The 121,565-nt window shown below is 37.8% G+C and overlaps 1 protein-coding gene across 1 annotated transcript; it reads left to right on the forward strand.

The window, feature by feature from the left end:
* The first annotated feature begins 3,042 nt into the window (after window positions 1-3,042).
* ATAD2B (ATPase family AAA domain containing 2B) lies at window positions 3,043-121,097 on the forward strand. The gene is made up of 28 exons (XM_081101490.1): window positions 3,043-3,622; window positions 21,639-21,790; window positions 28,398-28,447; window positions 28,803-28,956; window positions 30,353-30,455; window positions 31,289-31,397; window positions 34,398-34,514; window positions 36,894-36,969; window positions 44,147-44,245; window positions 46,587-46,698; window positions 48,883-48,998; window positions 50,669-50,843; window positions 52,602-52,690; window positions 56,487-56,646; window positions 59,467-59,557; window positions 65,253-65,564; window positions 68,059-68,194; window positions 73,428-73,614; window positions 83,330-83,515; window positions 86,961-87,096; window positions 91,242-91,438; window positions 94,983-95,142; window positions 106,089-106,211; window positions 109,383-109,514; window positions 112,341-113,024; window positions 115,955-116,082; window positions 116,751-116,879; window positions 120,275-121,097. The coding sequence occupies exons 1-28, from the start codon at window positions 3,416-3,418 to the stop codon at window positions 120,314-120,316; spliced, it is 4,362 nt and encodes a 1,453-aa protein (XP_080957616.1). The 5' UTR covers window positions 3,043-3,415; the 3' UTR covers window positions 120,317-121,097.
* Window positions 121,098-121,565: the final 468 nt, after the last annotated feature.

A 121,565-nucleotide genomic window follows, 5' to 3' on the forward strand; every position in this document is an offset into this window, starting at 1 on the left:
CCCTGTTTGAGGCATGCAGGAGGCAGCAGATCAATGTTCCACTCTGACATCAATGTTTCTCCTTCTTTGTCCCTCTTCCTTCCTCTCTCTCTCTAAAAATCAATTAAAATATAAAAAAATAGTTTCTGTGGTATTTTGTACATATAAGACCATGCTGTCAATATAAAAAAATGTCCAAACCTGTAGAGAATTTTTATGAGTTTATTTGAGCTTAACTGACAATTTCTGGGAAGTCAGATCTCAAAAGCTCTGCAGAATGGCAGGTTGCAGCTTCTTTTCTGCATGTAGAATTAAGGAGGGAATTTAAGGAAGATTATAAAACGGTGTAAGAAAGCAAGGCAGATCATCTTGTGAATAAAACAAGCAAGGCTTCCATATCTTTTTCAAGTCTTCCTTTCTTTTGTCCATAACGTTTTCTTTCTCCATTTTGTGGTGCAAGATACATCTCAGGAGTCATTACCTCTCAGAGGCTTCCCATAACATCCCTGCTTGAATGAGAAGTCTCCACCCCATTCTTCCTTAAAACATCATGTTGCAGCTTACTGACCACTTGCCTGTCTCCTTTGTTCCCTTCTTGTCTGTGAGTTCTTTGAGGGCCAGAGCTATGCTGTTGTTGTTTTTAAAAAACTCCCTATTCCTGAGCTGGCATCGTACTTAACACCAGTTGGGCTTAGAGTAAATATTTGTTGTTAACAGATGGAATAGGTTATGCCCAGCTGGCATGACTCGGTGGCTGAGCGTCGACCTATGGACCAGGGGGTAACAGTTTGATTCCTAGTCAGTGCACATGCCTGGGTTGCGGGCTTGATCCCCAATGTGGGGAGTGCAGGAGGCAGCTGATTAATGATTCTCTCTCATCATTGATGTTTCTATCTCTCTCTCCCTCTCCCTTCCTCTCTGAAATCAATAATAAAATATATATTTTAAAAAATGGTATAGGTTATAGTAACTCAACTCCGAACCTGGCTTTCCCCAGCTAGGACTACAAAAACAAACACAGAAACAAAATAAAGAGGAGAGCCCCCAAAGCCTCTGTATGCTAATTTGCAAACCACACACTTCTTCAGGGTGCTTTTCATTATTTAAAATCATTTATAGAAATAAAGTCAGAGAACATATTTCTCAAAGAGTAACTTCAGAATGAGCTCTCTTTCTTGGTGACTGCAGAAGATGGGCACCTGAACTCTTCCAAATACCAAAATTGCTTTCACAAAAATAAAGAATTAAAAAATAGCCCTGGCCAGTGTGGTTCAACTGGTAGGAGGGTTATCCTATACACCAAAAGGTTGTAGGTTCTATTCCTGGTCAGGGCACATACCCAGGTTGGGGATTCCATCCCTGGTTGGGGTGCATATGGGAGGCAACTGATCAATGTTGCTCTCTCACATCAATGTCTCTCTTTTTCTCCCTCTCCCTTGCTTTCTCTCTGAAATCAATAAAAACATATTCTAGGGCGAGGAATACAAAAACAAAACAAAAAGAATTAAAAAATAGGGAGACGACAATAGTGCAGTCAGAGAAAAACCTGCTTCAGCGAGCGCTGGCAGAGAAAGTTGTTGGCTAAGGAGTTTTGAGAGAGGGCAAGGAAGAAGCTCATCATAGCCGATTATGAAGAACTCAGGGCCAGGAAAAGGCAGCCATGACCCCTTCACCCTCATGCTCACAAGCACAAGTAGGAATACTGGCTGATCTTGGTAGGACTCAGTGGGTATCCAGGGTAAAGTGTTGAGTCTTGCGAAGACCCAGTGTAAGGCTGGGTGGCAAATTGGTGTTGTGACTGAGCAGGGGCCACACTGACAGAAGCGAGGAGACTGGACCCATCACTGACAGGGACCTGGTGCCCTGGTGCTAGGGTGGGTGGTACCGGCTGCAGCATGCCTTGAGGAGCCTTCGGGACACTTCTATAATACCTAAAGCCAGCCTCTTTTACAGGAAATGATACTGTTGTTTTTTTTTTTCTTCTGCTCAATGATCATAGCGAATTGATACAGAAAAGCCCAGGTCCGGTGCCATTACAAGATCTCCACACCCAGGAGATTTTAAATTCTGGGTCGAGTCTAGAGGAGGGTGTGGTATGCAAATCAGTGTAAGAGAGAGGTGTCTGCTTTCCTGGAACCCACACTGCTCCCCAAATAGAAAAAACTGTCCATTCCCAGGGTCACTGGGAGGTTGGATGGCTAGAATGCGCCCGTGTTGAAGCAGCTTGGCGATCTTCACAGGACTTTTCATGAGTCTCCAATTTTTCTTAGTGTAGCAAACAGTATTCCCAACAAATAGTAGACTCTATCGCTCATGTGCTGAGAATTTTTGAAATTAACATAACCGCTACTTTACAGCAGAGCTTTCTTTTTCATAGTAATCGCGTGCTTTAATCTTTTCCTTTGAAAGTTAAATCACAACTTAAAAAAAAATTTTGTGTTCAGCTTTGTGTCTTCTTCATTCTTGCGCGGGCGGGGGCGGCAGCGATGAAGGAGGCGCTCAGTGGGCCGAGTTGGTTCTTTGTGGCTCCGCCTTCCCGCTGGCCAGGGATTTAGAAAAAGACCCTGCCTTGCTTTGTGTAAAGAGCAGGGTTCTCGTGTTTGCTCTTTTTAAAGCCCAACTGTGTGCCGGATACCGAGCAGATCTATTTGATCACACCTGTCACTCATTTTTACAGCCATGAAAAGTGCTACCCAAGTTCGGTGTCTCGCCTTCGGTATCTCTGAGATTCCAACTCAGGTCACCGCGACCTCGTCACCGGGCACCCGCTCCATCCCCCGCCCTGGCTCCGAGCTCAGACCAAGTCACCTTGGGGTGATGGCGGGGTCGCTGGGGTACCCGGGCCTGGCAGGGAGGAAGGGCTCCCACCGCGCGCCTTCGGGGGTTTCCCATCCCCCTTCTCAGAGGGCTGGCCAGACCCGCGAACCATAGAGTCGACGCAGCCCAGAGCGCCCCTCCCCTGGCCGCCGAGTGACGTCACACCGCCGGGCGGGGCCTGCCGGAGGGGCGGGGCCACCGGAGAGCAGCCGGCGAGGGAAGGGCTGCCCGACCCTGCAGCGCCCCGCAGCGGTCGCGGCCGGAAGCGGTCTCGTCGGCCCTGCGGCGCCGGAGCCCTGACGCACGGAGCTCAAGAGCGAGAACGGGAGAGAAAGGGGCAGACATGGCGGCTCCGCTCGGCTCCTGCTGAGGAGGGCGAAGCCGGTGGAGGGCTGAGCCGACTGCTTGGATCGCTGCTCCCGCCGCTCGCCACTTGCCTTCTCACGTCGACTTCGCGTCCCGCGCCCTCCTGTCGCCTGTCCTCGCCTGCGCTCCGCTGCGTCCGGGCGGGCTCGTCTCCCGGCCCGGCTCCCCGGGCCCTGACGCCCGGCCGGCGGGCCGCCTTCCACGGCTCCCCGGGCGCGGCGGGCGCGCTTGGACCCGTCCTGCTGGCCGGACCATGGTGAACACCCGGAAGAGCTCTCTGCGCCTTCTCGGGTCCAAGTCGCCTGGGCCCGGGCCTGGAGCCGGAGCCGAGCCTGGGGCGACCGGAGGCAGCAGCCATTTCATCTCCTCTCGGACCCGCTCCTCCAAGACCCGCGCTGCCAGCTGCCCCGCCGCCAAGGCCGGGGGAAGCGGCGGCGGCGTCGCTGCGGACGAGGCCCGGGTAAGCGATCGGCCCGCGTCCCGAGGCTGCGGGGCGGCCCGGCGCCCGGGCTTTGTCTGCCGGGCTGGGCAGGAAGCCTCCGGCGGAGCCCTCCCGGCGGCCGGAGCCCGGGCGTCGCGGGCACGGGGCGGATGGCACCGGCTGGGCAGGGCCGCGACAGCGCTGCCGGCCCGTGTCTTTTGTGTCGAGAACCGCCCTGGAGCCCGCGGGGAGGCTTCGGGGGGCCTGCGGGGGGCTGGCGGGCGGTCTGCTTTCCGTGCCCTTGTCCCGCCTTAGAGGAGAACCAACTCGCGGGGAGCGGGAGCGGGAGCCGGGCCGGCGTCCCGGGTGGCGGGGCCGGAGGAGAAGTGAAAGTTTGCGGCGGTGGCCAAGCTCGCGGGGTGTCAGCTCCTGCCGGTTCCGGCCCCCGCTCCCGCTCCCGCTCCGGCCGTTTGCGGGCTGGCGAGCGAGCGCCCGGAGAGCTCCCGGTGCCGCCGGGCGGGCGGGGATGCTGAGAAAAGTTTGCGGCGGCTCCGACACCAACTTCCAAAACAAAACCCACGCCGCCGCCCCTCCCGGCGGGAGAGGTCGGACGGGGTCCCGGAGCTGGAGGGTCCGCCAGCCGCGGACCCAGGTTGGAGTTAGGGACCCGGGGGGGCTTTGGGGTTCGACAGGGGGCCCGCCCGCCCCGAGTTGCCCGGCGGGCGTCCCCGGAGCGGGCGGCCCCGTGGAGGTCTGCGTGTTTTTGTTCCCGGGATAGTTACCACCAAAGGCGAGTGAACGCCGTCAGGGTCACTGTTGCAAGAGCGATCATTCGAAGAAGGCCGTTGATGTAGCCTTTTTTTTTTTTAAGTGATTGACATTTTAATACAGTGTAAAAACTCGAAGTCAGCGGTGTGTTTGGTCGCTTTAGGGCAATCGGTAAGTTTGTATCTTGAGCCTGGTTGAAGTCAGGAGAGAGTATTGTTTTCGTCCAGAAAGAGGTTCATTTACCCAGGGTAATTGGGCTGGAAATTGCTGTTCGTTTGAAATGTGCCTTTAAATCCGCCCCATTTTGTTACTGTTACGGGAGGAAAGCAATATTTTATTTTTTTCCTGCAGGACTCTACAAGATTATGGCTTATGTGTGCTTTCTCTCTGTATCTCCGTGACTTTTTCTCTGTATCTCACTCTACCTCTCTGGCACTAATCAGAAATAAGCTGAGGTAAATACAACACATCTTACTGTGTAATTTTGAAGTATATTTACTATATCTTTGAAAATACATTTGGCTTTTATTTTGCAAAAACCTGGAAAACATTTTCAAAATTGTCTTAAGTAGACTATTCGGGAGCTGACGGATCTCTTAGGTTGAAATAAAGCCAAATCTGAAAGTTGTGCAAACTATTCAGAGTAATTATTCTGGAAAACTAGGCTTTCTGTAGAAAGTACTCCAAACATGTACCAGCTTACTGACTTACTGAAGCTAACATATTTTAAAAGGAAAATAAATTAAAGAAAGGTCTGCCTTCTACACTTCAGGGCAAATAAAATACTTAAAGTATGAGCATTTAATTGTATAATGCTATATGAGTGCCCAGTCTGTTAGAACTGTGTCTAAGTTCATCTGATGCAATTAGCTCGTCTGTCGCTGTTCAGTTTGTGGTCCCATTTTTGAATTCATGGATATCATGCTGTCCTTACCCCCTGAGGAATGAGGTGAGGTAATTTGTCAAGCAGCTGTTATGGAGATGTTAAAAGGCAAGCAATCAATAATCTAATGTAGAAATGAATATTGGGTAGCTTTTAAATTGCTAGAATGAAACATATTGAAGCTCTTTCTAGAAGGATGCTAATGCAACTTTGTTTCAAGGATCCTTTTAAAATGTTTTAAAGACCATAAATAACAGGCTACTGAAGATTTACTTGGAAACTTTGTTTTTCAGTTTTAAGAAGATTTGTATTCTGGCCAGTGGTAGATGATGGAATGATCTAATTACTTTCTCTGAGAAATTTTTAATAATTCTCTATCTTGATTAGTCCTTCAGAAGACGATAAGTTGTAATTCTAATTGTCCAAGTTTATGGGTTATATTTTAGGGGAGCAGGCTGTATACCTTTTGTATATTTCTGAAGTGGATTGATTTGGGTCTGGGAAGCTCTTCCTCTCAAATTGGTTTTATGTTACAAGAGTTTAGCATTCCCGGTTCACCCTTCTGGTGGTACTTAAAGCACCCTCTATGTGTGTGGGGGCTAAAGCCTTGCTGGTGCCTGCAAAGACTTACTAGTATTTGATGGGAAATGGAGTTGCTCGCACTGTATTTATTCTTCTTTAGGAGATTTATAATTGAGGAGGTTCCCCTTTCTCTACTTTTGTGTTATTTCTTCACTTTACACTTGATGCTGATTTCCCCCCCTCTTCCTTTTCTTCTCTTTAGATTGTTTTATCCACTCTGTCTAGAGACATTTCATTTGATTTAAAAAGGCATTGGACCATGAGCTATGCCTATAGTTTTGCTTTAACCCCAAGTATGTGTAGGATGGGGAAATAAACATGATACGTTCCATAGGTTATTGGAAGGATTTTCTTGTGCCCACACTTCTTAAATGTCAGATTGATTTGTGTTTTGCAGTTACCTGTAATTACTTCTATGTACTTGGCTTTTTTTGGTTTGTTCATTTAACGTGTATTAAGTTTGACCTCTTTTAGGTCAGTTAATCTGACCATCAGTAATTAGCATTTATTTGCTCCACCTCAGAGTCACTCTCGGCAAACAAACTGCGACTGTATTCGCAGAGTTGGAAAGCAGTCTTTGAAAAATATTTCATCTCTTTCATCGTTCTGTCAGGTTTGTTTGCAGGTGCTTTTGGCTTTGTCACTAGTTTTTTGTACTTTTTGAGATGGTCATTGACTCTGAGTCCACATGTTAGCTGAGAGGATGAAAATATTTTGAGTAATTTTATAAGTAAGCTTGCTTCATTTTACTTTTATTTAAAAAACTCTGTGGGTCCTTCTTTATTATCACTCTACAATTATTCTTTACCACCTGTACTTATTCTTTTCCAGCACTCATACATTTGCCAACATAACACAAGCAGAGTGGTTGAAGTTGGGGATTAACATGGAAAGGAAGCCTGAGAGGGACATGTAATGTTTACTTTTCCTTATGTCAGATTCACGTGGAGCACCGTATAGGTGCTATTAATATGTTAAGCAGTGTCCTCTGTCACCATTTTGAACCATAGTAGCACTGGAGTTCATAGGAGTTTGAATACTATATACACTCACAGTTTTTTTAGGTCATGGGTGAAACAACACCTGTAGAAGTGAATGCCTATTAATTCCTAAATTATTTTTCCTGGCAGTCTTTTAACCATCCTTTGATATGTCCTTGATTGTATGTCTCTCAAACACATAATCATAGATAAACCAGTAACCTCTGGAAACCAGCTAGACAGGTGGTGGGATTACAGCTTGTTATGAGAACTCATGAGCCCAACCACTGTCAGCACCTGAGTAGAGTGATCTTGTCTCTTCAAGGAGTCCCTTCAGAGAAGTGCTGCATGACTTTGAATTGTATACTTAGCATTTCTTTTTGGATATACACAATGAAGTTTCATTACTCAGTGTGTTACTGAATTGATTTCTTGATATTTGGGTTTTTAGTTTTGTACTAGGAATGTTTTATATTTCTTTTTTTTTTTAAATATATTTTATTGATTTTTTACAGAGAGGAAGGGAGAGAGATAGAGAGTTAGAAACATCGATGAGAGAGAAACATCGATCAGCTGCCTCCTGCACATCTCCCACTGGGGATATGCCCGCAACCCAGGTACATGCCCTTGACCGGAATCGAACCTGGGACCTTTCAGTCCCCAGGCCGACGCTCTATCCACTGAGCCAAACCGGTTTCGGCTATATTTCTGTTAATGTCCCTTCACTGGGGGAGGATTTTTGTAAAAAATTGAGTCACTGAGGCTTTTTGGATAAAAAGTTCTATGGAAGCGCAAAGTTAGGGAGAAAACCATACATAAAATGTGTTAACTTTATTTAAATATAAGCTAGAGATTTTTAGAGAGTTAAATATTTTATGTGGCTTATATCAAACAATAGAAAAGACATCACATTAAAGTTAATAGGCTGTAATTTGTGTTATCTTTTATTTTATTTTATTTTATTTTTTGGTGCCCTTGACTGGAATCGAACCTGGGACTCTTCAGTCTGAAGGCCGACGCTCTATCCACTGAGCCAAACCAGTCAGGGCTGTGTTATCTTTTAAATATTTTGAGTATATGTTATAAGATTATAAACTTCAAGTTCTTTTGAACTCTATTTGGTATTTTTTTTTCATTTTTAGATTGTTATTGTAATTTTATCTGCAGGTGGGAAATATATACCTTTGGTTAAACTCCCCCCCCCCCCCCCAGGTTCTTTTATTACAGTAGGCTGTAAGATCCATGAGAGCAGTCTCTGTCTTATTTTCACCCGATTGTTGTATCCCCAGGCTTGGTGCAGCATCTGACACATAGAAGATGCTTAGTAAATATCTGTTAAAAGAATGAATAGCATAGTAAGGAGCGTCTCTTTTGTGAAAATCATGATGATCGAACTTTGAGAATAGAGGATAAATAAAACACAGTTCCTATCTTCAGGACTCTATGCACAGTGAGATATATATATATATATATATATATATATATATATATATATAATGAGAAATTATTATTTTATGTTTTTTGTTGTTTTTTGTTCATCCTCATCTGAGGATATATTTTTAAAAATAATGTTTTTATTGAGTTTAGAGAGAGGAAGGGAGAGGAAGAGAGACACACATCAATGAGAAACATCAATCAGCTGCCTCCTGCACGCCCCCTACTGGGGATCTAGCCCACAACCCGAATGTGCTCTCTGATACTCTTTAAGGACAGGTAGTCTTCCTGGCTGTCCTGGCTCAGCTGGTTGGGTTTGCCCGTTGGATTCCTGGTCTGGGCACAAGTGGGGGTTTTATGGGGGAGGTGTCGTGCAGGAGGCAGCTGATTGATGTTTCACTCTCACATCAGAGTTTCTCTCTCCCTCTCCCTTCCTCTCTCTATAAAAAAAATCAATTAAATAAACGGAGATCGTCATGATCACAGCTGTATCCTGAGTGCCTACAACAGTGCCTGCTAGATATTGTTCAATAGTTTTTGATCGAATGAATGAAAAGTGTGCCTCATTTTAAATTATTTTTATATGAACAATTTTCATTTTACTTATTGCATTTTGCCTGTCTGATCATTTGGTGGTAACCTAATAAGGAGAGGAGAAAATCATGCCAGGGTTTAATGCTGTTTCATTTAATCCATGCAACAACCCTGTAAGACAGGTGAATAGGTACTCCTATTTTACAGCTAAGGAAGTTGAGTTGCTGAAGAGATTAAATGGCCAGTAGAAGGCCAAATAGGTAATATCTAAATCTAGTTCTGGTTCAATGGCCAGTGGAAGCCAAGTAGTAGGGTTAATACCTAAATCTAGTTCTGTCTTCTCCACTTGTATATCACAGTCTCATGTGTATTTGTCACTACTCTGATGCTGTTCAATCAGTGATTTCTACAAATATCTGAAAAAGTGAAGAAGGCAGCTGTTGTATAGTCAGGAAGTACTGTGCATGCTGTGCATAGACAGATTTTTACTAGACTATCTGGAGTTGTGTCTAGGATTGCATTGGGACTGAAAGTGGGAACAGTAGCCTGTAGGGAGATGAAATATAGAACAGCGATTTTCAGTAATTGCTCACTGCTTGATTTCAGGGGGTGGGTGTAGGGAGAAGAGCAGGCATATTGTGAGATCATTTAGCAATATCCTTGCTTCCCAATATTTTAAAAATGGCTTGGGAAAAAAATCCCTATAAAGAGACTTAGTTTGGGGCTTGTGGTCTCCAACAGAGGTGTACTTGTGTTACCATCTTTCCCTCTGCTTGGTGATACTGATTTATTAGTGTGTACATTTTCTTTTATGCTCTGGGAATTATTTATCTCTGGGGTATGCACATGTTTTCCATTTGAGAAAAATGTTCATATTTGAAACATCTTGAAAAGACATTATATAGCATATTTGTGTATGAAGATAGATATTAGTGAATTAAACATCTTTAGCATTATTAGTTTGTGTCTGTATTCTAGGACCCAAATCAGGATCTCTGAAGTGGTGGGGCTTCAGATACTCATAAAATATGTTCTCTAAACTTGCCAGGCAGGTACTTGTGAGGTAATAAAGCCTAACTTTTGGTGGTGGGTCTTGCTTTTTTCCTTTGTTCTTGTATTCAATCAACAAATGTTTATCAGGCAGCTACAATATTAAAATGTAAGTGCCTTGTGGACAAACATTTTAGTCTCTTTGGTTCACTGTTTTAGGGCTGCCATGTTGCACCAGTCAGAGAGGCACCATTCATACTCTAGTCTATGCAAATAACTAGTTGTGCAGTGCATTCCTTGTGTGTTAAATGCTGCAAATAATATCCTCATACAGTGTCCTTTGGGGACTTGGTTTGGGAATTTCTTTGAGATACCCAGGAATGAAGTAGAGTATTCATGTACTTAAAATAAATAAAGCCTTGCCCTTGCCAGTATGACTTAGCGGATGGAGCATTGGCCTGTGGACCAAAGGGTCCCTGGTTCCATTCTGGTCAAGGGCACGGTCAAGGGCACGTACCTTGGTTGCAGGCTCCTCCCGGCCCTGGCCCTGGTCAGGGCTCGTGCAGGAGGCAACCAATCGATGTGTTTCTCTCACACTGATATTTCTCTCTGTCTTTCCCTCTCTTTTCTACTCTCTCTAAAAATCAATGGAGAAATATCCTTGGTGAGGATTAAAAAAAAAAATTGCTCTAGTTTCAACTTCTAGGAGTAGTATATACAGGTCCCTGTATCTTCACACCCTGCCAATATTAGGAATTTTGTATATTTTTAATTGCTCTTCTTTGATTACTAATGAGTATGAACAACTCTTAATGTCCTTAGTATTTTTAAATTTCCTCATTTCTGAAATGCTTATTGATATTTTTTGCCCATTTTTCTATTTTCTGCTGGTTTTGCTATATTTTCTTATTTTCCAAGAGTATTATTTATCAGTGACTTAAAAAAATTTTTTTTAAATTGATTTCAGAGAGGAAGGGAGAAGGAGAGGTAGAGATAGAAACATCAATGATGAGAGAGAATCGTTGATTGGCTGCCTCCTGCACCCGTACACTGGGAATGTACACTGGGGATCCAGTCTGCAACCCGGGCTTGTGCCCTGACCAGGAATGGAACTGTGACCTCCTGGTTCCTAGGTCGAAACTCAACTACTGAGCCACGCCGGCTGGGCAAGATCAGTGACTTTTAACCTTTCTTGTTTCATATTAAGGAATACTGTTTACATTGTGACCTGTACACACATGTAGTTTTCCCTTTTTTATTTAGGTCTTTGATTTATCTTATTGATTCTACTAGACAACCTATCCCTTTGAAGAGTCATTTTATAATGCAATAAATTTCGATATATGTTCTTTTCTGATCTCTTTATTCTTTTGTGTTGGTTATTTTTGTGGCAGTGCCATATTATTTCTATGACTGTGGTTTGATATATGTCTTAATATTCTAAAAGGCAAGTTCCTCCTCTTTCCTTTTTTTTTTTTTATAGCAAAGATGGAGATTATTGAAGAACAAGTACAGACTCCCACGTGGGGAGAGGGAAAGAGTCCCATAGAATGGACTCCCACGTGGGCAGGGGGAAAGGGTCCCCCCTCCTCTTTATTTTCAAAATTGACCTAGATATTCAAGGATCTTTATTTTTTTTTCATGTACATTTCCAATTAAGATCAGAGTTCCTCAAAAGATCCAACTAGAATTTTGATTGAGAATATATTTGAATTCCTAGATTAATTTGCAGAGAATTGCCACCTTTGTAGTAAATTGTCAAAGCAAGGCATATCTCTCATATAACAAACACAGTTTGTGTATTTCTTGTGGAATTTGATGCTTTCTTTGTGACCTAATATAGTATCACAGAAAATGTGTATTTCTGTTAAATGTAGAAAAATATAAATATACTAGAGGCTTGGTGCACAAAATTTGTGCACAGGTAGGGTTCTGAGGTCTGGCCGGTGATCAGGGCCGATTGGGGCCTTTCAGCTGCCAGCCTGGGCCTTCCTTCGTTCCTCGTTGCCCCCTGGTGGTCAACGCACGTCATAGTGAGCGATCGAACTCCTGGTCTCCTGGTTGAACTCCTGAGGGGATAATTTGCATATTAGGCTTTTATATGTAGAGATGATAGGAAACGTTAAGAGATGGAGTATTTAGTATGAGTTTATTGATTATTCAGATAAACTCCTATTTTGTTCCATATTAAGATTCTACTTAACTTTTTTATTGTTCAAATTCTCCTAACATATGTATAAATTAACTTAATTTTAAAATAGTTTCTGATTGTTTTCTTGCTTTATTCTTTGACAAATAGGTTATTGAAGTATATTGCTTACTTTTCTAAACAGTTGGACATTTATTTTCTAATTATCTTTTTGTTATTTACTTATAGTTTAATACCAGTATGTTCAGAGAATTTACTCTATATAATTTGTTGTGATTTATATTTGCTACCCTATTTATGCTTAGTTTTGGTAACTGTTCCATGTATGCTTTATTGTTGTTATTTATTGCTCTTAAGACCTAAACTTCTAGGTTTTTTAAATTCATGTATTTTTAAAATTATATTTCCTCTAACCACATACTTTTTAACATGCTCTTGTAATGTTCCACCTCCCTTTCTGCCCTATATTATCTAAAATTTTCTTTTTTTAAAATTTTCACCAGAGGAGTGAGGATATTTTTTCTATTGATTTTTAGAGAGAGTAGAATGGAAGGGGGAGGGAGGAGAGAGAGAGAGAGAGAGAGAGAGAGAGAGAGAGAGAGAGAGAGAGACACTGATGTGAGAGAGAGACATTGATTGGTTGCCTTCCATATGAGCCCCAACTGGGGGCAGATTATCAATTCTGCAACCCAGGTACGTGCCCTTGACTGAAAATTGAATCCACGACCTTCTGGTTTGTAGGCCGACACTCTAACCACCTAACAACTCTGGTCAGAACTAATATTTTCTGATTAAAAACAATATGTATATTTTTATTGATTTCAGAGAGGAAGAGAGAGGGAGATAGAAACACTGCCTCCTGCACGCCCCACACTGGGGATCCAGCCCGCAACCCAGGCATGTGCCCTGACTGGGAATTGAACCATGACCTCCTGGTTCATAGGTCAGTGCTCAACCATTGAGCCACACTGGCCAGGCTTCTGATTTTTTTAAAAAAATGGTTATAAGTACTTTGCCTTTTCTTTGGAATTTTTTTCAGTAACAATACATTTTACTAAAATACCAATTTGATTATCTATTTTACTGTGTAGCAAAATATTTTACTTTTATTTAAAAATTAAGAAATAAATATTTCAAACAATATGGACGTTCATTAAAAAAAATAAAAAAGGGACGTTCCCCTGCTCCCTTAATTCCTCCAGTTTGTTCTTCCTAGGAATAAACACTGTTAAAACTGGTGTACATCTTTCCAGACTATTGTATTTATATGTGTATATTTTTGACAGAAATGGAATCATACCCTATATACTACTTATGTTAACTAATTTTTTTAAGTTAACTTTGTGTCATGTACATTCTTAAGTATCCATTTTTCTTAATGGCTTTCTAATATTTTGTTGTATCATTGTGTGATCCAGTCATTTGGCTGTTCCCTGTTTGTTACACGGTTAGGTTGCCTCCATACTCTTTTTTTATTTTTTATCCTCACCCAAGGATATGTTTATTGATTTTAGAGCCAGAGAGAAACATTGATCGGTTGCCTCCTGTACCCGCAACCTAGGTATGTGCCCTGACTGGGAATCAAGCCTGCAACCTTTTGGTGTATAGAACCACCTGACCGGGGCGCCTCTGTATTTTTTTTTTTTTAATATATTTTATTGATTTTTCACAGAGAGGAAGGGAGAGAGATAGAGAGCCAGAAACATCGATGAGAGAGAAACACCGATCAGCTGCCTCCTGCACATCTCCCACTAGGGATGTGCCCGCAACCAAGGCACATGCCCTTGACCTGAATTGAACCCGGGACCCTTCAGTCCGCAGGCCGACGCTCCATCCACTGAGCCAAACCGGTTTCGGCAACCTCTGTATTTTTAATATTATAAGTAATGTAGCAGGAAATGACCTTTCTCTTTTAGGTGAAGTGGAATTATTGGATTAAAGATACATGTATTTTAAATTTTTACAGGTTTTACTAAATTGTACTATTAAACAGGCTAAAGCAGCCGGAACCGGTTTGGCTCAGTGGATAGAGCGTCGGCCTGCGGACTGGGGGGTCCCGGGGTCGATTCTGGTCAAGGGCATGTGCCTTGGTTGCGGGCACATCCCCAGTGGGAGATGTGCAGGAGGCGGCTGGTCGATGTTTCTCTCTCATCGATGTTTCTAGCTCTCCGTCTCTCTCCCTTCTTCTCTGTAAGAAATCAATAAAATATATAAAAAAAAAATAAACAAAAAAAAAAATAAACAGGCTAAAGCAGTATGTACCCTACTCCCCAATACTCAAAGCACCTTAAATTTTTATCTTTTGCTGGTTGGTTTAAGGAGTTAGGCTTTAACTTCCTTGAAGGACAGAGACTATCTTATCAAGTATCTTTAGTATCTGACACAATAGGTGCTTAATACATTTTCTTTGTGGAAAGAATGAATCACTGAAGATAATTAATAAACTTATGAAGTTCTATTAATCCTACAAAGCCTTGAAACAAGTATCCTTATTTGAGACTGTATCTATTTATAACTTACACTACCTCACCTGGTTCTTCTAACAATTTTATGAGGTAAATAGTTGAATTACAATGGTATGCTGTAGTATAAGACTGGTGCTGTCAAACTTTTAAGCTTGGCATTTTTCACTGCCCACATTGTGTCTGTCTGTCTGTCTGTCTGTCTGTCTCTCTCACACTCATTTTAACTATGTGATATTTTCAGATTAAAAAAATTACCAGGAAGAAAAATGCATTTTAAATTATAATGGTCTATTTTTATCTTTTTACAATGCCTAAGCTTATTTCTGTGTATTTTTCCCCTTTCCATATTCTTTCATGATGATTGTTTAGAAATATTAAACTAGTAAGCTAGCACTCTTGTGATATTTGAGGAAAATTTAGGACATTGTGTGTCCTTGAGTTTTAGGACTTTGTAGAATAGTATTAGCCCTGAGTAAATAAGTAGCAGTGAGAGTTTTGTTTTCTGCAGTCATGGTAACTGCTGCCTCTGTGCATTCGTTTTACAAATGAAAGCAAAAGAAATTGACTCTACTTGCTAAGCTTTCAACAGGAATACTTATTTTTTTTTTTAAAGGCAGAAAAAAGGCTGTTCTATAAAGGAAATTGGAAAACATTGATTGCACCCATATACTTTCTGATCTAGCCTGGGGGATAGTGTTCCTCATTCTTTTTTCCTGTCTCTCCTAGGATCTTTTTTGCATCAGTTAGCTTTCTCTTTAAAATTTAATTTTATTTTAATCTCTTCTGTGATTCCTTTTCTTCTGTTTACAAGAAACCAGGTCATCTTATCTTTTCCAAAAAGGAAATTCTTCCCTGACTTCTTTGACTTTGTGACCTCCTTAGACTATTTTTTATTGTCTTTCTTAATTCTGAGACTTCCTATAAAACTAACTCTGTAGTCATCATCTATACTTTCTCACCACCCAGTTCTTCATCTAGTGATTTCCAGTCAGCATTTTGCAGAAATTGTCCTATCAGAAGGTACAGTGACTAATTTACTTAGTAGATTACCAATGCACAGGCTTATCAGTTTTCCTCCTGTTTGGTCTTTTTGGAGCAAACTTCCATTCTCCCTGTTTTAATGAGACACTATTTTTCTTTAGTTTATGTGAGATCCTTTCTGCTCATCCCTTTAATGCAGCCATTTTTAAAGATTTTGCTGTTTGCCTTTTTGTTTTTTCATTCTTATATTACCTATGATTCTTCTATTACCATTTCATATCTCTAGTTCTCACTTATTCTTACTCAGAGCTGCATTTCCTACAACCTGATAGACATCTCCCTAGATTTCTGGCTTGAATTCTAAACCTAACTTTCAAAATCAGAATTCAGCATTACACTTCTTCATTAAACATCTGTCCCCTGGCCTCCCCCTACACCCACTAAAAATCAACAACCACTTTTTATAGTTGCCATATGTCTTAATTTGAATAGAGGTTTCACTAATATCTTAGTTATTTTGCTTTCTGGAATCAATTTCTTATTTTCTACTTTTACAATTCTAGATGAGGCCACCATCAAGTCTTGAATTAATTTAGTGGCCTGCTAATTTATTTGTTTCCTTAAGTTTCTCATTTTTTAATGGTATGTTTGGAAATATTCTTTTAGTCTTTACATTAAAGTCCAGGTTCTGGATTTCTGACAAATTCTGATCTGGGCATGAAGCCTTCCCTGAAAACCTATGTAGCATAAAAATCTCCACTGTTTCATTATTCTCAAGGTCTTTTGTCTAATTGTGTGTGATTTGTGGTATAATAGTGGTCAGTATTTGTGGTAGCTGATGAGACTTGAGGATAAAATGATTTTTTCAAATTGGAAAAATTATCTTTTTTAGAAGATTAGAGTTTAGAGAATAAAGTCACTTAGGTTGGATGACTATCTTTTCATTGTACTTTTACTTTCATAGCATTTGACACTGTTACTATAGTACTATCTATTGTTCCTTTGACCATTTACTCCATTACGATGTTCTTATGAAATAAAGTCCACATCATTTATGATGTTTTCCTTCATCTCTACTAGCAGTTCTTATTTTTAGTTTTTGCTTTCAGAGAATTGTATACTTATAGTACTTAATATAATATGTTATCTGTCATCACTATGACTGTTTGTGAACCCAATAAATTGTATATTGACTTCAAATAGGTCTTATTCCATTTTACCACTGCTCCCATGTCTTATATACACAGTAGGTTCTCAATAAACGTTTGTTAAGTGAAATTCTTCCCTTAGTCTGAGATGCCTTTCTTATTCATGGATTGAAATGACTCCGACATAAATTGCTAAATGACTGTGGTTAGATTGCAAAACCTCTCTTAAACTTTTTGGCCTGAAACTAGTAACGCCTTTCCTCAAAGGATTAGGTTATAATTAACTAGCAAAATGCTTTGAAGATGAAAAAGTTAAAGTTGAACCTGTGATTATCCTATTAAAGGTAAGCTGTTAGTATCAGTTTTGTAGGTAAAAGCTTTCCCAAAGCTTGAAGTTACTAAAATGGTGCTGAAGTAATCACTTTGCACATATGTACATCTTGTTCACTTGCTTTACTTAATCTCTAGATTTCTTTAGAGGGAGGGATCTTTTTGTAATGCTATTTATTCTGAGGTTTCTGTCACAGAGCCAAGTAAAGATTGAAACCCTTCCATAAGAGAAGTACTGTAGTTCAGTGCAGCGGTTAGGATGATGTGCCTCATATTATACTTAAAACTGTATTATGTACCAGAGGTCCTCAAACTTTTCTGTACTAAGAATCATTTGGAGGCCCTCGTTAAAAATATCTCACCTCAAGAAATTCTAGTTTAACAGGTTATGTTTCTTCAGTGAGCAATTCAGGTGACTTCTGGTTCAGGTAGTGTGTGGACAGCACTATGAGAGGTGCTTTGAATGGAACTGAAAAAAGCCAGTAGAATATGAGAGACTGACCAGTAAACATTTAAACTCATTTAAACAGATAATCAGAGTTATATAATAACTCAAATTATTTCAAGTTATTATATAATTAAAATATTTTATTAATTTTTCTTTATTTCAATAAGTACTTAAGTACATAGTACTTATTCCCAGGGTATGTTTGTGAAACTTTATTACCTATATATGCTTCATGAAAAAAGAGACTTGATCAAGTAAATTTGTGAAATGTCCTATACTATCTTTCATACTTGGAGATTTACACTGCATATTAACATATTAAAAACTTTTAGAAGCCTTGCAGCCGAAAACCTTTTACCTCATTGATTCTGAAATTTATCATCATTAGCCTTCCTTTGTTTCCCCTAATAATTTCCCTTTCCCCCTCCATAATAATTCCTATTAATAATTTATTGAACAAATTTGGGGAAATCTTGCTTTTTATTTTTTTTTTGCTTGCTGTTGTGTGGAATTAAAAAGAAATAGGATGCTTACCTGGCAGGGCAGATACCATGATCACGAAGGTGGTTTTCCCAGGGTGAGGCTTATTCACTGCACTCCGGATGTGCTGACCCCTGCGATTTCCCCAAATGTGGGAAACTCGATTGCATAATTTGTGCTAGTGGGGGACTGTGTTCGAGCTCTCCCCTGAAAAAATAAAAATAAAAAAAGAGGGTCATTTTTTTAAAAAAGTTAAAGAACTTAAAATCTTGCTGTTAGTATCAGTTTAAAAATATTTTTAAAAATATTATATTTTTATTGGTTTCAGAGAGGAAGGGAGAGAGAGAGATAGAAACATCTATGATGAGAATCATTGATCGGCTGCCTCCTGCACGCCCCCTATTGGGGATCAAGCCCGCAACCTGGGCATGTGCCCTTGGGACCCTTCAGTCTGATGCTCTATCCACTGAGCCAAACCAGCCAGGGCTGTTAGAATCAGTTTTGAATACATATTGCTAATTGAATATAATTAATTGCCAAAATGTATTGTAAAGTTGCAGCTAGTAGAGGGGAAATGTCAATTAGGTTAGATTCTTCAGATAAGATTCAGGGTAGAGATGGGTCTTAAAGAGTGAGTGGTGGGATTTGATTAGAAGGAGTAATGCTGGCTTGGATATCTAAATTGTTAAAGTAGTTTTATAGGTATCAGTTTTTGTGTTCATAAATATGCCTTAACTTAGAGCAGATGACATTGCTTCCTTACCCAGTGCTTGTTGAACATGTTATAGCATTGCTTTTCAAATCCTAATGTGCATAAGAATCATCTGGGGATCTTGCCAAAATTGGTTTCTGATTGGAGTGAAGCACATTTGGAGTGACAGAGGTAGTCTATTGAGGATAGTTTGGAAGTAGCTAACCAGTTTTTCTTGGGAACTTAAACTGATAAGTTGTGATGCATGTTACACAACTAACATGTTTATTATTCTTAAATAGTCACTCTGATGTTTGAATTTTTAATTGTTTTTCTCTTTGTGCCTTTTAATATGTGTGTGGTCTTGTGGCTTTAAAACTGTCTCATTGTAAATGTATTAAATCACAAAATTAGAAATTGTTTTTTCTGTGAAAAAATTTTTAGTAAGTGAATTCATTCTATTGGCTGTAGTTGGGTACCTTTAAATAAACATTGTATTCCTTATGTTTGTTTGCTAGTGGCTGTATTTTTACTAATTATTTGAGTAATATAGTTGTCTTGCTTTGGGATAATATGATACAAAAGCCTGCATTTATGAAATGGATAGTTTATATATATATTTTAAAGAGAAACTTTTAGCATAAAAGGAGACCAAACTCAAATATCTTTAATGGTACCATATTGAAAATGATCATATGTTCCTTTGAAATACTGATCTAAAATGTCAGGTGATAAAGTATATGATCTAAATTTCTCCAAAGGAAAGATCCATCCCTCCACTCTCTTTTCCGTCCGCCTAGTATCCAAGGAATTGCATGGTGATGAGGAGAGCTGCTGTGCAGGTAGTGACTTTCCTGTAGTTTGAAGATATGCAGCTGGGGAGGCAGTAATGGAAATATGGTAGATGGAGCTTTCAAATTAATTGAAAGGGAACATAAAAAATAAATACATTGCCCGGCCCAGTTTTTGCACATCACCCCATTCACCAGGAAGTTGTTGGTTAGATTCCTGGTCAGGGCACGAGCCTGGGTTTTGGACTTGATCCCCAGTAGGGGCATGCAGGAGGCAGCTGATCGATCTTTCTTTCTCATCCATGTTTCTCTCTCTCTCTCCCTCTCCCTCCTCTCTTTGAAATCAATAAAAACATATTAAAAATAAATGAATAAGTAAATAAATGTGTTCAAGATGTTGGAAATGAGGTTTCTCTCTGAGAAGGGCTTAGAAACAGAAAAGGGAAAGTCTAGAAACTTAAGGTGTGGAATTAGAATTAGAAGCATTAGTGTACACACATTTGTTATTTATGCACAGATAAAGAAATAGGTATAGATGAGTGTGTGTGTGTGTGTGTGTGTGTGTGTGTACATTTTTTTCGTATATTTTTTAGCGCTCTCTGCTAAGAGGACTCAATAGCATTGAAACCCCCAGTAACAGTGAGTGCACCTATTGCCCAGATGTTGGTTTCTAGGTACCATCCTGATTGAAAGGAACCAGGGCTCCTTGCAGAAATAGCTAATTCTGGGGTCAGGGAGGGAAAGTACAAGATTAGAGATTTCTTTTGTGCCAGAAATAAGGAAATATTCAAAATGATGGGGACATGTCAAAAGGATACAGGAATCACTTTTAAAGGGGTCCAAATGGCCAAAACTTTTATAAATTGAGTAACAAAATAAATAGAATAATGGGTTATAACTCCTAGAACAATATAGAATCCATAGTGCCTATTGATATAAATACATGAGTAAATGAATTGGGCGAAGTGGGGTTGGGAAAACTCTTTTTTTTTATATATATACTTTATTGATTTTTTACAGAGAGGAAGGGAGAAGGATAGAGAGTTAGAAACATTGACGAGAGAGAAACATTGATCAGCTGCCTCCTGCACACCCCCCACTGGGGATGTGCCCGCAACCATGGTACATGCCCTTGACTGGAACCGAACCTGGGACCCCTCAGCCCACAGGCCGACGCTCTATCCACTAAGCCAAACTGGCCAGGGCTGGGGAAAGCTCTTTAAAGTAGAATGCCAACTAAAAAATTGTAGAAGGAATGATGGGATTAGATAATCATTGTCATACTGGTATTGAAGAAAGGCAAAAATAGTCAATGAATGCTGAGGCTGGTGGGTGGTGGTTTGATGAAAAACAGGATATTGCTGAATTATCAGAATAATTCCACATAATTTAATGAAATACAAAGGGAAAAATAAGACTTTTCGGTGGAAAAACCTGGTGGACAACAACTTGACCAAATAATCAAGGTGATAATGATGGGTAGATTAGTATACACAATATAATTTCTGTATATTCTTTCCAAGAATATATGGCCTGAATCTGGTTATGAGGAACATCAAATAGACCCAGAATGAAATTCATCCTTGGGAATGAAAGGCTTTGTACTCTTTACACTCAAGGTCATAAAAGATGGGGAAAGACTAAAGAACTGTTTTATATTGAAGGAAACAGAGATCTGATAACTAAATACAATATGTGTTCCTGGATAGGATCCTGAACCAGAAGGGAAAGAGAGACATGTTGGGACATTTGATAAAATTTCATGTGTCTGGATTCGCTCTGTGTTATGTCATTGTTAATTTCCTGATTAGGTAGATTGTATGATGCTAATGTAACAATGTGTCCTTGTTTTGGGGAGTACATGATGGAGTACTTAGGAGAAGAATGAGGAATCCTATATAATAAAGATGTAATATGCAAATGATCGTTACGCCGACTGACTGTATAACGACTGGATCACGGATCATCAGGAGGGTGGGGCAGTGAGCTACAAGCGGGCAGGCGGTGGAGAGCTACAGGAGGGGGCAGGGCAGCAAACTATGAGGAGGAGGTGGGGGGAGGAGGGCGAGGGAGCTACAGGAGGGCGGAGAGCTACTGGAAGGTGGCAGCGAGCACTGGTGAGCTACTGGCGCATGGATTTGTGCGCAGGGCTACTAGTCATATCATAAAATGATGATATACACACATCTTTTCTGTAGGCTTCAAACTGCTTTCAAATATAAACAACACTGAACTTATTCTTCTAATTTTTGTTTCTGTAGTTACAGATTATTACATTATGTTACACTTGTAGAGTGATTCATTCAGTAAATATTTATTGGTTGAATACTGTACTTTATGCAATTTAACAATTCTGTGTGTTTTAATAGGAATAATAAATGCATTTTTCACTGTCTTTCAGAAATCTGAGGTTGATGGTAGTTTAAGTGATAGCCACGTGTCTCCTCCAGCCAAACGCACTTTGAAACAACCTGATTCTGTTTGCAAAGACAAATCAAAATCACGAAGTACTAGTCAACGAGAGGAATGGAATATATCAACTGGACAGTCCAGGTGAGAAGTGAGAACTCATCGATTATTTTTTCATGAATGATTTTTTTTTTCATTTTTTTTTCTTTTTTTTTCATGAATGATTTGATGTGATTTAGAGTTGATGTTAATGCTAATTTTCATAAATTGTAAAGCTGCTAGTATCTAAAAATACTTAAAAATTGTATTGAATTTACCTTATAATTTCTGTATATAATTTCTTTCTAAATATGCCATAAGATGTATTTGTTTTGTAGTATGTAATAGAAACTTATTACTAAAACAGTTGGATTTTGATAGGTCTTAAATATGCATATATATGTACAGTCCTGAAAAAAAATTTAAATATGTTTTTATTGAGTTTAGAGAGAAAGGCAGGGGCGGGGGGAGAGAGAGAGAGAGAAACATTGGTCAGCTGCCTCCTGCATATCCCCTGTTGGGGATTGAGCCCACAACTTGGGTATGTGCCCTGACCGGAATCGAACTGGCAACTTCCTAGTGCATGGGACAGCACTCAACCAACTGAATCACACCAGCTGGGCTAGTCCTGAAAATTTAAGTAAGAACATATGGTTAGAATTATTTTTTTATTTGAAAATAGGTAAAATGTCTTCTTTCTAAAGTTATTAAATACTAGAGGCCTGGTAGGGTCCCTCAGCCTGGCCTGCGGGGTTGGGCTGAAACCAGCCTGAGGCACAGATTTGTCCAGGGTGTGTCTAGCCCATCTCACCTAGTCCCGATGGGCTGGAACCCAGCAGCAAGATAACCTACGTCAGAGCGTCTGCCCCCTGGTGGACAGTGCGCATCATAGCAACTGGTTGAACGGTTGAACGAATGGTTGGACACTTAGCATATTAGGCTTTTATTATATAGGATAGGATTCCACTTGAATTGATATACAAAAATATAATAACATCTAAATAAATGTTTAAAGAAATCTTTTCATTTATCTCCATCCTTTCAACTTAAATTGCTTGTGTCTGATTTAATATGTAGCAGGAAAGCTTAGTTTTACTTATCAAAGTAAATGGTAATAATTTAATGTAGCAAGGATAAACACACACACAGAAGATTTAAACTTTGAACTCAGAATTTTGGCTTCTCTTTTCTCCAGTGTCTTTGATAGAGAAGTGCTGATATGCCGATGGCAGATAAAAATAAAAGGGAAATTCTTTGGTTTCATTTATCCTTGAAATAGTTAAAAATATTTTGATTCTCTCTCTCTCTCTCTCTCTCTCTCTCTCTCTCTTTCTCTTTACACACACACATATATTTATATATATATACACACACACTAGAGGCCTGGTGCATGAAATTCGTGTATGGGTAGAACCCCTAGGCCTGGCTGGCGATCAGGGCCGATCTGTGGGGTGACTGGCGGGGTGATTGAGGGGCCCCCGCTGGCACCTGCCTTGGCTGGCCTGGGGCCTGTGGGCTGGGGGCAGCTCCTGTGTTGAATGTCTGCCCCCTGGTGGTCAGTGCACATCATAGTGACCGGTCGTTCTGCCGGTCATTCTGCCATTCGGTCGGTTTGCATATTAGGCTTTTATTATATAGAATTCTTTTTTTTTAAATTGAATTTTTGAGAGGGAGAAACATCGATTTGTTGTTCCACTTATTTATGCATTCATTGGTTGTTTTTTGTATGTGCCCTGACTAAGGGTTGAACCCACAACCTTGGCATTTTGTGATGATGTTCTAACCAACTGACCTACCTGGCCAGGGCCTATATATATTTTCTTTAATGAAAAATATTTTTGGGGGTTACATAAACTTTGATAGGCACTGCACATTTACAAAGAATGTTACCTATTTTAGTATGGTCTAAAATTCTGTTTTCCATTATAATTGATAATTCAATATCATATTAGTTTCAGGTGTACAGTATAGTGGAATTAAAAATTTTTTATTTTGCATTGTCTGAGAACTAAGTAGAAAAATTCAGGAATTATAGTCTGTTGATTCTCCCCCTCCCCCTTTTTATCATACTCATTCATATGTGAGATGAAACAGATCCAGATCACTATAATGATATTTCTCAAGATGAGTACTTCCCTTTAATTACACTTCTAGATTTGATCTCTCTGTTATATTCTGTCTCTTGCATTTATTTAGTAAGTGAATTAGGCTTCTTTTTCTAGATAAATGTTGCTAAAAGATGTTCTTTTAGTGTTGAAGTTTGACCTTTAATTGTAAGATAATTTTAACAGTTTGATTCAAGTCTGAGGATGTAATACACTAGATTTCCCACATCTTATCCATTCAGAAGGCTTTTATGTAAATTGACATCTTTCATATAAAAAGACGTCAAAAATTTTTGGGGGGATAGTTTTGATTACATTTAGGTACATTAAAGTAAGATACTCCTTTTAAAAAAATACTAAACACATTTTGAATAAAAAGCTTACATAATGAATGTTAACAAAATTTACTATTTCTGTTTTGGCAGAAGAATAATGTTTAGCATTTCACATTTTAAAAAGTTTTCGGAGTTAAACTTCCATCTAGGAATGTAAGTGCTACACTGTTACAGTCTTTTGGTTTTGTATGACTTGAAAAGAAAATGCCATGTGACTTACTAGATTTAACAGAATTGAATTTTAAGCAACACTTTTAGCTAAATATATTTTATATTTTGAGATAGCATAAATACAAATATCAGTATTTATTTAAAGGTTTCTGGTTGTTTTTATGTCATGAACCTAAGAATCCTGATTCTTTATTTTGTAATCTAAGTTCTTATGAGCATTAAGGGTAAATTATGGAATTTCTTTCATAAAAATAATTCCTTAGAAATACATTTCATTTTGAGAAAAATTGAATATAGATAAAACTTAGTATTAGCTATGAAAAATAATGAATCTTTTTTTAAAAATTGTTTTAATTGACTTCAGAGAGGAAGGGAGAGGTAGAAAGAGATAGAAACATCAATGATGAGAAAGAATCATTGATCAACTTCCTCCTGCATGCCCCACACTGGGGATCGAGCCTGCAACCCGGGCATGTGCCCTTGACTGGAATCAAACGTGGGACCCTTCAATCCTCAGGTCACTGCTCTATCCACTGAGCCAAACTAGCTAGGGTGAAAAATGAGTCCTTTGGACTTTCTAAAGACCAAAATTCTTTAAAGAAATTACTGTTGATTGGTAAAATGATTTCTTTTTAGAGACTAGTAATTGATGGAGAGGTAAAAGTGAAACTAGAATTTCAAAGTCTTCATAAAATATTTGAAATTGAGTTTTCTTTTGGGGAGAAATCTGGGCATATATATTTGGAGGTCCAAGTTCATCAATGTAATTATAATGATTGATCATTTTTTGTAAATTGATGATTTTGTTTGATCAGAAAGTATTTAGCATATTTTCTTTATCTTATACGTAGAAACTCACACAAATACATGCTAACCTAGATAGATGTTGGCACTTACAAATATTTTTTATTTTTATTTTTTTCAAATATTTTGAGTAGAGTACCATTTTACTGACTCTTGTCAGCTGACATTTAGCCAGTAGACATTTATTTAACTTGGAGACCTGGTGTGTTGTAGGCAGCTTGGGGAAAGTGGCATGCATTTGATGTTTCTGGAATAATAAAAGGGCATACTCTAAGATACAAAATTAAATCTTTGATAAGACAAAGTGTAAACTTAAATGGATTATACATGAAAAACTTGTTTTGTCATCAGATGAGAGAATAATGAGATTAAGTGAAATATAACCAGCTATGTTAGACTGCTGAGGCACATTGGAATTAAAGGGTGATAGTGCTTAAGGTTTTCAAAAATGAGACATTTACTGAATTGAGGTTTAAAACCCTCTAAATCATTAAATGCCTTGGGTTTATATGGGAAAGGGAGAATAAGAAATGCTTTTTAAATCTGGTAGTTGCTTCAGATAATTAAAGGTTTAAAAAAATCTAATATGCCAAAACCGGTTTGGCTCAGTGGATAGAGCGTCAGCCTGCGGACTGAAAGGTCCCAGGTTCGATTCCGGTCAAGGGCATGTACCTTGGTTGCGGGCACATCCCCAGTGGGGAGTGTGCAGGAGGCAACTGGTCGATGTTTCTCTCTCATCGATGTTTCTAACTCTCTATTTCTCTCCTTTCCTCTCTGTAAAAACTCAATAAAATATATTAAAAAAAAATCTAATATAAAAAAACACAACAATAAAAAAACTCTAATATAATGATCATCTAATATAAAGTGATACTGTCTCCATTTAAAAAATTTAGGAAACAGAGATATAGGGAAATATTCCCCATCATATTCTCCTTTTAAAAAATAAACAAAGGAGACTTTATAATTATAAAGGGTTTCTTGGAGGATTCATTTAAGTAGTGAACCTGGTTACATTTTAAGTAATCAAATTTTTTCCTCCAAAATATGTTTTTATTGATTTGAGAGAGAGAAAAAGAAAGGGAGAGGGAGGGAGGCAGAGAGAGAGAGAGAGAGAGAGAGAGAGAGAGAGAGAGAGAGAATATGAATGAGAGAGAGAAACATTGATGTGAGAGAGAAACATCAACCAGTTGTTTCCCCTATATATCCTGACAGGGGATCAAATCTGCAACCTGGGTATGTGTCCTGACCTTGAATCGAACCTTTTGGTGAATGGAACGACACTCAATCAACTGAGCCACACTCTGGCCAGGGCTTAAGTAATTAACTATTGGGAACATTGATTCATGAGACTTTTTAGACACATAATATTGTATAGTCAGGCCAACCCTTAAAATCTCAGTATTCTCTCTTTATAGACAGAGTATTTGATTTTATCTCCTTTAAAAAGAAATAAATTTCTCTGTTTTATAAGAGAAATGATAATGGTAAAATGATGACATTAATATGTAATTGTAAGATAATTAGATTGAAGAACTAGTGTTCCCTTCCCCCCATAAAACATCTCTCATTAGCAAAGAAGTAAAAGCCAACTAAGTATTGTTTCTTCAGAGGGACAAAAAACTTACTGTGCTTTTACCCCCAAGTGATGTTGCTATTGTTCAGAAAAGTTTTAGATTTCTTTTATAGAAATATATTTTAGGGTTAACGTCTTATTCTTTTAATTCAAGTGTGTATAATTTTAAGCATTTAGTTTTTTAAAATATATTTTTATTGATTTCAGACAGGAGGGAAGAGGGAGAGAGAGATAGAAACATCAATGATGAGAGAGAATCATTGATTGGCTGCCTCCTGCACACCCCCAACTGGGGTTCAAGCCTGCAACCAAGGCACGTGCCCTTGACTGGGAATTGAACCCAGGACCCTTCATTCTGCAGGCCAACGCTCTATCCACTGAGCCAAACCAGCTAGGGATAACCATTTAGTTTGGCATGCAACTAAAATTCATTTGGAGCCAAGATTTGTGAATAAATTGATCAGACTGAGGTAATGTTATGTTGGGTTCAAAGCCAAAGTATATTTATGAATAAAATAGATTTTTAAATTTGGTTTTAAGTGGATTTTGAGATTGATTGTAGAGAATTCTACATGTGTAATCTAAAGAATGTCCTGTTAATACATCAGTTTCATTACTTTATACTCAAATTCATATGCCAGGAGAATTGTGTACTTGGTATACAAAGGTGCTAAAAATGAAATACTTTCCAAGAGGTAGTATATTAGAAAAAGATAGTTTTGTTGTTTTCTGGGGGAAAGGAGGGCTGGAGTTTTTGTTTTTGTTTTCTCCACAGTCTGAAGACAGATAGTAGTTTGAGTTTTTGTTCATATATTTTAATCATCCTAGCTGTGACCTTTATTAGGCAGGGATATTTACAATTAACAATTATAACACTTAACATTTATGATTTAACACAAAGAGCTACGGAGTAACTAAAAACATTAGAATATTTTAGTTAAAAAATTGTGCAAACCACACAAATAGTAGAAGATAGTTTATAAATATTAACTATTTTCTAAATGTCCTCCCATTGTTTTTTTTCTTTGAAAATGATTATTGTTGGGTTAAAAAAAATACTCCGATAACTTTATACTGACAGCTCTTTTATTCTGTAACAATTTAGTTTTTGAGCTTTCTAATTATAGTTAGGTGTATGGTGACTGTTTCCTTAAGTCTTTATGTTTTGATGACCATGTAAGTATCTAACATTTTTCTTCCTCCACCCAAGAGAGAGAATTATACAATGACTGTTTTGAGAAAGTAGTTGAGTTTTTATTTTCAGTTTAGAATGTATAATAAAATATTTGAATAAATTATTATATGGTATTGGTGTTCAGTACTTTTTTTTCTTACAAATTACTGTTTGAATAAATTTGTTATTGTTTCAATTTTATTTTGTCAACCAAATCAATAGTAAATGTCTGTGACAATTGCTACTAATGGCCTCAGTTAATTTATGGCATATGTTAGGCTTAAGCCTTTTATTTGGATTTAATTTACAGAGTTAAAGAGATAATAAGTTCTATTATTAAAGCTGTACTTGAAGTAATGAAATGACTCAGTATATTTTATTAATTGGTATATTATCAATGTTAGAGTAAAAAAAGTCTTCACTCTTAAATAAAGTAATACTATAGTACTGACATTTTAAAGATTAAAATGATTCCACCAGTATTGCATTTCTTGCTCCTTTAAGTGAATATTGATATGTTTGCATATTAAATATAATTGTGTTTTAGGTTAACTTCTCAGCCTGGTGCTACATTACCAAACGGACATAGTAGTTTATGTGAGTATTCTATTATGAAACTGGTTAGTATTGAAATTCTTTTAATGTTGTTAGAATTAAAGTATTTAATGTGGGTAAACAGAGTGATTTACTAGTATGCTCAGCAAATGACTGGATTTCAGTCACAATAAATACATATGTAATTGTTAAGTGTTGAAAAATCCATACAAGGGAAATAATTTAAATTATTAAGACAGATTGTAAACATTTATAGAAATGCTAGATTATTGGATATTAAAGCCATTTAAGAGGTTATATTAAATCTCTTGTTGTCTTTTAAAAGTAATGTTTTGATTTTTTTTCCTCTCTTTTTATACTCTGTACTTTGAAATGGGAATTATCTCTCTTTTTGTAGCCCTTCGAAGCCATCCCCTTCGAGGGGAAAAGAAGGGAGATGGAGACCTTTCTTGTATGAATGGTGACATGGAAGTCAGAAAAAGTTGTCGTTCCAGGAAAAACAGATTTGAAAGCGTGAACCAGAGTTTGTTATTTGATCAACTAGTAAATAGGTATGAATGCTTATGTAGTAAGCAGTTTCATTTAATTATTTGATTTTAAAAAATAATTTTTAAAATTGACTTCAGAGATAAAGGGAGAGAGAAAGAGAGAGAGAAACATCAGTGATGAGAATCATTAATCGGCTGCCTCCTGCATGCCTCCCACTGGGGATGGAGCCTGCAATCTGGGCATATACCCTGATTGCGAATTGAACTTGTGACCTCCTGGTTCATAGGTCAACACTCAACCACTGAGCCATACTGGCTGGGCTAATTATTTGATTTTTAAGACAGTTATGCTTTTAAAAACAACTTAGGCACTGACTTAGTAATAAATGCAATTATTTTATAACAATTTGAATTAACAGTGGTTAGCAGTGATTGTCAGTTTCTAGTTAGTTTACTAGATTTAATACAATTTATGTAATAGTTAAAAATGTTCTCATTGTTAATTAAGCTTTTGTGCATAGTGAGATACTATAAAAATAATTTTATTCTGTCTTTACTATAGTCATTTAATATTTTCTCATTTAACATTTGTAGCTTTGACAATTTTCAAACAACATTAAGGTCCATTATTAATATATAATTTTTCTTAGTTAAGATTTTGAATTGATGATCTTTTTGAGACTGGGTATGTGGGATGTAGCTAGTGAGCAAGCCTAGCTGATTGCTCAGCATCGACATCCAATGAAACGTGATTCTTCTCAGGTAATAGATTATCATACTTAATTCTTGCAAATACCTGGAGAAGGGAGGTCAGTTTAATCCCTTATATTCTGGAAATTATACTCTGTAGTGGTAATGTCAAATTTGAGTATTAGTTATTATTTTTACTTTTTTCTATTATTTTTTTATACTTTTCTATTACAGTTTACATTCAATATTATTTGTATTAGTTTCAGATGTACCTTTGTTAGATACTTAGACCAGTGTCTGGAAACATAGTGTTTGAAAGGTGAAATGTTCTAATGTCAGCATGTATTTTGTGGATGTCAGTATTCTCTAATTTATAGAAAGACCTGTTCTGTTACCTTATTGGCTTTAAACTTTTTACAAATTCTATTCTGTATAAATCATAACATCATCTTCAAATAAAAAGATGAAATTAGTTACTTTTTTCAGTGCCTGGGATCTGGTAGTCAGTTTTTTTAGTGGCATTGTGGATTTGAATATTTTGGAGCCTTATAAACAAAAGTCTTCTATTTCGTAAGTTTTACTTAAATAAATATATTAAGGTAGAAGGTCTTTTGGTTCTGATGGACCCCAATTCAAAGAGGGATGTTATATACAGTTACATATCAGAGATGATTTAGTTATGCTTTGGTGAAGATCTCTTTTATGTGGATGACGACACAGTGTGTGGTTCCACAATTGTCTAAACCCTAGTTTTATTATGTGATTATAGCACTGCTGAAGCTGTACTGCAAGAAATGGACAACATTAACATTAGACGGAATCGTCGATCAGGAGAAGTGGAACGACTTCGAATGTGGACAGATACAGAATTTGTGAGTATACTTAAACAACCTTTGCAATTTTTAATTTCTACTGAGGAATAAAAAGGGAGAGTCAACAGCATTTAGACTTTCTTGGATTAATAGAATTGTTCCTTCTTCATTTTTACCTTGCGACTTTTTTGCTTTCTTGGTTCTTTTATTCCATTCTCTACTTGCCACAATTCCCCTAAAAATTCTCTCTCTACTTTTTCCAGAATAGTCATCTGAAAATACAGTTCTGATTTTGTAACTTTTCTGATGTGAACCTTTAATATTTTTTTTATTGTGTACTGAATTAATTAAAAATATTTTGGCTTTCATAATCTGTTTTCGACTTTTATCTTCTCAACACTATTGCCCAAATACAAACAAATCATTCTTGTTCATCTGTCTTTTACTTCTCTTAATACTTCTGGTTAGGGACTGATGTAATCCTTTCTTGTTTCAAGGTTCATTTCAAATGTTGCCTCGCTTCCCTGCCCTTATCAAGAAGACATTGTCTCTTTGAATTCTACTTAGTACCTTTCTTTATGGTGTTTAACTTTGTTTACTTTCTTTTATAGTTACCTGTGATTTGTTTCATCCTACTAGTCTGTAATTTGCTTGCAGGAGACAGTATTCCATGGCATTATAGTTTACAATTTTCAAATATCTTATAAGCTTTGTTTGTTTATTCTCTTGTCCCTTACATTTATTGAATTCAGGGAGCTCCGTTTTCATGAATCCGTGCCTTGTAAATAGGCGCTCAGTGAATTTTATTGAGTAGGCATGTCCCATTGGGTTATACTATTTATTGCCAGGAATAAATTCCATGTTAATATTTGACAGATTTCTTTTTTTAAAAGGAAAACATGGATATGTATTCAAGAGTGAAAAGGCGAAGAAAGTCACTGAGAAGAAATAGTTATGGGATACAAAATCATCATGAAGTCTCTACTGAAGGTGAAGAAGAAGGTTTGTAAAACACTTTATGAAATAATATACTAGAAAGTTTAGGTGGAAGAAAAGAAAAATATATACAAGTAACATATGTGTAATATTGCCAAGTAGGTGATTTTTGGCTGCAGAGGTCTATATCTTGTATAATTTGAAATAATGTTTATTCCACTGGCATTCTGAGTTTTTATTTTCTGCATTGGAAAAGTGCCGTTACTGTACTTTCTACATTGTTGTAATGTATCTTATTAGTAGCTATTGATAGTCCTTAATGACCTAATTTGGCATTTGCCATGAGCTGATTTGCTTGTTAGGTCAGGCCTCTTTTGTATTTAGGTACTTTCCAATCAGAAGCCTCTATCGAGAATCACCTTCTGTCCATAGTCTCTAAATCTCTGATTACTGTATTTGGGTCCCAAATTTAGTTATGGACTGAGGAGTATACTACTGTTCTTTTCTGAGGCATGTCTAGGTTCTGAACTGAAGAACCCCAAATTTGTAGGGCTGGAGCTGGAATATGATGAAAGTACGTTTGCCCCAAGGTTTATAAATTAATGACTGGTACATCTAGAGGAATTAATTCTGTAGGAGTTAGTCTTCTTTATTGAAATGGATTTTCAGATGATTTGGTGTATTGTAAATGCCGGGTACTTGTATTTTACTAGGCAATTTTACTCGTTTTCACTGTTCGTATAGCTTAGAGAAGAACAGGTTTATTGCTCTTATTCTGTAATTAATATATTGTTAGCAAGTTATGAAGAACTGATATTTCTAATGAAGGTACTTTATTGAACAAATATTGTTCACGGTGAGGGTGGGGGAGGGTCCCTCAGCTTGACCTGCACCTTTTGCAATCTGGGAGCACTCTCCAATCCAGGAGCCCTGATGGCTTAGGCCCACTCCCCGTGGTTCTCTGCTCTCTGCGGGGCCTGGCCGTTCTGCACCCGCTGCCCAGAGGCCCTCCACGGCCAGGGCGGAATGCTTGCCTCGTTGCCGCAGTGATGAAGCAAGCATTCCACCAGGCCTCTAACACTGCCCACTCTCAGCGGCTGTGCCCCCAGGACTGGGGGACTCCGGTGGGGCTGGGGGACTGGGTGCCTCCATGTTGTGGCTATGGGTGCTGCTAGCTTTGTGACGGAGTGATGGTTAATTTGCGTATTACCCTTTTATTAGATAGGATTTTTGCCTTTTTATTAACGGAACATCTTTGTGGAGTTTCCAAAGTAGATTGGACACATACAGCATTTCCTCCCATAGTAAACAGTATTATTGTGCAGGCATTTTTTCAAAAAAATATTTTTGAAGGTTTAGGAAACATAATTGGGCATAAATAATTAATAGTATTATTTAGATAAGTAATATTTTACTTGCTGATTTTCTCTATACCCTAATAATAAAAAATTTAAAAACTTAGAATAAGCTTTCAGATGTTACAAGTAAACTGTAAAGTCCTTTGCATTTTTAGTCTCCTATTTCACTCAGCATCACTGGCAATTTAATTTTCCTGTGCCTTTATATGACTGCATTGTATTGACAGTTCTTGTGGTTAAAAACTTAATCCTAAAGTATATTGTGCTTAAGGACAATAAGCCTATACATTTTCATTAGATTTTTATTTTAAACTGTAAGTAGATGTCACATCATAGCTATAGCCAAACAGTTTTTTAAACCACTGTAAAAAAATAAACTTTTTATATTTATGTGTATTATAATTTAGTTTCTTACATTTATAGCTAGGTGAATTATCATAAAACAATCACCAATATCAAGAAATAACCTATAGTATTATCAATACCCTGGAAGCCTGTTTCATGTTCCCTCCCAATTTCTACCTGCATTTTCTTACCAAATATAATTAATCCATGCTTACCTGTTGTCAACAGGCCTAACAAACTATTATACTGCCAACAAAAATTGCTTTTGCTGTAACATTAGTAATTATCTTGTAAACATATTTTTTAAACTACCAAGTGGTATTTGAATACTAACCTAATCCAGAGGTTGATTGGACATTGAATAAAGTTTGCTGTAGTAAAATGCTTAATCATGAGCAAATCAAGAGATCAAATATGATCATATTGATTTATTTAGCACATAACTATATTGATTATTTATTTGTAGGAAAGGCATTTTACATCTATCTAGGTTGATTTTTTTGTTGTTGTCATTAATCCTCACCCGAGGATATTCTTCCATTGATTTTTAGGGAGAGTGGAAGTGAGAAGGAAAAACAGAGAGAAACATCGATGTGAGAGAAACACATTGATTGGTTGCCTCCTGCATGAGCCCTGACCAGGGTCCGGCTGGGGAGGAGTCTGCAACTGAGGTATGTGCCCTTGACTGGAATTGAGCCTTTGGTCCGCAGGTGGTTATTCTATCCACTGAGCCAAACCTGCTAGGGCTAGGATGATTTTTAATTATATTGATTTATGCTATATGATACAGAATTGATATTTTTAAATGTCACCTTTACAGAGTAAAAGATAAAATGTAGCCCCTGCCAGGCTGGTGTGGCTCAGTGGTTGAACATTGACCTGTGAACCAGGAGGTTACGGTTTGATTCTGGGTCAGGGCGCATGTCTGGTTGCAAGCTCGATCCCCCAGTGTGGGGTGTGCAGGAGGCAGCTGATCCATGATTCTCTCACATCATTGATGTTTCTACCTCTCTCTCCCTCTCCTCTCCTCTCTGAAATCAATAAACATATATTTTAAACAAATGTAACCCCTAGCTGGTGCGGCTCAGCTGTTTGAACGTACCTGGCTTACCGGCTCGATTCCCAGTCAGAGCACATGCCCAGGTTTCAGGCTTGATCCCCAATTGGGGTGTGTGCAGGAGGCAGCCAATCAATATTTCTCCCTCACACCGATGTTTCTTTTTCTCTCCTCTTCCTCCCTCTCTCTAAAAATCAGCAGAAATATTTAAAAATAAAATTAATAAAATATAAATATTCAGTTCTAGAGTGGACCAATCCTATGGATTAAAACTGTTTTTTTTTTCTTTTGTGTGTGTGAAACTAGAATCTCAAGAGGAGGATGGAGATATAGAAGTTGAAGAGGCAGAAGGAGAAGAAAATGATAGACCATATAATTTGAGACAAAGAAAAACAGTGGATCGATATCAAGCACCTCCAATAGGTAGGAGACACTAAATAACTTCTTTGTTTTTGTCATTGGTAGCTTATTCTGCTTCATCTCTTTAAAAAATTAGTGTTGCTGAATTTAAAAGAATGAAAACTCTTGTAGGTTCCAGATATCTTTTCCTATATGTGCTTCTGTTTATAATACCATGGAAAGAAAATTTAAGTATGTAGTTGCAATATAGAATTACATAGAGCAGGTACATTTTATTTAAAGAACCTTAAACTTAATAATAAATACTGCTTTGTTTTTGTGTTACTTTATAGTTTATTGAGCACTTTCAATTACAGCAGTTCTTTAGGGCAAGTATTTCTATGTTCCCAGTAGTTGAGTAACTTAGTCACAAAAGTGGTGCATGGCTGCAGCTTGGCCAGTAACATAGGGATTTATTTTTAATTTTTATTTTTTTGAAAAGAAAAAATGTTTAAATCTAATGGACATGTAGTAAATTCTACAGATACTATCTTACTGACTTTTTCCAGCTCTTGGGAAATTCCGACACTATTGATTCCCTTTGAAGTTTTGAAAATTGAGATATAATTCACATATCATGAAATTCACCATTTTTGCTGGCTTTTAATATGTACACTTCATTGGTTTTTCATATATTCACTAGAGTGTGCAGTCATCAGCTCTATATAATTTTAGAACATTTTATTACTTCACACTCCTCCCTCCCCAGTCATCACCATTATCTAATTCCAGAACATTTTATTACTTCCACACCCGCCCCCTCTCTCCTCACCCAGCCCTTGGCAACTACTAATGTACCTTCTGTCTCTATAGATTTGCTTGTATGTGACCTTTTATATTTAACTTCTTTCACTTAGCATAATGCTTTCAAGGAAGAACCTAGATCTTTTTACTCAAAACCTTTATTTTCTAAAACAATGATTGATTCTCTGAAAGGGGTCTATCAGAGTTATCTATTAGAAGCTTGCCCAAGTATGAGGCTTCTTATCTACCACAGTTAAGAGTCACTGTCACAGATAGTCCTGTTAATAATGGGAGAGGTGTGTTGGGATAGAAAAAAGACTGTGAGCCATTTGTCTAGATTTAAAAAAAATACTTATTGAGGTATAACTAAATTACAGTCCATTGCCATTACGCATATTTATGAGGCTATCACAGTTAAGACAATGAATGTGTTTTGTTTTTTTTTAAAATATATTTTATTGATTTTCCACAGAGAGGAAGGGAGAGGGATAGAGACTTAGAAACATCGATGAGAGAGAAACATCGATCAGCTGCCTCCTGCACATCTCCTACTGGGGACGTGCCCGCACAGGCCCTTGACCGGAATCGAACCTGGGGCCTTTCAGTCCACAGGCCGACGCTCTATCCACTGAGCCAAACCGGTTTCAGCGAATATGTTTTTTAACTCCCAAAATTTCATCCTGCCTGTTTATAATCTACTCCTAACCTCCTTGTGCCTCCCTGCTTCCAATCCTCAGGTAGCCACTGATCTGATCTGCTTTCACTATAGATTAGTTTATATTTTATTATATACAGAACATAGTACATATGCTTTTTTTGTCTTCTTTCATTCAGCATAATTATTGTAAGACTCATCCATGTTATTGAGCATAACAATAGTGTGCTTTTTATTGCCGAGTAGCATTCCATTGAATGAATATATCACACTTTTTTAAAAAAAAAATATTATATTGATTTTTTACAGAGAGGAAGGGAGAGAGATAGTTAGAAACATCGATGAGAGAGAAACATCGATCAGCTGCCTCCTGCACATCTCCTACTGGGGATGTGCCCGCAACCCAGGTACATGCCCTTGACCAGAATCGAACCTGGGACCTTTCAGTCCACAGACCGATGCTCTATCCACTGAGCTAAACCAGTTTCGGTGAATATATCACACTTTTATTTATCTGTTCATTTGTTTTATGGACATTGGGATTGTTGACATTCTAGTGTTGGCTATTATAAATGAAGTTGTTATGAACATTCATGTGCAAATTATTCTTTAAACAAATGCTTTAATTTTTCTTATAATCATTCTTTTTTTATGGCTGGAATGTCTAGGTTTTATAGTTAGGATTTGCCAATGTTATCTCTGGTGAAGTGTCTGTTCAAATCTCTTATGCATTTTTTCAGTTGAGTTGTTTATTTTCTTATTAAGTTTTGAGAGTTCCTCATGCGTTCTGGATATCAGTCCTTTATCAGATATGTGATTTGCACATATTTTCTCAGTTTATAACTTGTTTTTTTTATTGTCTTCATAGTGTCTTTCAAAGAGCAGAATTTTGTGATTTTTAAGAACTCCAATTTATCAATTTAATAGAAGTTTTTTTTTACTCCTTTAATTTATCAACTTATGATTTTATTATTAGTTATATGTAATCCTGTTTTTTTTTAAAGTACCAGCTCATCAAAAAAAGAGGGAAAACACGCTGTTTGATATTCACCGATCTCCAGCAAGAAGAAGCCATATCAGGTATGTTTTGTTGGTTTTTGAAAGGGAGAAATATTTACATCTGTCATTTATATATCTCCTTTAAATCATACATAACATAATGGCCTATAATTACAGTATAGGTATTGATAGTGTAAATCAGCGGTTCTCAACCTGTGGGTTGCAACCCCTTTGGGGGTCAAATGACCCTTTCACAGGGGTCGCCTAAGACCATCGGAAAACACATATATAATTACATGTTGTTTTTGTGATTTATCACTATGCTTTAATTATGTTCAATTTATAACAATGAAAATACATCCTGCATATCCAATTTACGTTATGATTCATAACAGTAGCAAAATTACAGTTATGAAGTAGCAACAAAAATAATTTTATGGTTGGGGGTCACCACAACGTGAGGAACTGTATTAAAAGGTCACGGCATTAGGAAGGTTGAGAACCACTGGTGTAAATGATAATGCCATTGAGGGACTAAATAGTATTTTTCTTTCTTTTTCCATTTTATTTCTCTATTATAGTTGATATTTGATATATTTTATATTAGTTTTAGGTGTACAGCATAGTTATATATAAATTATAAGTGAGCCCCTTCCCCCATCCCGATAACTCAGGTACCCATTTGGCATCATACATAGTTATTACAATACTAGTGGCCCGGTGCATGGATTCATGCACATTGAAAGGAAATTAATTAGAAGGTGGCCAGCAGGGCGTGACTGGGCAAGACAGGCTGGACATACCCTGGAGCCAACCTCCCGCTGCCCCTCTCCAGCCAGCCGCACCTGGGATGGTGGTGGCTTGAAGAGCAGTGGTGGCTCGAAGGGCATCTATGGAGTGAGCAGGGTCCCTCCGGCAGGTGGAGTCCCTCGTCCTGGCCTGCGGGGATCGGGCCGAAACCAGCTCTCTGACATCCCCTGAGGGGTCCCGAAGTGTGAGAGGGCACTCTGCAAAGTTACTGTTGTACAAGGTGTGGAATGCAAATGCAAGTGTGCAGTAAACCAGATTCAGGGCCCACAGTGCCCCAGCTACAACATAACCCACAGTCGCAGGTGGAATCACACGGCCCTGCGAGTAATTGGCCTCCCTCCTCTCTGGTTCTGGGGTGGGTCACCTGAGAACTGCAGCTGCAAAGTCACCGCAGTTCGGCAGCTCCTTGTTGAGCGTCTGCCCCCTGGTGGTCAGTGTGCGTCATACCTGTGGCCTGTCGCTTAGCCTTTTATATATATACTAGAGGCCCGGTGCACAAAAATTTGTTCACTCGGGTGGGGGGGTTCCCACAGCCCGGCCTGTGCCCTCTCGCAGTCTGGGAGCCCTCAGGGGATGACCACCTGCTGGCTTAGGCCTGCTCCCGGGGGATTGGGCCTAAGATGGCAATCAGAAATCCCTCTGGCAGCCTGGCAGGCCTCGGGGGATGTCCACTTGCCAGCGGGGAGCAGGCCTAAACTGCAGTTGGACATCCTTAGCGCTGCTGAGGAGGCAGGAGAGGCTCCCACCACCACCACTGTACTGGCAGCCATCAGCCTGGCTTGTGGCTGAGCAGAGCTCCTCCCATGTGAGAGTTCCCTGACCACCAGAGGGCAGCTCCTGCAGTGAGCGTCTGCCCCCTGGTGGTCAGTGTGTGTCACAGTGACCAGTCTTTCCCAGTCTTTCTGCTGTTAGGGTCAGTTTGCATATTACCCTTTTACTATATAGGATAGAGGCCTGGTGCATGGGTGGGGGCCGGCTGGTTTGCCCTGAAGGGTGTCCCGGATCAGGATAAGGGTCCCGCTTGGGTGCCTGGCCAGCCTGGATGAGGGGATGATGGCTGTTTGCAGCTAGTCACACCCCCTTCAGGGTGGGGGTCCCCACTGGGGTGCCTGGCCAGTCTGGGTGAGGGGCTGTGGGCCGTTTTCAGGCTGGCGGGTGACTGAAGCTCCCAGCCTCTCCTTTTTTTCTTTTTTTTATTCTGGGATTTATTTATCTTCTATGGCTGTCACTGGAACTGAGAGCCGGCTTTAGCTCTGAGGCTCAGCTCTAGCTTTGAGACCTCGGCTGCTGAAAGCAGGTGTCTGGGTTTGTTTGGCTTCTATAATTGAAACACTGTTGCAACTCCAGCTCTGAGGCCCAGCTGGCTGAAAGCAGGTTTCTGGGGTTTGTTTAGCTTCTATAATTGCAGCATAGTTTCTTAGAGTGCAACTCAGAGGCCGGTAGGGGCAGGTGGGGAACCTTGGCTTCCTCCATCACTGGAGCAAGCAGGCCTCCTGTTCGCTTCAGCTGCCTGGCTGCTGGCCGCCATCTTGGTTGGTAGTTAATTTGCATATCTCGCTGATTAGCAATGGGAAGGGTAGCGAAGTTACGGTTAATTACCATGTTTCTCTATTATTAGATGGATTATTGACTGTATTCCCAATGCTGTACTTAACATCCCTATTACTATTTTATAACTACGAATTTATACTTCTTCTTTTTAGTCCTTATCTGAGGACATTTTTCCCCATTGATTTTAGAAAGAGTGGAAGGGTAGGAGGAAAGAGGATAGAGAAACATCAGTTGGTTGCCTCCTACATGTGCCCCAACTAGGTTTGGGGTTGAACCTACAACGCAGATATGTGCCTGTGTCAGGGAATCGAACCTCATGACCCTCCAGTGCTCTAACTGTTGAGCAGTGCTGGCTAGGGCCAATTTGTATTTTTTAGTCTCTTCACCTTTTATTTTTAATTTTTAAAAATTGATTTCAGAGAGTAAGGGAGAGGGAGGGAGAGAAACATCAATGATGAGAGAGAATCATTGGCTGCCTCCTGCATGCCCACCACTGGGGATCAAGCCCGCAACCCAGGCATGTGCCCTGTGATTTGAATTGTGATCTCCTGATTCACAGTTCAGTGCTCAACCACTGAGCCATGTTGGTTGGGCTTAATCCTTTCACCTTTCATTCAGTTCCCCAACTCCCTTCTCTTCTGGCAACCATTAGTTTGTTCTCTACATCTATAAGTCTATTTCTGTTTTGTTGTTTATTTTGTTTTTTAAATTCCACATATAGCCTTAGCCGGTTCTGCTTGGTGGATAGAGCGTTTGCTCAGTGGATAGAATGTCAGCCTGCAAACTGAAAGGTCCCAGGTTCGATTCCGGTCAAGGGCACATGCCTGGCTTGATCCCCAGTGGGGGACTTGGAGGAGGTAGCCGATACATGATTCTCTCTCATCATGGATGTTTCTATCTCTCTCTCCCTCTTCCTTCCTCTCTGAAATCAATAAAAATATATTTAAAAACAGAACGAGAATAGAAAGGATTATTTTTTAAAAATTCCTCATATAAGTGAAATCATATGATGTTTGTCTTTCTTAGTCTGACTTATTTTACTTAGCATAATACTTTCTGAGGTCCATCCATGTTGTTGCCAATAGTCAGATTTCATTCTTTTTTATGGCTGAGTAATATTCCACTGTACACATGTTTTTTTATACAGTTGTCTATGGGCACTTGGGCTGCTTCCATATTTCGCTATTGTAAATCACATTGCAGTGAATTTAGGGGGGCATATATCTTTTTGAACTAATGTTCTGGGTTTCTTAAGATATATACCCAGACATGGAATTGCTGGATCATAAGTCAGTTTCATTTTAAATTTTTAAGGAACTCCCATACAGTTATCTATAGTGCTGCACCAATTTGCATTCCCACCAACAGTACACAAGGGTTTCCTTTCTCCACACCCTCGACAACACTTGTGTGCTGATTTATTGATAATATCCATTTGACAGGTATAAAGTGATATTTCATTGTGGTTTTGATTTGCATTTATCTGATGAGTGGGGATGTTGATCATTTTTTCATATGTCTGTTGGCCATATGTAAATAACACATTTCTTTATTTTCTAATAGTTATTATCCTACATGTGACTTATCTTCCTGATTCAGTTTGTCTGGAATAGTTAAGTCTAACAATTACATTTTCTAAAGCTACATAGCTCTCTGGTCTCTTAGTAGAGTTGAATCTAAGTGACATACATTGCTTTCATTCAAAGCATCATTGATTCAATTAGTTTTTGCTCCTTTTTTTTTCCTTTCCTCCTTTTACATGTAGGTACAAGAGATTTTTTGTTTTTGAAACTTTATCTTGTCTAATTATGTTTCCTGAAATGGTAATGTATTCTCCATGGTTCAAAAATATTTTTAGAAATGAACACAAAAAACTTCTTTTCTAGCCTTACTTGTCTCTCATTTTTTTTCATAGTAACACTGTTAAAGTTTGTATATCCTTCGAGAATCTACACTAATAAAAGAGAAACATGGTAATTGGTGTACGACCGCTACCCTTTGCATTGGCTAATCAGCGAGATATGCAAATTAACTGTCAGCCAAGATGGCGGCCGGCAGCCAGGCAGCTTGAAACTAACATGAGGCTTGCTTGCCTCAGTGACGGGGGATCGTTGGAGGAAACCAACGTTCCCTGCCTGCGGCTGCAGGCCTCTGAGCGGGCAGCTTAAGAAACATTGTAACAAATACCGCCGGACTTCAGCCAGCAGATTCGCAACATTGTAAGCAAAGGCCAGAAACCTACTTTCAGCCGTGAGGAGGCCTAAGAGCTGGAGCCAAGCCTCAAGCTAAAGCTGGCCCAGAATAAAAAAGAAAAAAAAGAAAAAAAGGAGCGGTTGGGAACTTCAGTCACTCCCAGCCTGAAAACAGCCCTCAGCCCCTCACCCAGACTGGCCAGGAACCCCAGTGGGGACCCCCACCCTGATCCAGGACACCCTTCAGGGCAAACCAGCCGGCCCCACCCATGCACCAGGCCTCTACCCTATATAGTAAAAGGGTAATATGCCTCCCGGCACCGGGATCAGCGTGACAGGGGGCAGCGCCCAAACCCCCTGATCGCCCTGCGGCTCTGTGTGTGACAGGGGGCGGGGCCCCAACCCCCTGAGCAGCCCTGCTCTGTGCCTGATAGGGGGGAGCTCCCCACCCCACCCCCCCCCACGGGCCCTGCTCTGTGTGTGATGGGGTAGAGCCATAACCTCCCCATCGGCCCTGCCCTGAGTGTGAGAGTGGCGGCGCCCCAACCCCCTGATCGGCCCTGCTCTGTGGGTGATAGAGGGCGGTGCCCCAACCCCCTGATGGGCCCTGCTCTGTGTGTGACGGGGGCAGCGCCCCAACCCCCTGATTCGCCCTGCTCTGTGTGTGACAGGGGGTGTCGCCGCAACCTCCCCATCGACCCTGCCTTGAGTGTGACAGGGGGCGGTGCCCCAAACCCCCAATCGGCTCTACCCTGAGCGTGACTGACGGTGGCATCGCAACCTCCTGATCCGCCCTGCTCTGTGCATGACGGGGCGGCGCCCCAACTCCCCAATCGGCCCTGCTCTGTGCCCGACCAGGGGCTGCACCTAGGGATTGGGCCTGCCCTCGGCCACCCAGGAGCAGGCCTAAGCCAGCAGGTCGTTATCTCCCGAGGGGTCCCAGATTGCGAGAGGGCACAGGCTGGGCTGAGGGATCCCCCCTCCCCCCTGAGTGCACAAATTTTTGTGCACCGGGCCTCTAGTCCTATATAATAAAAGCATAGTATGCAAATTGTCACCTCAGCCAGAGTTCTTCCGGGAGTTCAACCAGGGGGTGGGGGTGGGGGCAGGGCCGACCAGGGGAAGGGAGGGAGGCCCCCGCTGGCTGCAGTGGCAGGCGACTGGGGGAAGGGAGGGAGTACCTGGCTAGCAGCTGGCAGCCGCTAGGGACCCTACTGGTGCACAAATTTCGTGCACTGGGCCTCTAGTATATTCATATATATGTATATACAGGGTGTCCCAAAAAATGTATACACAGACTTGAACTTGCTTTGACAGTCTGTCATGCTAAGCATTACAGAGGTCTTTGAAGATGAGTAGTTTTATTTTCAGCAAGACGGGGCTCTCCCACACTACCATTGTGATTTAAGATCCTACCTTGATGAGATCTTGCCAAACAGGTGGATTGAATGAAGGGGTTTCGTAGAATATCCTCCTCATTCACCAGACCTCATACCTCTAGACTTCTTAAAATGGGGATACTTAAAAGATAAAGTCTATTCTACAAAATGAGCAACTGTCACTGAATTGAGAGTAGCCATTGAACGAGAATGCACTCAAATACCAAACAAAATGTTTCTGGATGTTTGCAATTCCATTGCTTTGTGTTATCAGCAGTTCCTGGACCAGAATGGACAGTTTGAAAATAGGCGTTGACAAAATAAGCAATGTCTGTAGATTCTATTATATTTTGAAAATGAAATATATTTTAATAAACATTGCCTTTATAATTATTCAAAGTGTACCTGTAATTTTTGGGACACCCTGTAAAGGCAGTCCTCAGGTTAAGTCAGATTCTACCTACGTCGTTTCTGGTTACGTCACCATCTCCCACTTATTTATAAAAAAAAAAGTTCCATCATTTTGACGTATGGACATATGTGCCTTATGTTTTTTATTTATTTACCACAAGTAAAGTTTAGGAATTGTTATCTTTTAAATTTTTTTTACTGTTTTACTTCATTACTGCCGTGTATGTGCTCCATGTGAGTGACGTAGGTGCTTATGTAGGTGGATTCCGACTTAACTGCAAAAATCACATTACGTCATAGGAACGGATCTCCCATGTAACCCAAGGACCTACTGTATATGCAAATACACATATCAGTTGTTACCGCTTTTTACATAAAATGTACTGTGTGCATTATCCTGCACCTTGTTTTTTCACTTAGTTCATTTTAACTGTCTTTCCAGTATTGTGAAATTTCACATTTATGTTATAGTTGCATAATATTATGTTTGTAGATATAGTGTAAGTGTAACACTAGTCCTTTATTAAGAGTCAGGTTGTTTTCACTCTTTTGCTATTGTGAAATATGTAATGAATATGCTTGCATAATTGTCATTTTATATGTATACATGTGCCTTCTTAAAATACCCTATTTAAAAAGTTGTGGGCTCCCTATTCTCCTTCTCTTTTTTTCTTTTTCTCTGTGGCAGTTACTATGTTTATACCTCATTAGATATATACTGCATGCGTGCAAGAGCTGGATAACTATTTCTGAGTGAATGGATGAAGTGTGTATTTTCTACTAAGTTAATTGTAAATGTGATGCTTATACTATGTATTTCAAAGCCATTTGCTGCTGTAGTGATTTTAAGGACTTTACTCTCTTTATTTTTCTTTTCTTTATTTTTTCTTTTTGGACTTTACTCTCTTTAAATAGAAGAAAGAAGCATGCTATTCATAGTAGTGACACAACTTCTTCTGATGAAGAACGTTTTGAAAGAAGGAAATCAAAGAGCATGGCAAGAGCGAGAAACAGGTTAGGAAATTTTTTACCGTTGTTTTCTCTGACAGAAAAAAGGAAGAACAGTTTTTATATTTTGAATGGGATTCTTATCTGTATTAGCATTTTGCTAACACTATACTCAACACATATTTTAGACTAATGTGCTGATTGGTTTCTACTTATAATTCTTAGAGGAGACATCTGACCTTGGGTTATTTGCTGTATAAGTATTCAGTAAAATGGTGTGTGCAAAGTAAAGAAAGAAGAGCCACGGGGGAGAGGCCAACCTCTATGGCAATATTTTTCTCCATTCCTCTCCTCTATCCAAATTCATACAATGAGGCTAATTTTAGATGCTTATAATGATTGCACTCAGAGTAAGACTTGGCTTCTAATAAAATTAGGTCAGGAGCCCTTGGCTTTTTATTGGAGAATTTGTTTTACTTTTGGTTGAACGTGTGCCTCTGGTGGTATTTGCCTAACTAGGTTAAGTGACTGATTACTACATGGCTTCTTGAAACCTCAAAATTTCACTGGGGAAGAGAATCAGTATTTTGTTTAGTAAATAACTAGCACTTCAAGTTATAATTTATTCTTTAAAATTTGAGTTACTATTCTAGCTTATTTTATAATACTAAAGATAGATTATATTTAAAACATTTACAGTTGACAAAGCATTTCTATAATTTGTTATATATTTGTTATAGAAATACCAAGTTTTTATTTAGCAGGTGTTGGAAACTAGTTTGGAGTGGTGTAGATTGTATGCAGACAAAAATTCCTTATATAGGTGATGGAAAGAAAATGAAAGAGAAAAATCTAAGTTTGAATAAAAGAACTTAGTGCCTATTTAATCTGAACTATTTTGATACCTGCTTTGGAAATATATTTTTGAGAGAAGGTAGCACTCAGAAATGTTATCAGTTACATTCATTATAGAAGCTATACTTTTTTGAGGGTGTTTGTAATTTTTTGGTGTTTACCCAAGGTTAAAAGAGAAAGTAGATTATGTTCTCTTAGGGTAGTGAAATTAAATAATACAATGCATGGTTTTAGATAGCTAAAGATTTATTTTAAGATAGTTACACAAAAGATTAAGCTTAGTTCTCAAAATGTGGTCTAAACTTGGTTTCCTTTGTATAAAAGGGCAAAATATTTCTTTAGTCATATAAACTGATTAGACACATTCACATAATATCTGAGGATAAGTTTAAATATCATAGTGAAGCTTGAATTCAGTTAATGGCATATATTATAGTACATATGTAGTCAATCTATCATTTTATTTTATACTTATACTAGAGGCCTGGTGCATGGATTCGTGCATATTGAAAGGAAATTAATTAGAAGGTGGCCAGTGGGGCAGGACTGGGCGAGATGGGCCAGACATGCCCTGGAGCCAACCTTCCATGGTGCCTTTCTAGCTGGCTGCACTGGGGGCAGCGCTGGGGCTCAAAGGGCATCTGTGGAGTGAGCAGGGTCCCTCCGGCAGGTGGGGTCCCTTGGCCTGGCCTGCGGGGATCAGGCTGAAATCGGCAGTACGACATTCCCCCAGGGGTCCTGGAGTGTGAGAGGGCACTCTGCAAAGTTGCTGTCACTCGGCAGCTCTTGTGTTGAGCGTCTGCCCCTGGTGGTCAATGTGTGTCATAGCTATGGGCCAGCCGGTAGACTGGTCACTTAGCCTTTTATATAGAGAGAGTAGAGGCCCGATGCACGAAATTCTTGCATTGGGGTGGGGAGGGAGGGGTGTTTCTCAGCCCGGCCTGAACTCTCTCACAAACCGAGACCCTTCAGGGGACATCCCTCTCGCAATTCGGGACCGCTGGCTCCTAACTGCTGGCCTGCCTGATCGCCCTAACTACTCTGCCTCCCTGCCTGATTGCCTCTAACCACTCTGCCTGTCTGCCTGATGGTTCCTAACTGCCTCTGTCTGCCTGCCTGCTGATCACCCCTTACCACTCGCCTGCCTGCCTGATTGCCCCTAATTTCTCGCCTGCCTGCCTGATCTCCCTTAACTGCCTCTGCCTCGGCGCTTGTTGCCGTGGCTTCGTCTGGAAGGTTGTTCAGCTTTCCCATCTAATTAGCGTATTACGCTTTTATTATTATAGATAATATAGAATATCAGATAGGTTAAGTTTTCTAAGTTGGAATAGATTGGCCTTTTTGGACAAATAGGTTATTGACCTTTGCTTTATTTAGGGAATAAATTTGTTTTTGGTTTGTAGAAAAATTTTTAGAAAAGTAGTTTAAAAATATGGAGTCTGTTGATGTTATTTTCTGGTTTATGATAAAAAGGAGAAAGGTGAAAATGTGTTAGAGATTTAAACTTATTTTGACATTAAAAATGTGAAAGTTGAATTTTTATGAATTTCAGGTGTTTGCCTATGAATTTAAGAACAGAAGATTTAGCTAGTGGTATTCTCCGAGAACGTGTCAAAGTGGGTGCAAGCTTGGCTGATGTTGATCCAATGAACATTGATAAATCAGTAAGTTTTGGGTTTTTCTAGAAGTACCTTTTTTTTTTTAAGGTATTTTCTTGTTTCTAAACCAACACACAATAAATGCAGAAAAATGTAGATATCACCATTATTAGTGTGTGTGTGGAGAATATATATATATAGGAACCTACACTCTGATAACATATGATATCTACTCAAGTTTCCCCCCTTTTTCTCATTTCACTGTTGCTAGAGTATATAGGGAAAAATGGTTAGGAAGTGAGGCTGAGCCCCATAAACCATGATTAAGTAATGGGTTATTGTTGAAGCTGCTGCTTAGGTTTCCAGATCAGATTTGCATTTTAGACAGATCACTCTGTCTATGATGTAGTTAATGAGTTTGAGGGCAGCAAGACTAGCATTAGGGAGACTGGTTCAGAAGTAGTTGTAATCTAGTAATCTGGAGTAATGCTCATGGTAGAAAGAAAGTAGGGTAACGATGGAAGGAAGGAGCATATGGATGTGACACAATTCGGTAGAGAGATTGGTATGACAGAATTTGATAAACTAGTTGCTTTTGGGGAATGGGGGAGAGAAACAAAACCTGAATATTTTACCCAGGTTTTGGCTTAAGAGACTGGATGAGGAAATGCATGGCTTCATTCTCTGAGGTAGGGGGCATAATAGAAGGAATATGTATTTGAGGTGTGAAGATTCATTTAGTTAGTTATAGACATGCTTAAGTATCTGTGGCATATCACAAATTGAAGTAACTTGTAGGACTTGTAGTTACTTGAAGTAACTTGTAGTAACTAATACTTGGGTATTTAGTTTTGGCATTAAGGCGAAATATCTGGGCTAGAACTTCAGATATGTGTCACCCACATAAAGATAGCTGAAGTCACTATGGAAAATGGATAATAAGCACCCAGGAAAGTATATGGTGTGCAAAGACAGACAGGACTTAGAAGACATGGTAGATGCTTACTGTTAGTAGAATCTTTTCTGCGAGGATACTTGGGAATAAGGTTATTATAGAATATATTTGATTATTCCCATAAACCTTTCTATTCAACATAATTTAACTGATCTCACATGATAGACTTGTTATCAAATGGAGTTGTGTATATATTTGAAAAGGAAATGTTAGCTACCACCAATCTTAAGTCATAGGGGAAAATCTTTATTTTATTAGTGAGGACCTAAGGACATTTCAGAGTCTCATGTCTAGTAGTTCACATTCTCAGAGGATTTTACTTAATGATCTTTGCTTGTTTGGTTTACCAGTACCTTACTCTCTTGAATCTAGTTAATTTTAGGCATCTCTGCCAGTTAATTAGAGTTAACTTAGTTCTTTAAAGTATGATATCATATGCAAGAAAATTTAGCTACTTTTTTAGAGTTTCTTATTTAGACTCTATTTTTCTAGATTACTTAAGTGTTTTCTATCATAGTAAAATATTCATTGTAGAACATTTTGAAGTACCATAATAGAATAAAAAATCAAGGAAAAAAATCTCCCAGAACCCACTGGTCAAAGGCAATGGGTTGCCTATTTTCTTCAAGCACTTTCTTTTATCCAGCTTTTTAATTTACAAACTTTTAGATATTTAAACTGTTAGGGGTGGGAGGAATAATCTCTGTTGCACCTTGTAGTAGACCAGTGTTTCTCAAACTGTTTTTTTTTTTTTCCATTGTTGTCCCCTAATGACAAAAATTAAATTTCTCTTTATCTAGGTAAATTTGTGTTAAAGATTAAGATTTTTGTCAGGTAAAGTTGAGCTGTGGTGGGTCACAAACCATTGTAATAGCAAAGATTTTTTTTACCCTACTCCTGCACCAATTTTTGCCCCATTGGGGGTGAAGTTGCCCCTGCTGAGAATGCATGTGGTAGATGATATTTTGAAAGGCATTTAAATTATTAGCGTGCATACACAACATAGTATTTCTTATAGATAACCATTAAAGTGTTAGTCTGGGCATTGATCTTGTCCTTAGTTACTATGAGATTAAAGGCTGATAGCTTATTTGGCTGGATTGACGTGTACACTTGAGTTTTACTGCCAACTTTATTTTTCTACACTTATTTCAAAAGTGTAGGTTTTTTTAACTTTACGTTCAATAGTTTCTGCTCATACATGTATTTCTGAATCATAAAACTACCTTATATATTTAAAAAATCTATAAACAGTTAAAATTATTTTATGTTAAACTTTCCCCCTTCTTTCCAAGGTACGGTTTGATAGCATAGGTGGATTGAGCCATCATATTCATGCACTGAAGGAAATGGTAGTATTTCCACTATTATATCCTGAAATTTTTGAAAAATTTAAAATTCAGCCTCCAAGGTAAGTATTGTTATTACTGTTAATTTATCAAATTTCAATTAGTAAATGATCATAAATATAAATATATGTATTTATTTGATGTGTTCTAGCAATAAGAATTAAAATTTGTTTTTTAGTGCTCTTAAGGTTGTGGTACTATGTTCTTGAAATTTACACCTTAGCATTTAAGGGTCAGGCACAAATCTGGTCTTTAATATACAAGTGAGTTGCCCAGATATTTTCCTTGATTTGGCTTTCTAATAGCATTGAGTTTGATGCTCTGTGTTGTTTACTCTTTGGAAGCACAATTTCAGTGAAGTGTTTGTTTGACTTGATGTGTATTTTTGAAATGTTAAGCTTGATAATTATTTTCATGATCATTTTAATTGTGGTTGATCATGAGGTGATTAAATATTAGAAAAAGGCTAAGAAATTGTTTTAAAGGAAATTGGGCAGAATAAAATATTCTGAAGATGTATATTTATAGGCTGTTAGATTTAAATTGCTAAATATTCCTTTTTATTTAGTAGGAGGTTTTTATTCATATTTGTTTCTAATTTATTTTCCATGTGTTTAAGGATGTAGAAAATCTATTAAAGAGTCATCTTCAGGAGACATCTGTAATACTTTTAACAATAAAGATAAATTCGAAAAAGAGTCATCTTCTATTTGAGTCATTTAAAAAGTTAGCCTATAATTCTACATTGGCTTTTAAAAATCATGATAGCAATTTATTTGTTTTTTATATGATATAAATTGAATTTTAAAAATAATTATTACTTTTAGTATAGCCTTGGGAGAAACAAAACAGAATTATAAGGAGCAAGTGTCACAAGCAGAAAGTAGTTCTACTCTTTAGGGGTGAACAATTTTGTATATATTTTTTATTTCTTTTATACATCTGTGCATATATTAAATTTATGTTTTGTCTATATTATGCACATGTGAAGTTTTAATGTAAATGAGATTATTCAACAATACTCTTACATAACCTTTTTACTCTATAATATATTCTAGACACCTTCCATATTACTAATGTACATAATATACTATACTAGTGTTTTATTTTATAGATGTAACAGCATATCTGCCCCTTATTAATAAATGGCATTTAATTTTTTTTAGTTTTCACAATTAGAATCTGCTCTGTTGAACATCCATTTAAAAATTTTTAGCCTGGCCGGCATGGCTCAGTGGTTAAGTGTTGATCAGGTCAGGGCATATGCCCAGGTTGCAGTCTTGATCCCCAGTGAGGGGCATGCAGGAGGCAGCTGATCAGTGATACTTTCTCATCATTGATGTTCCTATCTCTCTCTTCCTCTGCCTTCCTTTCTGAAATAAATAAAAATACATTTAAAAATTTTTTAAAAATAACATTCTTTTCAGTATTTCTATATGACATATTCTAAGATGTAAAATTTGTGGGTCACAGGGAAAAACATTTAAAATTTTAATATATCTTGCCAAATTACTCTCTATTCTGATTTAACTTTATTTTTTGGCCAATCAAAGCTTGGTGCTTTGAGAACATCCTTGAGGACACTCAGCAAAGGGAAACCATTGTCTATGTACTACAAAAGTTTTATTCGTGTCTAATAATGATATATTAATACACAATTATATGAGAGATGTATCCTTTTATATTGGTTATTAGTGGTGGTGATAACATTTATTAATTTTTATTCCTCTAGGGGCTGTTTGTTTTATGGACCTCCTGGCACAGGTAAAACCTTGGTTGCCAGAGCACTAGCTAATGAGTGCAGTCAAGGAGACAAAAAGGTGGCTTTTTTTATGCGAAAAGGAGCAGACTGTCTGAGCAAGTGGGTGGGTGAATCAGAACGGCAACTTAGGCTTCTTTTTGATCAGGTAAATAAAATCACAGAATATCTTCTTTAGCATACTTAATGCACTTAGTCTGTAAAAACAAACTGTTCTCGAGGAGGCATATTCTCCAATCAGTATGTGAAATTTAGGATCAATAATCTGAATTTGAATGGCATAGAGGTATTTAATAGCAGTTTTACCAGTACAAATTTAAGTTGACTCACAACACATTTATTGAGGTGGCTACTAGGCACCTAATACTACGTTAGGTGCTTTTGGGAACCCTGGTTATAACATATTTATCATTAGATTATAGTCTCAGGAAATAACATAAAACTTAATATGAAATCACACAAAACAATATATTTATTTTCATCAATTGTAAATGTGGTGCTGAAAGAAGTCAGTAATAAATGAATGCTTTTAAAAGAATAAGGTGAGCCCTGACCAGTGTGGTTCAGTTGGTTGGAGTGTTGTCCCATTCACTGAGGGGTGGCAGGTTCAATTCTGGTCAGGGCACATGCCGTGGTTGTGGGTTTGATTTCCAGTTGGGGTGTATGTGGGAGGCTACTGATTGATGTTTTTCTCTCTCTCCCTCTTTCTATCTCTAAAAATCAATAAAATTTATTTTAAAAAATAAGAGATTAAGGTGAATGAATATTGTGTAGGCTGTCTTTACTATTTATATACACTGAGTGGCCAGATTATTATGACCACCTGACATTTGTAGGCAAATTAGCTATAATTTAGTGCTGAAGTTGCTAGAGGGCCAGACCATTATAAATAGGGAAGCAGGTTGTTTGCCACGACAGTAGAAGTGATTTTTTTCTGAAGATATGGGTAAACAACGCGATTTAACAGCCTTTGAACGTGAGATATATATATACAGTATAATAAGTACTTAAAAATACTATTTTCTAATACTTGTAAAAAAAGTCCTCATGTAAATTCACTTTGGATTGTTTGAGCTAGTGAATGAAGTCATTCATATTTGGCAATGCAACTTATATTTCATTGTGTCTAAGGAAATTCACATGAAATAAAAACAATGTTTTCAGTAAGCATTAATTTAATGCCCATTGAGTTGTGTGTCAAAATTCTTTGTAATAAGTAAAACACTTCAAATATTACATTAGTATTAAAAACTGCTGTGTTTAGATAATGGATCTAGAAAGGGGAATATAGAAAAATTCTTACCTTCATGGTGCTCAGTATTTATTGGGAAGTCAAACATTTGCAGCCTGTAAGCTTTTAAGAGAGTACTATATAATAGAAGCGTAGTATGCAAATTGTCCCCTCGACTGGGAGTGCGTCTGGGAGTTTGACCAAGGGGTGGGGATGGGGGAAGGGAGGGAGGTCCTGGCCTGCGGCGGCAGCCGCTAGGGACCCTACCAGTGCATGAATTTCGTGTACTAGGCCTCTAGTTTAATAATAATTGAAATATATAAATATAAAATAACATTGGTGGATGAGGGAAGAATTAACTTGGAAATGCTGACGTTCAATGACTTAAATGCATGAAATAAAACAAAAATAGTATGTTTAAAAAGACCTTTGTTGTGTATATGAATAAATAATACATATTGAAGAATAAAACTGAAAACAGTAGATGCTTACTGGGAGTAGGAGATTACATAAGTAAAAAGGAAAGGGGGGGTAAGGAGATTTCCTTTTTACTTATGTAATCTTTCTTACCTGATGTATGTTGTATCATTTGCTTATAATAGCTATTAAGAAAACACAGTAATTATAAAAAAATGGACAGTAATACAATAAATAACTTTTTTCTTTTTATACTAGGCATATTTGATGAGACCTTCTATAATATTTTTTGATGAAATAGATGGATTAGCTCCAGTTCGCTCTAGCAGACAAGATCAGATTCACAGGTAATTTTTTCTAATCCGATTATGTTAGATTCTTTTCACTCATTGACACAGTATCTAGCCTTAGCCCTTGGATGAGTGCTATGAGGCTTATAACATGTCATCTGTGTCCTTAAGGAAGATCTTTTTCAGCTAGCACAGGGGTCAGCAAACCATGCATGACCTGTGGGGCAAATCTAGCCTCCTGCCTGTTTTTGTAAGTTATGTTTTATTGGAACACAGCTGTATTTATTCCTTTTTCAATTATATATGGCTGCGTCTGCACTACAAGAGCAGAGTTGTGGCTGAGTTGGTTGAATGTCGTCCTGTGCACCAAAAGGTCGCCCTTTCAATTCCCATTCAGGGCACATGCCCAGGTTGTGGGCTTGATCCTAAATAGGGGGCGTGCAGCCGATTGATGTTTCTTTTTCACATCAATGTTTCTCTCTCCCTCTCTCTCGAAAATCAATAAAAATGTATTTAAATTAAACCTATCTATCTATCTATCTATCATCTATCTATCTATCTAAAGAAGTAATATGCAAATGAGCCGGGACGCCTTAACGTGTCACGACCAGACTATTAGCATATTAGTTCTTTATTAGCTCCTATCAGCAGGAGGCTTCTGCGCACTGCGGGGCATTGCTCCAGAGATAGGGTGGGAGCGGGGAGGCACCCAGAGGAGGCGGGACCATCCCGTGTGGGAGAACGTGGGGGTGAGAGCCCGTAGTGCCCCCCTCACCAGTCCTTTGCCACCCACCGCTCGCACTTAGAGCGCCCTGCTGCCCACCTGCCAGGGGAAGGAGCACAGTGCAGCAGGTAGAGGCTTCCATGCTCTCCTTCAGCGCATGACGGGGCGGAGCCGCCGCGTTGCTCTGGAGACGGGCGGAAGTGGAGATGAGGCAGAAGTGGGGAGGTGTCGGGAGAAGGCGGGACCAGCCCGAGGTGACTTGAGGGTGGGCAGAGGGTGGGCAGCGCTGCACGATTTCGCGTGCTGGCCTCTTAGTATGTATATAATAAAACAGGCAGTTCAGTGCTCTTGGGAAAGAATGGCCTTTTCAATAAATAATGCTAGGAAAATTGGGTATCTATTTGGTGAAAAAATAAAACTGATTCTTCTTCACACTCTATAAAGCAATTCCAGTTGGATTTTTAAGTCCATATTTGAAAGATGATACAAATGCTTTTAGAAGATAATGTGGAAGAAAGGGTTAGTGCAGGCAAGTAGACCTCAACTATAGTATTTAAATCATTTAGACTTTATTTTAAACATAATAGGGATTACTAGAGAATTTTGATCCAGGAGCTGGTAATTAAAATTTTTAAACTAAAGATAACTTTTGGTAGAATTTAAGGTAGGGTGTAATTCTGTTTTTGATGATGTTTGAAACTTTGTCTTCTGGTAATCCTTATACAAAACACTTAAAAATGTTGATAAATCCTAACAAACAGCCCTGGCCAGTGTGGCTTAGTTGGTTGGGCATCATCCCGTGCATGGTAAGGTTGCTGCTTCATTCCTGGGCAGGGCATATGCCTGGGTTGTAGGCTCGATCCCCAGTAAGGGGCATGCAGGAGGCAGCTGATTGATATACTGCCCTCACGTCCATGTTTCTTTCTGTCCCTTTCTCCTCCTCTTTCTCTAAAAATCAATTTAAAAAAATCTTAAAAAAAATTCTAACAAACATTTGAAATGTTCCCAGTGATTGGAATATACTAAGGAAAAGTTTGAGATTAAATATGAACTTATACTTAAGGATGCTTATTTCTCACCCCTTATATCTTGAGTGAGGCATTTATGTCATTAAGTTTCAGTTATTCAATAGATAAGAATAAGCACAAATCTCCCGTATTCATGTATATTGGGTCTCTAGCATTTTGTTCTCATTGATAGATTTGGGAAACAGTGGAACAGTTTATTTAGGAGCAAGAATGATTTCTTTAACATGTTGAGCATATTGGAGAAGTTATTTCACACTGGTGTTAGCAGTAAGAATAGAAGTGAGAACAGTTGGAAAACACTAAGAAGGCCATTGTTACTAGAACTATGGTTTATCTTATAATCAGACATGAAACATTTCTGTGTAGTAATGTTTAAAACGTAGTTTAAAAATCTAAAATAATTTTGAGTTGAACTTAGTTAAAATGATAGCCATTTTAAAGAAAATGTCTAAAATTATAATAATGCAAATGTAATTCTGTAGGAACTCTGAACATAATATAAATTGGCAGACATTACCCCTACCCAAGATTGCTACTAAAAGACTGATATATTTCTTACTCTTTTTTTTCCCCAGAAACAGCTTTATTGAGATAAACATACAGTTCACTCATTTAAACCGTATGATTCAGTTATGTTCACGTGTACAGTCTACTCATTTAAACTATATGATTCAGTGGCTTCCAATGTATTTACAGAGTTGTGTAACCATTAACACAACCAATTATTGAACATTTTCATCTTCCCAGAAAGAATCCTTTTATCTTTTAGCTATCACTCTCCAACTTCCCCCTTGTCCCTCACCAAGTCCTAGGCAATCAACTAACATACTTTGAGTTGCTATAGATATGCCTATTTTAGACTTTTCATATAAATGGAATCATACAATATGTGGACTTTTATAGCTTTTTTTTTTTTCATTTAGCTACAGTGTTTTCAGGGTTCATCCATGTTGTAGCATCTGTCAGTACTTCATTTATTTTTATTGACAAGTAATCTATTGTATGGATATGCCACATTTTATTTGTCCATTTATCCTGATGGACATTGAGCTGCTTTGACTTTTTGGCTGTTATGAATAAAGCTACTATGAACTTTTTTTGTGTGTGGACATTGTTGAGTCATATGGTAACTCTATGCTTAATAGTTGAAGGAACTGTCAGGCTATTTTCCAAAGAGGCACGTTTCACAAGTGAAGCAGGGAGGGAAGGAAAAAGGGAGGGAGAGAAACACCGATTTGTTGTTTCACTTATTTATTCATTCATTGGTTGCTTATTGTATGTGCCCTGACCAGAATCAAACCTGTGACTGGGATCAAACCTGCAACCATGGTGTATAGGGATGATGCTCTAACCAGCTGAGCTACCCAGCCAGAGTCGCTACCTCATTTGGTTTTGATATGGATATTGCTAATGACTAAGGATGGGTCCTTTGTATATTTTGTGTGAAGAAATGTCTATTTACATCTTTTGACTATTTTTAAATTAGTTTACCTTTTTTTGTTGTTGAGCTGTAATTGTTTTTATGTATTCTGGATCCTAAACCCTTATTAAATATATAATTTGTAAATATTTTCTCTCCTGTTTTTTAGGTTGCCTTTTACCTTTCTTGATAGTTAAAGGCAGAAAAACTTTTAATTTTGATGTAGACCATTTTTATGTTTTTTTGTTGTTGCTTTGTTTTGTTATTTTTAAAATATATTTTTTATTGATTTCAGAGAGGAAGGGAGAGGGAGAAAGGGATAGAAACATCAGTGATGAGAGAGAATCATGGATTGGCTGCCTCCTCCATGCCCCTCACTGGGGATTGAGCCTGCAACCTGGGCATGTGCCCTGACTGGTAATTGAACCATGAGCTCCTGGGTCATAGGTAGACGCTCAACCACTGAGCCATGTGGGCCAGGCTTTGTTGCTGTGTTTTTGGTGTCTATTAATGTTTGAGTACTTTTGAAAATGATTTATGTACATTACTTGATCTTACATTAAGATAATCATGCTATAATTTTATTTGCATCTTAAGATTGATACAAGTTAGTATAAAAAGCAGTTTTTACAACTTTTCTTTCATTTTTTTTTTCAATTTTGTCTAAAAATTTTGCTACAGCTCCATAGTGTCAACCCTCCTTGCTCTTATGGATGGATTAGACAATAGGGGTGAAATTGTTGTTATTGGTGCTACAAATAGACTTGATTCTATAGATCCTGCTCTCAGGAGACCTGGTCGTTTTGACAGAGAATTCCTTTTCAACTTGCCTGATCAAAAGGTAAGAGTTTCTGATTTTGATCTATTACGATTTACTTTTGATTCAATTATGCAACATATATGCAATTTGAGAGTGGTATTTTATGAATTTTCATTTTTAAAATTATGTTCTTCTGGGATATCAGAGTTAATTCTATATAAAAACCTTGTAGTTATTAAATAATTTAGTCTTTTCTATTAACAGTTATTAGAAAGTTTATGCTTTTTAAGAAGTAAGAGGAAAACCCTTGATTAAGTTACTGTAGAAGCTTACTCTTTTCTTTTAGTTCTCCAGATTGGAGTAATTATCTTGTATGGCTGGTTATATGTCTCTAGTTAGTCAAAGTAGCTTTGTTCTCATAAAAATAACATTTGTAGTATATTGGTGGGTTTATGAATAAGTGCCTAAAATACACATTTTCATAGAAATGACCATACCCTCATATTTAATTAAAAGCAGCATATGTTATTCATTATAGTGTAGTTTCTAAAAGAATGTGTAATTAAAACAGGGTAGTGTATAATCATTAAATATGTAAAATATTATGTATTATACAAAGTTCTTTTTTCCTAATTCTACTTGAAAATTTTATTGTTAGTTTTGGTTTGACCAGTTTAATCATCAACTGTTTCTTCACTGGGAATTTAAGTTTGAGAAGGAGAGATGAATGAAGAGAAGATACTATATTTGACAGTGCTTCCCATGTAATTTAATATTTCAAATAAGTCTAATGGAAATATTTATAACATATAGCCATACAAATGTAAACTAAAGAAAGCAGAGAAGATACTGAGTATGAATATATGTAGATACACACTCACGTTGTTTTATGGCTTTGATTTCAGAATTCTATAGAAAATGCTTGGCTTATATACATGGATATGCAAGACTTAGTTGCTAGGACAGTTTAGAGACTATAGGGCGGGATGGGGAACCATTTTTCTGCCAAGAGCCATTTGGATATTTATGACATCTTTCACAGGCCATACAAAATTATCATCTTAATTAACTCACCCCTAATGCCTTGGCAGGGTCACACAAATGATTTCATGGGCCTTATATAGCCTGCGAGCTGGACGTTCCCCACCCCTGATCCAGGGATATTAAGGCAATGGCTCCACTGTATAGAGCAGCTAATACCTCAATTTGAAGTCAATTTGCACAGCCACTAGAAGCTGTCTCATTTTTGAATTGACAACCCAATTCATAGGCTTTAATTTGGCACCAGAATCCCACTCTGGTTTACATAACTTTGTCAGTGTAGGACACAGCATATACAGTAACATTTTCATTATTCAAGTGCAACTTCCAAGACGGTGCCAATGTACAGAAGTTTGCTTAGTTGTAGGAGACAAAGCTGAAGTGGGTGCAGTCTCCTTCAGCATGGGGAACCTCAGCTATCTTGTATATCTTACAACAGTCCAACCATATTTTTTGGCTCTTACCAGTATATGGGAAATATGCTTAGTTCTAGGAGACACAGCCAGTATTCATTTCAGCACAGGAAAGCCATTACCTTGATTTCTCAATCGTCTTCTATTTTGTCCTAGTCATGTAGGCCTCAGAGTTTCTATGCCAATCACAGTCTTCACAAGAGATTTAATAATAAACAAGGTCCAGAACAGCATTGCCCAATTCAATTATCTGCAATAATGGAAATGTTCTTTAATTACACTGTCCATTGAGCAATGTCCAGTATGATAGCCACTAGGCACATGTAGCTGTTGGGCATTTGAAATGTCATTAGTGTAGCTAAGGAACTGAATTTTAAATTTCATTTAATTAAAAAATTTAAATAAAATAGCGTCATATAGCTAGTGTCTTACTGTATTGTACAGCATGGATCGTGAACATAGTTTTCCACATTAATTGAAACTATGTTTTAAGGAAACTGTGCTGTGAGACCTAAACCTAACCTGGTTTGGGTCTGTGGAAAAGACCTGGACTGGCTGTTCACCTTTTTTCCTTAGATAATATTTAAGGTATGAGACTAGATGAGAGCACCAAGTCCTTTGTCTTAAGGAGCAGTCAGTAAGGTCAGAGGAAAACAGGAGAGTGGGATTCTGGAAGCCAAGTGAAGAAAGTGCATCAATGAGGAGGGTGTGATTTAACAGTGTTGCTATGGTAAATCAGATGATGACAAAAAATTAGCTGTCCTGTTTAATATTTAATTATGTATTTATGTATTTATTTTAGAGAGAGAGAGAGGAAGGGAGAGAAACATCAGTTTGTTGTTCCACTTATTTATGCATTCATTGGTTGATTCTTGTATGTGCCCTCAAACCCGCAACCTGGGTCTTTACCCTGACTGGTAATCAAACCCAGGGATGATGCTCCAACCAATTAAGCCAGAGAAGCCAGGGCTGACTTCAAACTTTTAAAAAATCTTAAATTACTTATCATTTAGCTCATTGTTAGGCATAGTACTTTATAACTATGATAGAACCACAGGTTCTATGAAATCTAAAGTTTGTCTAAAAGTTATGATTATTATAACATTAAGTTTCTTGTTCATATATTTTCAAATGATAAAAATGATGTGGCAGAAAAGTGAAATTTAGTTTTGAAATCTAGTCCTAAGTCACGTAATCATATGTGCCACTAGTCATGCTCCCTCACCTCTCTGAATATTAAATGTCTTAGTGTGTGAAATAGAGACAAGATCTCACTGCCCACGCTCCAGGGTTATTATGGGAATCAGAGTTGATGCGGATGCCAACGTGTTTAAATTCTTTAAAAATAAACATTTACTTTTTTGGGGTATGGTTAGTCCATAAATTTCTTCCAGCAAATGCATTTGAGGGGTTGATATATTTTATTTACCTGTGTTTTTCTTTGTAGGCGAGAAAACACATATTACAGATTCATACCAGGGATTGGAATCCAAAATTGTCAGATGCTTTTTTAGGTGAATTGGCTGAAAAATGTGTTGGTGAGTGCTACTATTGGAATTCTTTGATTATCATTGTTTTTTCTGCTCAGTCTTCCTTTACCCTTATATTTGGAATATGAATGAGTATAGTTATGTCTTGGTGCAATATACGGCTCTACCTTTAAATGTAAAAGAAATTATTTTAAATATTGCACTTGCAGTTTGAACACTTGTAAATTAGAATTTTAACTGCCATTAGGTGATTGACTAACAAAGCTCAATAGTAATATTCCTTTCATTGAGTGCTGGATTTCTATAATGTTATTACAGTGTTTCCTTTTAGGAATTGTCCCCTTTCAGAAATTTTACTAAGAAAAGTAAGTGTAAACTTGACAGAAAGATAAAGGCAGGACTGTGTAGTCTTTCACTTTGCAGATTACATGATGGACTCATCTTCATGAAGTTGAGTGAGAGGAGTCTTCAAAGAACATACAGATGGCATCTGCTAGTATTTCCCCAAATACAAAACTTTCCAATTTAATGTTGTCATTCACAGAATGGAAGATCTCCCACAGAGTGAATGACACTACTGTCCTAAAAGGATGTGGTCAGAGTATTTTATGTACATATATGACCATACTTAGGAGATGGAATTCAGGGGTTTTGACTCTAATCAGGTCTAAATAAAAATGAGTACCTATTTAAGCAATCAAGTATACACATAGGTATTTTTCCTTTATTTCCCCCCCATCTTTTGTCAACTTTCCTTCGATTTCCTAAAAAATCTAAATTAAAAGATCTCCATGAACTTTTTAAGCATTATGCTGAAATCCCCCAAATACGTCCACTAACAATCAACAGCTTACTTGGGAAAACTTTAAAGTTACCAAAACCAAAAAGAATTTAGTTTTAAAAAAAAATCATTGTGATCCACCATCAAATAATTAAAACTTAAATAGAACATTAGTCCATTCAGTTAGCTACATCCGAATTATCCTCTTCATCCACAGGGACCTCCATCTCCGAAGCAGCATCTCTCAGCTTTTGAACCTCAAAGACCTCGACATCTTCTGGTGAGGAGAAAACGTAAATCTCTCCAGCACTACTCCAGTTTAAGCTTTGCCTGGTATCAGAGAGCATGCGCCAAATCCATTTCATGTACATTTAGCTTGACCTTCGCAAAGCCCTGTGCTGCTTTATGGGAGAGGGTGGTATTTGGTGCAGAATCCAGTCTTTTCCCATTTTGAAATTTGATCCCTCTTATATTCTGCTATTTTTATGATATTGTATTAGAGTACAGATTAGACTGGGGACTTTTTATAGTTTCTTCTGTGAATTTGTCACAGAATCATCCTTAATTGAAATAAGAAGTCTTCAAAAAATTTTGGAAACTCCCTAAAACATAGGTACTTTTTAAATTATTTTCTATTACCCTATCTACCATGTGAAATAACATTATATACTCTAATTCTTCATCCTAAATGTTAGAATCTTAGTTTCCTTTTTCATTTCTAAAGACCACTACATATTTTTTCCAGTGATTTATTTTAATTTTTAGTTAGTCTTAAGTAAAAAAATTTTTAAAACATAATTTCTTATAGGACTGAAAAACTTCTCTTGCCTTCTTAGGGGTGGTGGTGGTTTAGAATCTGCTTATATATACACATAATTTTCTTTTTGGAGAAAGACATATAAGTCCTTTATAATTTTTTATTATGATTTTGGTTGTGACATGTTAATGTGAAACCAGTTCATATTAAAAAAATCAAATGCAGGTCTCAATCATACAGGAATTAAATAGTAATAATTTTTAAATTCATTATGAGTTTATCATTTTATGTGCCCCAAACATGTTTTAACACGTATGAGTTTAGTTCATGCTTAACAAAGACTGTACAGTCTTGATGAACAACTGCAAAAATAGCTGACCTCTTGTTAGAGGTTATGGATTTGGTAACTTTTACCTTGAAATAAATTCCCAAGTACTTGGAGGTGTTTGCATGCATAATAGGTATGATTTTTTTTAGTAGTGCTCAAATAATTTTGTTATGCAGACATGTACACAAATAGTAGGAGCTTAAGGTTAATGAAGAGCTTAAACCTAATCATACTTATTTATTTTTACTAAGAGGGCCAAAACAATGAAAATGTATCATTGAGGCATCTATCTTATGAGCCTTCATTATGTTTGATGTTTTACTTGAAAAATAAATTAAAATTTATTATTGCCTATTTCTAGTCTATAACCTCTTTGAATAGCTTCTATTTTCAGTGTTTCAGACAAATTTCCATCTTAATACCAGTATTAAAAAATGCTTTTTCTTTGATATCTAGATATTTGGGTCCTTCAGAGCATTATAATTGTAATGGTGGAATTAGTATGCTTATGGAATTCATATGAAAAAGGATGTTGTTTTTTTCCCCTTAACATCAACTTTTAACTTTCAAAAGGCTTAGTATATAGCCAGTATGTTTAGAATGATTATATCATCTATTTTTCTAAAGTAGGGCTCTTAAGTGAAAAAATATGCTCTTAATTGTGGTCACCCAAATATAATTTATTTAGCCATAGTTTTGATGTACTTTTAATTCTGTTTTAGAGTCTCATAAAGGAAAAAAAAAATGTGTGTGTGTGTGTGTGTGTATGTGTGTGTGTGTGTGTAATATATATATATATATATATATATATATATATTACACACACACACACATACATACATCTTTATTGTTGAAAGTATTACATATGTCCTTTCCCACCCATTGACCCTTCCAGCCCTCCCCCCCCCTCCCAGGCCTTCACCACCCTATTGTCTGTGTCCATGAGAAAAGGAAATATATTATTAATTCAGTTCTTAATATTTTTGTATGTAAGAATCACTTGTAAAGCTTTCTGAAAATATATGTTTATAATATTAAACCACAAGAGCTTCTGATTTAGTGCTTATTGGGAATCTGTTTTTGTTTCAGTTTCATTGTTTATTCAGATGAGTAGTCAAGGTTGAGCACCTCAGATAAAAACTAATAATTCTCATTCATAAGCACATGTAAAGAAGATAAATTCTGTTTTTTATAATCTAAAGTTTACTTACTTAAATGGGATCTATTATTGATAAGCTTTTAACTTACCTTTAATAAATTAAGAAAATGAACATTATATTGCTATTATATAAATTATTAACATTATTTTGTCAAACAAATGATATGGGCAACATTTACTACATAAAATACCTTTTAGTGGTTTTTTGTTTTGCATTGTTTCTGAGGTTTTTTTTCTTTTTTAACTTAGGTTTTGCCCTCAAAATTAGGATCTTATATAGTATGTTCACTAACTGTGTATATACTTTAAAAATTGTTGTTGATACTATTACAGATGGTCTCCCATTCTCCCCGCCCTTCCCCCCTTTGCCTACCTCCACCCAGCACCTGGCATCCCTCCCCTGGCCTTCACTCTGTTGTCTGTGTCCATGGCTATGTATATATGTTCTTTGGCGACTTTCTTCACCTTTTATCCAGTTCTCCCTCCCTCCTTCCCTCTTTATATACGTTTGAAGGAGAAAAAGAAAAGTGGTTGTTTATATTGTTTGAAGATGATAGTTTATTCTTTACTTCCTCTGAAATGGATTATTTCATTAAGAATTTATGAGCTGATGTTTTACAGTTATTTTGTTGAACTAATTTAACAGATATGTATGGCACAGGAAATGATACTTTTTTTTTCACTGAGAAATAGAAAATAAAGTGAGAGAGTAATGGTAAATTTTGTTATTCTGCAGAATTATTTGGGAGATGGATTGCTGTCATGGGACAGTGTTAATCCTTAATCTGCTTATAGTTTTCTGAATTAAATTCTCACAGGTCATATTAAGTTTCCCCCAGCTCTGTGTAAATGTTTCTTTAGGAATGCAATACTTTCTATGTTTTTTTCATAACTTTTATTGAAATTATTAAGGTGCTTTAATAATAAAATTGTTTAGATTTCTTAAAAAAAAACACAACTCAGTAAATCCACTTCTTATGGTAGTACATAGTAACCTAACAGTTTTACCTTCCCAAACTACATATAACCCTGGAGTTAACTCTTTTCTCTTTTTATTCATTCTTTTACTCAAGAAATATTTATAGGATATCTACTGAATGCCAGGCCAGGCATCATTCTCTGTATCTGAGAATCCTTAGTGACCAAAACAAATACCCCTACTCTCACAGAGCTCACATTCCAGTTGGGGAAGGCAGAAATAAAGATAATAGGTAAATGATTTGGTGGTGAGTGCTATGGAAAAAAGAGAGCAGGGTAAAGAGGACCCCCCCTCCACCCCCCCCCCCTGTTATTTGTAAGACTTGATTAACAGAATTATTTGCTCTATTCATAATAGGGATATAGTTCATTATAGATATGTGAATCACTTGCAGTTTGATTTATATGGGTTTGTCCCTTAATGTATTTTTTTCTACCAGTTAGTCTAGGGCAGGGGTGGGCAAACTTTTTGACTCGAGGGCCACAATGGGTTCTTAAACTGGACCGGAGGGCCGGAACAAAAGCATGGATGGAGTGTTTGTGTGAACTAATATAAATTCAAAGTAAACATCATTACATAAAAGGGTACAGTCTTTTTTTTTTTTTTTAGTTTTATTCATTTCAAACGCGCGGGCCGTAGTTTGCCCATGGCTGGTAGGGCCATTTCTTCTCTCCTCATTGGTGGTTTTCCTGTCTAATCACCAATTTTGTTTCAGTATTTAAATGTTCAATGAGACCATTGTGAGGTATAAAAAGATAAATAAGCCTGATACCACTCTTTGAAGAGCTTAGAGACTAATGTTCTATAACTAGGTCAAGTGGTTCCCCCTGCTGGTATAATTGATAAAGGTGGCCAAATGCTAGTTTAATTGCTAATATAAAAAACAACATGGTTAGTTTGAGTTTTCTTTATTTTTGTGTTAAAGACCTAATAAATAGTGTATTTTTGTATTTGTTGCTTAAATGAATGAAATGACTTAAAAGCATCGGGGGCTTGATCTGTTGTTTAAATATTATAATCATTTAATTATGGGTAATGGATAATACCCTTGTTGGTATATTCCTTAGAACTAGATCAGTCGTTTTAAGCAAAAAAAAAAAAAAAAAAAAAAAAAAAGGTAATATGTAACACGTGAGGTTAATGTGAAAAATTAATGAATTTTTATTCTCTTTAATGTTTTGGAGCTATCAGAGATGATCACAACTTTAAAATATAATTTTTTGGGTAATTAGATATCAACTTGCTTGTCAGTGGCACTCAGAGTTGGTAGTAGAATAGCTCTGTTTTTGAAGTTTCTGCTTATTTGCTATTTTTTATTACACCATTATATGTGTTTGGAAATTAGTAATATTGAAAAAATTGATAGGTAACTGTACTGTCATAAAGACTAAATTAATGATTGGGAATATTGATGAAGGATTGAGATGAAACTATTATTCTTTTAAAACCTCTTTTGAAGAAAAATTGCACATTATCATCAGTGGTATTGGCACAAAATACTTGACTTATTTTAATATTATTAGTTCATGTGTTTGTTAATATTCAAAACATTTTAGTCTTAATGAATAAACAATTTTATTAGGTGATTTTAAATGGTCAACTTTCATTTTGCTTGATAAAATTACAAATAATTATTGATTTTTGTATTATTTCCTTAGGTAAAGATGTGTATATTTGTGAAACACAGTTGGCCTTAGAAGAATGAACTTACCTTTGTGTCCTTTCCTTTTGTGCATTAGGGTATTGTGGAGCTGATATCAAGGCCCTGTGCACTGAAGCTGCCCTGATTGCCCTGCGGAGGCGTTACCCCCAGATCTATGCCAGCAGCCATAAACTGCAGCTAGATGTTTCCTCAATAGTGCTCAGCGCTCAAGATTTTTATCATGCAATGCAGAATATTGTGCCTGCTTCCCAGCGTGCTGTCATGTCTTCGGGACATGCACTATCCCCCATCATAAGGCCACTGCTAGAAAGAAGCTTCAACAATATCCTGGCAGTCTTGCAAAAAGTGTTTCCTCATGCTGAAATTAGCCAGAGTGACAAGAAAGAAGGTACTAAAATTATTTTTTCGTATTGTTAAAATGAAACAAGTACAAGCATAAGTAAATAAATTTTGAATTTCCTCATAAGCTTATTTATTTATGTGTTACTCTTTTATATTTGCCATGGATATAGAAAATATACCTTTTTTGATCACAACTGTGTATTCCTGGCCTGGCACGCTGCCTAGCATATAGTAGTTGACTAGTGAATTTGTATTAAAAATACACACGTGAATGTTTGCTTATTTGCTCTTGGGACATTCTGATTGTCTTAATGTAGGAGTGTTATGGTCTTTTGAGAAGTTGACTATAATAATAATGGCTTACAATTATTTTATTATTATAAAGCCCTTACATAAATTGTTGTTTATTAATTCTCATAACAATCCTGTGGGGTAGGTACTCTTATTTTATAAATGAGGAAACTGGGAGATTGAGGAAGGTATTCACTGATATAGGGTCACTCAGTAAGTTCTAGGGCAGCCGTGGGCAAACTACGGCCTGCGGGCCGGATATGGCCCGTTTGAAATGAATAAAACTAAAAAAAAAAAAAAAGACCGTACCCTTTTATGTAATGATGTTTACTTTGAATTTATATTAGTTCACACAAACACTCCATCCATGCTTTTGTTCCGGCCCTCCGGTCCAGTTTAAGAACCCATTGTGGCCCTCGAGTCAAAAAGTTTGCCCACCCCAGTTCTAGGGCTTACTCAAACCCAGGGACCCTGACTTCAGAACGCATGCTCTTCATTATGGTACTGTAAAGCCCCTCTGGATTCTACTCATCACTTGTTTTTATTGGCAGGGCAGTCTGGTTTGCTGTACTAATGAAGTATAAATTTTTAGTGAGGAAGTACACTAGAATCCATAATAATAAAAGCCTAAGTGACCATCGCAACCAAATGGATGACCGAACAGGCTGCATGGGGCGACTAGGCCGGCAGGGGGGTTAGTGAGGGGCGATCAAAGACTGAGCAGCAGGCTGCATGGGGCGACCAGGCCGGCAGGGGGTTTAGTGAGGGGCAACCAAATGACTGAGCAGCAGGCTGCGTGGGGGCAACCAGGCTTGCAGGGGGGACAGTTGGGGGTGATCAAGCCTGCAGGGGGGTTAGAGAGGGGCAACCAAACGACTGAGCAGCAGGCTGTGGGGGCGATCAGGCCAGCAGGGGGGTTAGTGAGGGGCAACCAAATGACTGAACAGCAGGCTGTGTGGGGCAACTAGGCCGACAGAGGGGGGCAGTAAGAGGCAACCAGGCTGGCAGGGGGGACAGTTGGGGGCGACCAGGCAGGCAGGCAGGTGAGCAGTTAGGAGCCAGTGGTCCCGAATTGTGAGAGGGATCCCGGAGTGGAGAGGGTGCTGACTGGGCTGAGGGGAACAACCCCCCCCCCTTTGCACAAATTTTGTGCACCGGGCCTCTAGTCAGGTTATACAAGATCTTGGATTCTAGCCTCAAGATTGTAGTTTGGACCTGAGATAAAGACAGAAAGCTACCTTCAAAAACAGAAAGCTACTTTTCCTATTCATTTACAGGAAGACTTTAAGTTCATGAGCTAATCAGAGGAAGGCCGATGAACTTTGTAGAGTATTTGTAATACTTTAAACCAGTGGTCGCCAACCTTTTGGACCTCATGGACCACCAGTTGGCGACTGCTGCTTTAAACACTTAAAAAAAAATTAACTTAGAGATTTTTAGTAAATAGGATGGGTATTTTATGCGAGTGCCATTTCTTCTCAGTCTTCTTGTAGTCATTGAAGTCTCCCAAATTATATCTTACAACACTTAAGTAGTCTGTAAAGGTGAAAGAATTACATCCTTTCACTTATAAATTATTCAAAACAGTGCAGTTTGTCAATTTGCCTGCTCAATCTGTATTATTTGATAACTTACTAATGTCATTTGATATTTTTAAATATATTTTTTTATTATTGATAGTATTGCAGATACCTCTCATTTCCTCCCCTTTTCCCCCTCTTCCCAAACCTTTCTCACCCTCTCCCAGGTCTTCACTACCCTATTGCCCATGTCCATGGCCTATGCATATCTATATATATATAAAAGCCTAATATGCAGAATGTCGCCTCGTGAGTTCGACCGACCGGGAGTTCGATGATGAGTGCTGACCATCAGTGGGTGGCATGGAACAAAGGAAGGCCCTGGCTGGCAGCTGGCAGCTGGGGAAGGGAGGCCCTGGTTGGCGGCCAGCAGCCAGGGAAGGGAGTCCCCGGCCAATGGCCAGCAGCTGGGCAACCGGCAGCTGCCAGCCACTAGGGACCCTACCTGTGCACGAATTTTGTACACTGGGCCTCTAATAAGTATATAAGTTCTTTGATTTATGTTTTCTGGTCCCCTCAAAGATTGAGGTATGTCAGTCTGTTCCATGTCCATGCTTCTGGTTCATTTGATTTTTAAACCAATTTTTCTTAGCTTTTGTAGAGCATTAATATTAAATGACGTGATATGCCTCAATCTTTGTGATTTGTTTTTTGTTTGTTTTTGAACAGATATAGATACTCTAGTTTTAGATGATAGTGAAGATGAGAATGCTTTATCAATTTTTGAGACCAGTTGTCACTCAGGATCACCAAAGAAACAGTCATCAGCTGCTGCTGTACATAAATCCTACCTTCATTTTACAATGTAAGTAATGTAAATCACATTTCTTTCCATTTAGCATGATTTTTACTACTTTATGGTTAGAATTATGGTATATTTTTACTTATGGTTATAACCTTGAGGACTTTGATTTTCTGTTGTTTGGACCAGTTCTGGAACACTTACTGTGTATATTTTTTTGTGTGTGGTAGTAATAAATTGGTTTATTGGTCAGTTGTAAAGATTTTTTTCTAAACCAATTGTGTGACTTTTATTTAAACCAGAGTGGAAGGAGGGGTTACCTTTCGAAAATCAACTCATGTCCCTAATTTTATTGCTTTTTATTTGAACTAAAATGAACAGAAGTGAATTATTTACCATGGTTAGAATATTTTAATTTACAATAAGTTTCAGATGATAATTTAGGGACTCTAAGGGTACTAAAAAGATTTTGAATTAGAAATTGCTCAGTAATTAAACAAGTAACTTTTCAATTCTCAAAAATCACATTAGTTTACACTTTCCTAATTTAGATTTCTATTTACATTCACCTTTATCTATATTAAAGCAGCTTTTGCTGTGCACTTTAATGGGTAAACAATATTAGTGCTAATCTAATTTTAAATTAAGGGACCAAGTAGTTTCAAATACTAATAGCATCATCACTTGCATTTACATAATTATTATGAGAGTTAAAGGACCATAATGCTTAAGTCAGGTAAGTCTAATCGCACTTTCATTTGAAGATGTTGGGTTGTATGTTACGTTTAAGTAATTTTCCTTTTGACGTATTTTGAACAAACCTAAGTCTTCAACTTGAATTGAAGTTTCTCCCATGTAGATTTTGGTAAAATGTTATTTTAATTATTTGCATTGATAACTTGTTTATTTTGCATTTTTAAAAATGAGAAAAAATTACTTTCATTTACTCTTTTTTTCTTTTAACAGCAAGCTCTTTTATTAGAAACTTTTTTCTTTTACTCCTGGGTCATTACTTTTATGCCCTCAGGGAAATTTTCTTAGACTATTTCAGTAATTTTACAGATCTACTTTATTCATGGCTAAGGGAAAGCCAAACATCCTCCTCTTCCCACCTAGCTAGCCTGTGTGTGTGTGTGTGTGTGTGTGTGTGTGTGTGTGTGTGTGTAAATTGTTTTGACAATTTTAGTTATTTGGATTTGAAATACATGATAGCAGAGCTAAGAAACTATCAAAAGATAATATGTTCCAATTTTATAAGATAGTTCTGTTGTCAGTAAAGTGATACAGAAATAGATTTTGAGATGAGAAATTTTTTTATAATTTTTTTATTGATTTCAGAGAGGAAAGGAGAGGGAGAGAGAGATAGTAACATCAATGATGAGAGAGAATCATTAATCGGCTGCCTCTTGCTTGACCCACATTGGGGACTGAGCCCACAACTCGGGCATGTGTTCTTGGCCAGAATTGAACCTGGGACCATTTAGTCCACAGCCCGACACTCTATCCACTGAGCCAAACCAGCTAGGGCTAGTTTAGCCTTTTTGAAATGGGTTTAATTTTAGCTTCCTTTACATAAGCTTTTCTAGCTCTGATTTGACTTTAATACTGAGACAGCTGTATATTCTAAAATTAGCTTTTTTTTGGTTATAGATGTTTTGATAAATCTTATTCATTTATTTCTTTTCCACCCATTGTGCCAGCTTTTATGTGTTTACTATATGACAGGCACTGTACTAGGTGCTGAAGACATATGTATGATTAAAGTATAACTTTCTTAGTCTGGAGAAGTTCTTGTTATTGGAGATGACAAACATTGCAATATGGCTTAGGTGCTATGAAAGCAGAACTAAGAAGCTTTCATTGGGAAGTCCAGGAGGGCTTTGCAGGAGAAATAGTGACATTTGCTGTTTTTTTGAGTATGAAGGGATAGGAGTTAGCACCTGATGTTCATTGCAAACTAGATGTGTGGTAAATGTATAAAGCTTGGGGCCTTATGTATGATAATTCATATAGGTCTTAAAATAATCATATAGCTAATTTGTGGTATCATTATTTTATAGATGATGAAACTGAAACACTAAATTAATTGCCCATGATCATGCTGCTAGCGGGTGGCAGAGCCAGGGTCTGGACTGTTTGTTTCCTGGGATCATATTCTTTCTCTTATACTATGCAGTTTCCAAATTGATTTCTGAGCTTAATATGTAGATAGGAAAATGCATTGCTTTTCTGGGTAGGTTAGACAATAATATTTTTATACTTTATAAGAAATATACATGTTAGAATTTAAGCCTTTAATAAGGGTACACATTGTTTTTGGTTAGTTTTTTATTGGTTTGACTTCTGGTTTGAACAACGTGTGTTAGCGTGCCAGACCAATAAAAAAAAGGTGCTAGACACACAGAAAGCATGACTTTAATCCTGGTCTCCAGTAACATTAGCTTGGGCATTGCTGTGGGTTTCTGTTTCTGGGAATAGTTTCCTAAAACAGTATTGAAACCTTTAATTTAGATTTAAGATGAAATATAAGTAAAGATATTTAAGGTCTGTCAATCTGGTAGAGAACCCTTATGATGGAAAATAAGTTTACTTTCTTACAATATATTGCCATAAGGGGATGAGAAACACAGGTTTCTGAGGTTTTCCAAATGAAAATAGCTTTGTTTTTTCTAATTAGAAAGATGATATACTGTGTAGAAAATTCAAGTAATAAAGAAGAGCATAAAGAAGAAAGTAAAAATTAAAGCCCAGGCATCTGAAGGTAATATTTGTTAGTTTTGGTGACCACCCTTCCTGTGCATATAGACAGACCCACATAATATCTTACATAAACTATATCCTCCTTGTAAGGTTTTTAATATATCTTGCTGTTTTATCCATTATGTTGGGAATGTTATTTCATGTCAGTATATTTAATGCCGTTCTTTTGAAATAGCTGCACAGTACTTTATTTCTTAGATGTTCCTTATTTTATATAACCTTATTGATAAAAATTGAAGTTTCCAATTTTCCTCTTCTATAAGTAGTGCTATGGTAGTCAAATTTCTAAGTATACATCTTTGTACCACTATCATCTGATTCAATACTTAGGGTAAATTTTTAAAACTGTGATCACTTTGTCAAAGGGTATATATATTTGAAAACATGATACAAGTTGTTAAATTGCTTTCGGAAAGGTAGTACCAATTTCATTTTTATCATTAATATTTTTCCTATAGCCTTATCAATTCTAGTACAATTTGTCTTTTTAAATCTTTGCCAACCAAATAGACGAAAATAACATCTTGTTTATTTGATTCATTCATTCAAAGTGCCCATCATGTGTCGCATGCTGTCCTAGGTACCTAGAATATGTCAGTGAGCAAAATGGGCTATGGTCCTTACTCCCATTCAGCTTATGTTTTAGATGGAAACAGACAAAGAACAGTAAGTGTAATAGATAAATAAAATGTTAGAAGATACATACTATGAAAAAATATGGAGAATACTAAGAGGTAAGGGAGTTTTTGGGAGTGAGATAAGTTGCAGATATCCTTGCATATATATTTTGGTATGTATTTGACATACTTGCCAAATTTAATATTGGGAAATTGTACTTTTTCCCACTCCAACTCTCTGAGCCTTGGTTTCTTCGTCTGTTTAATAGGTGGAAACTACGTATTTCACAGAATTGTTAAGAAAGTTAAATGGCCGAAACCGGTTTGGCTCAGTGGATAGAGCGTCGGCCTGTGGACTGAAGGGTCCCAGGTTCGATTCCGGTCAGGGGCATGTACCTGGGTTGCGGGCACATCCTCAGTGGGAGATGTGCAGGAGGCAGCTGATCGATGTTTCTAACTCTTTATCTCTCTCCCTTCCTCTCTGTAAAAAAAAATCAATAAAATATTAAAAAGAAAAGAAAGTTAAATGATAAATTTGTATGAAGTGTTTGTTAGTAAAATAGGTTTAAATGTAAAATTGGACCTAACATCTTTTTTCAAAAATTTCTTGATTATTTTTTCCAGATAATGTGAATAAGCTTTAAATCTCCCTCTCTCAAATTCTTTTGGGATTTTGATTTGAATTTTTAAATGTATAAAATAAAATACATACATATATATATGTATTGACGTCTTTTATAAAATCAGACTCATGATGTATTCTATATCGTTTCATACTTTTCTTTCTTTTTTTTTTTTTATTAGTTAAGGTATTACAAATGTGTCCTCATCCCCCCCATTAACCCCCAACCTCCCCCCCCCCCTCGGCACACTCATGCTACCATCCCCCTGTTGTCCATGTCCATTGGTCTGGCTTATATACATGCATACAAGTCCTTCGGTTGACCTCTTCCCCTTACCCCCTCCCTCCCCTACTTTCCTTCTGGGGATTGATATCCTGATCGCTGTTTCTCAGTCTTTGGATCTTTCCCTTTTCATCAGTCTATGTTGTTCTCTATACATACTTTTCTTATAATATTGTTTGTTTTGCTATTTGTGTTTTTGCAGTTGTAAATAGGATCTCATTTCTTTTTTTATATTGGTTCTTGATGGTATTTAGGAAATCTTTTTGCCTTTCTGTTTCCATCTTTTGTTTTATTACTTTGCTGGTAGATTCTGACAATTATTAGAGGATTCTTTTGGATTTTCTAGTACATAATCTTCCTTTTCAGGTAACAGTGTTTTCTCTATTTCTTCCCATTAGTTCTATTTATTTGCTTATTGCATTCCTTAGAATTTACTTCATTACCTATAGTAATTGTATATGAATTTGTTTTATTTACTTGAATTTCATTAATATATTTTCGTAAACCTACCTTCTCTAGTGTAGGGCTTTAGATGTCATATTTGAGGGAATTAGCCTAGAAACAAAATTAGCTGCCATGAAAAAGTCCTACCCCCATTTAAAAAATTGTGGTTAAAATACATACAATTTAACACTTTAACCATTAAAAAAAAAAGTCCTATATTTTGGATAATCTTCAGATGTACCTCCTTGTTGAAATGGGATTCTTAACATTTGACCATGGATCAATAAAAACTAAATCACATATAGTGTCTGAAACATTTTCCAAGTTAATATATTTTTACCTTTTTTAGAAGTGGTTTTTATACTTTTACCTCTTGGTTATTATGGTCAGAGAGATCAGCATTTTAAAACTAATTAATGAAGAATGATTCACTTAAAAAATAAGAGAGATAGGGAAGTTCTATTATTTTGGAGTTATGTTCTTTTAATGTAAATATATTGACTAATATTTCATATTGATTTTCAGAGTGTATGGTTTCAAAATAATTATTATGTCTTACATGTATTGCAGGTCACCATATCATCAGCCAACCTCTTATAGGCCAAGATTATTGCTGTCTGGAGAACGAGGCTCAGGTCAAACTTCTCACCTTGCTCCAGCGCTTTTGCACACTCTAGAAAAATTCTCTGTGCACAGACTAGATCTCCCAGCACTTTATTCAGTTAGTGCCAAAACACCTGAAGAATCATGTGCACAGGTAGGTTTGTGCCATGTCAGAGCAGTTGCAACTACCTTGGTAGTATTAATAGATAAATTTTTTCAAAGAACAATAATATGAATATTAATTTTTTGTTGCTTATTTGTTAACATAATATTAAGGAAGAGAATCCTTTTGATGTGTAACATTTTTCAAAGTGAGCTTGTTGTTTTTACAATGATACTTCATTTCTGAAATTTTAATATTCTGTTTCTTGTTTGAAAGTTTAATGAAATGGTGTAGAAAGGGAGTTTCTTTTGCCTTTTTCTGACCCTCTTTTCAAAGCTATGGTTTCAGAGCCTTTCTAGACTTATCTCTGTACTTATAGGAAGGGAAATGATACCCATTTTGAGATGCCAAGACTTAAATATTTATCTAAAAACGTGTTATTTGATTTTCAACTACTTTATATTTGCTAAGTTGTGAAACAAAGTTCTAGTGAGACTGTTTATATTTCTTGAGGTTCTAACATATCACTATGAATTTATTATAAGTGTGCCATGTTATAACTAGAGGTTAGGGGAATACGTTTTTTTAGCCAAGGAATTGTGTCTTCACCTTTTCTGTATCTCTGGCACAGTGCAGCTTAAGAAGTGCTCATTGAACGTTTGAATAATTGATACTAATAAGAGGGTAATATGCTAATTAGATCGGGAAACCTTCTGGACAAAGCCATGGTGGTGGGGCCGAGGCAGAGGCAGTTAGGGGTGATCAGGCCGGGGGGGGGGCAGTTGGGGGTGAGCAGGCCGGCAAGTGGGGGAAGTTGGGGACAAGAAGGCTGGCAGGCAGAATGGTTAGGGGCGATCAGGCAGGCAGGCAGTTGAGTGGTTAGGAGCCAGCGGTCCCGGATTGCGAGAGGGATGTCCAACTGCTAGTTTAGGCCCTGTCCCCAGAATTGGGCCTAAACCAGCAGTTGGACATCCTCCAAGGGGTCCCGGGTTGGAGAGGGTGCAGGCTGGGCTGAGGGGACCTTCCTCCCCTGCCCCTTCGCGCCCCCGTGCACGAATTTCGTGCACCGGGCCTATAGTAGAGTAATAAAGATGTAATAAACTAATCGATGTAATAGAGTAGTAAAGAATTTGTACCCGTGTAGGGATAGATACAGTAATAGAACAAAAGAGAGAATTCATTTATGCCTGTATAGTAATGAGAATTTAGTATCTGATGATGATGCTATATTTAACATCAATAGATAGAATAGATGGATTATCTAATAAATGGTCTTAGAAAACTGGCTGGTTCAATAAGGGGAAAAGAAAAAAAACAAAACAAAACTGGATTTCCTACCTTTTTCTGTAACCCAAAAACAAATTCTAGATTGTCAGTGGAACTGTTATGAGCATTCATAAGGTCATATATTTATTATCTTGGGTATGGGAAAATGATTTTTAAGCAATGAACAAAATCCAGAAAACATAAAGATATGAACAAATTTGACTACACATGGCCAAAAAATTATTTAAGTAAAATTAATAGACATAATCTGGTAGATATATATATATATATTTTTTTAAATATATTTTATTGATTTCTTACAGAGAGGAAGGGAGAGAGATAGAGAGTTAGAAACATCGATGAGAGAGAAACATCGATCAGCTGCCTCCTGCACACCCCCTGGGGATGTGCCCACAACCCAGGTACATGCCCTTGACCGGAATCGAACCTGTGACCTTTCAGTCCGCAGGCCGACGCTCTATCTACTGAGCCACACCGGTTCGGCTGGTAGATATATTTTTAACATACATGTCAAGGACAAGTTTCCTAAACATAAAAAAAAAATGTTAATGTTACTAAGAAGAAATATTAACAGCCTAATATAAAAACTGGCAAAATTGGAGCATGCCATTTATAGGGAGAAAAAAAATATAAAAAGCAACCAATAAAAATCTGAAAAGATTCTTAGCCTCACTTATGAGTGAAAAAATATACAAATTAAAGCAACGAGATACCATTTTAAAACAACTGTTAGGCTTGTAAATATAAAGAGCTTGATAACACCAAGCATTGGAGATGTGGGGCACTCAGACATGGTTAGTAGAAATGTAAATTTATTGAACGATTTTGGAGTGTACTTTGGCACTGTCTTTTAAAATTTCAAGTACATATACCATTTGACCCAGGAATTTTACATTAAAGAATTTTCCCTAAAGGTATATTAGCTGTAAGTATTCACTGCTGAGTGAACAAGGATATTCATGACAGCATTGTGTAAAATTGCCAAACAAAATAAGACCAAAAGAAACAAACGGAATGTTCTTTAATGGTGGACTGGCTAAAATAAGTTATGGTATATTCTCACATACAGAGGGATATGGTGAAGCCATTAACAAAGCTGAGGTAGTCTTACATAGGCTGATATAGCAGTTGAAGGAGATATTGGTGAAAAAAAGCAAGTTTTAAATCAATCTAAGTATGATATTCTTTATGTAAAAAAAGCCTTAAAAATGCTATATCCATGCTTATATATAAGTGGAGAGTTTATCTACGAATACCCCTCCCCCCCCAACAACAACAACCATCTGTTAATAATAATTGCTTTGGCATGGGGGAAGGAATTTGAAGGGTTGGGGAAATGGATAAATTTGGTCATTTTAGTTTATACTGTGCTGCATTGCTTGGAATATTATTTTTCTTTTTATACGTATATTTGACAGTATCAATCAAACAAGATAGAATCACATTGAAAGGAAAACATTTTCACACTGGCCGGTGTGTCTCAGTTGCTTGGAGTGTTGTCCTGTACACCAAAAGGTGGCGGGTTCAATTTCCAGTCAGGGTACATGCCCAGGTTGCGGATTTGATTCCCTGTGGGGGCGCGTACGGGAGGCAACGGATCAATGTTTCTCTATCCCTTCTTCTCTAAAAAAAAAAAAAAAAAAAAAAAAGGCACAAAGTTCCAGTTATAAAATAAATAGATCCAGACATGTAATGTACAACATAGGGAATGTAGTCAACAATATTGTAAGAACACTGCACATTGACAGATGGTTACTAGACTTAAAGTGGAGATCACTTCGTAAGATGTATAAATAAATGTTGAATCACTGTTTTGTACACCTGACACTAATATTGTATGTCAACTATATTTTAAGAAAAAATAAAGTATGTGCATTTCAAAAAATAAAAATAAATCAATAAAAAAGAAAGAGGAACATTTTCAAAATGAGAGGACAGTCTGCCTGTTGTTTTTTATGGCTAGTATGTGTACATATTTACAAACATTTCTGGCTTAGTAAGGAAGTACTTAGGAAGCATTGTAGTAAACTACACATTGATATTACTGAGATCCTAGAACTATTTTTCCTGAATCCTAGTTGGCATCATTGGGCTAAATTTGAATTCTAACTGCATGCTCTTTGGTCTCTTTCACATTTCTTGGCTCTTATTACTTTTTTTTTTTTTTTTTTTTTGGTCATGTGAGTGGAGAGGATAAAGAGAGGTGTCACTTGGTAGTGGAAAACAACAAAAAGCCAGTATTTATTGTTTTGGTTGTATTACATTGCTTCTAATACACCAAGACGTCTCATCTCTGCGTTCACCTGCAGGCTCCTGGGTTAGAACTAGAGCTTGTTCTTGAGTGACCAGCAACTGGATGGTCCAGTCTGCCAAGGAACTGAGTCAGAATTTTGTAGTCATGGTAGTAGAAGCTTAGACTTCCTCTGAACACTGGCCAGAGACCAGATTAACTCTTCTGGTTAATCTCTATTTGTATCTTAAGTGCTTATTTAAAAATATTTCATTTATTTATTTTTTTAAAAATATATTTTATTGATTTTTTACAGAGAGGAAGGGAGAGAGATAGAGAGCCAGAAACATCGATGAGAGAGAAACATCGATCAGCTGCCTCCTGCACACTCCCCACTGGGGATGTGCCCGCAACCCAGGCACATGCCCTCGACCGGAATCGAACCCGGGACCCCTCAGTCCACAGACCGACGCTCTATCCACTGCGCCAAACCGGTTTCGGCTAAAAATATTTTAAATTCACGAACATAATACTGTCTTTAAAAAAAATCTTCATTATGTGATGAAACTGAGGAACTTATTCTTAACTTGTAGAGATTGGGCAGGCCTGATTATAAGTTAGGTATAAGTTTTTGAAGAGAGAGAGCATGAATCAGGTGCTGAAAGATTGGAAAGATTAAAAAACCCTTCTTTCTATACTTTTGTCCTATTTTTCCTTTCTTTTCTTCTCTTTTGCCTTTCTTCTCTTGGGAGCTAGTCCTCCTGTAGACAAGATTATCTCTAAATAAATGTGGAACATAAGGGTTCAGTCTGTGGCTAATCATTATTCTGTGCTCTTTTCCCCAGCCTCTAAGATACTTAATATAAAATTGGTTACTAAGCTCGGCTGGTGTGCCTCAGCAGTCGAGCATCAACCCAGGAACCAAGTGGTCCCCAGTTAGGGCACATGCCTGAGTTTTGGGCTCGATCCCCAGTAGGGGGGTGTGCAGAAGGCAGCCAATTGATGATGTTCCGCTTTCATTGATGTTTCTATCTATCCTCTTCCTTTCTCTCTCTCTGAAAATCAGTAAAAACATAAAAAAATAAAATTGGTTACTAAATACTGTAACATGAACATGAAAGGTAATCATAAAGGAAAGAAGTTCTAAATCACCTTTAAAGGGCTTTATTTATCCTATCCTATAAAATAAAAAGTTAATATGCAAATTGACTGAAATTTTCTGGGCATGCTTATCAAATTTTCTGATTCTCTGGCTCCACACCCATAGATTCTGATTCATTAAATTTGGGGTGAGCCCTAGGAATCTGCACTTTAAATATCCCAGGTTTTACTATTCTAGGCCTTCAGTGGATCCCACTTTGGGAAATGTAGTACTTTTGCTGATCACTGGATACTAGTTAGACATTTATTACTGAAACAATTGCCAGAGATCACGAAGTGGAAGTGTGTGTGTATGTGTGTACACGTTATCTGAGTAATTCATAGGCTCTAGAAAGAGAATGGAAAACCTTGGTGTAGCCTGGAAGGTTTATAGTTGTTTCATTAAGTTCACGATTGATTATTGAATTCTACAGTAAGGCTGGAGATGTTAGTATCTGTAGTAAAAGATTTACCCGTATTAACACTCTTAAAAACAACAATAACAACTATGATTTCCCTTTTCTGACATCTTCAAATGTATTTTGTTGCCTTTTGTATTATTTCTATTGTTGATTTAGGCAAAAAGTGATTGAGTGTGCTGTATTTTATCTTTTTCATTAATACAGAAGTATGGTTGAATTGATACATTTGTATATGATCTGTCAGTTTGAGTCCTATACGATGTTGCATATCATTTTAAATGGTTAATGAGGTCTTTTTTTAGGTGAAAACTTTAGTATTTTTCTTTCCTCAGAAAGAAAATGTACCTGGAAATGCCCAGAGGAAATCCTTTTTGATTAAGTAGAATTAAGGAACTAATATACTTACCTATGTGTTTACTTTGGATTCTCGTGTGTTTGTGCATAAGGGTTTCTGGATTTTTCCTAGCAGTCTGTGTATACTTTGGATACTCTTGTGTTTGTGTATATGGCTTTCTGTTTTTGAATTGTAAACAAATTAAATCATACTGGTCCAGCATCTACCACATTTACAAAAATTCTTGAAGTTTTTAGGCAATGAATATACCAGAAAAGAAATTTGAGCAATTTAATTTTCATAAGTTGATTTGTATTATAATTATTATTCAGAAATCCTAGTATAGTTATGTTTTATAACAAGCTGATTTTTGTATGCTTGGAGAGAAACTGGGTACTTTATTTCTTTATTCCTGAATCTTCATATCCCAAACAGTGCCTTCTTTTCACAGAGGTGCTCAATAAATCTTAGGTAAATAGAATATAAATGGAGTAAAATGATATATATGAAGTACAAATATCAGCAACATAGATATCTTTTTTTTTAATATATTTTTTTAAAATATATTTTATTGATTTCTTACAGAGAGGAAGGGAGAGAGTTAGAGAGTTAGAAACATCAATGAGAGAGAAACATCGATCAGCTGCCTCCTGCACATCTCCCACTTGGGGATGTGCCTGCAACCCAGGTACATGCCCTTGACCGGAATCGAACCTGGGACCTTTCAGTCTGCAGGCCGACGCTCTATCCACTGAGCCAAACCGGTTTCAGCTTTTTAAAATATATTTTATTGATTTTTTACAGAGAGGAAGGGAGAGAGATAGAGAGTTAGAAACATCGATGAGAGAGAAACATCGATCAGCCGCCTCCTGCACATCTCCTACTGGGGATGTGCCTGCAACCCAGGTACATGCCCTTGACCGGAATCGAACCTAGGACCTTTCAGTCCGCAGGCCGACGCTCTATCCACTGAGCCAAACCGGTTTCGGCAACATAGATATCTATTTTAATATTTTGTGATAACATGGTATAAGGCATTAAATTTATTTTAATAGTGCTTTTAAATTTTTATAAAAATTGAGATATTTTAGCCCCCAAGACTTTTCTTTTATTTACGTTGTATGAATTTAGCACATTCAAAATACTGTAAATGTGATCAAAACAAATTCTGGAAGTTTATTGATGACAGAAAGTTGTTTTCCTCTCTCATACAGCTCCTTTTAGGAAGGTGAAAGCTGTACTGGCTTGGAGCTTTCTGCTTCATGTATATTTGTTTTAAAATTATTCTAGCTTTCACATTCTGAAGGAAATAGCAAGGGCTGTATATTCTTTTTATGTATTTATTATATTTTTATTGATTTCAGAGAGAAAGGGAGGGGAAGAGAGAGATAGAAACATCAATGATGAGAGAGAATTATTGATCGGCTGCTTCCTGCATGCCCCACATGGGACCGAGCCCACAATCCGGGCATGTACCCTGACCTGGAATTGACCCATGATCTCCTTGTTCATAGGTCGGTGCTCAACCACTGAGCCATGCCGGCTGGGCTGTCTATTCTTAATTTTTAAAATATAGTACATTTTTGTGCCCTGAACATTTTAATTTGGCAGCTAAAGTACTAACTTGAAAGTCTAGCTTTTGAGATGATAAGGACTATAGATGCAGTTTATATTATTAGTGTTTCCTCACGTGGGTACTTCTAACTTCAGTGGCCTGATTTTTGCCTTTCATATCTTTAATATTCAGAGGGAGTAGTTTGTGATTTTTTATAAATAAATAAACAAAACTATGTTATATAAGGGACCATGCTATCTGGGGGCAAGAAGAGGCCAGAAGGAAATGGAGTATATTGTTTAAAGAATCAAAATGAACAGTTCCCATACACTGATGTTTGTTCATTTTATTTGTGCAAGAGTGCTGGTCATGTCAGAGGCGTTTTGAAACGGTTGGTTCAGTAATTTGGCCTACTGTCTTTTTTTCTCTATAACAGTTTTTCTGTTTTCTACTACACCTTGCACATGCACCAATCCAAGACACCCTGTAGGTGAGTATTTTTCTAGTTATCAAATGGCATCACTTATTCCCAAGACAGTTGCCACTTCACTAAAACTAGGCTTTATTTTTCTACTTGGAATTATCTGGTAAATTGGTTTCATAGAATGTATCTTATTCCACAACTTTAAAAGCTACCAGCAAATTGCTGAAGAGCTGTTTTTACATTATAGAAAAGTCACAATAGGATTATCCTTTTTTTCTGAAATTTTAAATACTATTCTCAGAGTCTGTACTCTTTGAATTTTCATTATGAAAACTGGAAAATTAGAACAGATTGAGTACATATTTAAAGAAAATATGAAAGTTTATTTTAATACTCTGAGATACAATGGAGCAAAGAATTTAAAAGAAAACTTGTTTTAGTAGTGCTGTTCAATTTTTCTAGAAATTAAAGATGTTTTTCCTCCAAAGGCTTAGGAGAAAAAATTTGGAAAAACCCTCAACTCTGTTAGTGTTGGTGATGCTTATATATATATCTAGTTCAGCCCTGCAAATAAGTTTAAAATACTACAGTGCAGCATTATTTAACTCCTGGCTCTGTAAAGTTTTTACTATCCCTTAACCTCGAGTTGCTTTGCCCATACTCTTTAGCACTTGTTAGCAGTGAGGTGTTCTCAACACATCTTCCAAGAAAACCTAACCTACAGGTACTAGAATGAAAGGCCAAATTTCATTTTTTAAAAACACGTTGGTTTCTCATCTCCCTGCGCATGTGGTACTTGCACAACTGAACTAGGTAGCTACGTTGGTGAGGTTTCTCAGTAAGCTGTATAGCTTGTTAGTCTTTTCCATATACTTTTTCTCCCAGCTGACTCTCCCTAGTTACCAGCACAGAGTGCGAGTTGGAAAGTGACAAAAGGCATTGGTCACTGTCTTCACACATCATGCCTAATCTGGGTGGCATGTAATAATACTTTTTTAAATCAAATGCCTCACTTGCCTTTGTGCTGCTGTGTGGTTCCTTCATTTTGCCGATATTTATGCTTGTTTTTCTCTTATGAATTTTCTACAAGAACTTTGGAAAACAATAATCCTTGGATTTTCAAGATCCAGGATAAGAGGGTGCATGTTTGCAGAAAAGGTCAAAATTTGAGTCCTGAAGGAGTTGTACTGTACAACTGTTCTGGATTGGTGGATATGCAAATGTTAAAGGAAGGGAAGGAGCAAATGTTACTTTCGATGTGAGTGATCATAACATCTACATTTTATTTGAGCATCTTTCATCTGGTTTATTATTAAATTGGCAATATATTTTATTTTATACAGGATGTTTAAACTGTGTAAAATGTAGTTGAAAAATTCATGCAACTGGTAGGCTTCCTCATTAAGAAAAATAATCCTTTTGATTCTTAGAAACATTTCTATTAATCCTAATCATTTTAAATATTAAATTCTTATTTCTGTATCTTGAACATTATATAGGTTAATTGAAATGTGTGTTTTAAAATAAGGAAAAATAGAGAATTTTAGAAATAGAATTCTCTAAATTGAAGAAAGATAGATTTTTGCACTTATTTCTACACTTGTTAAAAGTCTTAAAGAGATGTCATATTAACTTGTGAGAATTTATTGATGGGCTCTTGAACTGTTGTTGACGTATATGTGAAGGGTTGTAGTTCTGCTTGGCAGCTTACTGATAGCCAAGCTGTTCTTTATTGGTGTTTGTTGGTAGACTGCGGCTGAAGCTACAATAGGACTCTTTTTAATACCTGAGGAAACTTTACCTTGTATTTTCTGACAGTGTCTCAGAGTTTTGTGCTAATATATTTATTGCTTGCTTGAGATGCCAGGGTATTTTGTGACGATTTTGAATTGAAGATTGAATTAAGGTAATTTAGGGAGGTGAAGAAGTGGTTCAGCAGTAGTACATTAATTTTAAGTCTATGGTGGTACATTTTGTTTAAAATGTTTATTTCATATGTTTAGTGATTTTAGCCACTGTGCACAAACATGTAAACTATGTCTTCCTTTTTTTGTGCTTACTGATATCTCTGACGTAGGTGACATCCTTATCTCTTCATTTGCAGCATATTTTATAGATAAGTGGAACAGTTTGATACCTTTATATTATTAATATCTACTGAATAGGAATAATAAAATGGCGAAAAATACTTTAGGTGGGGCAAGGGTAGATAGAAGCTATTTGGCTTGTGCATCATATCTTGCACAACTTAAATATTTGGGCTGAAAAGAATTACTATAATAGGCCTGACACATTTTTTGTATTTGGGGTTTACTGGGTAGACTTTAGAATGATATCAGTTTGAATTTTTAATTCCTTTTTTTTCCTTAATTAGATTTTTCGTGAAGCTCGAAGAACAGTACCTAGTATTGTTTACATGCCTCACATTGGTGATTGGTGGGAAGCTGTCAGTGAAACTGTGAGAGCAACTTTTCTGACTTTGCTACAAGATATACCATCATTTTCACCTATATTTCTGTTGTCTACCTCTGAAACCATGTACAGTGAACTTCCTGAAGAGGTAAGAACTGCTTGAATGTTGATCGCTAGTATATTGTTTTAAAATAGTTGACCTTGCCCTGGCTAGTGTGGTTCAGTTGGTTGGAGTGTTGTCCTGTGCGCCAAGAAGGTGGCAGGTTTGATTTCTGGTCAGTGCACATACCCAGGTTGTGGATTGATCCTCAGTCTGGGCACATGCTGGAGGCAGCCAGTCGATGTTTCTCTCTCACATCAGTGTTTCTTTATCTCTCTAATTACTATAAAATCAACTGGCAAGATTCATGCCTTAGCTGTACTACTTACTAGCTCTATGACTTAAACAAGTTAACATCTAAGTTTGTTTCTTTTTTGGTATAGTAGTATATTCCTCACTATTGTTGTGAAGATTGAGATAATTCATGCTTAGACCAGAACCCAACATGTATATATATATAGCATCTACTAAAAAGACTTTAGCTGTATTGTCATCAATTCCATTATAATTATCCTTCTCATCTGTTAGATTATTTGTTGGGATTTGACCTTTCAGCTTTTTCATTGGCAGCACCATGCTAAGTTGAATATTATGATGATGATGTATATTTTTCAGATCCGATATTTAGCTTTTGAGTTCAAATTCAATTTATATTTAATATATTAAAATCAAAGGTAAAAATCACAGTTTTAGAAAAAAAGTAGTATATCAAGTCATGTGAATGAAATTGATTTTCAAAAAATTATTTTAATACCCAGGTATTTAGGAATTGGTGATTGATGAAACAGAATATTCTATATACATGTGGTGAAGTTCCTAGTCAGCAATAAATGAATAAACTATTGATACAGTTTACAGTGTGGATGAACCTCAGTATATGATGCTAAGTGAGAGAAGCTGGACACAAAAGACTACTAGTTGAATGATATACACTTTGTAGAAGAGGCAACTCTCTAGAGACAGAAAGCAAATCTCCAGTTGTTGGTCTGGGAGTCTGAATGTGAGGGACTTGATTGCAAATGGGTATGAGGGAAGGTTTTGGAGGTGATGCAAATGTTGTGAAACTGCAAATGTTCTAAAACTGACTTGTGATGGTCGTATAGCTGAATGTACTAAAAACCATTGAGCTTGAAAAGGATTAATGAGAGCCGAAACCGGTTTGGCTCAGTGGATAGAGCGTCGGCCTGCGGACTGAAAGGTCCCAGGTTCGATTCCGGTCAAGGGCATGTACCTGGGTTGCGGGCATATCCCCAGTGGGAGATGTGCAGGAGGCAGCTGATCGATGTTTCTCTCTCATCGATGTTTCTAACTCTCTATCTCTCTCTCCCTTCCTCTCTGTAAAAAATCAATAAAATATATTAAAAAAAAAAAAGAAAAGGATTAATGAGAGACATTAGAAGGTATGCATAAGTATACCTGTGGAAGTCAGAGAAAGCGTCACCCAGAAAGCATTGGCTTGAGTAGAGAGTTAAAAACTGGTTTAGGAAAGAGTGAGTTGCATGTATAAAGACCAGTGTGAACCACGGTGAGAGACAGAATGGTTTTTTAGGGAATTATACAAGACTTGTCTTCTTGCAGCATGATGTTTGAGGCTGAGAATGTCAGAAAATAAGTTAGGAGTAAATTGAAAGAAAAATAATTTAGCCTACTTATAAAATGATGGATTCTGAGATCGTTGTAATAACCTGGCAGGAATACCACAGGATTATTGTAGACTTACTTTTGGTATGTTTTATATTCGCAAAGTTTAACACAGTGTTGAAAAATGTTGAGAAGGGAGAATATTTAATTAAAACTGAAAAGAAATGTTTTGCTATCTTTGAACAAAATTCTGCTACTTCTAGGGTATTGTGTTGTGTCTGTTTTGTCAGGACAGAATTAATGTTAGCTATTTTGGCTATATTTTGTCTAATGCCTCTTGACTCTTACAGGGTCTCTATGTTTCTCTACCTTTATGATATCAGAATGCTTTCTTTTGAGACCCTTTAAGATCTTGATAGCAGGAAGTAAGCCTATTTTCTTCAAGTTTATATCTGCGGTGTCTGGCACATAATGATATTCAGTGGTAAATATACACACCAGAACTTCTGAATAAGGGCCAGCAAAGCAAAGACCAAAGGGTTGGAGGGAATTGCACAGGAAACTAGTCTAAAAAAATACTAGAAGGATACAAAGTGAAATTTTATAAACTCTTAAAGGATTTGGCTTTGGGTTGAGGTAAATAAATTCCTTTCAAATTTTGAATTCTAGTTTCTACTTTTCATTGATTATTTCTTCTCTATCTTAGAATTTAAGAGCTAGAAAAGTCCTTTATAGATTATGTCATCTAGTCTTCTCTATTTATTCATTTTGTGATCTTAAGCTAGTTACTTAAACCTTTACAAGCCCAAGTTTCATCTTTTAAATGAGGGATGCCTCTATACCTCATTGTTATAAAGATTGAAATAATATTTATGAAGTTCATAGTCTTCAATTCATTAAGTGGTTAGACATAACAAATTGAATGGATTGTCTAAAGCTTACCACAAATATATGGCTACATTTGGGCTAAAATCTGATGTCTTGAATTTTAATCCAGTATTCCCATACTGTCATGGTTGGTACTTTCTCATATTAGTGACTGCTTCCCTTTTTAATTATACTTCCCAGTTTGATGTGGGTTGGGGAACAGAAGAACGAGCTTTACTCATTGAGTACATGCTTGTGCATTACTGTGTGCCAGGCCCTGTGGTAAGGTATAGAAAAACAGATGACTAAGAAATGGTCTGTTCTTGGGGAGTTAGGTGTCTAGAAGTAGAAATAGACCTTCTAGAAAAACATATAAGTTAAGTGTGCAGTCAAATGTGGATGACATAAAGAAGATTTTAAAAGCATACCTTGCAAGGGGGATAGTTGGGATTAAAGTCTTTATAGAGCAGATGAACACAGGAGAGGTATAGATAATGCAGCTGGAAGAACCTGACTTACTAATTTTGCTTGGGAGTTTTGCATGGAAGATGGTGCCATTGTGGAGCATTCTGTAAAGAGACTGATGTATAGTTCATCTACAGTGAAATAGAGTCGGTATGGAAAGAAGCCAGAGAAGAGGAAGTGCAGAGAAACAGTGGAAGAGCAAACAGTGTTGGCCACTTGCCAGCTGTCTGTTGTAGGTGCTCGGTAATTACTTTTCAGCTCCTATGCACAAAGCGCTCTGTGATTGTTGCCATCTGACTGTTACATTGAACTATCCTTTTTACTGTTATCCTCAGACTCTTCCAGCTACAGTAAAATTTATTAATGACTTGGGAAACTAAATCATTCTTCCATTCTTGTTTAGTTCATGAGGTTGAACTTTTCAATAGTGTAGCCTGGGACTAGGTTAATTCTAACCCCACGCGAATCTTAAATGAAGATTGCAAATGGTACTAGAAATTAAGAAATTGTAATTGGATATAATATGTAAGCTTTTAATTCTCTATATATTTAATATTTTTGTGTGTGTGTTTGTTTATAGGTTAAATGTATCTTTAGAATACAGTATGAAGAGGTCTTGTATATTCAGAGGCCTACTGAAGAAGACAGAAGAAAATTTTTCCAAGAATTGATTCTTAATCAGGCATCAGTAGCTCCACCACGAAGGAAACACACTGGTAAAGTTCCTAAATCCTTTAGGAAAATGGATGTGGGGAGTGGAGTTAAGAGATGGCTTTTCTTGGAGTCATTTTTCAAAAATCCATTTCTTTGTGGAAGTGAAGATAGTTTTCAGGTTCTATTTATCTTTAGATGGACTTATGTAGAAGTGGCATTGTGCTCACCTTATTTCAGATTGAGAAGTACAGCCTCATTGATAAAGCTTTACTAATAGATGGCAATTACTGAAGTGTTCTCCTTATCACTTCAATCCAGATGCTCTTGGTAGATTTCACATTCTGAGGCTCAAAAAATCAAAGAAAAAAAGTCTTTGGTTCTGTTCTTAGTCACTGTAAGTACTGAGGACTCAAACTGTCAGTTTGTGAAACACCAGGTGTTGTGCTGATTACTTTGAGGGCCAGTAGCTGATTGGAACATTTGCCTTTTCTGGTTTATTTTATTTATTGATTAAATTTTCAAATATTTATTGAGCACCTATTATATTAGACGAGAGGCCTGATGAACGAAATTTGTGCGAGAGTAGGCCTTCCTTCCCCTGGCTGCCAGGCACCGGCTTCCCTCTGGCACCCGGGACCCGGGCTTCCCTTGTAGCCCCGGCTTTGTCCAGAAGGACGTCCGGTCTAATTTGCATATTATGCTTTTATTATTATAGGTATCTTATGCAACTAGGCACTTGGAAATCTATCATGGCTTTGTTTTGAGGATTAGAGTTTTCTTAGATTTGGGCTCAGAGCATTAAGAGGGGCCTCAAAATTTGTCAGATTTCAGTCCCCTGCCTTAAATAAGGACTACATTCCAAGTCATTCAAAAGAGTTTCTTTTCCTAGTCTTAAAGATAATAATCCTTAATTGTTCAGCCTCTTCTGGAAAATAATAATCCTGTTAGTGAAGAAAAAAAAAAAATCTAAGCCTCTTTCTCCTGGTTCTTTTTTTAAAATCTTTATTGTTGAGATTATTATAGATGTCCCTCATTTTCCCACCATGCCCTCCCTCCCACCCCAGACCCAGGCCTGTACCACCCTATTGTTTGTGTCCATAGGTAATGCATATAAACATATAAGATCTTTGTTTAATTTCTTCCCATCCCCCTTCCCTCTGAGAATCGTCAGTCTGTTCCATTTCCATGCCTCTGATTCTATTTTATTCACCAGTTTATTCTGTGCATTAGATTTCTTATTCGTTTATTTTGATTTTTAGATTCAATTGTTGATAGGTATGTATTTGTTGCCATTTTGTTCTTATTTTGGGGGGGTCTGGTGTGGGGTTGGAACCCCTTGCTTCTCCAGGCGGCCTCCGCAGAGACAATCTCCCTCCCAATTAAAAAAGTGGCACATGTGGGTGCCAGACCAGCCCGTTCTGCGCCTCTGCACCTCCTACCAGTCTCAGTGTGCTTTCTTCTTTACTTCTCTAGTTGTAGGACTTCCATTCAGCCAGCTTTCCTGCAGTTCTAGATGATGGTTGTTGTGTATTTTAGTTGTAATTTTGATGTGGTTGTGGGAGGTGGCGAGTACAGGCATATACCTACGCCGCCATCTCCCCTTGTTCTTTTATGTTGCTTGTCGCTGTTCTTGTAGGATATTAAATACATCTCCCATCCCTGCCAAGTGTTTGCTTTTCCATATTCATTCTACTTCTTTGTTTTTAACTGGTTATGCCATCTAACACATTATAATGTTATAGAGGCCCGGTGCATGGATTCGTGCACCGGTGGGGTCCCTCAGCCTGGCCTGTGGGGATCAGGCCTAAATCAACTCTCTGACATCCCCTGAGAGGTCCCAGATGGCGAGAGGGTGAAGGCCAGGCCGAGGGACCCCACTGGTACACGACTGGGGTCCAGAAAAGACCGTGGAAGGGCTCCAGGGCATGTCCGGCCCATCTCGCCCAGTCCTGATTGGCTAGACCCCAGTAGCAAGCTAACCTACTGGTTGAGAATCTGCCCCCTGGTGGTCAATGCACATCATAGTGACTGGTTGAACGCTCAAATGAATGGTTGGATACTTAGCATATTAGGTTTTTATTATATAGGACTAGAGGCCCAATGCACAAAAATTTGTGCACTCGGTGTGTGTGTGTGGGGGGTCCCTCAGCCAGGCCTGTGCCCTCTCACAGTCTGGTACCCCTCGGGGGATGACCACCTTCTGGCTTAGGCCTGCTTCCCGGGGGATTGGGCCTAAGCTGGCAATCAGACATCCCTCTGGCAGCCCAGCAGCCCTCGGGGGATGTCCACTTGCCAGCGGGGAGCAGACCTAAGCTCCAGTTGGACATCCTTTGTGCTGCTGAGGAGGCAGGAGAGGCTCCCACCACCACCACTGTACTGGCAGCCATCAGCCTGGCTTGTGGCTGAGCAGAGCTCCTCCCATGTGAGAGTGCCCTGACCACCAGAGGGCAGCTCCTGCATTGAGTGTCTGCTTCCTGGTGGTCAGTGTGTGTCATAGTGACCAGTCATTCCAAGTCTTTCTGCTGTTAGGGTCAGTTTGCATATTACCCTTTTACTATATAGGATAGAGGCCTGGTGCATGGGTGGGGGCTGGCTGGTTCTCCCTGAATGGTGTCCTGGATCAGGGTGGGGGTCCTGCTTGGGTGCCTGGCCAGCCTGGGTGAGGGGATGATGGCTGTTTGAAGCTGGTCACACCCCCTTCAGGGTGGGGGTCCCCACTGGGGTTCCTGGCCAGCCTGGGTGAGGGGCTGAGGGCTGTTTTCAGGCTGGCCAGCAACGTAAGCTCCCAGCCTCTCCTTTTTTTCTTTTTCTTTTTTTATTCTGGGATTTATTTACCTTCTATAATTGAAACTTTGTTGCTGCTCTAGCTCCGAGGCCATGGCCTGCTGAAAGCAGGTATCTGGGGTTTGTTTAGCTTCTATAATTGCAACTTTTTTGCTTAGAGTGGAGCTCAGAGCCTGGCTGCAGCAGGGAGGAAGCTTGGCTTCCTCCATCACTGGAGCAAGCAAACCTCTTGCTTGCTTCAGCTGCGTGGCTGCCGGCCGCCATCTTTGTTGACGGTTAATTTGCATATCTCGCTGATTAGCCAATGGGAAACGTAGCGGAGGTACGGTTAATTTCAATCTTTGTCTATTATTAGGCAGGATGACCCTTTAGTGGCTCCTTTCCACATATTCTCTGTTTTAATGAACACCTATCAAATGGCTATAGTTGTGAATCCCACCCACACCCCTGGAAACCTTGGGAAATTCAATATGGAATTTATGCCTAGTGATTATTGGTTGTTGCCTTCTATATTTCTAAGTATTTAAAATACTTCATTGTGAAAATGATTCATTTTAATAAAGTGTCTTCCATTCTCCTAGATATATTTTAGTTCCATAGATCTGAATTTTCTGTGTTAATGATTAATATAATTCATTTTATTTTTGAGTTGCTTCTGTTGACTTTCATTTTTCATTTTAGAGGCTATTTGAAATCAACAAGAATCCTTAGAATTTTAATCCTGAGCTTCAGTATGATACCAGGAAAGACTTTTAAGGAATTAGAGAAGTGTAATTTTAAAAGTTAATACTTTACCTTTTAAGATTTTTTTGTTTTCTTTGGGGGGAGGTGGTAGATAGTATATCACATATTTTATATGTAATGCTTTAGACTTGGTTTTCCATCTTCTTGCTGTGTCTTTGGAATTCTCTGTTCAGTTTCTACTTTTATTTTGCTCCCAGCAGGTGCCATTTACTATCCATACTATGTTGTACTAAGAATATGAAGCTAGGAGACTAAACTCAGAATTCTTTGGGAATAGGAAGGATCAATGAATTGGTACATGACCATTTCACTTTCATGCATATAAGGCAACCCCATTTTGATAAGCAGGTTTTAAACAAGCAAGTCAGTATACAGTACTTTACTGATGTTGGTTTGAAATATCTTTCATAAGTTGTATGTAAATAATGTTTCAAAATCAAATTATTTAAAATCATATCATTTGCCATTTAAAGGAGTCCTGTTGTAAGTTATTTTATAAAGTTAAACTATTCCTTAACATATCTGGCTTCCATTCAAATTTTACATGCTGGATTTGCATGGCTCACCTGTGTTTGGAATTCTCCTTTTCTTAAAAGAACATTGTGAGAGAATGCCAGAAAAGTAATTGAGGTCCTGGCCTTGCCATCTTGGAATCAACATTTTCTTCAATTTTCTTTAGGTCTTTGTGCTATGGAAGTGCTTCCTCTTGCACTACCTTCTCCACCTCGTCAATTATCAGAATCAGAGAAAATTCGGATGGAGGACCAGGAGGAAAATACTTTAAGAGAGTTGCGGTTGTTTCTCAGGGATGTAACCAAGAGGCTGGCCACAGATAAACGCTTTAACATCTTCAGCAAACCGGTGGATATTGAAGAGGTCTTGTTTCAGTAGTGTGCAAACAGTGAAGTTGAACTGGCTAAAAGAAAAAAAAAAATTGACATCTTTTTTTGGAAGGAAAAAAAGCAAAGGCATGGATGAATAAATTACCCCTAGCCTGTAAAATTTTAATCCATGTGATAACTACCAATGTCATCAGCAAATATTTGGTGACTTTTGGATGAAATTAATGACCAAGTTGTATATGTCCTCTTAATTAGTATTGATCTTTGTGATCTTTTATTTTTCAATTTAAGAAGAGGATTAAAAGTTACTTCAGTGAAATGGCCGTACTAGACTATTTTTATTCCAGGATAAATTCTACAAGCATAATTGATATTAACCAAACAATACCAGTTAATATTGGCATTTCTCAAATTATGTATACTTTATTGAAAGAGGTAGCTAAGAAACCTGAAATGTGTCTTTCATGTTTTAGAAATGCCTGTGGACTAACATGCTACTTGAAGTTAAGCATATCCTGTGCAGCTAAAATTATTTTTCTCTCTAAGGATTTTTTCTGCTCCTGATGGAAAATTTCTCACTTTCTTTGTGCATTGTTTTGTGTCCTTGTGGGAGCATGGTTTGTGATGATGAGAAAAGAAATTTTCCATTTGGAATCTACTAGAATACTTAGATTAAAAATTTTTTTTGTTTTTATTTTTTTATCCTGGGATAATATAGTGCGTGGATGAACACAGTATGATCTTTACTGACCTTCTTCTTATAGTTCAGACTCCATGTTTGAACAGTTTGGGTGTTTTAATCTTTTTATATCTTTTAAAAATTTGAATTATGAAATGATTCAAAGTTTAATGTTGCATACTCATTATGAAATCTGATCGGATTCATTTGGAACTATTACCTCATCTATAACTGTGAAAATGAACTATGTCTGCCTCCCTCCACCCCTGGCAAGTCTGAAAATACCTATTCTTTTTTTTCCCCCCAAATAAAAGGACTATCTATAATTTTACTTATATACTAGAGGCCCGGTGCACAAAATTCGTGCACTCAGGGGGGGAGAGGGTCCCTCAGCCCGGCCTGCACCCTCTTGCAGTCCGGGAGCCCTTGGGGGATGTCCGACTGACGGCTTAGGCCTGCTCCCCTAAGCCATCAGTCGGATATCTTTAGCGCTGCCGCAGAGGCAGGAGAGGCTCCTGCCACCGCCGCTGCGCTCGCCAGCTGTGAGCCCTGCTTCTGGCTGAGTGGAGCTCCCCCTGTGGGAGCGCACTGACCACCAGGGGGCAGCTCCTGCCCTGAGTGTCTACCCCTTGGTGGTCAGTGCATGTCATAGCAACTGGTCGTTCTGCCATTTGGTCAATTTGCATATTAGCCTTTTATTATATAGGATTTATCTACAATACATAGTTTTATCCATTTGATCCTTTCAGCAGCCTCGCAAAGGTCCTTATGTTGCAAATTATGAAACTGTGGCACTTTGGCAAGTGATATAGGCAAGAATCAAAGTTTTTAAAAAATTTAAAGCCCACATTCTTTACATGACCTACAGCTACCGTTTTTATCTTTTCCTGATGAAATGATAGGACTTGCCAGACTTGCTTTTGTAATTAATGCATACCATTTTATATTTGTGGAGCACTTTTTTTTTCCTCCTAGTGTTTTCAGATAATCTTAAAACTATCAGTCCACTTTAAGATTGTTTTAAGTATTTTTTTTAATATATTTTATTGATTTTTTACAGAGAGGAAGGGAGAGAGATAGAGAGTTAGAAACATCGATGAGAGAGAAACATCGATCAGCTGCCTCCTGCACATCTCCTACTGGGGATATGCCCACAACCCAGGTACATGCCCTTGACCGGAATAGAACCTGGGACCTTTCAGTCCGCAGGCCGATGCTCTATCCACTGAGCCAAACCGGTTTTGGCAGTATTTTTATTTCAAATTGAATATGGGACTCTGACAATTTTTTTTTCCCTGACACTTAATTGATAAGGGATTGCCCCAAGTTAGCCTACCATGCTGGGAGTAAACAATTTTGTGTTTGCCAGGGAAAACTTTTTCTTGCTAATCAGAAGAGATTGTCAGATTTTAAATGCTATCTATGCTAGAATAAAGTTTATAAATGATGGTTTGGCAGTGAAAGGGGATAGAAAATGCTAGTTAGATGAAACTTTTATTTAAGGGCTATATTTTCTCTAGCTTTCTTTTATGTTCTTCTCAGTTTCATTCTACTTCTGGTTCTTTGCTTTTAAAGCTGAAAAAGTAGGGATCTTTTGGAAGAATAGAGAAGGGGAACCAGGATAGCCTTTAGATAACTTAAAAACATAAATTTCTATTCAAATAATGAATGTGAGATATCTAAAACTTTCAAAGCAAACTGAAGAGAACATAAGAGTTTAGAAAATGAATGTTGAATTTAAAATTAAGCATAGGAAAATAAAGGCATAGGTAGTAATATGAATTTGTATAGTGCTTTATGGTTTATAAACATTTCTGTCATGCACAAAAGGTATGCCAAGTGCCAGAGCCAGGAATCCAACTAATATCTTCTGAACCTATTGCTTATTCAGTATAGCTTTATTACCTCCCCTAGAAGGAGATTGACTGGCTTTTCACCTCATTGAGGGTGAAAAATAAATGAAAGTATGCACACATACCTACCTAAAATTTAAAAAATATTTATAAAATATGTGTATGTGCATATATACAGATATTTATGCATATATATGGGCATATAATACGTTTTTTTAAATCAAGGCATTAATGCCATCTGCAGTGGAGGAAACTTGCTTATAGTTTCTGAGAGCAGAAACCACTCTGTCCCAGAATGTGGTCCTGGACCAATTAGACATTTGCAAGACTGCTTTTGTAATAGACCTAATTACTTGATTTGAGATTTGCATTGGGGAAGGCAATATATTTGTAAGTTGATAGAGCTTTCTTATGGGTCAAGAGATATAAAATATAATTTATTGGGCACATAAATCAAAATGTGTTTTTTTGCTTATAGATTTATTTATATTTAGAGACAAGTTCAGCAAATCTTTTACTAATCATGAAAGCATTGCTTGTTTTTGTTATAATTAAGTCAAAGTGTTTGTAATGACTCCAAAGGAGCAGAAAACACTTTCCATGAAACGATTCACCCTTCAGAAAGAATTTTTTTTGTTTTGTTTAAAAAACAACACATTATTTCTTTTTATTTTCCTTTAAAAGTTTTTTTTTTTTTTTTTGAGGTAACACTTATTGATGCTTTATCAGTGCTTTTACCTGTACATTCTCTTCTCAGGAATGGCCAAAGGATTAAAAAAAAAAAAGCTGACACAATTGGTTTCATAGTTCAAGATGAGAACATTTCAGAGTTGATTTAGATATGGCTTGAAACTGAAGCTTTCATGGAAAGTATGACATAGTAACTTTAGAAACATAAAGTGCTCTATACTGTTATCCTTATCTAATTATTTCTTAGATATGTAGATTTAATTTTTAAATAACTATGTGGTTTTCTTTTGTGTTTTTATGAGTAGATATATGACATACCATAAGTAATTTTTATTAAAATACCCTGTTTGTTTTAGGTTTCAGATTATCTTGAAGTAATCAAGGAACCAATGGATTTATCAACAATAATAACTAAAATTGATAAGCATAATTACCTGACTTCGAAGGATTTCCTGAAAGATATTGACCTCATCTGTAGTAATGCTTTAGAATACAATCCAGATAAGGACCCAGGAGGTAAGGACACATTGGGCTGGGTTCACTTTGGTGATGGAGAAGGTAGTTTAAAGTTTAAATACTAATGTTTCAAACAGATTAATTTATTTTAATGACGTTATTGTATTTAGTTCTTCTTGGTGAGGAACTAATGTACTTAAATTATTAACTTACTAAATTAAATGTACTTAATTTAGAGGATTTTATTCTGTGTATTATGTTTAGGGTTTAGTTTCATCATTTACCTTTCACTTTCTATCCTTAGATTTCTATTTTGTTTAGGTAAAATGGAAAACTGATTGAGAATTTAATTAAAAATTTATTATTTAGTCAACATCACCAGTGCTGATAAACACTAGGAATTTTGAATTTGTGGGAACTCATTATAGGATATGTTTACGTATCAAAAGACCTCTTTTATGTAGGCATTACCTGTTCTACAGATTGTAGATATTTTTATGTGATTTTATTATTTTACTCCAGATCCCACCCTGTACTCAAGTCAGTAGTCATTCCCAACTCTTTCAGTGCCCTCCAGGGAAGACTGCAGGGAACATATCTGTAGTTATACAAGATGAATGTCAAAGGAAAATATATGTCATGGTGAACCTTGTAGATTTGTCCACTTGCGTTAGTGACTTAAGGAAGGAATTAAAGAAGAAAAACTTGGCAGTGTATTGGACACTTTTAAGAAGTGTGGATAATTTTGTGATTCAATATTTTAAGAACCTGGAAGGCAAGATGAATGGAGCAAGGCTAAAGCTGTGATAGGTTAAAGAAGCAGCAGTCATTCATATTATCCAGGATAGGATTTTTTTGGTTATTTTTGTGATTAGAACAATATTTATGCTTTTGTTCTAATCATGAAAAAGTGTGGTTAGGACAAAAGTAAGCATAAATTATGGTGTATCCAAACTATAAGGTACCAAGGACTACTGAAAACAATGGGCTGTATAAGTCTACCGAAGATTGTCTAACCTAAAACACAGGAAATCACCCACATGGATAGGAAGAACCAAGTCCACTTCCTGATCTAGAGTATAGCACTGTGTGCCTCTGTGTACATATAGGTTCTTCAGAGAACAGGGTTTATTTTATTTTTTTAAAATTTTCTTTTTGAGGGCTTAAGATATCATAATTTACACTGCCAAAATACTACTTGCTTTTTATAACCAATCAAAGAGTTAAGAGATGGTTTTAGAAAAAATTAAAATCTTTTTACCAAACCTGTAAAATTTCTCCATTAGAAATAAATAATATTATCAGTTTGTTGTATATATTTTATTATTAATCAAACAGAAATAAGCAAGTGTGGAATACGGGTATTATCTTGTGTGTGTTTAAGATATACATTATATATAAATCTGCAATCTAAAGTGTGGCCTCTTTGTTTAGACATCATTATGGGATGATCTTTAGGGGATGTTTTTATCTTGATCCATCGTGGTCACAGAGTAGCTTTTTCTGATATTGGTTAAATTTGTTTATGTTTCACTTGAATAGACCAAGGCCTAGCTGATAGTGCCAGGCCAGCTCCCAGCTAACAAGGGCCAATATTCTTTTTTTCATTCTAGTGAGAATTCTGTTTCTTCAACAGATGATATACATGTAAGATGCTTTCTATTTTTTTAAAATATATTTTATTGATTTTTTACAGAGAGGAAGGGAGAGGGATAGAGAGTTAGAAACATCGATGAGAGAGAAACATCGATCAGCAGCCTCCTGCACATCTCCTACTGGGGATGTGCCTACAACCAAGGTACATGCCCTTGACTAGAATCGAACCTGGGACCTTTTAGTCGGCAGGCTGATGCTATATCCACTGAGCCAAACCAGTTAGGGCAATGCTTTCTATTTTTAAAAAATTCATTTTTGTTTCAGTTATCTAAAGATATTTAGAGTACAGTTTTGCTCTATGTGTGTATTTAAGGGCAGTGGTTCTCAACTCAGGCCACATGTTAGAATGACCTGGATTTCTCATTTCCACATGAAATTGTGGTGTGTGTGTGTTTCTTTTGGAGGGGGTGGGGGGTGGCTAAATTTAGATCATAATAAATCACATATCCCGATTCCAAGAGGCAGAATAAAATTTTACATAGCTGCACTTGGTATCTAACAGTTCTTAAGCTTTCTATTATTTGTTTAGTTTCTTTTTTACTTTCTATTAAATATATCACATAAAAATTTATGAAGATAAAAACAATGAAGAAAATTAAAGTTACGTATAATTTCATTACCTAGTGTTCTGCCTCTCCCCTTCCCTGCCTCCCTCTTTTTTTCACACTCATTATATATGGAATGCATGCATGCATAATATTTTTACTAAAATGAAAATACAATTTTTATAAACTTAGTTATTCATATAATATTTGGTGAAAAATTTGTGAATTTTATATATTTTTACTGTATTAAATCATACAGACATGCTATAATAGCTTATGCCCTATTGTTGGATATACTAGATTTTTTTAGATTTTTCTTGTGATATAAGATTGATAGATATCTTTATATTATAATTTTGTACACATCCCTAATTATTTTCTTAGAATAAATTTCTTTAAGTGAAATTTTTGAATCAAAAAGATGTACCTTTTGTAGGTCATTTAATCTGGAATCTTAAATTTTTCTCATAATTTCCCACTTCTACCAGCAGTATCATGGCAACTATTAGCCAAAATATCAATTTTCTTCAGTGTAGATGGCATCTGCAGCAGCCACAGTTGGGTAGTGAAGAATGGGCTGATGTTAGCCTCACTTGATCCCCTTGCTGGGTCCTTGGTGAGGATACAACCTTCACAATTGCTGTATAGTTGCCTTGAGCAGTATGTGAGAGCACTGGAGTGCCTACACCCTTAGCCGGTCAGTTTTTGAAGACACAAAGGTTGCTGAAACTGTGTAGCAGGTGATGAGAGCTTGTGCTTTAGGCTTTAATCCCAGATCTATTGCCTAGTTCTTTAACCTGATCAAGTTAAACCCTGTAAATTTTTGTTCCTTATCTGCAAAATAGGGATAATTATAGTACTTTCCTCATTGAGGTGGTTGTAAGGATTATGTGAGAACATTTATTAGGTTAAACTTAATGAAGTCACCATTTTCATATGGTTCAACCTAAATATGTTAAGCCCTTAGCACAGTGCCTGGGATGTGGTAAGTGTTCCATAAAGGTTAGTTCATATTTTTATCCTCGTTATCATCATTGCTGTTTAAATTGGACTTTAATTTTTATAATTTGGTTTCTTAGTGGATACTGCATACTTGCATTAGAATGACCCTTTATACTTTATTCTCATTCCATTCCTTGAACCACATTTAAAATTCATTCTTATTTTGTAACAAAAATTTGGGACTGATAGTGAAAAATGAATTTGAGTGGGTAGAGAAAGCCAGTTAAGATCAATCCAGGTATTTCCCCCTGTGTAACTTAATTACAACCACATTGAAATAATATTGCTGTTAAGAAAGAAGCAGTGATTTCTGGTGCATAACAACCTTTTACTACAGAATGCAGTTGTATAATGAAAAAATATGTCTCTCTCAGAGTTGACATGGTACACTTGTAACTTTACTCCTTCACTGTTTTAGATGCAAAAATTCAAAAAGCATGATTTGGTTCTGTTCAGATTATTTCATATCTATAGTCATGAGGCCTTTTTTTTTTCTTCATAGCAATAGAACCACTTGTTATGTATTAGAAAAACAACCTCAGGGTCTGTTGTGTAGCAAGTGGAAATTACATGAATGTTGTATTACTTTTACAAGCTCCCATGAGTATTTGAAAGCTTACAGTGTTCTGTTTTGCCGAATAGTTAGCCATTTGGGAAAATAACTAGCATATACACAGAAGACAAAAGCCAACCTTTTAAAAGCTATCTATGTTACCTAAGTGTTCACCCAGACTCTCTCCCTTGAGCATGATGTGGACAGAGATGAAATATGTTAGCCAGAGAATTTTAATTTGTAGGTTCTAAGCGTGACCAGTATCAGATATTTGACCATAATTATTATCTTATAGATGTGATGTATGATGTTTAACTGTTTCTCATTCTCTGTCTTATGGCATCCCTTCTCTAGCCCTCAAGCACTTATCATTATTTATTTATTTTTTTAAATATATTTTATTGATTTTTTACAGAGAGGAAGGGAGAAGGATAGAGAGTTAGAAACATCGATGAGAGAGAAACATCGATTAGCTGCCTCCTGAACACCCCCTACTGGGGATGTGCCTGCAATCAAGGTACATGCCTTTGACCAGAATCGAACCTGGGACCCTTCAGTCTGCAGCCGACACTCTATCCACTGAGCCAAACTGGTTAGGGCTACACATATCATTATTTAGCTAATTTTGTTGGAACTTTAGCTTTAATCTTGTAGTCTTCTCAAAGTCTTCTATTTTGGACCAATTAGGAATAAAGTTCACAGATTTGCCCTCGCTTTTGAAGCCCTCTCTGAGAGGCTGTGCTTCAGCCAAACTCATTCATATTTTCTTTAGTATTTACTTGTTACTGAGCTGGATGCTTACAAAACAAAGATGAATATGATAGTCCTTGCCTTTTGATATAGAGATGTTCAGATCACTAAATACCTGCTGAATAATTACTATGTGACAGACATTACGCTATGTCATGGTATTAGGGCTTCCATAACAAAATATCACAGGTGGCTTAAACAATAGATATTTATTTTCTCATAGGTCTGGAGGCTTAACATCAAAATCAATGTGTCTGCAGTTTTGTTTTTCCTGAGACCCTCTCCTTCGCTTGCAGATGGCTATCTTCTTGCTGTGCCCTCACATGTTCTTTTCTTTGTGTACATGCACCCTTGGGTATCCAGATTTCCTCCTCTTATAAGGACACAAATCAGATTGTGCTAGGGCCCATTCATATGACCTTCTTTTACCTTAATTATCTCTATCTCTTAGAAGGCTCTATTCCAAATACAGTCACATTGTGAGGTACTGGGGTTTAGAGCTTCAACATATGACTTTTTTTGGGGGGGGGGTGGGGCTGGTTGGGGACACAGTTTAGCCCATAATCCCTGCTACCTAAAAACTCACTATTTTATAGTAATGACAAATATCTAACTACTGATAATTAAAATAGATTATTAAGATATATATAAAGATAGCCCCGAGGTGGCAGTTATACATTTTGTCTTGAGGTGGCAGCAAATGATTGTAATGCAGTTTCATAAGTCTATTAGAAATATGTACATAGTGTGAGTGGAGTACAGAGATGAAGACACTGCCTGGAGATGAATGGATTAGGAGAGGCATTCATCCTAGGCTGAGAGAAGAGATATATAAGTAGGGTACAAAGGTATAGAAGAGGTAATATAGCTGGAGAATGGAGTGCCTGTGGAGGAATGGTGGGAAATTCACCCATTTTCCTATCAGCTTGAAAACATAGCTACTTCTAAGTCTGTTCACTGTAGTTTCCTGTTAGTCGTAGCTAAAATTTGAAGCAACTTAAAATATTCAGCAGAAGAGCAATAGTTCTGAAAATTAAGGTACATCCTACTTTGGATTATTACACAACTATTTAAATTTGGTTTTCAAAGAATGAAGAAAAGAAAAACACAACAGAATATGTGAAAAAACAAGTTTGAAAACATTGGATATCAGGAAACAAAGTAAAGTGATTTCCAAAAGATGAGAAATTAACAAGTTGAGCACTATAGTTGCCTGGAAAGTTTCCAGCCTGTGTCACGGGAAGGAAGAACCTAGGCTGAACCTAGAATTCATCCTTAAGAAAATAGACAGAGCTGGGAATGTAGGAGGCCAAAGCAGGCAATGTTTTCAGGGCAAAGTACCAGAAATAAGCAAGCTTTATGGAGAGAGCACTCTGGAGATGTGCAGACACTCTTCTAGGCGTGAGTTAAACTGATCAGTGGGCACTTGAGGGAACCACCTGAGACCGAGAAAAAAAGGGGTGCTCTTTGAAGCTCACCAGGGCTGGCAATAATGCAGCAAATAATTAGAGCTAATGAGCCAACAAGGAGATCAAATATATAATAACAAAAGCGTAATATGTTAATTAGGCTGGACATCCTTCTGGATGACCTTCTGGATGAAGCCGGGGCTGTGAGGGAAGCCCGGGTTTTGGGTGCCAGAGGGAAGCTGGTGCCAGCAGCCGCGGGAAAGAAGGCCTACTCTTGCACGAATTTTGTGCATTGGGCCTCTAGTGAGGAATAAAAGAAATATACAATCCAAAAGAAGCAAAAAAGAAAGAAAAGAAAAGGAGAATAAATAACCAAGTTGATAATCACATAAATGACATTAAAAGTAAATGATCTAGGCCCATGGTCTGCAAACTGCAGCTCGCGAGCCACATGCGGCTCTTTGGCCCCTTGAGTGTGGTTCTTCCTAAGCCTTAGGAGTACCCTAATTAAGTTAATAACAATGTACCTACCTATATAGTTTAAGTTTAAAAAATTTGGCTCTCAAAAGAAATTTTAATCGTTGTACTGTTGATATTTGGCTCTGTTGACTATTGAGTTTGCCGACCACTGATCTAGGCACATCCAAGATGGTGGCAGAGTAGATGGATATTATACTCACCTTTTCCCAGGGCCAAACTGTAATAATTATAGTTAAAACATAGAATAATCAACCTGAATAACCAACTGAAGACTAGCTGAAGAGAAGTCTTATCAAGGATTTATAGAAGAAGCCACATTGAGACTGGTAGGAAGGGTGGAGATGTGAAAAGGACTGGTCCTGCTCCCATGGGCAGCAGCTGAGATACTGGAGGGCTAGCTCAGCTGCAAAAATTCCCCCTGGGGAATGTGGGGTCTCAACCCCAAGCTAGTTTCCCTAGCCCAGAGCACCAGAGCTAGGAAGAGGTGGCCAGGTAACATCTGGCTGTAAAAATCAGCTGGGATTCTGTCTGCCAGGAGGAGACAGCAATCTGCTAAAGACATAGGCACCCTCTTAAAAGACTCAAGCATAAAACTTCATATGCAGCCATCACCCCGGGCTTTGGCAGAGGAAGGGCAAAGTGGACTAGAGTCACATGAGGAGAGAGTGGGGTATATGGCTCTGGGAAGAGAGCAGAAGGGACAGCTGTCAGGACCCCTGTGCGTACTCCCTCTCCCACACCACAGGCACCAGCAAATTGGACAATCTGGACAAAATGGGTAAATTCCTAGAAACTTATAATTTTCCAAAACTGAATCAGGGAGAATTAGAAAATCTGAATATACACATTACAACCAGTGAAACTGAAGCAGTAATAAAACTCTCCTAAGCAACAAAAGTCCTGGACTAGATGGCTTCACAGTTCAGTTTTACCAAACTTTCGAAGAAGAACTAACACCTGTCCTTCTCAAAGTATTCCAAAAAATTCAAGAGGAGGGAATTTTCCTAAGCTCATTTTACAAGGCCAGCCTTATCCTAATTCTAAAACCAGATAAAGTCATTACAAAGAAAGAAAATTATAGGCCGATATCTCTGATGAACATAGATGCTAAAATCCTCAACAAAATATTAGTAAACCAGATCCAGTAGTATGTTAAAAAGATCATACACCATGATCAAGGGGAATTTATTCTGAGGATGCAAGATTGGTATAGTATTCGCAAATTAATAAACATGATACACCACATAAATAAAATGAAGGATAAAAGCACATGATCATATTAATAAATGCAGAGAAGCATTTGATAAAAGCCAGTACTCACTTATGATAAAAACTCTCAGCAAAGTGGGAATAGAAGGAACATTAACTCAGTGTAATAAAGGCCATTTATGGGACAAACCCACAGCCAACATCATACTCAGTGGGCAAAAACTACAGGCGTTTTCCTTAAGATCAGGAACAAGACAGGATGTCTGCTTTCACCACTCTTTTTTTTAAAAAAATATATTTTATTGATTTTTTTTTTACAGAGAGGAAGGGAGAGGGATAGAGAGTTAGAAATATGGATGAGAGAGTAACATCGATTCAGCTGCCTCCTGCATACTCCCAGGTACATGCCCTTGACCAGAATCGAACCTGAGACCCTTCAGTCCACAGGCCGATGCACTATCCACTGAGCCAAACCAGTTAAGGCTGCTTTCACCACTCTTATTCAACATAGTACTGGAAGTCCTGCCACAGCAATCAGACAAGAAGGAGAAATAAAAGGCATTCAAATTGGAAGGAAGAAGTAAAACTCATTATTTGTAGATGACATGATACTGTATATAGAAAACAGTATTGTCTGTGGCTGCTTTTATACTACAAGGGCAACTTCGAGTACTTGCCAGAGATCCTATGGCCTGTGAAGTCAAGATATTTACTCTGGCCCTATACAGAAAAACTTGCTGATGCCTGGCCTAGACATCCCAAATAAAGGCAGAGATGATCAGATTGGATGAAAAAGCAAAGACCTCACCATATGCTGCTTAGTGTGTCAGTGTAAGAGACTGACTGACACACCACCTGCTGCACCAATGAGGCTCCTTTACAAGAAACCCACTTTAAATATAAAGCTACAAAGAGATTAAAAGAGAAGTACGAAAAAGATATATTCTAATACCAAGGCAGAGGAAAGCTGGTATGGTCATATAAATACCAATATAGATTTCAGTCCAAAGAATATTACCTGGGATAAAGAGAATTATTTCATAATCATCCAGTAGACATAACAGGTGCAAACAATTGTGCCTCTGATAACAGAGCCTTAAAATTCATTAAGCAAAAACTGACAAAACTGCAAAGAGATATATAGAGAGATACAATTAAACACTGAGGTCTTCTGAAGATGTTCTTTTAAGTCATGTTACTTTCCTCCTCAGATATTTTCAATGACTTTTCATTGCTCTCTTAGGATAAAATCTAAAAGCCTTTAAATATGACCAGATTACTGTTTGCCTCTTGCTTATTGTGTTCTAAACACCCAGGGTATCTTTCATTTTCTTGAAATATCTGAGATGTTTTTACTCCAGAACTTTCTCACGTAGTATTTTCTGAACCTGCCACTGGTTATTCTCTGCTCTGTCAGTGGCTGCTTCAGTGTATGCTCGTCTCAGCTTAAATGCCACTGTCTCAGAGAGTCTCTTCCTGACCTGTCCAATCTCAGTTGGCACCCACACCAATACCCTGTAGGTTTTTATCCTAGCTGTTATGTAGTGGTTTTGGGGTGGTGGTAGGGAGGTGTTTATATGTGTGTCTGAGAGATTACTTGGTTAATGCCTCCTTTCTGTAGTAGTTGAAAAGCTCTTGGAAAGTGGAGAAATGTCTGCTTTGTTCACCACTGTGTAGCTGTCACAGACTCAGTTCCTGGTACTGTTGACAGTATTTATTGAATGAACGTTTAGAGAAATGTACTGGAAGGAAATACACCAGTGGTTGCCTTTTGAGAACTGCATGTTTGTTTTTGTAAGATTTCCATAATGAACTATGACTTTCTGATACGAAAATTATCCTATATAATAAAAGGGTAATATGCAAATCGACCGAACAGTGGAAGGACTGGTTGCTATGATGCGCCTGACCATCAGGGGGCAGGCGCTCAATGCAGGAGCTGCCCCCTGGTGGTCAGTGCACTGCCACAGGGGGAGTGCCGCTCAGCCACAAGCCCAGCTGATGACTGGCAAGCGCAGCAGCCCGCCTGCAGCAGCCTGCCTCTGCCACAGTGCTAAGGATGTCCAGCAGTCGAATATCCCCCGAGGGCTCTGAACATCCCCCGAGGGCTCCCGGTCTGCGAAAGGGCTCAGGCCAGGCTGAGGGCTTCCCCACCCCCCTGCATGAATGTCGTGTACCAAATGTCATGCACCAGGCCTCTGGTAAATAAAATATGTCTTTATCTTTATACTTTTTGTTTTTACTAGAGATGAAAATGCTGATGTTATTTTGAGATTTTGGGTTCTAGTTTTTGATACTGTTACAAAATAAGTGTCTTTGCTATATCTACTTGGCTTTTAATATCTCAGAGCTACAAGCTCTAGGTGGCACTGTTTACATTGTATTGCTTATGAATGAGGATTTCTGGATTAGTGTATAACTGAGAACCTTCTTTTAGTACCAGTTTTAGGTATAGCCTACCTACAAGGGAGTATTTCTCCCCTGGATCTTCCTACAATTTATACCATCTTACATTCTTTTGCTTAGAGTATCTTGCTGTATTTGCCTGTTTCTGTCACAGTTTTTAAAGGTCACCCTTACTTAGGGCCATTATATTCTTCAGCACAGTTTTGACCAGTTTTCACTTATGAAGAAAATTATGTAAGAATATCTGAATTCTCAGTATCCATCTACAGGAAGGGTGGGAAATGATTTTTCTGTCAAGGGCCATTTGGATATTTACAACATCATTTTCGGGCCATACAAAATTATCAATTTAACTCACTCCTAATGCCTTGGCAGGGCTAGACCAAGTGATTTTGCAGGCCTCATATGGCCTGCAGGCCGGACGTTTCCCACTCCTGATATGGGAACTCTGGTGCTGGGCATATGGTGAATACCCTAAAACAGTGGTCAGCAAACTCATTAGTCAACAGAGCCAAATATCAATAGTACAACGATTGAAATTTCTTTTGAGAGCCATATTTTTTAAACTTAAACTATATAGGTAGGTACATTGTTATTAACTTAATTAGGGTCCTCCTAAGGCTTAGGAAGAGCCACACTCAAGGGGCCAAAGAGCCGCAGTTTGCCGACCATGGCCTAAATCTTTTAAACATTTTTATTGAAAATCATACATTTTAAAATCAAATATGTAAAATAAAGCCTTATATCTTTGAGGTAATGACTTATTAAATATACTTAGTACTTTGAAATTCTTAAAGTGTAGTTTTCAGAGAATTATCAACTTGATTGAGTAGCTTATTATGTTTATATTTTACTCATCATTTAAATAAACTTCTCACCTAGAAATGCTTTTTACACTGTTATTTAAATGTTCGTATTCCTTCTCTTTTTAAAGTGCCCTTATTTAATGTTATTTCATTTGTACATATAATAAATGTATACCAACTTTTTTAACAGATAAAATAATTAGACATAGGGCTTGTACCCTGAAGGACACTGCGCATGCCATCATTGCAGCTGAACTGGATCCAGAATTTAATAAACTCTGTGAAGAAATTAAGGAAGCAAGAATAAAAAGAGGTAAGCTATAGAAATGAACTTGCTGCTAAAGACGAGTCCTTGAATATCATTGAATGTTGTTTCTTTAGGGTTCCTGATATTGTGAAAAAAATGTATTTTGAGGCACAGTTTTTACTTAATTTCTGATACTGATATGTGTCATGAAAATTCTCAGATATTTAAAAACTTTACTTCCCGTGAAAGTTTTAGTGCAACAGCGCAAATTGCTGAAATAAAGTGCTTCGTACTGAAATTTCTTTTGCAAGAATTTATCTTTGTTAATTATTGATTTCTGTTCTTAATGGTTTTCATACCTGAAGAGGGTTTATTTTTCATGAGTTTATACCCAATACTGGTACTTTTTGTCCTATTGAAGTTTATGGACAATTTTGTTAATATAAATAAGAATTAGTGAATGTGGTTTGTTAATTCACTAAAAAATCCTGTCTTTGAGGAACTCACACTTTAGTAGGAGAAAGAGTGAAATCTAAAACAAATCAAGTGCAGTGTGGTGTATGCACTTGTTGAAGTGTGTTGATAGCACAGGACCGAGACCTCCTGGTACGGGACCAGGCATTTTTTAAAAAGTATATTTTATTGATTTTTTACAGAGAGGAAGGGAGAGGGATAGAAAGTTAGAAATATCGATGAGAGAGAAACATCGATTAGCCGCCTCCCGCACACCCCCCCACTGGGGGTGTGCTCACAACCAAGGTACTTGCCCTTGACCGGAATCGAACCTGGGACCTTTCAGTCCTCAGGCCGACACTCCATCCACTGAGCCAAACCAGTTAGGGCGGGGGACCAGGCATTTTGATCAGAGTTTGGGGAAGGAAAGAGGAGTGTTGTCTCTAGTGGAGTAGGGAAAGGTGGTGGTGACAGAAGAGAAGGAGGTATTTTAAGCACAGCAAACAGTAGCTTGTATAAAGGCACAGAGATGTGAAATCACGTGGTATATTAGAAGAACTGCAAACTGTTTGGTACTGCTGAAGATGTACAGAGTTGTGAGATTTAGAGCTCAAGAGGTGGGCTGGGTCCAGGGCACTGAAATAATGAAGAAGCTTTTCTTCTACTTCCTCAGAGGCCTTTCCTGGCCACTTAATCTCATTAGGCCCTGGTCATCATTAGCACTTGGCATTTTGCTGTTGTTGTCTCTCCCTTCCTTATTTAGTGCTGGGAATGTCGTGCTTATAGCTCTACTGCAGTCCCCAGAGCTATGTCTGATATGCAACAGGTTTATAAATACATGAATGAATCGATGCCATGCTGAGGAGCTTGGACTTTATCCTACAGACCAGTGTTTTTCAAAATGGTGTATCTATTACCCACATTGGCTTGGTCCTAGTAAATTAAATTCTCAGAGAGTAGTAAGGTTGAGAGCTCAGCACTTGAACAACTATTCAAGAGATTTCTTTATACACTAAAGTTTGAGAACCATTGCCATAGTCAGTAGGAGTCATTGAAGTATTTTAAGCACCAGAATGATTGGTAAATTGCTTTGGCAGCAGGAAATAGCAAGGGCTCAGTGTGGAGGGTAGGGAGATGAGAGACCAGTTAAGAAACTGTTGGAGCCAGTTTAGAAAACAGTTTGGCAGATCTAAAAAGTTAAACATAACATTTACCATATGACCCAGTGATTCTACTCCTAGGAATCTACTCCAGAGCAATGAAAACATATGTCCACATAAAGACTTACACACGAATGTTCATAGCAGCATTAATCACAGAAACTAAAATCTGGAAACAACCCAAATGTCTGTCAGCTGGTAATGGGTAAGCAAAATAGGGTGTGTCATATAATGGCATACTGCTCGGCCATAAAAAGGAACAAAGTACTGGTACATGCTACAACGTAGGTGAACTACAGAAACATTTGTTAAGTGAAACAGTCCAGTCAGAAAAGACCACATATTGTATGATTCCATTTATATGAAATATTCACAAAAAGGCAAGCCATTGAGACAAAAAGTGGATTAGTGGTTGTCTGGGATAGTTAGCTAAAATTGGTTTGCCGTGGTGATTGCACAGTGCTGTAGATTTACTAAAAATCATTTAACTGTATGCTTAAAATGAGTGATTTTTATGTTATGTAAATTGAACTTTAAAATTGTTGTGGGTAACAGCTTTTGGAGTAGTTCAGAGTTTTAATTAGTGAAATGGGGATGAGGAGAGAATTAATTTGAGAGATGTGACTGGAAGGAAGGAAGGGCAGGAAGAGTCAAAATTGGCCATGTTAGTGGTTTAATGACTTAGTAGATGCTAATACTGCCAATATAGATAGGGAATATATAAGAAGGAACAGGTGTTTTTGTTGGGAAAGATATTTGACATGACTTTAGAATATCCAGTTGGAGATATCAAATAGGTAGTTGGATATATGGATTAGAAAAGGTCAAGAGATGTTTGGGCTAAAGATGTGGATTTGGGAATCTTCTATATATATATATATAAAAGGCTAATGTGGAAGTTCAACTGGAAGACTGGGAGTTCAGTCGCTTGCTATGATGTATGCTGACCACTAGGGGATGGCATGGAATGAAGGAAGGCCCCAGCCAGCAGCCAGGGAAGGGAGGCCCCAGGGACCCTACCTGTGCACTAATTTCGTGCACTGGGCCTCTAGTTATTATATAATGGTAGTAGAAGCTGAAGGCATGAAGGATACTTTGTGGTGGAAGGTGTTGATTAGAGTGAGAAGAAAAAGGATTCCAGAGACAACCCTGGCAAACATCAACATTTAAGGATCACATAGAACAAAGAAATCTAGTGAAAAATTGAGATGGAATGGTTACTCTTATGAAGATCACTGCAGTGTGATGTGATAGGCAGCTAATGTCAGACGGTAACAGTTCATGTGAATGGGATTTACTGGCCCCAAAACACACATTCTAAGATTGCAAAAATCATAACTTTTAAACATTATATAATCTTATTTCTCTACAGTCATAAAAATGTGAAATGTGTCCCTTCTTAAGTGTAAGAATCGCCTGCCAAGTTGTTTTATTTTTATTATTTTATATCTAGTTTCCTTCCCATCTTAAAACAAAAGATAGTATTTTCATCCAAATTAGAAACTGTCCAAGTATAATTAATGACTTTAAAACTTGGTTCTGTATTTCAGATGATTTTTTTAAAACCTGTTGGTTTATGTAGCTAGGAATATTCAAATAGGTGTTGCTTATCTTCTGCTTGCAGGCTTATCGGTAACAGCAGAACAAATAAATCCTCATGGTACTGGAGCTCGGAAGACAGAAACTAGAGTTGAAGAGGCATTTCGGCACAGACAAAGAAATCCAATGGATGCCTGGCACAACTCTGCAAATAAATGTGCGTGTATTTGAGATCATGTTATCCAGTAGTGGGAACAACTGAGAAGGATGCAGATTGCTTAGGCACTGGGTACACAAAGCAAAGCACTGCTGTTTTCCCACAGCTCTTTTAATCGTCTCTCTTTTCAGAGGTGAAGAGCTTGTGGGGTAAGAGGCTGAATCAGAAGTATATTTCTTTAGCCTTATTTGCTTTTTGCTATCCCCATTCAGTACTTGCTGTTGTAATTGAACTAGGTTTGAATATTTTTAGTTCGAAACTTTGGTATTTGGATAGAGATGTAGAGCCAATAGATTTTTTATCCACTCATCTGCAACTCCAGCCCTTTGCTGTATGCTATGCAGGATGTTGTCTTTATGGTTGAAAATGGAAACTGGCTGAAGAGAGTGGCTGATTTGACAGCAGGAAGTTGAGAGAATATTTTGTGCTCAGTTTGAAAAATTGGTACAACCTTCTTTATCTAGTTTTGTTCATGATATATTTTTAGAGAGTGAATACTCAGTGTTTAGGTTTTCATTTTTTCTTATTCATGCTGATCTAAAACAATTTCTAAATGGTATGTTAATTAACATAGCATCTTTCTAATACAGTCCTAATGTTTTACTGAAGATAGCCATCCTTGGACAACCTATGCTGTTCTTCTGGTGTAAAGGTGTAATACTGCTCCAGCTGTCAGTAAGCTGGTCATAATATGTTCTTTCACAAGTGGCATTGCATTGGAATGAATGGGCCATACCTATCTTTTAGCTTGTCCTCTTTGAGATAAGGCATTCATATATGAGAAAATTTGAAGGACTTAGTGGTGCATTTAGTTCCATGAAACTGATTAAAGTTATTTGGCCTAGTTGTACCTGGATTATGTGACACAACACTCTTAATTTAAAACTTAAAATCCTTTACATTCTCTGCACCTAATACAAATACTTATTAACTAAAACAGTTTTAAGTTCCTTTGAATATTAAAATGTTACTTTCAGCTAGTGGTCGCCAACCTTTCAGACCTCATGGACCACCAGTGGTCCGCAGACCACCGGTTGGTGACAGCTGCTTTAAGCTGCAATTGAGTTTTGTTTTTTCTCACCAGTAGATGGCATATGTGACTCACCATTTGTCTGTTTTACATTAACTTACTTGAGTCATAAATCTAAATGTCTAAGGCAGAGTTGCTTTCCTAAGGTCTTAGTTTTGGAAACAAGCTCAGAGATGCTATAAAAATTGACTCTAAAGATTGTGCCTCTAAATGGGCTTTTCACACAAAGCATCCCTGAAAAAGGAAATAGTATAAATGTTTACTCCTACCACATACCAGGGGCAATGGAGATTAGCAGTGACTAAAACAAAAATCCCTACTCTGGTAGAGCTTATATTTCTTATTTTACTAAAGCCATGCTAACTGTTAGAAGTAATTATATAAGGAGGGGGAAATTTTCTCTAGTTTGACCTCCCCCCAAATGAGAACATTTTCTCTGTTCTTAGCTGAGATGAAAGTGCCAGCAGTAAATTTCCTTCAACAGGGCTCCTGGCCTTTGCTTAGTGTACCTCATACATATCAAGTAACTGGGCTGGCTCTTGAATGAGCAGAGGTCAGCCTCCTCCTCTGGAGTTTCATAGCTTAATGAGGAAAGAAGAGGGGAAACATTAGTATAGTTGGTTACATGGTTGGAGAATAAGCGAGGCCACAATGTCAGGAGTAACTTGTTATGTAATAAAGACCTAACAGTTTGGAGCAGAGGTGGGGAACCTTTCAGAGCCTTGGGGAAAGAAATGAATTATTTTTACCCTGATGGCTTTCAACCAACCAATATTTAGAATTTGGTGTTAGATACCAGAAACGATAGGTATGGTGTTTAGTTTAACTAGTTTATAATTAATAACGTTTATATTTAATTTTTTAATGCATCTGTCCCAAATTGCAAAATAAGAGTTAACTTTTTGCTTATTTAAGGGACAGTGGGCTAAGCTTGCTTACATGAGAAATGAAAGATTCCTGGGTCCCTCATTACCTGGAAGTGCCAGCTGTCTACTCAGAAAGCACGTGACAGTTTCTAGCGTCTAAGCTTAGTCCCTACAACGTTGGTAGGTCTTTCAGCTGTGTGAAACATAACTGGCCAAACGTTTATTTTCAATGTTTTGTTAGTGTCACTGTTGCCACCTTGATAGCAGAGGGCTTAACTTTTCTACATATTTTCAGAAATAACTTGGCAAGAAATTGGTGTTGCTAGGAGAGCCATTTGTGGTAGAGGAGGCTAATAGTTAGCAAACTGGATTGACCATATAACCTTCCTGGGGCTTCTCTCCATGACCATACTAACTGTGGTTTTTCTGTCTTCTGAAGTAGAGGCAGTGGAGAGGTTTTTTGGAGATACCTATAACTATTCTGCCTCGACATACTGGATCATGCTTTGTTTCTTTTCATGGCAAAGCAAGCGCCTTCCTGGTAGAAATCTAGGACTGGTGCCCCAAATCTTCCAGGCAGACTGGGAGTGTGGTCTGTTCCTAAATGTGTATATTATGTTCTGGGCTCCTGGATGCTAGGAATTAGGAACAGCTATTAATTGGAGTCTAGGGTAATAGAAAAAAAATTAATGCTGGGTAGTAAATAGGAAATAAATTTAACAGATTTTTATTCCCCAGAGTTCATCCCTGACCTCATATCCATTCCACTTGTAGTTCTGAGGATTAGTCAGCGAGGGTGTCAAGTAGTTTTTGCTTGTGTGTCACACTGGTATGGGTTTACTTTCTTTTGGGTCTTAGTTAATATACATTTGTAAAACAAGTATTGCATTCCAAGTTCTACGTATATTTTTTTCCTTCCTTGTAAAATAGTTCGAGTTCGGAGAAAATCGAGGCGGCGATCACAGTGGGGTAAAGGAATTATTAAGAAAAGGAAAGTCAATAATTTAAAAAAAGATGAAGAGGACACCAAATTTGCAGACTATGAGAATCATACAGAGGGCAGGAAATTGCTAGAGAACGGAGAATTTGAGGTAAGCACTGACTGCCATGAAGAAAATGGAGAGGAGACTGGAGACTTGTCTATGACTAATGATGAATCATCATGTGATGTCATGGACATGGACCAGGGGCAGAGGCTTAACAGTGGAGCGAGCACAAAGGAGAACTTTGCATCTACCGAAGAGGAAAGTTCCAATGAGTCTCTCCTCGTCCACAGCAGCAGTTCTCTGAATCCAGGACAGACTTCTGGGAAAGAGCCTTTCCTTAAAGGAAATTGCCTCAATGGCGAGGCCTCCACTGACAGTTTTGAAGGAGTCCCAGCTCTGGAGTGTCAGAATGGCAAAGCAGAAGTCGTTCCTTTCTGCAGTAATGGGGATAAATGTAGCTCTGAACAGAAGATTCTTCTGGAGGACCAGTCCAGAGAGAAACCAGAAGCTTCTAATGAAAATCGTGGAGATGATCCTGAGAAACTAGAAGCACTGGAATGTAGCAATAATGAGAAGTTAGAACCTGGCCCCGATGTGGAGGTTAAAGACGCAGAACTGGATAAAGAAGGTAGAGATAATATTTTAATGAATCTTCTGAAGTTTTAAACTCCAGAGTTAATTAATTGCATATTTTGTTTAGCCCTCAGTAACAATGGTTGCCCATTAACTATACCCCTTTGAGAATTTATTAGTTTTCTAGTTTCTAGTTTCCCTACAAAAGTGTGCATATACATACTACATTTTGGTGAACATTTCAAAAGTTGTATGATCCAGAATGCTTTGCTTTCCTGGCCGCCTTCACTCTGGCTCCCACTTGATGATCATCCCCATCCTAATGGATTTGTGACTAAAAGTTGAATACATCCACAGGGTTAAGAAGATGGAGTTCTAACAGAAGAATTACTGGGGTGGGGTGGGGCGGTTTGAGATGACTTAGATACTAAGCAGTGAGGTATATTCAAGTCATGAGACATTAAATTACCACTGCTGTTCATTATAATCATGGGACTGAGCTGGGTACTTACACTCTCCAACCCTGTTTTTTCACTTGAGAATGGTGTCACTGCAGCGACCACATATGTCATGTATATTAATTGCCTCTCCTGGTAGCTGGCATATTCTGAGGAGTATGCATTCCAAGCAGTCACGGGTAGTTGAATCTGAGGGATGTTTAGCCTAAGAGGCTCCATTGCTTTGTAGGGTCAGTGGTAGAGGAAGGCAACAGAACCCTCGCTGTCAGATTTGCCTTGTTCTTTCAGTGAGAGCGCTCTGCCAGCTCCTGACCTCCTATGGCTGTGTGACTCTTTTCAGAAGAAGCAGAAAGGGGGAGTTGAGGATCTCTAGCCCTACTTTGTTTGTCATTATTCTTTAGCCCATCGTGGGATGGGGTGAGTTAGAGATATAAACAATCCCATATACATTTTCTTCTTATATGAGGCTATTTTGAAATTTTGTCTAAAAATTGTGCTCAGTTGTGTGGAATATACACTTTACCCTGGGATTTGTATTAGGTGGGAAAAGGTTTTTGCTGACAGTTTTTTGAGCCCTCTAGCAGAATCAGGAAGTAGGAAGATATTACTCAAAGTCTTAGAATTCTTTTAATGGATAAAGAGAGATGTACTGTTCTTAAATAATTTTTTTTCTATATTTAATAATAGAAAATAGGTTTTTTTTAAATATATTTTTTATTGATTTTTCACAGAGAGGAAAGGAGAGGGGTAGAGAGTTAGAAACATCGATGAGAGAGAAACATCGATCAGCTGCCTCCTGCACACTCCCTACTGGGGATGTGCCCGCAACCAAGGTACATGCCCTTGACCGGAATCGAACCTGGGACCCTTCAGTCCGCAGGCCAACGCTCTATCCAGTGAGCCAAACCAGTTAGGGCAATAGAAAATAGTTTTAAGAGCTATATTTATTCTAGGCTGTCATATAGACAGAACTTAAAAAATGTGTTAAGCTAAGGATAAGTAATGAATGGGACAGAGTAGAAAAAAGGGAGAGATCTACATGATCCAGCAGAATGGGTTTGAGGGAAGAGTCCTTTTTAATGCTACTTTGCTGTGAGATTTTAGTAAGCTTGCAGAAAATATTTAAAAGGTTCAACTGGTGATCTAAAAGTGTTAAAGATATTTGTTGTGTCAAGCTTTACCTGACGTTCTCATTTGTAACTGTTGGGGCAGTGTTACCAAACAGTGGTTCCTAATCGAAGTTCTCAGGCCTCTAGAAGGCAATGGATATAATAATGAGTATCAATATGGTCTTAACGAAACTCCTAGTAAGTGTTAATTGAACTGTAGGTCAAGTCTTTCATTCTAAAGGCTGTCTGAAATACAAAATGTCTCTGACGTATTATGGAATATGCTTTTGAAGGCAACATTTTGATTCATTACTTACCTATATAGCAGGCATTGATGAGAAGGATTTGTTTAAAGACTCGGGGATAAGGAGGGAAAAGGAAAGTTCTCCTTAGTCACATTGACATGGACCAGGTCCTGTATAAAATTCTGAAATAGTCTAAGTTTGTCTTGTGTTCCTTCCCCTTGGCCTTAGAGTATTCCTACTTAGGGGAGCACAGGGCTCAGTGGTTACCCACCTCTGCTCCTACTCCCGTAAGTGCCTGGTGCTGCCAAATTACGCTCAGCCACCTCAAACCCCCCCCCCCCCCCCCGGTACATTTTATCTCAGCAAGATTTTGGGAGGAAAGTATCAGTGGTTCTCAACCTTCCTCATGCTGCAACCCTTTAATACGGTTCCTCATGTTGTGGTGACCCCCAACCATAACATTATTTTCGTTGCTACTTCATAACTATAATTTTGCTACTGTTATGAATCGTAATGTAAATATCTGATATGCAGGATGTATTTTCATTGTCCGTGACCCACAGGTTGAGAACCACTGATAGGTTATACTAATTCACTCTAAGCTAGGAAAGATAACTAGCCCTGTCACACCTTTAATGGATCTAGATTTTTAAGAAATAAATGTTATAACCCAGGTCAATTTAGAATAGAATTCTAGGCAGTGTAATAGAGAAAAATAAGAAATTTGAGGCAATGTTCAGGAAAATGTTTTACATTAGGAGGCAGATAGGTAGACAGGTTGGCCTCATTTTGTTAGTGTCTGATTTTGTAGGTAGCTTCTCCTCTTCCAGTTCTGAAAGCTCCACATTTTAAAATGATTGCTGTCACAAAGAGAGTGAAAGCTGTTTATTATTAGTGATTAGAGGTAAAGATCGCTTTTATCTTCCTTTTTGTGAATATATTTATTAGATGATTTTCTAGTATGACTTGGCTTTCATAGTTGAGTTTTAGTTCTCCTTAATTTGGGTTACTTATCCTTACCAAAAAAAATCATTTATTGCTGACACTGTTATTCCAAAATGAATACATTCTTATTCCAAAAAGGATTTATGGTGGTTAAATGAATTTATAGTTGACTAAGCCTGATTCTTCTTAACTTTTACTTGCTGCAGTGCATTTTTTTCTCAATTGTAGGTGCTTCTAAAGTAAAGAAATATCGTAAATTAATTTTAGAGCAGGCAAAAGCAACAACCCTGGAGCTGGTTCCAGAAGAACCATCCGAGCCTGTGCCACCTCTTATAGTTGATCATGAGAGATTGAAGGTAAGTTTAGCTATTCCCAGTCAGTTTTAAATGAATGGAAGGAGATTTGAATATGTTTTGTAGGCTACTGAATAAAACTAGTTTTGATCATTTTTTTCTCTCTTTATTGATTATGGTATTACATATGTGTCCTTTTCCCTCATCCCCCTCCCCCCCCCCCGCCCCCCTCACTCATGCCCTCATCCCCCTGGTGCCTTTGTCCATTTTTTGATCATTTTTTGCTTTAACTAGGAATATATGTGTTTTAGGGCTTCTAGTAAAAAAGAGTCATGGCCATTGGCTGGGTTGCTCAGTTGGTTGGATCATCGTCCTATACACCAAAAGGTTATGGGTTTGATTTCCAGTTGGGCACATACAGGAGGCAATTGATTGATGTTTTTCTCACATCAATGTTTCCCCTCCCTCCCTCCTTCCTTCCCGTCTTCTCTCTCTAAGAGTCAGTAAAAAACATACACATATCCTTGGATGCGAATTAAAAAGAAAAGAGTTATGTATGCTTTGTGGGATTTATAAAAATGAGAATTATCTTGCTTATAAACTAAGCCCTAGAATTTTCTAAACTCAGTTCAGTGTTACACCTGTAAGTGTCTATTACCTAGCATTGAATATATAACTGTTTCAGTTTGAATAGTGAAATCAAACTTTATTGTTTTTCTAATTTTTCTTAGAAATTGCTTGATTTGTTGGTAGATAAAAGCAACAATCTGACAGTTGATCAACTTGAGAGATTGTATTCTCTTCTTAGTCAGTGCATCTATCATCACCGCAAAGATTATGACAAATCACAACTTATTGAGGTAAGTGCCTGGTTCATCTGGAGAACAAACAGATAAGGGCTTTTACGTGTCCAAAGGAAACATTATTTTAGTCTAGATCTTTTGCCAAGTAACTGAAGAATGTTTTGAAGAATTAAGATTAGTAGGAGAGTCAGTAAAAGTTATAATTTGAAGAACAGAGTCTTAAGTACTATTTTGTTTCAGGACAGAAATAATCTGGGATTTTTTGTTTATCAGAACACAGAAATTCATGGTTCTTGGTTGACATAAAATAGCAGGTGACAATTCTCCCCTCCCTTGCTTATCACTGAGGAGGTTTATCATGCAGGCCTGTTGAATGTGGGCGTGGCCACTCAGTGTCTCTAATGCTCCCCTACTACTGATTGGAAGGAGTTGACATGGGCACTGGGACTTATTGGCCATCCAGTTAATGGTTAGAAGGAAACTTAAAAAGTCATCTCATTTAATCAGATTTAGTTCTGTAAAATAGTCATGTGAAGGATTAGTTGTCTTTTGCTTAGACACTTTAGCGGTAAACTATTCCATTTCTAAACAACTTTGGGACATAAGAAAGTTCTTCCTTATAAATATGAACTTATATCTTTGTTCATATAAATTACATCATGAAGGCACACTTCTGCTTTTTGAGTTCATCTGAGCAAATGTAATCCCTCATCTACTCATTAACTGGCTAAGTGATTTAATTAGACTATTTTTGCTCACTTGCCTGTTAGTTTGTTTATCTGGTGATCTAGTTATTAAATATTTATTAAGGACCTACAGTTCCAGATACTGTGCTTGGTGTTGGGGATGCAAAAATTGATTAGGACAATGTCTCTGCTCTCCAGGAGCTTTTCTGAAATAGCAAGGATTTATATGTAAAGGAAGTGATTATGTTCAATATGTAATAAGGAATACTGATGAGACTTGAATCAAGTAAGACAGCATTTAAAGACTGTAATCACATTGTCATAATTTTATGAATTTATACTGTCATTATACAATATCTATCTAATCCTCCTATATAATAAAAGGCTATTATGCAAATCAACCAAACAGCAGAACAGCTGGTTGCTATGACATGCACTGACCACCAGGGGGCAGATGCTCAACACAGGTGGAGCACCACTTAACCAGAAGCTCTGAGCCGGGCTCATGGCTGGTGAGCGCAGTGCGGACATCCCCTGAGGGCTCCCGGACTACGAGAGGGCACAGGCTGGGCTGAGGGACCCCCGAGTGCACGAATTTCGTGCACTGGGCCTCTAGTCCTATATAATAAAAGAGAAACATGGTAATTGACCGTACCTTCGCTACGCCTCCCATAGGCTAATCAGCACGATATGCAAATTAACCACCAACAAAGATGGCGGCTAATTTGCATACTGCAGGCAGGGCGAGACAGTGCGATCCACCTGCCCCGTGCCCCACCCCACCGGGCCTGCAGTCCGTGTGCACGGCCCAGTGGCTGGCAGGGCCTGCAGTCCGTATGTGCGGCCTGGCGGGTGGTGGGGCTGCAGTCCGTGTGCGTGGCCTGGTGGCCAGCGGGGCCTGCAGTCCATGTGCGTGGTCCGGCGGGTGGCGGGGCTGCAGTCTGTGTGTGTGGCCTGGAGGCCAGCAGGGCCTGCAGTCCGTGTACGTGGCCCCGCACCCTGCCCTGCCGCCTGCCTGGTCGATCACAATCTGCCCACCCCGCCCCACCGCCCGCCAGGCCTGCCGTGTGCGGTGGGCAGCGGGGCGGGGCGGCGCGGCAGAGGGCCTGCCATCTGCGACCCAGTGAGGGATCCGGTCCTGCCATCTGCCACCCAGGGAGCTGGCCTAAGCCAGCAGGTGGTTATCTCTGGAAGGGTCCCAGATTGTGAGAGGGCACAGGTCCAGTTGAGGGACACCCCCTCTCCTGCACCCCCTCCTCCTGCCACTGCACAAATTTTTGTGCACCGGGCCTCTAGTATATATATAAAAGGCTAAATGACCGACCGACCGGCTGGTAGGTATGATGTGCACTGACCACCAGGGGGCAGACGCTCAATGCAGGAGCTGCTGAGAGACAGCAACTTTGCAGTGTCCTCTTACGCTCCAAGACCCCTCGGGGGATGTCAGACTGCCGGTATTGGCCTGATCCCCGCAGGCCGGGCCTAGGGACCCCACCTGCCGGAGGGACCCCGCTCACTCCACAGATGCCCTTTGAGCTGCAGACCCAGGTGCAGCCAATTGAGAAGGGACCGCAGGAGGTTGGCTCCAGGGCATGTCGGACCCATCAAGCCCCGTCCGCCACCTTCTAATTAATTTCCTTTCAATGTGCGTGAATCCATATACCGGGCCTCTAGTATAGAAATATTAGGAAAGCACAAATGAGAATATAAAAACATCACCCATATTCTCCCACCTAGAAGAAATTTAGTCAGTGATAATCTTTTGGAATTTCTGTCCTTTAAAAAAATGTCTACATGTACACGGCGTGTGGAAGCATGTGCATATAGATTTTTAAATTAGGAGCATAGTGTATATTCTGTTTTATAGCCTGGCTTTTTTCCTACCCAGGTATACATGATGAAACATTTAGCAGGAATGATTTTGGTTGTTCAAACAGAAGAACTTTTTGATCAGACTATAATCTCTTAGTTTAGCCTATTAGTTCTACAGAATTCAGACTATAATATCTTCTGAGGTGGAAAAACAAATGTATTAGATATATTTGATAATTGCCCATCAGAATGAAATGTGTGGGGTAGAGTTCTTTGCTTTTTTTCCTTATTCCAGAACTTCTTTGTTCACATTGAAATTTGATTAGCTTGAAAGGATTGGACGCTCTTAAGCAGTGAAACATATTTCAGTGTGGCACTCGGAGCCCTGGTATCTAGGGGCCTTCGTCAGAGAGAGGAGGGACCTCTGGCACAGTCACCAGTCAGTGGCATTCTTGGCGGTGGTGATGGCAGTGACTGCTGGCTTCCCCCGCCCCCCCCAGCTCTGGTTGAGTGAATAGCAGTGGGATCAGGGTGTATTCTACTTTGGGTACAAGTTTTACTGTACTTAACGCATCCATTTTGCTTTGGGAGTTAGTTGAATGTAATGAGTAAGAAAGGGCTCAGGCTCTGGAGTGAGGCTACCGCATTCATATCCTGACTCTGCAACTTATTAGTTGACAAATTATCTGTACGTACAAACTTCTTAGTACAATATCTGTAATAAGTACTCATTGAATGTTAACGAGTGTCCTCCTCATCAGCCTACATATAAAATGGGAGGCATTTGGAAGTGTCTGGGGCAGATAGTCTTACAGAGTAGCTTTGGTATTGTAATCAGAAAAATACTTAAAGCTTAACTTGTATCTAAAATTCTTTCTTTAAAAAGTTAATTTTCCCATAATAACATTTCTTTCCTTTAATAGATGTCATGTACTTTTTTTTTTTCTCTTATAGGAGATGGAAAGAACAGTTCATACATTTGAGACATTCCTATGAACTTTTCAAGATGAGTGGTTTATCCTCTCCAATCTGCTCCTGAGAGAGCAGTCTTCTGAGCCATTCGATTTCAAATTGCACCAATCACGGGCAGAGCCTCGGTGTAAAGTGCTCTCTCTCTCTCATTCTTTCTCTCTGTTGAATTTGGTGCTATTGTCTCAGGTACCTGAAACCAACCAGCCTACAAGAACCAAACAGAACTTCAGAAACATGTTGTATTTTCCACAAGTAAAAAATACAACCCACAGATTGGAGACTTCGGTGCTACAGAAACTGCTCTCACTTCCGCTCCTCTGTGCACGCACTCTTTCGGGGACTTCTCGTAGGGAGCAGGCCAGAAACGGGAAACTGGATCCAGGGGCAGTTTTAACTGTTGAATTGTTTAAACAGTGGGCAACCTGTTCTATTTTTTCTCTTTTCTACCCCTTTTATCATATTTGTTTCTATTTTTTCCTCTGGGTAATGGACTGAAACCTGTTTAAGAGTTGGCTATGGTATATTCTGATGGGAAACTGAAGAAACTGGATGAAATTAGATTCGGCTCTTTAGAACTGCCTTTAATGTGCCTTTTTATTCATTTGAGGAAGATAAGGCTAAACAAAAGGATGGGCTTGTTTGTAGCAAATGAATTAGAATGTTTTCACAACCTTAAAAATGTTTGATACTCTGTGTCATTAAGAGGCAACCAGTGCTTTGGTATAAAATGCCTATGTTGTTTTCAAAACTCAGTCAAGATACTCGGTGTGCCACATAATATATTAAAAAGGTAAGTTTTCCTGAATGATCTGTTTCTGTTTTAAAAACACATAAAAAAACAAAGACAAAAAAAAAATCCACAGTCCACCAAAAAACACACACACTTTTCGGTATTACCGACAATGATGACCAGAAATAAATAGCAGACATTCTTTCTTCTGTCAGTGGCAATTTACTAGTTACTCATGTTTGAGCTCCCAGAGAATGATTTTCATGTACAGTAAATTGGTACTGTTTTGTTTTTAAAGCCAGGGCTTGCCAAATGGACAGAAAAGAGAGGACTTTGTCAGAAGCTCCATTAAATTCATTTTCTATATGCATAATTGCAAGTGAGCTCTGGTGTGGTTCTTGGAATAACAGTATTAAATGTTTAAATCCCTTACCATAAGCTTAACCTTTTCACAACTACTCATTTTGATTGGAACCCATTTTGGATCTTGTTGAATGATTTCTGTGAGTTGTACTTACCTAAAATTAATTATGGGTCACTAGT

This window comes from Myotis nattereri, assembly GCF_964212035.1.
Source record: "Myotis nattereri genome assembly, chromosome: 10".
NCBI lineage: Eukaryota > Metazoa > Chordata > Mammalia > Chiroptera > Vespertilionidae > Myotis > Myotis nattereri.

Excerpts from the sequence above, each read along its gene's own strand:
- ATAD2B (XM_081101490.1), top strand. The coding sequence starts at position 3,416 with ATGGTGAACACCCGGAAGAGCTCTCTGCGCCTTCTCGGGTCCAAGTCG. Across the intron at positions 52,691-56,486 it reads AGACAAGATCAGATTCACAG|CTCCATAGTGTCAACCCTCC; the intron begins GTAATTTTTTCT and ends ATTTTGCTACAG. Across the intron at positions 113,025-115,954 it reads CGCAGAACTGGATAAAGAAG|GTGCTTCTAAAGTAAAGAAA; the intron begins GTAGAGATAATA and ends TCTCAATTGTAG.